Here is a 142,140-nt window from a genome sequence, read left to right as displayed (position 1 = left end):
CTTGCGGGGAAAACAACTTGATTCATTAGTGCCAAGAGGGATGTGATATGAGAAAGGTACATTTGTGTTGTATTTACATACAATAAGGCACATATGAAGGATGTGGAGCTGCCTAGCTATTGTAATGTTTGAATGTATTAATTAAATAGCAAACTTGTCAAAAAACATATAGTGCCAAGAAAGATGGAAACAGATCCCAATATAAATTTCCCGCAGGGGGGAAAAGGGGAAAAAAAAAAAAAAAAAGGAGAAATAGAAATAGAAATGTAGCAGCCATTCACTTTATTATCCTAGCTCCTTTTCTCCTGGCCCTGTTACACAGGTTTCTTCAGAAGTGATAATCCCAGTGAGAAGGATGATTGTCAGAGTAAAGTATCAAAGAAGCTTAAAAAAGGCAAATACCCTCAAAGGGGGTACATTATAAGAAACTGTTAGGGCAGCAGATGTCACAAAGACAAAGGAAGCCAGTTACTTTCTGGTAAACACACAGGTATAACACAGTGAGAGTAAACAAAAGGAAAAAAAACCCCAGAAAATAAACAATTGCATGGCCTATTAATAAGCCCCAATGAAGGTATTCCGGGGCAGGGGAGGGAGGGGCGGAGGGGGGCCTGATGTCCCCCCAGGTGGGATCTGCTCTGCCTTTCCACTTTTAGCCAATACTGCTCTGGATACTATAGCATCTAAATTGCTGTCCAGATTTGCCTCTCTCCAAAGCTCTTCATACCTATAAAATCACCGTGGAACAGATGGCACTTCTAAAAGAAGAGAGAAGAACCTTTCAACCATGGCTAGGGAAACTATTTCTCTAAAAAGCTCCTCTTGTTAAAGGAAATTATTTCGGTATTTTTTATTTTTATTTCTACATTTGCTATTCAAGTACTCCAAAATAGCTGAGAAACAATGAATAACAGCTCATAAGGGATCTTATGAAATAGCTAAATACATTTCTTTTATCTTCTGGAAAACAAAACACCAAAGTAGTAAAGCATAATTTGCTTGTGTCCATGGAAATGCCATGAATTGAATAGCTGTCTGATGCTGGACTCCCACCTTCTGCTTTAATCTCAAGAAGTTCACATTCACCAATGTGTGACCATAATTTGCCTAACTTTGAGTAACCCTGAATTTAAAAACACTGGGTGGACAGAAGCTTTCACTTACCAGTAAAGAATGTCCTGGAAGGTGGCTGCTTCCACAGGACTCCAGTTCTAACACATGGGTTCTCGTGTATAGAGAAGTTACAGCTAGTCAGCAAACTGCAAATAAAACAAACAAGAAGTAGTTGCTTAGGTATAAATGTTTAATAATGCAAATGTAAGCAGTTCAATATAGTGATAATCTTATATTCAGAAGCTGAATAACGTAGAAGGAAAAGTCTCTTCAAGGAATCATAAAATTCCCAGTAAGCCTGTGTTCTTCTGGCCTACTTCACTAAAAAACCAAAACCCCTGACAATCCAACTGCTCCTGCAGATATTTATTGAATGTTGCATCTACTTTATATTTTATTTTTCTTAGCAAATACTGACAATGTTCCTCTTGAGCTTAATTCTATTGTAACAGGGATACTCATTCTGACTACTGTATGTGCTGATCTTAGCAACAGCCCTTTTCAGGCAACTAGTTATGTCATCATTATGTATCATATCTTGGCCTGTTTGGAGCTCTAAAATGTTTGTGACTGTGAATACAACTGGAGTCTTTTTTTAAAAAGCAAGCTAATATCATCTAATTTAATCTTGGTTTATGCACTGCCCTGGCCTACATGTTTAGTAATCTATTTGTTACTTTTTTCCTTAAATAAATAAATAAATAAATATTTTTATTTTTAAAATAAATTTGTTAGACCAACTGGTATAGCTGGAAAAGTAGAAAGGCTACCAGGCACAGAAGCTCTTTTTCAGAATTTGTCTTACCACTCTGCATGCTGGTGAACTGCAATGTCAGTGGTTCTGCCACTCCAAAACCACATAGAATAGGCTTATAACTGGCCAACACAGGGAACAGGTTCAATCGGGATTTTTCATATGTTTAATATACAATACTTCATTTCAATGAATTTGGAAAGGATCCATCCAATTGTACAAGAACTATTCCTGTTCAAAGTCTGCAAATAAGCACGTTCAGACGAGTACTTGAAAAGAGCATGGTACCACCACATCCTGGTGTTTGATAGGATCACAGGCCCAAGCCAGGGCAGGAGAGGGGCAGTGTTCTTACACCAACAGCCTCACTCTCTTGGGATGAACTGGGTCTGGCAGGTCTTTGTGCAACCCACTCAGTCCTGGGATGCAAATGCCACAGCTGGGATGTCTTCATTTGGCCCTCTGACCTTTCATAAGATGCTCTCGATCAGATATACACTGAGAACAGAATTACTTCATTAGCTTACAAGCTGCTGCATCATTTAGGGTGATTCAATTCCAGGAAGTGATTATTAAGAATTTTAATAATTAATTTCAGGTGTCTACTGAGTTACATATAGACATTATCTCTTTATTTAGAAAAGGAGTCTACAAACAGCAGATTTCTTGTCTAGAAATCACATAATGCTACTAGCAGACACTTGCTAATAATGTTTTAATGTTAGCCAAGGACAACTAGCTATATCCCCATAATATAGTGTCAGTAATATTTCACTCTGCTCTTCAGATTCATGGTCTCTATTAAAACCACTGTGTATTAACCCAAATGTGACAGGACAGCCCCCCTCAAAACACAGACTACTGTAAGCAGGTGCTAAACATGCCACGCTGCTGCATCACTTCCCGGGATATTATTTCCTTAGCAAGACAGAAAAAGCATCCCACACTGCTGCAGAACCTGTATGTTTTACATAGCAACATGATGTAATTTTATAATGAACAAAGAGGTCAGCTGATCCACTTAGGTCATACACCAGACCTACACTAATCTGCAGTATTACGAGGCCTGCTTTACAACATACTAAAGCACCTAGGATCAAAGGAGTACTTGCCCGTCAGTAAGCTGGGAGCCTGTGGGCTACTTCTAAGGGATTCAAAAAACGAAGAACTAATCCAGTTAGCATTAGACTTAAATTTACCAGAAAACCTTTAGAATCCTAAAAAGTCACGGGGGGGGAAAAAAATTAAAAATTAGCTACAGCCTAAAGCACTAGTATTCTCAAGACATATATTAATCTTGATATATAATAACATAAAAAAAAAAAAAAGCATTGCCAGAACAAAAATAGCTCCGTTGGCTTCACAGGAGTATCCAGGAGCTGTTCACGTTGCCGAGGCAGGGCAGGGCACACCAGGACTTGGTACTTCAGCAGATAGTTCATCACAGAGGAAGGACACAATAATTAATTGCAGACCCTAAGCTCTTACCAAAATTGTTTTCGGTGTCCAACACGGGAAAACCAGTCCCCTTATTCTGAAATCTGTCTAAAAACAGGTAAAGATGCCAAGACTAAATAGCGTATTGTCAGCCTCACCTTCCCTGCTCCTGACGGCCTGACCTTGATGGGTACAAGTGCGTAGGAGAGCGTTGGCCTCCTGCCTCTGCCACCCGACTGGAGGTTGTTGGAGCGGGAACTGCCAGGATCCCATGTTAACTTCAGCCCCTTGGTGACTTCCTCGCGGGACGTGGGACAACACTCTCACCGAGTGGGCACCAAGGCCAGGCAGTAACGGCGTGCTCTGCGCACAGGTTTTTTATTCCAGGCTTTGAGAGAGAAGGCGGAATAAGGGGATTGTGTGTTCTAAGAACACTGAATTGTGTCCTAGAAACAGTATTCTTAAAGCTGCTTCGTTGCTATGAAAAGCATCAGCTTCAGGAGAACACCTCCTGTAAGGGCCTGCCAGGTTCCCCGCGAGGTGCTTCTCCTCACAGCCCGTCCTCCTCGGGCACTATATAACCTTAGGGGCAGCAGCTGCCCCCAACTACCAATTCCTACTGCACGCTCTGGCACTGACAACTACAGACGATGAAACCGAGTTAAAATCATAGAAGGCCACGCGCTTTCTTTTCTTAAAAAACGTAAAACTTTCGTCCTTCTTTCCAGCTTGGAGAACGAGGACAAGACTCCTTTACACATGCCCGGGGACAGGGCCGAGGCATCAGAAATAACCGCATTTTCACCCCGGCAGGGAAACGACACAGAAAAGGCAGCCAGAGAGGAGGGGGCGGCTGCGGCCCCCGGCCCGGGAGAGGCCGGGCCGCCACCCGACTCCTCCTCACGCCCCCCGCCCCCGGGGTGCCGGCTGTCAGACAGCGGCTGCCGCTTCGCCCCAACTCGGCCGGGGCCAGGACCGCCCCAGCCCCAGCCCCCTCACCGCCGGGCAGCGCAGTGCATTGCTATGCCGTGCCGTGCCGCCTGCCGTGCCCATACCTGCTCCGCCACAGCGCGGCCACGCTACCCCGCGCTACTGCCGCCGCCATCTTCCCGCGTCGCCGCCGCGTCCTCTGCTGCGTCCCGCGCGTGAGTCGGGCGGGGGGCGGGGCCAGGCGGCGACGGCGGCGGGGGGCGGGGCCGGCGCGGCCGAGGGGACAGAGCGCGGCCGCGGCGGGGCGGTGGTGTGAGGGAGTGGGGGCAGGTGTGTGGTGGGGTTCGTTACCTGAGGGGAATCCGGTGTGTAGGGATGGGGCCATTCCTCAGGGCAGGTGGGGAATGGGGCACGGGTACGAGGCTGTTCCCCAAAGGGAGATGCGGTATGTGGTGAGGGCTGTTCTCTGGGGGGAGGGGGATGGGACACGACAGGACAGGGCTGTCCGTGAGGCGATGTGGTGAGGGCACAGGGCCGTCCCTGAGGAGACATGGTGTGGGGACACGGCCGTTTCCCTGGAGATAGAGTGTGGGGGCAGGGTTGTCCCTGAGGGCATGCAGTATGGGGACAAGGCTGCTCCACAAAGGGGAATGGGTATCAGGACAGAGCTGTTCCTTAAAGGGAGGTATGGTTTGAGGAGAGGACTGTTTCTTGTGGAGTTGAGGATGAGGTGGTTGGGGTTTGGCTGCTTCTCAGCGTTGCTCTTGAGGGGCAGGTAAGTCCTTTGCCACAGGTATGGGAGCACCAGGGCCGTTAGGGCAGGGATTTTACTGGGGGGGCACACACCACAGGACAGACACAATGCTGTTCCTCCAAGCGAGATGTCGGGCAGGGTAGTGTAGTAACATCTGTTCCTACTTGTGTCCCTTGCCTGGGTCCTGGCAGCACAGAGGGGATTTAATAGAGATTATTTGGTTTCCACCCTCTTAGATGCACCCCTAGATGGATGCAGAGGTGCCACATTATGATTACCATTTTCTGATGGTAGTTTGGGGGTAGTTTCATAGGGTGAATCAGTAGGAAAAGAACTCCAGAGTCCTGCTGCTGTGTTTCCGCATCCTTAGTGCTTTAGGACATGGTCCTCTCGCCTGACCTGATTACTTTGCATTTGTGATTAATGTTTGTTTTCCTCGCCAGGCCTAAATGAAGTCTACAGCATCTTCAGGTCACTCTGCTTTTTTCACATCACCACAGACAGCAGCATAGTATCTGTATAAGTATTTTAGACATATACAGGAAAGCCTTTTATTTTTCCATGTGTAAAATTTGGGCAGAGATCCAGATGCAGACCTCATGTAATAGGAATAATATTAGCTGACTGAGTTGTTGGGATGTACATATATTCTGAGCTAACATAATGGTAGGATTGGCAGGAAGTAAAACCTGAAAGAAGGTGGAATTTGATTCTGTTAGGTGCTTTGCCACAAGCATTGCAAGAGCCATTAGCTTTGATGTCTAACTGCACCCTGCTGGTGGGCCTGATGGACAAGTTTCCCCAGAAGTGATTCAGGAGTGAGTCAGAGGTTAAGGTGTAGTTAAATGAAACACACTTGTTTATAGTGTATATTACCTTACATTGACTGAACTCATTAATGATCTATCCTGATCTAATCTTTCTCCCTGGAATGAAAAGTGAATATGTGAACCTTTAACTATGTTAAAATTACTTCTATCAAGTGTTTTGTTCTTACATTTTTTTTAAACATCTGATAATATATCGTATCAAAAGATTATATAGAAGACTAAAACATACTTCCCAAAGGGTACTGAGCTGTGCTAGGCCTGTGCAGGTGAGCCAAGACAAAGGGTGGGATAATACCACAGTTGTTCTCTTAGCAAATGAGAGAACAGAGATCTTAGGACTTGAGAACTTTTGTTCAGGGAGTGCAGGAAGGAGTGAGAAATGTAACTCTTGTGATTGGATTAGTGGGAGACCTAACACCTCAGCAAATGTTGCAGATCTAGTGAGGGAACTTAGGAAATGCAGAGATAAGCAATGGAATCTGTGTACATGAATGTAAAAGAAGCAAGTGGGGAATAAGGACTGTGAATCACTAGGGAAGAGTACATAAGGCAACAAAAGAAATCTGGGAAAAGTATTGGCAAAAATACATGAAGCAGAGGAAGTACTAAGAAAATCCATACGATGAAGAAGGAAAACAAAACTAGAAAAAAATACTTACTTTCTCCAGGACTTTTGGAATAGTCAATTCTTTCCTGAACAGGAGAGATGAAACCATATGAGCAATATTTTATGCAGCATCAGATCAGTTCAGTATGCACAATTCTGCTTTTTATATATATATATATATATATATATATATATATATGTATGTATTTTTCTCCCTGCTGTAGAATTAATGATGTTAATCATGGCTGCTGTAGCGTAATTAAGAGGTAATACTCCAGGCTAAGTGTTAGAAAACAGGGATATAAGTCAGTGTGGATGAGACTGCTGTGATAGAATGGAATGAAGAGAGTCAAGAAAGTCAACGGTGTCACAGTTCTGTTCTGAATTTTTAGGAAGGCGTAGGATTACTTTTTGTTTAAAATTACTCAATAGATAAACCATTATCAGGTGAAAAAATAAGGTGAGAAGGACCCTTCAATATTCTGTAGAGAGTTATGTTCAGTAGTTTGGACAATTCACTTAACTTTAGATACCTTTTTTGTAAGATAGGTGTAAGTCTTATCTATCTTCTGAAGGCATATTGGTGCCTTTTGAAACAGGAGAGCACAATTTCAAAAGCAGAGGCTTACATTTCTTCCTATGGCTGTTCATAACAGAGCAGAAAATGCACAGGTATTTTCCATCTGTTGATAGGAATAGGACATTGTCCCTTTCTCCTTTGCATACAAGGACATACCATCCTCTGACAGTTTGGGGTTTTTCTTATGTCTTGGTTTATCCTTGTTGATGCCTAAAATCCCTTTGTTATCTTCCAAAAGCTTTGGTCATCACTGTGGAATTCCTGGTATGAGAAGGCAGAGCTCAGGGTAGAGAGAGGATTCTTGCTGAACTGCTGTAATCATGAAGACAGTGATTTTAATTGTCCTAATCACCTTCACTTTGCTGTCTTCAGGTAAGGCTGATGCAGAGAGGGAAAGAGAAGGGTGACCTCTGGGTGGGTTACCAGGATACAATCTTTAATATATGCTTTGGTGGTGTTTTCTTCTGTGCAAAGAAGTTGCAGCTAGAACTGTGCCGCTGATTTCCATTTGCCTGTATTTTTCCTGTTTGATCGTTGGCAGATGGTGACCGTTAGATTTGAAGCAGCTTGATATGCTAGCTTCTTAGCAATTCAGTGAAGGTTTGTTTCCTTTGAATAGTTGAGATCTGCGTACTCATTAACGCTGTCAAAATGAATCAGTGTATTTCAAGCTGCTCCCCTCTAAAACCACAACAGGTTCTTTTTGTAATTGCACTGAATTAACGTCAAAACAAGTGGAGTACTCATGTCTGATGCTATGCTCAAAGAAATAAACACTTCAATGTTTTAATTGTAATTATTATTTTTTAATATTAGTAGATCACCAGAGAGCCAAATGCTTAAACATCTGGAAGTGACAATGTTACAGATGTTGTGGTGTTTTCTATGCATTCAGTCCTGGTTTTCATTACATGGTATAAGATTTGCTCAAGTTACATAACTACATGCTATTTTTATATAAAATAATCACTTATTTCCTCCTTAAATGCATAGTATCTTCTTGAGATGTATATAACGATATATTTCAAAGTAGAAGACATTTAATAAGAATTATGATTAAATAAGTCATAGCACATCCAATATGGAATAACTGGAGCCTAAAGCAAAAGAGGAAATTTTGTTGACGTGTCTGGACTACATAGGGTGTAGCCTCATAGCCAGTTTAAACCAACTAAACCCCCAACTTCCCCTGGAAAAGGAGGTTTCACCTTCTCCTCCACTTTTAATTGCATCTTCCATCTTTCTGCTGGCACTGTTTTGTTCTGTTTTTATTGGTTACTTAGTTTTCAGCTGGAAAAAGATCTGACAACTGAATAGTTCAGTTCTGTTACAAATTTATAGAGTCTTCCTGTGCAGATTATTTTGTTTGGCATCCAGAAATGAAGATAATTCTTACTAACTTCCTGCTTGGAAGTGGTAGAACCATAAGGATTTTGTTGTTAATGCTGATTCAATACTCTGTTCAACACAGCACATGATACTTCATTGTCAGTAACCAAATTGTCCCTAGTTTCTGACTTTCATGGTGGGTGTTGTCATGGAAGATAAACCTCTCTGTCTTGAGGGAAGTGCAGCAAGTTACTTGTCATTGCTGAGGCAACACTTAGATAGTACATTGTTTAAAAACAGAAGAAGGTCCAAGTCACAGAATTGCCATCGTAATTTCAAATAGTTCCAGATCCTCACTTCCTGGATTGAGGGATTTGGTTTAACTCTATTATAAAGTAGCATTTAATTGTGAACTTCTTCCAACTTAAAATTTTCGTACTTGTCCTCTGATCTAAGGTTTTCTGACCCTGGAGCTCTGATGTGCGTCGTCTTCTTTAAAATCAGGTAGTCCTTGTCTAGAAAGAAAACATGGAGGAAATACTATTCTAACAAAGCATGGTGCTCAGATGGAAATGTGCTCTAACAAAGCATGTAGCTCAGTGCTGTGAGACAACTGGGACTTGGAATGCCAGGTATCCGTTAAAAAAACAAAAATCCCCTCTCTAAAGAGTAAATTCCATAAAGCTAAAGCAACTTGGTCCCTTACCAACATCCTCCCTCCATACTTCTTGTTCTTTTGCAGGCTTAGTTCTGACTCTCTAGAACTTTGTAACAGAAATATTGATTGATACGGACAAATTATTCATGGGAATATGTGTGTATGAAAGCACCAGAGGACACAGCAGAGCAAAGGTTAAAAGAATGGTCTACGTTGATAACCAGGGACACAACTGACAGCAATAAAACTGATAAATCCTAGGGAATGTGTTGTTTACATCAAGTAGAAGGTCTGTGCTCTGATAAGGTCTCATCACAGTTGGCTTGTTAAGAGCAAAACTGCAATCTGATAACAGGAAGATGGTAACAAGGTTACCCTACATTGTAAGTGCCATTCCTCCTCTTGCTATCCCAACAGGAAAGCAGACCATAGCCATAAAGATGTCCTTGCCTTTGTTTCCTCATTTTGGGTGGCAACCTTGCCTAAGATTCATGGAGGGTGAAGCAAGGAGGGTTCTGAGGCAAAAGATCATGCCATAATAATTGTTGATTCTTGAAAAATCTACCTAAAAATTAGTTTGTTGCTGCCAGTCAAGAGGAAGCAAAGAGATAAAGACTTAACAACAAACATTCATTGTCCTCCATGTTGGGCAAAAGTGGTCTTGGTCAGACTACTTGGGCTCATCTCTGGGGTGCCTATTAAGTATGTGGGTAAGTGAGTGTGAGTGAGCAGAATCAACTTACTTGTGAAGTTAAATAAAAGAAAATAGCTTCCCTCTTCCATAAGGCCTTAAATTGAGGTGTTTTTTTCACTAAATCCTATAAATCTTGACTTCTTTTTTGATCCTACAGGGAAGAAATTCCGATGGTGCACCCTTTCTGACCTAGAACAGAGGAAGTGTGCTGAACTCTCTAAAGCTCTTATGGCTGTGCTGCCCCTTGCTACTGCCAATTCGTTTGCTAGGATTTCTTGCATCAGAGCCCACAGTACATATGACTGCATTGATAAAATCAGGGTGAGTTCAGAGAGATTTTTAAAACTGGTTTTGAATCCAAATCCTCTTTTGAAGAAGTAATGGGTACACAGAGTCCATGGGAGAATAAAAATGATACTGAGATGATGGTATTGTGTATATGACGGAGTACATGGTAGCTTGAGAGGCAAGAATTAAAATCCATGAGCATCCTACTAGATGTACTGTTTTACCCCAGCTAATACCCTTGCAGTCTCCAAGAAACAGGTAGAAACTTGCTTGGAAATAAGCAGACAAAACCAAACTACTAAATTAAAACTCGCTCAGAGCATTCCCCTTGCTGGTGGGTTTTGGTCCTACTCTGACTATAATGAATATTTTCTCTTCCCTTTCTTCCCTGCTACTTCTAGCCCCTAGTCAGTCTTTTCTGAAGGAAAGAACAAAGCCTTTTTCATATAAAAATCTTTAATTTGAATAAAATTAGATATCAGAATCATTTTAAAGTGTAAGCTCTTGTAATTGACCAGTTCTGAAATTAAATTTTCATAATGCTATATGCTTTGGAAAAAAAACACTAATGAAAATGGACAAGAAGCATTTGCTGTAGAATGGTTTCATTAACATACCTAAAACTTGATTGGGATAGAGAATTTCAGTTTCCATTCTCATTCAGTGCCCGTTGCCTTCAATGGAGTCCAAATGTGGCCTGGAAAACAAACCAAAGAAAACCTTTCCTGTTGGTTCAGGAAATAATTTCTTTTGTGTTTTAATTCAGTCCTGCAACCCTTGTTAATAGACTTCAGTTCCACTTTCTGGGTTATGGAAAGATTAAGGCCAGGAGAACTCTGAGAAGGATCTGGGGACTTGGGGGAGCAGTAGGAGGAAATGAGGGTTGCCTTTTTCTTCAGTTGGCATCAGAACTGTGTTTCTGGAATGGAAGGTCCAAAGAAGAGGTGAGAAAGAACAGGTGTGTTTTGAAGGTAACTCAGCCTTCATTGCTAATATTTCACCATGCTTAGTAGCAGGGCTTCAATTAAAAACAAAGCAAATGCTTGTAAAAATCACTGGTTACTACTTCTCATGCAGAAACTCTGCTCTTGAAGCTGCTCTGTGTGTTCCCCTGTAAGCACACTTGTTTTGAGGGTTTTGCTGTTTTTTTTAAGGCAAATAAAGCAGATGCTGCCTCCTTGGATGCTGGAGATGTTTACTCTGCTGTAAAGCTATATGGTTTGACAGTGGTGGCAAAGGAGATCTATGATCAAGGTAGGTTCATAAAGCAAAAGAATAAGCTGTACTTCTGATTTGGCTAATGAATTGCTGTGCAGTGAAAGGCAAAGCTCAAGAATTCTTGAAAAAAAGTCTGTATGTTTTCATTAACTTTATAGGAATATGGAGGTGACTGACAACTGTTTCTAAAATACTTAGTGATGATGACTAAAATACCAGTGGTGCTTTGTATCTAGTAGCCTTTCTGCCAGTGGCACTGTCACTATGATAAATTGTCTGTATCTACCCCTGCCCGCAGTGCTAGTGTACTGGAGTTCTACATCCTGTAGGGAATAAGAAGGGTTTTATTCCATCTATGTCAATTCTTACACCATGCACTTTACTAGTGTAATTGAGCATCTACTAGCATTTTTTTAAGAGATTAGCTTCTCTCATTAATTAATTCACTCCTCACCCTAAAGAGACAAGAATATAAGGTGGATAATCTTGTTATGGTAAGATTCTTCTTCATTCCTGGCAGACCTGAACAGTCTGTGCAATGAATGATTTGTGAGGCAAGAATAAGTGAGCCAAAATCAAGCATACAGTAGAAAATACTTGTGGGACATGAATCTGTGAAGGAAGCCAAATTAGCAGATGCACGTAGGAAGAGACTAATAAGGGGACAGTATGAGAACAGAAGTGAATTCTGTTTTGGCTCAAGAACCATGAAATCAGAGTGGAATTGATATGTTTCAGGTGGTAAGTATGTTCTGAGGGTAAGCCATAGGAGTTATTTCCATTACAATACCTAAACAGTGTGATACAAATGTTCAAAATTCTTGAGAAGCAATTGTATTGGTTGAGGGAGCTGGATGATCTTGTAAGCCTTTTCCATCAGATTTTTACATTCTTGCTTTGCACATCACTTGCATTGCCTGTTTGACAAGGTGCCACATAGCCAGTTTATTGTCAAATTCCTGGCACAAGTACCTATGTTTCATATGCCTAAGATTTTATTATTTTTTTTTTTTAGCCATGTTCACAGAATTAGTTGAATTTCTGGACACAGATGGCAGCTGCAGAATGGGGATTTAGTTATTCCTGTTACATATTTTGTTCTATGTCAGGAAATTGTGTGTTTGCTGTGGCCATTGCCAAACGAGGAACTCTGGATATCCAGAGGCTGCAAGGTACACGCAGCTGCCACAACGGAGCCAGATGGACATCAGGCTGGAATATTCCCCTTGGATTTCTCCTTGCAAGAAATGATCTTACCTGGGATGAGGCGCAACCTCTGAGCCAAGGTGGGTGGTAGGAGCCATAGAGCTATGTCTCTGCCCTCAGCAGAAGTGAGTGAAATGCAAGCTGATGTAGAATGAACTGAGCTATGTGGAAACTGAAGGGCTTTGTGGATGAAATATCCTCTCAGAGCGTTTTTGATACTGGCTCTTAGCTCTCTTCAGAACTTTTTCAGTGATCTCAAAGCAGCAGAATTGTTACCAAAACAGGAAATCTTTGTGTTCTGTATGCAACAGGGAAGAAATCTTTGCAATATCTATCCAGCACAAGGATCGTTTCAACCAAGCAAAATTTGATCACTCTGTTTCCAGCAAATGTTTCAAATTTGAAGTTTAGACAATGAAGCTGCATTTTCTGATTTTTATTTTTTTTTAAAACCACCATAGTCCTAATGCATATTATAAGTTTGACCCCTTTTCTTTCTTCCATTTTTACCCATTTGACTTTTTTTCTTTCTTTCCCCTCCCTGCGCCCCCCCCCCCAGTAATCAGTGAGTATTTCAATGCAAGTTGCATCCCTGGGGTTGGTGTTGCTGCTCCTCGACTGTGTGCTCTCTGCCAAGGACAAAAATCCTATGTCAGAGACAAGAACCACTTCTGTGAGACAAGTGGTAACGAACCCTTCTATGACTCTGAGGGAGCCTTCAGGTGAGCTCTGTGACACTTGCACCAAATTTACCTTTGGGGAAAAGGAACTTGTGAGGGGGGAAAAGCCATGTGAGATGTTAATAGGATGGCATTCATCTTCATGCAGGTGCTTGAAGAATGGAGTGGCAGATGTTGCCTTTTTAGATCATCTAACAATTATTAGTGCCACAGGTAATCCTAAAAACTCAGATTCCTTTTAACCTCTGGCTGTGCTCTTTCTTGCATGGGAGTTTGGGGGATATGCCTATATTTTTGTTGTTTCCAGGGAAAATTAAATTCCTGCAAGCAGTTCAGTGGTATTTCTTGGCTCTCCACACAAGTTAGAACGAAACAGAAAAGGAAAGAATAAGTGAGCAATAATTGCTCACAGGAGGTTCTTAGAATGGGAGCAGACAGATGTTTTTATCTAGGTGATTTCTTTAGCCGAAAGTCTCTGATGCAGCTGTTTGTATTTGCATTGCCTGAGTTTAAAATATTCCTTTTAAAGTCCAGTGTATTGAGCTGCTAGAATGTGCAGTTCCTGTATACCTGTTTTGTATTTTTAAATTCAGTCGAGCTCTGTATCAACATTTTTTAAGGTGGTTAGCAATAGTATTTGCAGGTAAGTATTTTTAAACAAACATATTTACAGGGGTACAGTTTAAAGAGTATTTTGGAGTACCTCTGTCTGAGTTCCCTCTCTTTGTTAACAGAAGGCCATATCAAAGACAACTTTCCCAAGTGTGCTTGGTACACTGTGCTGTTTGCAGAATTTTTGAGCAACCCCCTCTGAAAAATGTTTTACCTTCCATCTGTGTGCCTGCTGCCAAGTTGTGTCTCACTTCATAGATTCATGAGTGTCCTGTTGTTTCAGAGTCAGAACAACAGGAGTATGAACTCTTATGTTCTGACGGGACTACAGCTGAGATGACTGAATACAGCACCTGTAACTTGGGCAAGGGGCCTGGCCGTGGCATCATCACCCGCCACAACTTCCAGAAGGTCACTAACAAATTTCTTACCATGGTCCAGGTGAGTGGATATTATAAGCTGTATATCTCCAGACACGGGCTTTTATTCCATCTTTGAGTGGAGATTACCACCCAGTTTGCCTTCTTTGTTGGGAAATTTATAGTTAGTGTGAAAAAGGACTAAAATCTGGTTATTCTGGGGAAGGATCCTGCATTGGCTTCTGGAACAATGTTTTACTTCTCTCTAAAGTGTTCTTCTGTAGAAGGCTGGGAATAAATAAGTAAAGAAGGGGAAGGTGGCGTAACACCCAAACTGGACAATGGCTAACGGTGTTCATCCTGCCCTGGAACTTACGTGTATTCTTATGTAGCTGAGGGAGACGCATAGGTTCAGGCAAGGCTCACCTTTGTCGCTCTTTTTCTCAACTTACGAATAGTATCTGCTGCCTTGACATCCAGGAATCTATTTGAAGCTGATCCTGAAATGCGTATTTAAATGCAAATTTAAAGAATTTATGACACCATCCGGCCCTTAAAATAGTCCAGCAGACTGTGAATAATTCAACCTAGTGGGCTGGGTTGTGCTGTCATGCAGACTCTGGCAGATAGCTGTTGTATAATATCTGTTCTTTATTGAGAGATCTTCATATGCCTTTGTCAGTGCACTTATTAACACGTATCTTAGCTGTGTCCCCCACACATAGCAATGGCTATGCAGCAGTGTTCCTAGTACACTTCCCAGTGCTTTCTTCTCTTCCAATACCATCAGGCTGAACAGAGCTACTCCCCCATCACGGTACTCCCCCATCATAAAGCAGAAGATATCTTGCACCCCTTCACTCCATTGATCTTTCATCACAAATGTTTCTCACTCATCTATACTCCTTCAGTTGCCTTTCCAGGTAGGAGACATTGAGCACAGCCCAATAAATTGGAATAACTAAGATGGGGAAAAAAATTCTTCAGAAAAGTGAATCATATAATGCCTTTAGGACTGGAACCATCCACTCCCTGCAGTACCTGTGGACTTTGTCCCACTGTGATGGAACCCTGAGTGCTATGTTACAAACCACGGATATGAAGGGAGGGGAGGATGAGGCTGCCTGTTACTGGAAGGATGAGCAGATCTGTTGCAATTTAAAGTGTTGTTCTTCTCTTAGCGCCTCTTTGGGCGAAAAGGAAAGGAAAAGGCCAGGTTTGAACTCTTCACTTCAGCACCCTTCGGGGGAAAGAACCTGCTGTTCCGGGATGCCACTCAGCACCTGCAGCTTCTTGAGGAGCAGCTAGAGATTGCCTATGTCCTTGGTCTGGATTATGTAGCTCTCCTTAAGGGACTTGGCCATGAAGGTGAGAAGCCTTCCAGAGGACATTAGCTAAGGAAAGGGAAGAAAAAGTTCTCTTTCCATGTTATTCCTCCCTTCCAGGCACAAGTGCATAGACCTAAACGTCGCTGTAGCAAAGAACAGGTTGGTGCATAGGTGACATGATCTCACTGTGCTCCTTCCTTCTAATGCAGGGAGCTCTTTGGACAACAGTGTTGTGCGCTGGTGCTGCATCAGTGATGCTGAGCTTCGCAAATGTGAGGAGTGGGCACTGAGTATCAAATCCGACCCATTAGTCTGTGTCCAAGCAACTTCCATGGCCAAATGCATCGAAATGATCAAGGTAGGAGACTGCCTCTGATCAGAGTACATGATAAGACTGCACAGGGTGTGTATGTCCTTGTCTGAGCTGACCAAGAGGAAAAACAGCTTGTACGCTCAAGGAACCAGTGGGAATGAGAGGGAATTTATGCAAGGGAATTTCCAGCCAGTGGGGAACTACAGCTGCTTGGTTATACAATTCATGCAAATCCTGTTTTTGTTGTTCTCTGTAATGCTGTTGGCAGAGTAGTGAGGCTGATGCAGTCACCCTGGACGCCACACATGTCTACATTGCAGGAAGGTGTGGACTGGTTCCTGTAGCTGCAGAATGTTATGGTAGGTTGTCATGTGACCTTAGCATAAGGGAGGGAATCAAAAAAGTACCATTAAAAATACAGTTAAATTTCGATAGTTCATGATGTTTTGTGATGGAAGCAGGAATCAATATATATGTCCAAATATATATTGGAAGAGCTCTTCTCAGCTCTTCAACTAACTGGCTTTAGCATTTGGCCTGGCTGTTTATTGTATCCCTTCTGTAAAAGGGACAGAGATGCTGACTTGGCTCCAGAGGATGGCAAGGTTTTTGATGGGGTGCTGCCATGTAATAGGAATGACAGCAGTCACAATGGTTGTTTCTCCTCTCCAGGGGGAGATTGTGCCCTGGCTGGTAAGAGCACAGAGGAAACAGGGAAACTACTTCATCTTAAGCACAAAGGTAACAGGACAACTTTGAGAAGGCAAAAGGTTTAGGTTTTCTTGAGGCTGCCTCTATGATTTGTGTACGAGTGTATTTACATGTTGGTTTGGGAAAGAAATTGCTGTGCATGTTCAGTAGGAGCTTTACAGATAATGCCGGGCAGCTAGGACACGAGCTTTGTGGCTAAGCAAAGAATGCAGATCCTCTACTGTAACTGAAGATATTGTGACAGGATGAGGGAGGGAAAAGGGGGGCTGTACCTGTCTGAAATACTTCATTGCCTTGGTATAACTGGTTGTTGTCATTGTTTTACAGCACTGCCACCAGTTTATGCTATTGCCCTAGCTAAGAAAAATGCCAAACAGATTAACATGCGTAACCTTAGAGGAAGACGATCCTGCCACAGTCACCTGTACAGTCCTGGAGGATGGTTACTTCCTTCCAGATACACATTGGGAGCTCTGGAGAATGATACTGAGCACTGTGACATTGGCTCTGGTAAGGGCTGCTCTGGGTTATCTGTTGACTGGACCATGGAAATCTGCAGCCCCAAATTTGGGAGTAAAATGGAGATGAGGTCATGAGGATTTGATCAGCAGGTGATGATTGCAATCTCAGAGGGTATTGAGCAGCTCTTCCTCCTATCTGACTATGTGTAATTCTTCACACTATTTAGCCATCTTCTTGCTAGCTATTAGGATGGAATTCCATTCCTGTCTTTTCCCATGTGTGAAGATTCTTTGGAATACCTTGCCTTAATCTCACCTCAGTTTTCTCTGCTCAGTTTATCAGAATTACTTTTGGAAGGGCTGCATGCCAGGAGCAGATGGAAACCTGTGCAAGGTGTGCATTGGAGACAGTGAGGTGGAAGGGGCTCGAGTATCTAGCAGATGTGCTGCAAGTCACAATGAACGTTACTATGGCAATATGGGAGCACTCAGGTAAGCCCTTTGTCAGGGTCAGAAGTGCAGAGCAGTAGCCAGAATTGGCTTATTTTAATTATTGTACTGATGGTTTTCTTGGGAGTTGTGGGTTTTGGGTTTTGTTTTTTTTTTTTTGTTAAGCAACTGGCTGTATAAACTTTTGCTAGCATGTATTTTGTTTTGGTTGCAGTTGCTATGGGTTGTTCAGCTGATTGTTGATTTAAAACAGCCATGAAACCATTTCCAGAGCAAGACAGTGCTTCCAAACATGTAAGGCTTAGAGCACTGGTACTGAGTCATCAAAGAGAAGGGATGAAAGATAGTTAGGTCAGAGAGAAGAGGTCATGTGGTGAGAAGCAGTGTAGGGTACAGGAGGTAATGAAATAGTCTGGAGATATTAAAAAAACATAGTTGAGGCAGAGAAGAGTATTGAAGGTGAAAACACTCTTATAGAATATGTATAAATGCATTTAGTTGAATTACATTCTCTTTCCTGGTTAGGCACAGGTGAGACTGCATGGACACTGCCACAACTTTGACTTGGGAGCTGCTTTAAGGGATGAAAGGGATTGTCTTGTCAAATATGTGAACACTGTCCACCAACACTAACTTGTTCCGTATAACCACCAAGTAATTACAGATGAGGGGGATACTTCCAGCTACTCCTGTTTTAGCTTCAGATGACTGTCCAAACATCAGTCATTGTGCAGTGGCTGTCTCTGATAACTTCTTGGGTTTTTTTTCCTGCACTAGGTGCCTAGTTGGCAATCCCAGTGGAAGAAGCTTTGGAGATGTAGCTTTCCTGGAACACTCTAACCTACTGCAGAACATAGAGTGTGAGATGCAGATATTCTCTTTTTCTTTGAGAACGTTCATAAGTGTCAGTTATTCCCACACAGCGACCATCACTCATGAGGATCAGCTTTTACAGGCTTAGTCTAGGTCCATGAAGTTGTGTTTGTGACTGGAAAATTGCAAGAATCTTCCTGCATGTAGATGTTCCAGTAAAGCTCAAAATTCAGACACTGTTCAGTTTTAGAGAGGAAAGAGGAAGAATCACTGAATGATCACTGAGATCAAGGTGTGTGTTGGGGGCGTAATCGTCCTTAGAGACTGCACTAACCTTTGGAAGGCTCGAAGCATTAAAAAGCAAGTGACTTTTCCCACCGAACTTTCTCCCATAGGCAGCTGTTGTTTTTAATCCTTTTCAAGAATGAAAATAATATAGATAAGGGCAATGCTGTGGGCTGTTTGTGCTGGGAGATGTTCTATGGCTTCATTGTGACATGACAACTTCCTCATGTTGTTTCACAGGCACTTATGGAATAAACAGTCAAAATAGTTAAAAATAAGGTAAAAATACTGCAAATGATTTTGCCTTTCACAGTTTCTGAAACAACATTGTTACTACACTGTGAAATGTTTAAATTTCTCTGGGAAATACCAATCTTTGCAACAGTCTAGCAATTGGACTTTGTTGATGAAAATGGTTTTGGTTACGGTAGCTTAAATTCCCTCAATTTCTTAAATGATGCCTACTGCTCTAACAGCCTTTTCATAGAGGTGAAAAGAAAGGCACCCCCATTTTGTTCAGCCTGATAAAGCACATTGAAATTCTAATTTAGGCAATTTCAGTAACAGAAGAGACTTTTCTAAGAGAGGAATGTCTCTAAAATCAAGTGGAAGTATAAGGGCCTGGAAGCCCACAGGAATTCATGCAGCAATGAGCAGTTTGTTTGAGGAAGCAAAGGACATGCAGGCTGAATTCCTTTGTTTTCAGAAACTGATCTGATGACAGATGAAGATGAGGCATGGGTTTTAGTTGATAGGTGCAGCTTAAGTTCACTGACCTGTTTCCTCAGTGAAAACACTATCCTGTTCCTAACAAATGACCATGTAGCATGCTGTATTTGTTTTGAACACATTGCCTAAACTTCTTCCTCTCAATTTTTAACATTTTGCATGAGATTCACCCTGTCGTCTGCTTTAATTTTTTAAAAGGATTTGCTTTCACTTCATATTCTTTTCAGATCTGGACAGCTCTGGTTGGGCAAAAGGTTATACCCCTGTTGACTTTGAACTCTTGTGTCCGGATGGAACACGTGCTGCAGTCACAGAATGGGCAGGCTGTAACCTTGGCCCCATTCCCCCCAGCACAGTCATGACTCGACCAGTCACTGTCACTAAAATCTATGATTTTCTAATGAAATCCCAGGTAAGGCAAATAAGAGGGAAAAAGTTAGCGTGTTATCACTTGTTATGTACAACTGCTGCAAATGCTTTCAAGATCAAAAGCTGCATATACTAAATATGTGCCTTCAGGTCCAATATGTGAGAATTAAGAATGTGCATAGGAATTGAGAAAATAATTATTTGGATTCTCTAAAGCGGCATTTTGGCATCAGTTGCCATTCCACAGTGGTCATACTTTTGCTGAGAAATAAGCCACTGCAAAACTGCATATTTTTGTATGAATAAGGACAGTGCTAGGTGAAAGTGTAACCTTTTCTCTGCTAGATCTTGCTATAAAACTGAGGGTCACCAGCTTAACCTTGCTATTTATGATCCAAGCTGTGGAACTTACTCCTTTTCTGTTTAGGCATCTCTGGGAAGCAAACTGGATTCTGAATTCCAGCTCTTTCAGTCGTGGAAGTATGGTGAAAGCGATCTGCTTTTCAAAGATGCTACTCAGTACCTTGTTCATGCAAGTCACATGAGCTATCAGGAAATTCTTGGAGTGTCTTTCTTTCAACTGGCAGAATCGGTGTTTAACTGTACACCTGCAGGTAAAGTTCATAATTTTGAGTTAGAGAAAAATGCAAAGCAGGAAGCCTTCTCTGCAAACCTATTGCCCATTTGTTTAGACTGAATGGAGAACTATGTTCTACATAATCCTGTTAGTAACAATTTTCCAAGGAATACTGTGTTTGGAGCTCCTTTAGAGCCTCTTACAGCTATCCAGAAGCACTGAAAGCGGAGCTCTGCAGGAACCGAATAACCAAAACCTTTCAGAGCAACTATGAGGTTTTTGAAATAGGACTGTTTTTACTCCCCCTCTGACATGTTTCCCTTCAATTCTAAAGATCGGTTCTGGGAAAAGGGAATATAATTTTCCTTTGGATATGCCAAACTTGGGAAAAAGATAAGAAATTTTATATTTAATTCTTGAATTAACCTCAAAATAAGATAAATAATTTCCTTTTTGAAAAAAGTGCTCTAGAGAGCTCAAGATCAAAACTCTTTATAAATTTAAGGGATGGCTTTTTCATTATTTTCCACTGAAAGCTGTATGAAGTATGCATTTAGCTATCACTAAAACTGAAACTGTCTATGAGCCGGCGTCAAGCTGTTTTGGGGTTTGAAAATCTGTATTGAAGTAAATGAAGATTACACAGTAAGTTAGACTCGTGTGAGTCTAAGTTGTTCAAGAACTGAAATTCAGAAGGGGAATTTTACTTCTATTCTGCTGTTTTAGTGACTAGTATATGAAAAATTTGTTATTTTTAAAGCTGATGATAGCATCTTTATGTGTATACTTTCTTACTGGTTTGTAGGCATCTTAGACTTCTGCAAACAGGATATCTGTGCATCCTCATCGAACTGACAGCTAATACAGAGGCTTTGCAAGGCACATACATCATCATCAATATTGAAAACAAGGAAATATGCAAGTCTAACCTATCCAAAGCAATCAGCAAGGAAACAGTCGTCTCCAGAAATGTATGCTGAATAGTCTCTTGTCCATTTTGGTTTTGTTTTTTTAAAGCAGGTAGTGTAATACTACTCATGTTACCCCTTTCTTGTTTGGAGCATGGCATCGTGTGGAACAGCACAGGCCAGTGTGCATAACCTACAGCACAGAACTAGGATCAGCAATTCTCTACAACTACTATGGAAAAATCAGCATTTTTGTGGAAATAGCAGGGTCAATACCATGGACTAAAATACAGACTGTCAGGAGTGGCACAGGTTAGTTGGTAGCAGTTTTCCTGGCTTATCTTATAAACTGTTTTCATGGGAGAAAAAAAAAGTCAACTGACATTTTGGTAATTGCAGCATTGTCCTCCTATATCTGTGATTTTGGTTGCAGCTAGATAGTCCTTGATGAATACACGTATATGCTACAGGTTGTATATGCAATTACTATCAGAATCAGTAGTCTTTTCTGCCTTTAACTGGAAAGAACATATTTGCATTTTTAACCAAGGATTTATACTAGCAAATCAATACATTAATTAGTGAGAGAAAAATGTTTTAAGGCATCTAACAGCCAGCAGAACTGGATGCTTGCAGCCTTAAGGTGAAGGAAAGCAATGGATATTCATCCTTGTCAAAAACTCCAACCATTATGTTATAGTACTTTACTTTGGCACTTTGAATCTGTGAGTCTATGAAATGTCAAAATATGATTTATCAATTAAACAGCATTAGTTTTACAAGCAGAAACTGCCTGAACATGATATGAAGCCTTTTGAACAGCATGTATAATGTATTTCTTTTGCCTGTTAGTAGATAAAGTTTTAGAGTGGATGGCTCTTCCTGGGCAGGACTCATTTCAGTTTGCAGGAGTGCTATCACCTTCTGCTCCCATGTACCCTGGCCCAGGCAAGGTTAAGATTTTTTACTTAAAAAAAAAAAAAAAAAATTAAAAATCCTTTACCCAAAACTTTCCAGTCCTTGATACATCTACTGCTGTGGTATTAACCTCAGCTAGCAATAAATGAGATGCAAATAGTGAAGACAGGCCAGCTGCAATAAAGTCAATGTATCTGCCATACAAAGGAAAAAACATTAAAAACCCTCTCCACCCAAAACAACAAAGAGAGGCACCAGTAAAGTATTCAGTGGTAAAACACACTGCTAACAATACCTCGTTTTAAACAGTTTGTTCCATGCCTAGCTTGTCTTTCCTGTTGTTTGACTAAGTCAACCCTCTCCTCCCTTTTCACTTCCTGAGAAAGAAAAAATTGCACTCTGACCAGCAGCAAGGGGTTTAGATTCAGTGCATCTTAGCTGAGACCGTTTATCCCATTGTTTGACATTGACTAACTAAACAACAGAAAGGATGCAAGTCTAAACTCATCTATCTCTCAGATAAAGAGGGGAGAGGTAAATGGTGGATGAAGCAAGTCCCAGTATGGTAGCAGAGCAAAATCCTCATGCACCCTGTTGCAGCCAGCAAGCTGTAGCCCTGGAGAAGTAGGTGAAGAGCAAGATGCTTGTTTAGGCCTCTGAGGTGCTCCCTTCCTTTCTTGACTGGAGCTTCCATGCCATCTGCGGGACCCATGTAACACTGCACTTCAGAGAAGGGAGTTACGAGAACAGAGTGAGGAAATGCGTCTGTCAGCTTAGTTTTGTCAAGAGCAGCAGAAATTGAGAATTGGGGTTATACATTGGAAGGGCAGGGGAGTTGTTTTCTGGCATAGACATTGCAGATGCTTAACAGGCCTTTTTGATGTTCCTGTGCTTCAGCTTTAGTTTAAAAGCACCAGTCTCATGCCTTGCATACACTGTAGCACATGAACCATGGGCCTGCTTCAGCTTTTAATCTCTCAGTTCTGAACGTAGCAGGAGCTGTCTGTGCTGTCTGGCTCCTGCTACACTACTACATTAAGGGATGGATGCTGTCTCAATGCTATTAACAGTAGCTAGGATCTTGCTTAAAAGCCCCCAGGCCTGTTCCTGTTAAAGTATGGCTACGGATGACTGAACACTGGAATTCCTGCTCCACACCTCAGCAACAACCCACCCAGTTACTTAACAGTGTCAAGCTCTGGAGATTTGACCTCTTCCCCCCATGTATGCAAGGCAAATACATCATCCATATTTACTGATACAAGCCTAAAGAAGGCCTTAAAAAACCTGAAAGGTTCTCAGAAAAATTTATTTCCATAAATTAAAAACACACACAAAAGAAACAGTAAAATTTTAGATTCATACAATATTGAACAGAAACAAAATGCCAAGAGCATGATGGAGGCTAATGGCACAAGTGTACAAATTCTCATTGAGCTATTTGTTAACTTGATAGCATCATATAGACTTTTAATCCACAGTTACCATCCATATTCTAGAAGAGCACCTGGAACATAATATACCAAAGGCCCACCTCAAATCAAATACAATAAATGAGACCTGCTTGCAGAAAATCATATCCAGCAAGCATCAGAACCCAAATGTATGCAGCCACAAGGCCAGCCAGGCAAATGCTGGGACATACCGCGGTAGCCTTAGCTTCCAGTTGTAGCATGATGAAAATAAGAAGGAAAAAAAAAAATTTTTTTTTGAAAGCAATCTTTCTACCTTCCATAATCAGTAAATTTAGCAAAGAGCTGCCTGGCTCTGCAAAACTTGCTACTAAGAGACAGATCATGGCAAAAGCCTTGCAATTCTTCTCAAACTGCTTTAGTCATCATTCTGCAAGCAATATGTACAATGTCTTTCCATGCTTATACAAAATAATCCTAATTGGAATGGGTTCACTTTATGAAAAGCCAAGTGTACATACCCTTTGGCTAGGGAAGTATGCAAGACCCCAAAAGATGCATCCTCTATGTTTTTTCTTTCAATTATTTGGGACAGAAGCAGCTCAGAGTGGCAAGTACCTAGCTTTTGCACAGTCATCACCCCCAGTGTACAAACAGCAGCCACAAGGAACAAGGATGTTCTATGAGTGCTATAAACAGGAACAGAGGTGGGAAAAGAAAAAAAGTGCATAAGCACAACTGACATTTGTATGTTGGAGGGGAAAAAGAGATACTTTGTCTCAATTAGCTTACATCTCTATCATCCTACAAAATACTAAACCAAAACAGAATAATGCCGTATATTGGGGTTTCCACAAACTAAAGTCTGGGACAAGCTAGGCAACTGCAACATCATTTTGTAACTCCTCCAGTTATTTTAAACAAAAGATAATGGAGTGTTTTCTTTGCTCTGCTCTTTCTGCTGTAGCTGTTAAAAAGAAAGCTAAGAAATGTTATTTCAAAGCAATCAGAAACAGGACAGAGCAGGGAAGCAAACAAACCCCCCTCAAAACCACCACAACTCTCCCCACCCCAAAGGAATAACTCAATGCATTCCATGTTTTGAAGCACACTAGAGGTCTGAACTTGGCCTGGACCCGAATTTCCTCCCTCCTCACCCATATCCTTGTTTCCTTAAAAACCCCGGTAAGGTTACAGCTCAGTTGTGTCACCGCACTAGAAGCCTCACATATTAATAGAATGAATGAATGCTGTGTAACAATCCCATTCTATAGCATAAACCCATAAAAATATATATCTCACTCTTGCTACAGCTTCCAACCAGTCAATAATTGGGGTAATAAACCAGTATAGGGAAAGTTTAAAAAATTTTTTTAAAAGGCAGTCAGCCTTTATTTTTTAGGGATTTCTTTTTATAAAAATAAAGAGGATCAATTAAAATGTTCTCTAGCAGCCCAAATAGGTTAACCAGACCTTTTTGCTGAAATAGTATGTCAATATGTTCAAAGTTTGCCTGCCTTGTTATTTTACCCTCAAAACTCAACCACCGCTCCTTTAAGTGTGTACTCCTCTCTTTTCTTCAGTCTTCCCAATTAAAGATAATTAGCCTCCAAAGCTAGAATATAAACTTCTAGGAATCCCAGCACATAAGCTGGGAGCAAAACAAGCCCAGATTACATTTCTTTCAAGACTCAGGCACACACAGGGTAATAATCCTCCTCCATTTCTCTACTTTCAGAGCTCTGGAATTCAAGAAATTGCTTCTTAATTTTTAGTTTTCTGTTTGGTCAGTAACAGAAGTGGCAGAGTAACAGAAGATAATGGTAGTATTTTCAGTCCTGCATTTACTGGGGCTTTAATAAAAATACCCACCCACTAGATACTTGCTCGTTTTGACGGTAAATAGAAACTCTATTATATGGGTAGGTAAATAAGAAAGTGCAAGTTTCAAATGATGAAAGAAAGAACAGCCTAATTAAATTTGAGCATCCCAGCAATGACAGCTTTGCCTGAATAACTTCTATAGGCACTAAAGGACAGAAATTACCTGAACAGCAGCTAGCATTCATTTTGAATTATGCTTCAAGTAAGTTTAACAGAAGTTATCCCAGAAGGGAGCTCTCTTCCCTCAAAACGTATAGCTGAGAAATTGCCCAGTGCTGCATCAGATAATTGCAAATGGCCTTACATAATGAAAATAAAAAATAAAAAAATTTCCACGTGCTAGAAGGCTCTTTGTACAACACTAGCTATTATGTACAACAGTGCTGTACAGAGAATATCTAATTATGAGCTACATGAATTGTAAATCTAAAATAGTAAAAACCCTCAAGATGGAAAAAAAATTATTTTCTTGTTGGCATTAAAATTGATATTTTTACTGGAATTAAAATAACTTAAACATAAGTCTCAAAGATTTTGCTGGTGTTCCCTGCATACAGCAGCTCAGCTCAGTTAACTAAAAGCCTCTACTTACATATCATGCAGCTTAGCATCCTCATGGGCTAAATTAGCTTCTCTCTGGAGAAGAAGCTGGCACCAGCCAAGTAGTTAAAAACCTCTACTATTGGGGAAAAATTAGTACTGGGTGCAATTTTTTCTTAAAATATTACCTTTTTTTGAGCTCAGTCATGTTAAAAGGTGTCCTCATGCAGCAAATAAAGAAACATCTACAAAGTGCAAGTTATTTAAAGTCTAGTTATGTGGGGCTTTCAGCTGCCTGAAGCCAGGAAGGGCACAGAAACTCAGAAGGAACCTTCCAAGTAAACAGAAGGAAAAAATAATTGAAAGCAAACCCAGACAGCTACTTTTAATTATTAAAAAGTTAGTGGTATATCAAGAATGTGTTTGCTAGAATTCATCTTTCTCAAACACCATCTCTCTTCTGTCAGATTGTTCAAAATAGCCATTACAGTAACAACAGCAGACTCAAATGTGCAAATGATTTGGAGTGCAGAGTTCTAGCATCACTGAAGGTGCACTACCACCTCCTTTACACACCTACTCTACCCCCAAAAGGTGTTTAAACATAATTAAACATTAGCAGGAACTTCCAGAGGTTGGGGAAAGAATGGTAAATTGTATGTGGCTGTGTTACACTCAAACAGGGACCTAGAAGAATCCCTCCAATAGCATTTAAAAATACAATAAAATAGCACCTTAATGAGGGCCACAGCCAAAAACTGATCATCACGTATTAGAACAGAGTGGTAGAGTAATGTATGAAGAAGACAGTAGATTTCTCCCAACAGGACTAAAATACTAAAGGAGCTAACTAGAGCATTTTCAGCTGAATGGCTCCCTCAGATGCTAGAGGCCTGCTCCTGCTCAGCCTCTGTTGCAAAAAAGGCTTCAAGGTCCATTAGCTTCTGGCTCAGGAGAGCGTCTAACTCTGCACTCTGTAGTGCAGCTTTTTTTGCTCGGGTAAAACTACCCACTGCTTTGATTTTGCCTCGTGTCTTCCTTTTCCGTGGAAGAGTAAAGTCCTGAAACTCTAGAATCCGCTTTCTCTTCTGCTGGCTGACAGAGATCAAGCGTCCATTTTTCTCCTTGGGCTCTTCAAAGATTGTTTCCAAGCTCCTGGTAAAAGCAAAGGATAGAACTCATGAATACTCACGAAGCAGTTAAGGACAGGGAGACTGGTGCATTTCATAACCCAGCTTCTAACTTTTACATTTTTTCAGTCCCTCCACACCTCTTGCAATGTATACTTATCTACACCTTACACCTCCTACAACTGCACATTACTGCTAGCTAAATAATTTGTTATTGCTGCATAGACATTTGGGTTGAATCTCTTTCTATCTGTATTTCTGTTGAAAAGCACTATTACAGAGTCTTGATTTTATAGAATAAATAGATTTGAACATTAAAAAACATAGCAATGTAACCTTGCTATACTTGATGATAGACAGTTATTCTTAGTATTTTAAAGAATATTTAGTTGCCTTTGAATTTTGAAAAAGTAAGTACTGTAGTTGGATGGAGGCTGGAATGAATGAGTAGATGAAAAATAAAATATTCAAATCCATACTTAAACAGCTGCAAATTCTTAGTTCATATTCTATTTCATTGCTTGCCATCCAAATAGTACAAGATAAATTTTTTTAAATTGCTCTAGTTTAAAGTGGTAGAGAAAGTTAATTCAAAAAGAGTATCTCCCTCTTAGCTTTCAGACACCTTTAATCTTCTCTCTCTCTCTAAGTAATTTACATTTATCTTAGTTTTCTTTCTTCTCAGGAAGCAGAACCAACCTGGCTGGAGGAGGGGACTTATAGTTCTTGTTTGTGTAAATTTCTTCTAAACTAAATTCTTTCTTCTTAAGCCTGAAAAAGGAATGAACAAATCAGTCAAGAAAGAAGAATTTCAAAACTACGTCTCTTCACAACAAGCACATTCACTAGAAACCACTATGGTTTGTGTTCTATGCTTAACTCTTAACTCTTAACTAATGATGCTTTAACTTAAAACATAGATATTCTAATTGGGGATAGGGAGGAATGAAAAATGAGGTCATTAAGTACTGAATTTCATACAGTGTTTTTATAAGGTCTGGGTCTGCAGAGGTAAATGTTCCTTCTAGCATTCTACGATGTTTCAAAATAATGATGCTCAAAAGAAGAAAAGGAAATCCCTTCACAAGTCACTTTTTTGTGGAAGCTAAGAAAAGACTTACAGTTTAGCAGATTAACCATTTCATCTCTTGAGACTGATTTTAAAAGTTAGTTATTGACACTTAATTAGCAAGCTGATCTCTGAAGAAATGTATTCCCTTGTCAAAGCTGGCACTTCTGTTCAAGACAAACTGATGTTTCCCTAAGATCATACACCACAAAGAAGGGACTGTGACGAACTTTAGCATAACTTGCATCAACAGAACTTCCCAAAGGATCACTTCCTCTCACTGTGCATTGTAGAATGACTTATTTTCAATGTATGTTTATCAATATGAACTTCTTTCTTCTTTAGAAAATCATTCCATTGCAGCTTAGCTTTTCACATTTTGCCTAAAACCCAGTCAGTAGTTCATATCCAATAGTCCTTTATTGATCCTTTCTCACTTGAAAAAAAGTTATGTTCAAAGACCAGTTTCTTTCTTCAGTCTTTTTATACAGTTGATACAGCTGTGTTAGTCTTTTCTTATGAAGGAAGCAAACATCAGGTATCACTTAACTGGCAGTGTACAGAACAGTGGTGGTAAGAGAAGCATTTATTGAAATGATTACATTATTATGCAGGAAATCTAAGGAACAGAAGCTAGTATGAGTCCATTCAAAAGATACTGCTCACCTTTTTGGTTTGGGTAGTCCCATTGGAGTAAGGTTAGGGTCTGGCTTCGGAACAGTTTTCCTGATTCGGATCTGTGAGACTTTCTTTGGCCTCTTTTCTGGCTCAGTCTTAAGAAAGAAAAAGAAAAAAAAAAAAAGGGAAAATGAAGGACGTAATGACCACGCTAGTCAACAGAATTTCCTTTTATGTTGAGTATACATTATCTATAGAATAAACACTCCTCTCTGTTTTGCCACCTTCTTTCTGCTTGAACAAAAGAAAGAAGCAGCACAGACTAGGACTAAGCGCCTATTTTTTCTCCTCATCTTTAACAGCTACTAGATATTATTCAGCAGCAGCTTCAAGTTCTGGGGAATCAAGAGTCTGAAGTATCTAAAATGAACTCACTTTTTTCAGTTCTGTGTCATCTTGGGATCTAAGACAGGCTGGAACAGAAGCATCAGCTTTATCAAGGGCATGGACCTGGAGCTCTGATGCTGAAAGCCGGGGGGGAGATGGCAATGACTCTCGAAGTAAGCAAGACTTTGGTAACAGAAGAGGGAATGAAGTTTCCAGACTGTAACAGAGGAAGAAAGGAACATATGTAGATTAACACCCAATTTATGCTGCAACAGCATTCCAAGCTCTCAGGTGATCTTCCTAAATTGCACTATGGGCACAAAAAGCAATGCAGTTCACAGAAATTGCCCAAATACAGCCAAAAACTGCTGCAGCCTGCATTGATACTGAAACAAACTGAACTGCCAATGTATTTGAACACGTAATTTTAATCCCACTCTCTTCCTTTGCGTACAGTTAAACAGCTTACAGGTCTATTTAGTAACTACTGGTAGAAAGTGATTAATCCTCCTTTTCTGCCAGAAAATTTCTTTGACACAACTATTAATTTATTACTTTTTGTTTACAGATAAATTGAGATAGCTTTTATATCTGTGATCCCAACACTGAAAAAGAATAGAAGTTTCAGCACCTAACATCCAGTGGCTCAGACAGAAAGAACATATATCCAAGTAAGGAAACAAACTTCTATAGTTTCACATATTAATTTCATAGTAAGTGGCACAACATGGTTGAAAGTAACAGAATTGTTCTGTGCGATGATCTCTGTGGTGTTTGCATTAATGCCCCTCCTCACTTCTCCATTACACGATCAGTCAGTTTACCTCACTAACATTTTAATCAGAAAGCTATTCTTGAACTGAACTGCCAAAAGCTGAAAGCCAAAATGACATAAGCAGTTTTTCTGAGAAAGCTTATGGTCCCACTACTCAGAATAAATATCGAAGTCCAAGAGACTCACCGTATCTCATGACCTCCAGTCTGCAGTGCTTCCATACTCTGTACAGGTAAGTGCGGTAACATGGCATAGCTGGTTCAAGAGAAAAATGAAAATAAACAAAAAAAGACAGACAGAAATTAGGTTTATACCATAAAAAACATTCGGGAAAATTTATTTGTATAAACTGGACTGTAAGACAAAAAAAATGCTAATATCAGGAATGAGAATAAAAGACTAAAATGATACAAAAGCAAGCCACATCTCCCATTTGGTCCACTAACAGCTTGTTAGGGAAATAGTCCTACTTTCACTTAAAAATGGTAGTGATGAGAAAAGGAAATAAAAGTACAGAAAGAGAGGGAGACAGTATTAGTCTGAAAGTTGTAATTATTTCTATGCAAGTTTGTATTCCTCATTCAAAAACCCCAGATTTTAAAATTAACCAAAAACCTTGAAGGATTTGGCTACTAAATAAAAAAAGTGCACAGGGGTGATGGTAACAAGTGAAAGGAAGGACTTGCATAAGATTAACTCCCTGTTGTCTCTAACTCCTACAGTCTTCCTTGAATATTCCTAATCAATTGGAATCACCAAAGGCCTTTCCATAAGGGTTGGCATTTACCATAATTCTATGGCATAAAAGTCAGCACAGCAGCTCTAAGTCCTTTAATATTAAGCTTTAGGTTGGTGCCCACACTATTAATAGCAGGAAAAAAATAATCAGTTGGGACAGCTTTTATTACATTAAACAGCAAATCTTGTACTTGCTGTTCTCCCAAACTAACAGCTAAGTGTACTTCACTGTTCTAAAGCAAAGAAGTTACAGCCAGACTGGAATGCTACAAAATAAATTAAAACCAATCATGCTGGCAGCATAGGGAACTCCAAATAGAAGGAGGTCAGAAAGACCCAATTCTTGTGTTTGTCATTTAAAATCAGAAATACAACATTTTGTTTCTCTCCATGTTCCACTCACTATCCCAACACTACAGGAATCCGCATCAATAGTGCGCCAGAGTCTTCTATGCTAGAGGCAGACCTTACCGTTTTATGTAAGAATAATTAAAAATTACAGGGAGAGAAAAAAACCACTTTAGAAATTTTGAATACAAATGAGCATCAATTAGAAAAAAGATTTCACTTAAAGAATGCTTTATTACTGGCAGTGGATGTGACAGAAGATTTTTAGACAGAAGAACTACTCTAGTTCCTTGTGTTCCTGGTTATTAAAAACATGAACAATGAATGGAAAAAAAAATCTGTTCCAGAAGAAAATGGCCTGCAGAGAACTTGGAGCCACTTGGAAATTTTTCTAATTTTTAACTATCTTAGTCAAAACAGGCAAAGATTTTTGTCATACTGGGAGCTGAAAATGCTTTTATACTGCACCAAACATACTTATTGTATTCTTATATTTATATATCAAACATTTATTTCACAGGAGATTATTTTTTTGAGTACAAATTTAAGAGAGATTTACTGAATTATCTTTTTATTACTGTTCCTGTTAATATCTTTAACAATTATTAGTTGATGAGAACAGGCTATCAATCTTCAGCAAAATGGAATCTAAAATGGTGTTAAATTTTTTAAATGTTAGGTTTTGTTCTTTACATTGTTTCATAGCCAAGCCTTTAATATTAATTTTTGCTTAACTCTTTTAGGAATGTAATTTATTTGCTGCACTTCTTTAAACTTCTGCAAACATTTTTTTCAACTCACTGCATGCTACCATAAGTTCACTTTAAAGAAAACTTAGGTGGGGCACAAGAATTAAGGCTACCTCATACACATATTTGTAAGGTGTTTTAGAGAAAAAAAACAAACCGAGTTTTAGCCTATTTTAACTTTGGGTTATTTTTCACTTGAAGCGATAAGGTTTGATTTGGCTTCTCTGCCTTTGGGATAAAGATCATTCAGAGCAGAACATTTGGTTTTCAAATTACCCTTTACGTCAAGGAATTAAATCCTCTTATACTTTAGCTAACTGGATATGCTGTAACAAGCTGCCTAGGAGTCTGTCGACTTAAGTATGAGAGAAAACACAAGAGCGTAAGTCAGCTCTGATCTCCCAGTCCAAGGGTAACATGCCTCAACAAAATAATAAATTCACCTCATACACAGAAGTAAGTTTTAAAAAGGTGTTTGTTTTGATTTTAAAGCATAGCAACGTCTTAATATTAAGTTTAGTGCTCAAACTGGTTTACTGGTATCATTTCTTCCAGAGTACTAATTTGTACACTAGAAAATGCAGCTTGATATATTGACTCATATGGCATGAAAAAGAATGCAGCTCCAACAGAGTGTGCTGCGAAGCTGTCTCTATGCTGTTATTCAACTTCATTCTTTTAGCGCAGACAACTCCCAGAATGGAGTAGTACTTTCGTAAGTTCACTCACACCTTTGGTAGACATTAGAATTTATACTAACAAGTGATATAATTAAACTTTTAGGCATGTTATCCATTTATACAAAGCAAAACGCAGCATTAGTTATCTGGCAAGATTTTTGGTTATACGTACGTCAAGTTATGACATAAGCCAAATTCAACAGCTCTCTAGAGACTGCCATATTAAACACAAGAATTGATCAAATTGACTCTTCTACAGTGTTCACGAGCCTATACTCTGTCTAGGAATCTCAAGACTATAAAATCAGGGATTGAACTGCCCCGTTTCACTGAGGGCAAAATCTTTGCTCAAGAGCATGGAAAAACACTGTAACAGAGCTAGGAACCTCTTCTCTCATTCTGATTCTTAGTAAAAAGATCTCAAATGGCGATAGCAAAGTTAAGTTAAATACACAGAGTATATTTCGGTCCTCTTCCCATTCATAACGAGAATGACACATACACAAAAATTCATTACCAACCTGAACTGGAGATACCTGCTTGTGCCAACAATACATCGGGCACATACTATCAAAAGGCACAGCATACATAAAGAGGTTTCAATTAGCATAGAACAGTCATGGAATACAATTAAAAATTTAAGTGAATGCCACCCCCCACCCCTTAGGATTCTTCCTAATCTGATATTGTCAAAGTGGCACTCGTGGCTCAGACCTCTGAAAAAAACTCTCCTACCTCAGAAATCCAGTTGTTCTGCAGTCACTCTGAATAGACCTAATGAAGTAGCTCACCTTTCTGCATTATATATTCTGATGCATGGTGTGTATATTTTGCAAGGGAGAAGAAAATAGAGTTAGCCATTCTGCCAAAACAGAATAGTTTAAAGAAGTGAAGGCAAATATATTTAAATTCAGATAACAGACTGTTCCATAGGGAAGAATCTTCCATGTTGAGCCATTTTTTGAGCAGAATGTGTAGATTTGGAACAGGGGAAACTGACCCTCCAATGCAAGCTGCAATTACCCTCTCCCTCCCAAAAAGGAGCAAGTATATACCCTATACATATTTAATCTCAAAAATAAGTTGATGGGTTTTACCTGTTCTCGATGCCCACACTTGGCTGCCACTTGCAGTGACTGGAATGGAGAGGAGTGATTTCGCAGGGACGGGCAGAAGGACCATGCTGACTCCATATGGATAGTACCCTGCCCAATGAGTATGGCAATGAAGAGACGAGGTCATCTGATACAGAAGTTGGATACCTTGCCTCTTTCAAACCCTGTGCGAATTGTGATATAAAAAGTCTCTGGATGGTAGGAATATGACTGGTTAAGTTTCTTCTTCTCGTCCAAATCCTGTAACATCCAGGGGAAGAAAGTGCTAACACTGTGTGAAGGCCAAGCATGGAGCAACCTCCTCTTCTTTCAGCTACTGCATTTCTTCCACGGTCAGGATGAAGGGCAACAGCCCTTGGGGTTGTTACAGAGAGAGAGGAATGCAGCTCGTTAGCTAGACTGGAATCTTCCTTGAAAGCTGTTGTATCTGAACAGCTCTGAGACAGGAGAAAAGAGAAAGTCCACTTTGAAGGCGGTGCTGGCATTTCTCCCCAAACTGGTCCGTGATGTACAGAGCGCTGGGACGTAATCCCTGTGACGCCTGTCACGGGATTGGAGTCCAATTTTACGTGAAAAGAAATTGGGAAAACTGGGGTGTCCACAAAAGAGGTTGGAGGCTTGTGGCTGAAGTCTGAAAAAAGTATTTTGGTAGATTCTACAGGATAAAGTGCCAAAGACTGAAAGCTGAACATCTTGGTGCACCAACTGTCAGCCCAGCGTGAGTATAAGATCCTGTTAATGCAAGAAAAGGCTTCCAGTAGATTTTTAGATCTGCGTTGGCTGTACCTCTCAGACACGGGAAGAATTTCAGAAGAATATGGCAGAGGTTCTAAATTATGGATGCTTTTGGCAGGTGCCAGGACTTTGCTAGCCATTGCAGACAGCTTGCTCAACAATGCTGGTTCTTTGGTACATTTTCTAAATTTCAAGCTGTTCAACAAACTGCACCTCTTGGCCCTCTGCCTCGGCATATGCACAAATCTCATGGCTGTTTCCGTTTCCATTGTTGGTGGTTTACACGGAAAGTACAAGGATTTAAGAAGTGTGTTTTCCTGCTTAGGGAGTATTTCCAGGGGAATCTCAAAAACAGGCGAACTTTTAATTTTTTTGCTTTTCCTTACGGTTTTTAGCTGATACAATGTGGGAACTTTTTTGCATGTCCTTCCAGGCTGTCTTTTTAATGGAAGAGGTCCTCTTACTTTATTTGTAGTTTCAAAGGCACCAGGGATTCCTTCATACCCTAAATTAAGGTTCAGGTTTTTCATTTCTGAATCCTGAGTCTTCAAAAACTGTGAACTAATAATATCTGTGGTAATCTTTGGCCTTTTGACTTCTTGTAAAGTGCTACATAATTTATTTTCACTGCTTCCGACAGCAAAAATCTCACCTGAAGGACCTTCAAACTTCGTATTTCTTGATGTCACCAACTCATTCAAAGAGCTGTGTAAGAATTCAGAACGGTGCAACATACTTGGTTGCAGTGTGATTTTTGCTTTCTCTTGACATTCTGACTTCTGTTCTTGTTCTGCCTTGTCTGACAGATGTACTTCCATCTTCTCATACTTCTTTCGTTTCAACACCTGACATTTCTCTATTTGATCAAGTCTCTCTGAACCTAATGCTTCATTTTCCTTACAAACTGAATGAGTTGGTATAGTGTCCTGGACTTGTGTAATCTCCTTTACGCTTTCTTTGCTCTGTGCATTTAATTTGTAAGGCACACATACTTCACTGCAAACCACAGAGTTTGGGGATGATTCTTTGCAACTGTTTGATAGTATACTCATACATGGATAAAACATGGGTGTTGTATTATACTGCAATTTTGGTGAAGTTTCTGCATCAGATACATCTTCAGCTTGAGAATCACACACGGTTTCTGAAAGCAGACTGGTACTTGCTAAGTTTGTGAGCTTTGCAGCATTTTTTCTTTCTTTTGAAAGATTGTTTAGCTTAGATCTTGGGATTTCTCCCAAAACCTTTTCATAATTCTCAGTATTGAGAGGGACTATTTTGCTACCAGACTCTTCTGAATCTTCTGACAAGGGCCACAGACAATCTTCTCCATCAAGAAAAGAATCTATGGGCAACTTTTTTCTAGAGGCTATTTCTCCTCCCATCTTCTCTTCTACACATGTATTTGTAAACTTCTCTCCACAGTGAGTACGTTTCGGTGAGGTCACATCTATGTCTTTTACAGTTAGCATGCTATGCCCCTCATCTCTTAGACTTTCTTTGCTGTGTGCACAAAATCTTGAGCTTTTTGTACCTTTCAGAAAGCTAGCTGCCGTTTCATTCTCTGAAGATGGAATCTCAGTATTGCTGGCTTTTCTTTTAACAGACATTGTTACAGAAAGAGGTTTTGTCACTGAAGAATCTTTGCTAAAAACTTTGGCCGAAGATGAATCACGATTATTTATTTGTGTATTCTCAGGTGACATACATAGCTTTTCTTTCTCAGGCAGAGGGATTCCCAGGTTCAGAGCTGATGATGTTTCTGAATCAGCCTGAGTCTCATTAAAATATTCTTGGATGTCAAACTTTCCAAAATGGTATGGACCTGTACCCTTCTGAGCATCAGTTTCTTTATAAGATTCAAATGTTAACTGCAGGCAGGAGTTATTTAAGATAGATTTTATTCTCAGACTTTTTTTGTTCTCTGTCTCTGAAAGCACATTCATATTTTCTGGCTTGTATGACAGACTCCCATGAGTTGATGAGAAGGACAAAAATTGGGCACTAACTGTATTTTCCTGGTCCTCCACCAACCACTTCATCTTTGGCAAAGATTGATGCATTTTATTTCCTGCAAACACTAGCTCTGCTTTCTCTTCTGCACATTTGATAAAGCAAGCATGCTGTGAGCAATACAATTTGCTATCAGAAAAGCTTTCTTCAAGAGTTTCTTCATCTTCTCTTTCACCTCCATTCTTGGGTTCTTTCAGTTTGATTGTCTTCTCCTCAGTTAGATCACTGATGAAGCCCATGTATCCTGAACAGTCTTCATTTCTCACACCATTTAAAGAGTCCAAATCCACTACATTCTCTTTTAAAGCTCCTTGAAAACTGTCTTCTCTTGCATATTTGTGAACTAAGAGAGGCAGGTTGTCACCTGTTTTTATTAGTATCTCTTCACTTTGACTAGAGCCAATTGGTATTTTGGTTTCTTCCACAGAAGTAGCTGTAGTTTGTAAGCCAGTGTTTGTTTGGTTGTTTAAACTTTCTAAATGTTGCTTGCTCCCTGTAACTGGGCCATCAAACTCACTCTGACATGCAAGACACTGATTTTCCACTGGACAAAGGGTCTTTTCTGTTTGGCTAACATGTCGTGTTTGAATATTCATGTTGCTGAGTAACGGACATGTATTGCAGATTGAAGCGCTATACTCAGAGGAATTAGCTGTGAGTGATGACACTTCTTTCGTCTCGTATGTGCCTAGTTCTCTCTTCTTGGGGCCTAATGGAGAGTTGCAAAATCCAAAATTATGAACAGAGATTTTTTTGTTCAAATTTCTGACTAATAGCTGTTCACTAGTCTTATTTCTCCAATTGCCTTCAGGAGCCTTTCGAGAATCTACAGTTCTTATTTTATCAAATTCATCTGTCTGGAGAGCACACATGCCGATTTGTTCTTTTGCTTCATCGCCATCACCAAGAATTTCACTGCCACCTGTTACTTTAGAAAGATCAAATTGTTCTGCAATCTCCATATTCTTATTTGAAATCTCATCTTTTACCAAGATAGCAGCAGACTTCTCTGCAGTATAAGCTGAGCAAAACATGGTTTTTGCTGTGGAAATGTCATTTTTCTCAAGCAGATCTACACTTCTGTTGCCCCAGTCATCTTCACAAGGAAGAGATCCACATGCCAAAGGGAAGTGTGCTTCTGGAAAGATGATTGCCGTTTTACTATTATATCCAGCTGAAGCTTCTCCTTCCAAATTAACATTTTCTTCAATCTTCTTATCAACCTCAACATTAAAAGAATGACTGTTTGGGAGAACATCATCTACATGTGTACTCCATGATAAAATACAGAGAGTACTGCCAGCTGTACACTGGTCTTTTATACTCCGATTATTACAATTCCATGTGTCATTATGTTCATTTTCTAAACCAGTGACCACACTCTCTGTATTTCCCACTGAAGACTTCATGTTCTTTTGGGAAATTCTGTTTGTCATATTAGGGTTATCAAAAGTCCTGGAACTTACTGAAGACTTGAATTTGTCTTTATGAAGCACAATTTCAGCAACTTGTTCCTCTGTTGTTCCAGAAGCACCAACTGATTCTTTTCCAGATAGATCATCCTGAGCCTTGTCCCTGGTTGAAACTTCACTAGCAGCACAAGGAGGACACTCATTACGATGAGGTTCTCTTGAATTTTGCACAACAGGAGGTAGGGGTACATTTAGTGTATAAATCAAATTAGTTTCTTTGCCAGTGGACAAACTGTCATTACTGTTAGCTTCTGGAGCTCCAACTAAACTGCCAGCCAACTCTACTGATGCTGTATTACTCTCAGATTCCTTTTCAAGCAGTTGTGTCTCAGGGGAATCTTTTTCTAGCTTAGTACTAAGATCCAGACAGCTGTGGCTACTGGGAGGAAAAATTTTACTGGAGGTATTATAAAAACATACGTCTGTCTGTCCAATTTCATGAGAAGCAACGTTGTTCATTTCCATCAGCAGACTATTTTCTTTTATGTCATCCTTGCATAGATCACTGACAGAGAATTGCCACTGGTCCTTTTTCAACTTATCACCTTCTGATGGGACCATTTTTAATTTTTCTTTTGAGAACTCCTCAGGAGATGAAGCAACAGAACTAAAAACTGAAGAATGACAATGCTCAGAATTAGCACCCTCTTGAGCTTCAGGCCAGCTACCAACTTCAACGTTATCTCCCACAGCAATTTTTCTCCGGACTTCAGCAGCCTCTTCAAATTCAGAGCTGTATGATTTACCTATACTAGCATTTACTTCTCTATGATCAATTTTAGCACTAGATAATCCTTCACTCCTTACCACTGAGACCTGCTCTACTGGTACAAATGTGGAGGTTCGATTTTCTACAAACCCAGTCCCATGGTCATAATGAGTCTGACTTCTAATGTTTTTTGGAAGATACTTTTTGGGGGCTTCATTGAGAATTCCATGGACTGCAGTACTATTGTTTTCTAGTGGCATGTTTCTAAAGTCCAGGTAACAGATGCTTTTCAGAACCGAAGATAAAACTTCAGAACTTTTTGTGGAGAGTGTTCTACAACTTTCTACTGATGACAATGTATGAGGTTCATTATGTTTACGTGCAGGACCATTACAGAAGTCATAAGCATTGTTTTCTTCATCCTGCTGATAAGTCTGGCAATTAGCAAGTGATGTACTGAATTCATTAACAGGATTTCGTGTGCGTAACTTTTCTTCTCTAGTCTCCAAAACAGATACAACATTACCCCCTGTTCTCAACTGTATGGCAGTATGGGCTTTCAACCCATTATATGCATCTGTTTCCGGTGGATGCTCTGTGGCTGATTCAACATCCATGACTTTCAAAGGTTCTAAAAACTCTAATGGGCTGGTTTCTGAAATACCAGCTCTGGCCATGACTGTGTCTATGTCTGGGCAGTCATTGCTCTCAGGCGGAAGACCTTTACTCACTCTGTCATTCCCGTATCCTGCTTTACTAAACATCCTAGTCCCATCAGCCTTCATACCTTGTTCAGTGAGATTTGGCAGAGTTTCAGTTGTCACCTGAACATTTGCTTGGCTTTCTTCTGCATAAGAAAAAATAAAGCAAATCAGAGCCATATACTAAATTTAGAAGGCATTCAGCTTATGGAGTTCCTGTTAGTACTGTACACAATATTGCATACAGTGTCAGTTACCAAAATGTTTTTAAAGTGAGAACTGATGCTAGCAATTGCACAAACCTAACGTAACAAATGCAATCCTTTTCAATACAGACATTCCCCATGAGCAGCGGGCATCCAAAGACCTGTATTTTTCAGATTCCTCCAATACCGAGCTAAGTGCAATGCAGGTCCTATAACTCAGTACATATGAAGTCACGGCCAACTTCATAACGTGTATTTGTAGCATCAAAAGTTCAACATTGCTGGGTATTTTATCTACTCTATCCTAGAAATACGGCTGTGCACTGATTGGCCATTTACATATCTTCTTTCTTGAAGGCATTTTTGTAAGTCATCCATAGGAAGACAATGCATATCTCATTCTGTGCAAGCAATTAATGATTATTAATAAACTTTTTTGTAAAATCATGAAGCAGCTGCTAATTAAAAAAATTACTTTTACTGCAGAATATCTTAATATCCAAAACTTTACAGGGAACGAATTCACTCAGACTTCTGCAGATCTTTTTCATATTTTCTACTAAGGACCAAGACTAGATGGCATTCTTCAACTAAGTACAGGTTTTGGTTATGAGAGCATGAAGGGCAAAAGAAAATAATTACTAGATGCAGGCAAAACAACCAAAGTATTTGGAGCTAGAAGATTATGGATCATAATGAAATTAAGAGTTAGTTTTTGTTGTCCTCTTCCTTTGGATTCTGCACTTCTATTTTTATTTTTTAAAATATTAGAAAATGAAGAAGTCATATGTTTTCATATCTTTGCTATTCCTGCTCTCATATAACCCAGCTTTGAAACAAAAGGAAATGCAAGCCATCTGCTATTAACAACACCTTCTGCTTTGGGGTAAATAAGTACTTGAATTAAATAACTAAAACACGTCTTGTACATAAAAGGTCTTTGGAACTTCACGAAAAAGCAGAGGATTAACCCTTTCATACTGTTTTAGCAATGCAGGGTAATAGTTTCTACTGTAAAGCAAAATAAATGAGCTATCCCACAATCACTCATCAATGTTAAATCAACAAAAAGTAACCTGGAAGAGAGGCAGGGGGTAGATTAGATAGGGATGTACAACTAAAATATGCACCTATGTTCTTCAGAGATCCCACTATCTCAGTGCAACAGGTTCTTGAAGACTTCACCTCATGCTGGTTTAAGTGAGGGTCCTCCTGAAACAAGACAGAAATATCAGTGGAGATGGATCAATTTTCTGAAATGTTTAGCATGTTTCAGGGACTGTACCTGCTCGGCTAGGTTAGTTCTGAATAGGAAAACCACTGAGAAACCTCAAAACATATCAGCCCTTGCACAGAGGATGCCTTGCATTGCAAGTGTTTCACACAAGCACTTGTTTTTCCTTTCTGATCCTACCAATCATTGTCATCTCACCATTAAACAAAGATGCACCCAGAAAAGATTTGTATTTAGCAGTAAGGAAGTCTTGCAATGCAAGCAGCTAGAATGTAAGTGGCTTAAAATGCAAATTGTTGCAAATTTGAATCAGAAGAGTAATCCAGTCTCCAAGTATATCTCACCTCCCCAAACCATTACTGTATACCTCTGGTAGGATGCACACATTTTCTGATCTTTCTTAGAACTTGGCTTCTACCACTCCTTCCCCTGGCTCAAACACACATACCCAGGAACAGACGACCTTGGTCTAGTTGCAACCCCCTCGCCCAAGCCAAACCAAAACAAGACCCACAACCAAACTACCTGCATTTTGAAGTAAGTGAAAATTCATCTTGGAAAACTGAATATGTAAAATTTAACTAACTTTATTTTCACAAACTTTCAAATAAAACAAATGGATATAAAAATCCAGAGTTAAAACCACAAAATATTTTAGTGTTATGCAACATCCAGTAATTAGCATAAAATACACACCTATACACCTTATCCTGATATTTCCTGGCTGGTATGTGTTCAGTCACAATACATTTTCTCTCCCCTATGTTCTTATGGCGTGTGTGAAAACTATTTACAAATGAAAGAAAACTGATCAAGAAAGTCACTAAAAATCTAAATTTTAAAATAGAGAGTTTTGTGACTCTTCAGTTTGTAATAGATTATTCTTTGGCACTTTTTTCAGCAGCCATTACCTAGAAATAACATTTTTATCATCGGTGTTTGCTAGAGACAAGAGGAAAAAAAAAAAACCAGCCATGACCATGTCTCTTGTTTTGAAAGAGGAAACTAACAGTGATTTCCTCTCTAATTACAAACAGTAATTCTAAAAATGAAGAATAATCTTAATTTTTTATTAAAAACTGAAATACTAAACTGGAGCTCCCTGTAGCATTATAATACTATTACCAGACTGAAATAACTATTATTGAGTGGTTAGTACCTTGACTGGGGATGACAGCACTGGTAGAATATGCTGTACCCACAAAACATGGATATTGGGCAAAGGGCTTTTCCTCTCCGTTTTAGTCACCGGTCAGTTTTGTTCTTTGTTCTGTTATGTACCTGCCTCACACCATCGCAACAGTATTTAAGAAAGTGAAAAGGTTGATATTTTAAAATACTGCTGGTCTACTGAAGTATTGTCAGTTTTTCACTGGACCCACAACAATCCAAATGACACACATGCCAGAAGATAGATATAAGGAACAGGAAACCACATGGACAAAGTCCTCTGCCTAGTCACTCTAACCTTAAACTCAAATTATCACACAGGGATGCATTTTTGCATTTGCTTACTTGTTTTGACCAACTTTCCCCAGGAGTTGAAGCAGAGCATTCAGCATGATATTCCTCAGCATCTTGTGCCTCTTTGTCTTCTTTCTGGTATCCATCATTAGAACAGTCTAGTTTCCTAAAGTTTCTTTTTTTATTTTTTTCATCCTCTTCAAGGTCTCCAGCCTTTATTAATTCTTCAGTAAGAGATTCCGCTGGCCCATGAGAAATCACCTTGAGCATACCACCCAAATCCTCTGTCTTCTGGCAAACATTTTCTACTCCTGAAGTCCTCCGATGTGCAGCTGACAGACTGGCACCATGTGCTAGCACAGGCGTCGATACATCAGATTTTGCACCTAATCCAACATGAGGCTCCGATACAGCCATAAGGTCAGTGGAGATGCTCTCTGGCAGTCCACAGTGCAATTCCTCTATTACAGCAGACACAGAAAAATCAAGGAGAGATTCCACCCCAGATGATAGCATCAGGGCAGTTGAAGATCGGTTGACCTGAGCTTTTCACAGTTTACCCTAAAAAGAAAAGCAATATTAAATCAACGTACACAGGAGTAATCTCTAGCTTAAAGAGAAAAGCTTCATTCTTCAAGATTCAAGCATATATGTTCAAGAAAGATATTTCCAAAAATTTTTTTAAGAAAGGAGCCAAGAAACATTTGAGTATCTAAGCAAATGCTTCGTTAACAAAAGAAGAGAGTACAGACAAATAGATATTCCCAAGCCCCATTTTCACATTCAAACGTCTCCCTACAGATATAACCTCATCTTCTGGAAAACCTGGAAAGAGACTGTAAAGCAAATCGCTGGGGCTTGTATTTAGGCATCCTACTCCTCAGCTAAAACTAAAGCATCCTTTGTTTTCCTGTGATTTTCTTAAGTTGCTCATCTTTGGGAAAAAAACCAACTTTTCTTCATACGTTTTCTGCCTCAAAGGAACACTTTGCAAGACATTGTCCATCATACATCGTGCCTCGTAGCTTCTCTCGTATAAGCACCTGACACGCTGTAGGCAGGATGCCTTCTGCCTGCACTGCTTTTCTATGCAGCCCTGGTGCTGGGATCCTCTTCAGCCCAGCATTAAACGCAAGGGTCCCCACGGCCCACTTCGTCAGGCAGCACACGCAGCGGCCTGCGCATCACAGTGGAGAGGGGTTCCGACTGCTCAGCCACGAGCGCTGTTGGCATAATGAACACCCCCATGTGCAAAGGGGTTCCAACTGCTCAGCCACGAGCGCTGTTGGAGTAATGAAGACCCCGATGTGCAAACCCTACAGCCTCCCGGCTCCTGGAGACAGGTGCATGAACAGGGATGGGCAAAGCCAGGTTTTGACAGAAGGATCAGTTACTCCGTTTACACAAACACGGGACTCTTAGTCCGGCGTTGCTCTCCCGGCTCCTTAAGCAACACCAGCCTATAAAGAAATGGGCTCCATCTGCGCCAGCTGTGCGGGAACACGGGCGGACAACCGGCTTTAGCAAACGATCACCTTCTAGGGACAGCGACCGATTCCCGCGGCGCGGCGGGCGCGCGGCTGCGGGCAGGGCCGGGAGCGCGCCTTTGTTCGAGACGCCGCCGCAGCGCCGACAGCCTCAGCCTCGAGCCCTCCTCCTCCCTTCAAGGCAGCAGCCCCACTTCGACCCCGGACAGCGGCGGCCCAGCCGGAGCGAGATCCGCTACGTCCGTCCCCGGTGGCCCGCACCCGCCCCGAGGCTGCGCACCGGAGGAGGCCGCCGCTCTCGGTAAATATGCAACGCCGGTGCCTCCGTCGGCGCCGGCAGGGAGGGGGCTCGGCCCCGCAGAGCCCCCTCCGCGCTGGGGCGGGACGGGACAGGGCAGGGCAGGGCAGGGCAGGGCCACTTGGCAGCGACTCGCCTCCCCGCCCCGCCTCGCCGGGGGCGCCGCTGCCCACTCCCAACCGGCGGCGGCCGCAGCGGCGGCAGGCGGAAGAGGCGAGGCCGCCCCGCAGACCCCCCCTCCCCCCCCGCGGCCCGACGGCGACAGAGGCCCGTGCCTCCGCAAAGCCCCGCACTCCGTTCTCATTACCTCAGCGGCAGCGGCCGCCGGCCCCGCTCCTGCCCGCGCCACCCGCCCCCTCCCCGGTCACATCACTTCCTCATCCGGGCCCGCCGCCCGCCCGCTCGGGCCGCACGCCTGGCCCAGGCGACCGTTGTTGTGGCCCCGCCCCGGCCCTCAGCAGCGGCCCCGCCCGCCGTGTGGGTGGCATGGCCCGGCCCGCTCCTTCCCACCCCTCTCGGTGGTGGGCGTCACGTGACGCGCGCTGGGCCGGCCGGACCCCGGATGCGGAAGTGGCCAGCGCTGCCCGAGTGGCGTCGTCGGAACAGTGCCGCCGCGGCCGCCCGCCGGTGGGGGACACGGGACCGGGAGGTTAGGGCCCTGCGCTCATCCCTCGCCTCGCGGCTGCCGGAAGCGGTGGGGCTGCGCTCAAGCCTGCGGCAGCAAGGCTGGCCTTGGCGGCGCTGCTGTGGGGCCGGTGAGCGGCCCGGAGCGTTGAGGCGCCCGGGTCTGCGCGCTGCTCCCCGCTCCCCTTCCCCTGGGGCTCTGCTGCGGGCCGCCGCGTTACTCGCTTTGCGCTACCGTCCGCCCGCCGGGCCCCTCTGCTGCCAGACCGCCCCGAGCAGCTTCTCGGGGTCGGGACTCGGGCGTCTTGCTCGGCTTTTCTAAATCTTCTTACAAATGCGCAGCTGAAGCGACGCAGGCCTTCCCGCTCTGGGTTAACGACCGCGAGCGGGAGAGTGGCGTCTGGGCAGGATCGGGGGTATTCCCCCGCCCCGCCGGCACTGCTTGCCTGTGACGTCCTCTGTGCGAATCCTGCCGTCGCACGCTGCAGCCCGGTGTCTTGTTTTTTCCAGACCCACAACAATTCCAAGTTCGAAGGTTTTACAGGATTTATTTTGGCAAACTGGATGTACGGGTTTTTTCTCGCCCATACCTTTGTAGCTCGGTAGTTGAATCGACTTTGTGAAAAGCACATCTGCAAGCTCAATAAGTCAGTCTGTTTGAAAGGCATACTTTTAATTCCTCTGCGTTTTGATTTGGTGTAAGAGTATAGTTATAAGTAGAAGAGCTTATAGTTTGATTTTATAACGTGGCTATAGTTTTATGAAGAAAGCTTTATGCCTACTGATGATTTCCAGTTTAAATGCACTCCTAAAAAGAGTAACTTGTAAGAGTAAAGGTCCTCCTTTGAAATATGCTTTATTTTAAATTAAAGCGGCAGGAAGAAAAAATGTGGTGGTTGATGCAGTTAAAACAAAGCAATGCAAACCGGTGCCTCAAACGTAAATGTTTGCTTGGCCCTGTAGGTCTGTAGTGCTACCCTGTGCTGTGTACAGCTCTGCTGTGATGGTGTGAAATCACCCAGACATGTGAAAGAGATGGAATGACAAAACCAGAAGATATAATTGGCAGTAGGCGTAAGTCTGGGTATTCATTTTAATGCGTTTAGCACAGGGTTCTGAATTTATCCTTGAAATATAAAAGATACGATTTCAGAGAGCGGTACTAGCTCTCTGACAGGAGTGCTGGTGGAAGAGGTTGTTAAGAAATTTTTAGTCTAGTGTTTGTTAAACTTGGTAATGTGCCTGCCTTTCAGGTGTGGCATTCTTGGCTATGTGGTGGTACAGCATCCTTTGTTCACGCACAGAGTATAAAGAATGCTTTTGTAATGACAAGAGATCTGTGTCTGCTTTCATTTCCATATTAGATATGCGAGATGTCTTGAACTGTTTTTACTCAAAGCAGCTGAGAAGAAGTGGAATTCAAGATGAGAACCAACAAGGTGTACAAGCTCGTCATACATAAGAAGGGTTTTGGAGGCAGTGGTCAGTATTTCCTGGTTCAGTGAGACCAGCACTGTCTTACTTAATTGAAAACAATTAACTGATTTATTGATCTCTTTAACAAAACAGTGAAGGTGGAGCTTTGATGTAACAAGCAGTATTACCAGCCAGAGTTTTGAAGGCTCTCTTTTATTAGCAAGATACAGGAGAATAAAATTGCATTTGTCGGAACAGGATGAGATTGCACCTATACAATAAAATTGCTTTATTCTACCTCTTCCCTGTTTGTTGTGTTGCTTTTGTTTTAACCTTGTATTTCAGTCACTCCTATTAAGTGACAGACACATCAGTGACTTGTGACTACATGAACTAAGAAAAATGTAATTTATTTGATTTTTCCCTGCTTCTGGACTTAAAATCGTAGCATGCTAGTAAATCTTGTTAAGATTCTATAGCTATCTACTTCTGTACTAATGCTTGTTATATGAAAAATACAAAAGAAGCTTCTGCTTGCCTAATTAGGGCACACTCTTGCTGAACAAATCTTTTGTGACAGTTCTGTGACTTGAAAGAAAAGGGTTTGCCCACAAGAGCGGTCAGACTGAAGTGGCTGGATAGGGGCACTGTCACGTAGTGAATATAGTTCATTGCTGACATGTTAATCCTCGGCTGCTGTATTGATGTAAACTGTTGCATACAAACATGCAATCATCTCTGTTTGGTATGTATCTGTTCACTGCAGTTTTCATCATTCATGTATGTCTTGTAGATGATGAACTGGTGGTGAATCCTAAAGTATTTCTTCAGATCAAGCTGGGAGATGTTGTGGAAATTGCACATCCCAATGATGAATACAGGTGAATTCACTTTTTGTTGGTATCAGTCAGGTGTGGTTAGAGCACTGAAAGAGCATGTTCATGTGTAGCGGTTTCTAGAATGAGAAGCTCTTCGTGTGGATAAAACTTTGCTTCAGGATGCTGCTGTGTTCTTTTTCTACCTGAAGAACAGTAAAGGGAGTAGCTATAGCAGGAGCTCTTCCTTAAAGTTTGTGGAATTCTTTGGTGTTTGCTGACCTTTCATAGGGCAAGTAGTACCTGAATATGAAGAGGTCTACCATATCTTTATCCTCTTCATAGAGCTGTTGTGACCTAATGATTATTCTTCTATCCTGTACTGTATCCTACACAAAATTAAAACTTCCTGGTCAGCTATACAAACATAAACCTTTTTGCATGAAGCTGGTCATCCTGCAGCCCATATCTGAAAAGTAGGAGTATACTTGCATGAGGTTCTGAGAAGTTCCTGTGTGACTTATTTTCCCATTTAGAGTATCATCTTTACCTAAAGAGTACCTTATAATTGTAAATTACAGACATATAGTTATAGATATAAATGTATATATCTATATATAAGGTATATTATAATTATAGGTGTAAAGAACAAGACAGGGTGACAGGCAGAGAGGATGATGTATGAAGCTTTCTAGAAAATATTAATGTTTCTCTTTAGCTTGTTGCATGCTCTGTGTTACTAAATAGTTTTGAGAGAGTGATTTGCCAGAGTAGACTGCTGGTATCTCAACTTGTCTACCTTTTTTTTTTTTCTTTTGTATGCTAGTCCCCTGCTTCTACAAGTGAAGTCACTTAAGGAGGATTTGCAGAAAGGTAAAACTAGACTCGTAGCATGCATAGTAAAATCTCAGACAAAGATTATGTGATTGGACTGTGCCTGTGATTGACTAATGCAGATACATTAACTTTGTAAGAAAATCAATGCTTTGTGTATTTAAGAATGGAAGAATTATAATTTTACCAGAAAATGGATAGCCAATTTTAAATCTGCTTTTGGTTGAATAATGATGTGGGATACGGTTTAAACAAAATTGGCTTTTTAGCATTAAATTTTTGTTTCTGCATTCTCTGACTACCTTTATAGCTCTTCTTCTTGCAGGAATTAATTCAGCCTAAACTTTGAGTTTATGTCACCTGCTTTGATTTTAATGACTCTTAAATTGGGCCTTAGTGGAAAGAAGCTGTTGTCTTTTGCTGAGGCCCTAAGTGTTTCATGACAATCTCACTGTACTACTTTTGTACTTGTAAACCACTTGAAACCTCTTGGGGATGTTCACTTCTTGTTGTCCTTTCTCATTTTTGTGGCAGAAACTATAAGTGTGGATCAGACAGTTGCACAAGTGTTCCGGCTGCGGCCGTACCAGGATGTCCATGTGAATGTTGTTGACCCAAAGGTGTGTGGCTTTGCAACTTGTTTCCATCTGCCTCTTCACTTGGCTCAAATCAGGGCCCTGTGAGTTTTCATCTACAGTAGTATTGGAAAAAAAGGCATTTATTTTTTATTGCAAGGTATTTAGCCTTCTTTCCTAAGAAAATGAGGCTTGGGCAATTGAACAATTTGTGTGTTTGTTATGTTTCTCTTTCCTTTCTCCCTGCCATCCCTGCTCTCTTTTTGAACTCTATGGACCAGCTTCAACACAGCTTGATAGAAATTTAGAAATTTCAAATATTTTTAAATTCCAGATATTCAGGATAACCAGGCAGAGTAAAAGAAACAGTAAGTGGCCTAGTCAACAGAAGAGCCGTGGTATGGAATTTGCATTATTTGACACCAGAGAGCCTTGTAAGAGAGGCATCTGTTGTAAATGTCCCGACTATCAAAAGAGCTTCAGTCAGAGCTTACCTTCAGCACAAGACAAAAATCTGCAGGAAACGAGGCTTCTTTAATGTCTTGAACAATGGAAGTAATTTGTTTTACTTGTGCTTCCAATTTGCACTGAGACTTGTAGCACAGACTGAGTCCTTGGGCTTTTTCTGGTCACGTTGTACAGTGTCTTGCAGCTCACAATAGTTCCAATACATGCACAACTTTGGCAGTTATTCTGATGGGACTTACCTCTTCTCCTGCATCTGTTAGGAGTATTGACTGGTTGTAGAATGGCCCTCCCTGTAACATTTGGTTCTTACCAGAACACATTGAAGGGCACTACTTAGAAACAACCAGTAAAATCTAAGTGCTGTTTTTCTTCTGTTTCCCAGGAGGTGACCTTGGACTTGGTGGAGCTGACCTTTAAAGATCAGTATATTGGGCGCGGGGATATGTGGCGACTGAAGAAAAGTTTGGTAAGGCCTCTACTGTCCTTATGTGTGGGGTGGAGGAGGTTACATACCTTTTTCTTTGCTTGCTGCAAAAGAAAATAAGCATTTTACAAAATAGAGCAAACCGAGGCTGAGACCGGTATCAGCAGCTCCTGGGAACTTATGCTGTAAGTGGTACATCAGAGTTGGAGAAATGGATGTAAATGTGTCACAGAAAAGATTAATCCCATCATTTCCTACTCCATTGCAGTAATGTTAATTACTGCCTTGGGCACTGAAAATGCTGTTGACAGTTTTTTTTCTTATGTTCTGAATTTTAGTGATTTACTACATTCGGAAGAGTTATTTTTCAAGTAGAAGTATGCTAAAGTATCCCCTCTCTGATAGTACCACTTAATAAGCAACTGTTAGAATGTTTTGTTTCCACATCTCTGAAGTGCAGTCTTTGGCTCTTCTAAGCACAGTGCATTAGACAAATGAACCCAATTAAAGTTCATATGTGTTAAAAACTATTTTCTGTTGTCTGTTGCAGAGGTTCTGTAGGCTGAGATACTAGTAGTAAATATGCTCAGTGGTTCTTGTGATTTTTATGGCAGAAGTCAGGTGTTTGAGCGTGAATGGGTATTTTTGTAAATTGGCCTGCTCACTCTGAGCCTACTGTTCTTTTAACACCAGTAACTATTCTTTCTTAGGTCAGCACATGTGCATATGTCACCCAAAAAGTTGAATTTGCGGGTATCAGGTCAGTGCCTCCCCTGAGGGTTTACTGTTACTTATGACTTTAGATTAATGAGTCCAGAGTATCCAGTTGGAGAACCTTCTCTGAAAAATCCTTCACGTTTTATTGTTCTGTTTTCTACAGATTTCTGTCTGTACCATGGGGTGGGGGAAGACTTCTATCTGTTTTGGGATGGAAAAATCTAATAATAGGACAGACAACTGGCCACACTCGGTGCCTTTGATGAATGACAAATAGTTTTCCTTTTACCTCTTATAATATTTCCCCCCTTTTGCAACATGTATTAGTAGTACAGATGAAGGTTAACTTCAGTTGCTGTTGAGATGACAAAGGGAACAAGGAAATGTGCAGATGCAGAGGGAAACAGCTGTTTTGGCATCTTTTGGGTTAAAGATCAGGTTTTAACCAAATGAACTTCTTCTCTGTATTTAAGTCATACTTGAATGCAGATTTTTGGTACATCCCTTATTTGCTCAAATATTGATTCTCTAATCTTCCTATTCACTCTGGTTAGCAAATACTCTGCACTTTTTTTCTTGCAGGGCACAGGCAGGTGAACTGTGGGTTAAGAGTGAGAAAGTCACTTGTGGATACATCAGTGAAGACACCCGGGTAAGGTTTCAGGGAGCAGGGGAAAGGAAGTTTTTTCCCTTCCTCTCCTTGCCAGGTTTCTTGTAATTCTATCTTGTGCCCAGATTTGTACGGATCATTTGAATTGGCTGTGTTGTAAGGTGGAGAATGGTAACAGATTCAGGAGAATGAATGATTAGTAAACTTCAGCTCTTCTGCGCTGACAGCACTAGGAATTACTCAGGCTCTTGAAATTCCAGCTCGTTAGAGGGGAAATTCCCTATGAGGCAGTGGGCACAGTCATTTAAGTTGCTCTATAGTTAACTTCTTCATTTGGCCCTTTTAGTGAATGTATCTTGTTTTAAATAAAGTCTTTCATTCCTTTGCAGGTGGTTTTCCGCTCCACTTCTGCCATGGTTTATATTTTTATCCAGATGAGCTGTGAAATGTGGGATTTTGATATTTATGGTATGTAGGTAACTGACCTGCCTGATTGTGACTGTGGATGGCAGCAGCTATCCTTTCTGCCCCTACTAGAAAGCTGCCACTACCATTCCTTTCTGCTACTACTAGAAAACTAAAACAATCCTGCTTTTGGCCTAGACAGTGCTCTGAGGTGTGCTGTGGCACCCTCTTAGGTCTTTACTTACAGTGCCATGCTTTTCTCTCCTGGGTATTCCATAATTTTCATGTCCTTGCTGTAGGGCCTGGGTACCATTATCTCAGTGACAACATCAAGGGGGCCAACTAACTGAACCTTGGAGAGGTGCTCTGTGGGTATGAATGCGCTTGGTGATGAGGGCAGGTGCAAGCCTGTGTGAATCCTGAAACCAGAAACGTATGGAAGTCCTGTGAAAAGAGGACTTTGATGTTTTAGTTTTCTCTTGACTTTGGCTTAGTGAGGAAACAAAAACCCTGCTCTAGCCCAGGTAGCGTCAGCTAGAAGTATTAAAACTTTAGGCATTAAGAATGAGTCACTTACCTGTGTCATTGTCCTATTTTTTTCCTGGCTTAATTCTTTAGCAAAGCTCTTACCACTTCCTTTCACCATGTGTTTAGGCATATGTCACTGGGCAACTATTCAAAACTGAGCAGGTGATCGGCTGTGCATACTATGCCTAAAAGGTAGTACAGATGCTTTCCCAGCATGCTGCAAATGTGTTGGAAAAATGAATGTAAAGGTCAGATCCTTTTGACAGTGTCTTGTTTACATACTCTAAAACATAGTCATGCTTTTTAATCTTTTTATCACCTTTGCTTTAGTGATACTAGCATTCATTATGCACACAGCTGCTCTGATTCTAATAAAAATAATTGTCCTAGAATCTCAGGGTTAAATATATCCCATAGTTGAAGTAACTACTGTTATTTGATGCTTTGAGATGTTTACTTTGCAGGGGACCTATATTTTGAGAAAGCTGTGAACGGTTTCCTTGCTGACCTCTTCACAAAATGGAAGGTAAATAGCTGATTGAGTTCATCCTGTTCTGAAAGAACAAGTCAATGCCATCTTAATGAGCCCATCGATGTGCCAGTTTGAGGAAGATCCAGGTAGTGTCAGGCAGTGCTAAGTGCTCAGGACTATGAGAGGTGGCTCCTGGGCATCAAAAGAGTGGTTATTGCAGATCTGCATTAAATGATGTATGTGCGACTGACCCCAGTACTGATCTGTTTTATCTCCTGTGTTTGTATCATACAATTTGTTTGTGTGAAGACTCTGACTGGACTAAAGTCACTAAATGTGTGATACGGTTGGTTGTGCTTGTGCAGTAATGCACAAGTCTGTCTTACGCTGCTTTATTTGTTCCAAGACTCCGTTCTGAATATTTCACGGGTACAGTCTGCACTCTGTTTAGTGCTGCTATCTTTTAGCATGAAGGGGTTCCAGGTTGTAGTATGTGGGCTGCTGCTGATGTGCAAGGCTCTTGAAAGTGGATTGCTTCAAAACCAAACAAAGCCTCACTACCTCTTATGGCTGAACAACCCAGAGCTGTCTCCTGTCTCAGTGCATGATCTGGCTCAGAGCGAGGTACAACTGCTGTTAGCAGTCCTGCAGCAGCCTTCCACTGGCTTGAGAGAACCATATCAATACTTAAAAACAGGCATATATAAAATCTGCAACCTAAATTAAAAGAATAGCTAGATAAGGCAAAAGAGTCCGAAATCCTAAATGTAGCACAGCTCATGATGGTTCCGAATGTTAAGGAGAGCAGGAGCATGCCAGCAGATTTGTCTCATTTTCATTGTGCTTTTTTCCATTGGAGAGTTACTGGGAGCTCTGCATGCTATGTCTGTGAAGTGCCTGTTTTGCTTTCAGTACTACTATTCCACGTTGGATACGGGGCTGAGCGATGCTGAGGCTCACGGAGCTTTTCATCTTTTCCTTTTCAGGGGGTACCCATTGCATGCATTCGCACTGTAACTGTTTGTTGAAGTTTTAATTTTTTTATTTCTCTGGAATTGTTAGCGGCATCTCTCTGAAGTAACAAATAAGAATATCAAATTGCTGTATGTATCAACAAATTGTCAACTGTCTTTATATTTTTTTAAACAAAAAATCTTGTATCTTGGCGACTACAGAGAGGAATTTCTTTAGAGACTAGTGGAGAGTGCTCCTGCTAAATGCGATATAGCCTAGAAGCACAGAATCCAGAGGACAGACCATTATGTTATTTCACAGAGGCATATGCAGCACTCACGCAGATATAGTAATACAGCACTCTGTCTTTTTCTAGTTACCTTTGGTCCTAGATGCAGGGGAAAGAGGGTGTTACTATATGTGTATATACACAATTTTCTACTGAATGTGACCCTTAAGGTTTTCTTTTTTCATCTGTTCCTCCTGGGCAGGAGAAGAATTGCAGCCATGAAGTGACAGTGGTTCTATTTTCTAGAACATTTTATGAAGCAAAATCTATAGGTATGTAAATACTGTATTTTCATGTTTCTATTTTTAAACTGTCTCCTTCTGTCTTGAAAGTTGGTCACAGGCTGCCAGTGACCTTTTCCCCTATTTTTTTATGTCCATGTCCAAAGTATTCCCTACCAAGCACAGTGGATATACAAACATTTTTATGAAAGTACTGCAGTGAAAGCCTGACGTAGAAGAATATATGGCAAATTTCCATCATGCTCAAGCTGTCACAGTGTTTTAAAAGCAATTTTAATACTGTGTATGAGATCTGATTTTTCCTCAAAGTTTTTTTGTTTTTTTTTTAATGGAAATAGCAGCTCCTTACTAGAAAAGATGAGTCATTTCTATACAAGAGCATAGGATAATATGTGATTTTGCTTCTGTTTCAGATGAGTTTCCTGAAACACATCGTGCATCAATCCGTCAGGATCATGAGGGAAGATTTTATGAAGATTTTTACAAGTATGTTTTCCAGTTCTTTCACCTCTTGTCCTACACTGTATGTGCAACACATGTGGAGAATATCGTGTTATTAACTGTAGGACCTTGCAAGGAATTCAGGTAGATTAAACACGTATATCTGAAACTGGCAGCAAATTGATGAGTAGTCCCCATTCCATCTGTGAGTGCACACCCATATTTGCTAAGTCAGTCTTCCATGTGTATGTGAATGTTGTGTTGTCTGTGCCCTATTGGAATTGCCAATAAACTTAAAAGTTCTGTAGTGTTGGGAATGGTCTTTGCATAAGGCTTGGCTGTTTTTCAGATCTTTACATTCTTGAGTAGTTGAAGAACAGATGGTGCCATTGCTGAAACCACAAGTGTTTCCAGTTAGGTACTGGAGCTCTTTGGCTGATGGTCACAGCAGATGCAGCTGTCAAAGCTGTCATTTGGTTCTGAACTTGGACTTGCTAATGATCTTACTGCTTTGCAGAACAGTGAGGCTATTTGACATGCAATGTTGATCACCCATTTAGAAGTGAGAGGTTATTCTGGTTGGGGATGTGCCCAGCTTTGTGTGTGCATCCTCACCTTAGTGATTGCTGCAGGTATGCAGCAGTTTTATCATGTTGCCTAGCAGAAGAAGAAACACCTTTTTACGCATTCTTTTTTCTATAGTTTGCTCATCCCTTCTCACTTCCTCTTCATAGCTTCCATTCTTGATCCTTACTAAGTTGTGCTCTTTCTAGAGTTGTAGTTCAGAATGAGAGACGAGAAGAGTGGACCTCATTGCTTGTGACCATTAAAAAGCTTTTCATCCAATATCCTGTGTTGGTACGACTAGAGCAAGCAGGTACAAGAATCCTCCTTTCCCATGCTTTTACCCCTTTCTCTCCCTCCCCCCCCGCCAAAAAACACCAAAAACAAACACGAAAAGTTCTCTACTGAAACTAGAGGGTTTACAGAGTCTAGTATTGTACTGCTTAGTGCTCTCCTGGCTAAGCTATTTTGCTTGGGTCTTTCTGTGAGATATACTGATACCAATTTTGCCTGTAATTTGTTGGAGTGGTAGGATTTACTACAAATGCAGTTCTGTTTTGCATGGTGGGTTGTTTTGGTGGTGTGTGGGGTTTTTTTTTGTTTTCTCTTTTTTTTGTTAAGCTAGTCTTTACAGAGATTTTTTTTTTCTTTTCCTTCTGAACACTTGTCCAGAGGGCTTTCCTCCAGGTTACAATTCTACCTCGGCACAAGGGAACTACCTGGAGGCCATAAATCTTTCATTCAATGGTAAGTTATGAACAATGGGTAAAAATACACAGGGAAAGAACCATTAAAGCAGCTGCCAATAAACGGATGTGGAATTCTGTTGCTTGTTGCTTAACGCTGTGAAGAGGAGGGGAGTATTAAGTGGTTAATGTACCATTTTCAGCCTCAGAAGAAGTTGTCTTGTGTGTCTCTGGAAAACTGGTGGCTCTCAAGTAACTGAGTATTGGGTATTTCAGGCTTCAGGAACCATTTACAGGGCCTTATTGGGATGAAACGTTTTCTTCTAGCTGTGTACCTGTGTGAGAACCTCTTCGAATAAGTGTTGAAATTTAAATTATGGAAGCATTTCAAAATCAGGTTAGCTCAAATGTGATTTAGGTGATGCTAATCCATCTTCTCTAGCAGGGAGATGGATTTGATGGGCTAGAAGGGCTCTCCAAAGACGTACTTTTTGTGATTCTATACATAGATGTCGTTCTGTCACTTTAATGGCTGTCTTGTTACTCCCATGGGAGGGAGCACATGATTTTATTTAAAATTATTAGCAATGGACTGTACCTTGGATCTTTTGGGGGTCTGTTTGTTGGTTTTATTTGGTGGGGTTTTTTTGAGATGTTACAAGGGAAACAGTAAGCATATGAGAAAAATACTCCTTTTTAGGTATCTGGTTCCCATCCTTTTTTCTCTTCTGCCCTAACTCCTCTCTATCCCTGTAGCTTTATTAACATTTATTGGTTGGATAAGGCTACATAGAAGCCCTTTCATGCTTGCATGTGCTTTGTGGACACTAGTTTAATACCATTGTTAATAGAGAGTCACCTCCCTTGCTCTGAAATAAAACTAAAACATCTGGCTTTTTTTTTCTTTTAAAGTATTCCCTAATTCTTTCTCTTAGTGTTTGACAAGCATTACATAAACCGGAACTTTGATCGGACTGGCCAGATGTCTGTGGTTATCACACCTGGTGTGGGTGTGTTTGAAGTTGATCGACTCCTTATGATTCTAACCAAACAACGGATGATAGACAATGGTAAATAACTAGCGATACTGTGCAATCTTTATGAAGGCAAACAGATATATTTGGAAGAACTCTAGCCTTTTCTTGCTATGAAAATCTATCTACTCTGGGAAGAGGGGTTACAGCTGCAAGACTTGTGTCCGTACTTCATATTGAAATGGTTTTCAGAGAACTTACAGGCATTTAATTTATTTTGTTTGTAATAGAGAGCTTCATCTGTTCATGCAGACCTTTCCCTTAAAGGATAATCTTGCATGACTTGCATTAGCTTAGAAGAAATGTTTCTTATATCCCCACTGTCACTGTTGGTTTGTAACCATACCATGGGACTGTTAACTACCATTTTCAGTATAATTACATCTTACAATCTGATATGAATAAAAATTGGGCCTTCAGCTCACATTGGTGATCTGTTTTGGCTTAGCATGTCAGTCCTGCTTTTGGTAGAGAGCTGAACTCTGCTGTTCTTTGTTTACAGGGATAGGTGTGGACTTGGTATGCATGGGAGAACAACCATTGCATGCTGTACCACTCTTTAAGGTAATGCATGTTTCTTTTTCCTTCTCTGTTCCTACTAGAAATGTTACTCATTTTGTGACAAGCTAGACACAACTAGTTGCTATGCTTCTGAATCACTCTTACAGCTCCATAATCGCTGTGGACCTGGTGACTCCAGACTGGGTGACGACTACAATATTCCACACTGGATAAACCATAGGTAGCTGAACTATATCAGCCTTTACTAAACACTTCTGCTTTGCTTTCCTCTTCATAACCTGTTGAATTCTTTTTCTTCTTTATTTCCTCTTCTCTCCTTATGAAGCAAAGACATATATTACAATAGTTTTGCAGAACTAGGAATGTTCTTGCAGAACTCTGGGCATTAATGCAGCATGTCAGAGATGATGGGCAATTTGTGGAGGAAAAGGTCTTGGTCTTAAGCTCTCTTTCCATCTAACTTAATCCTAGCCTTTAGCTATGCTCGAAGGAAGTCAAACAAAAAATACAACCCCTTCAATTAGATTGGTTATTAGTGAAAATAAATACATCCCAAAAGAACAGTTATGAGTAGAGAAAATGTGGATAACATGGATAAATGTTGGAACAGTTGCAGGAAGCACTGAGGCTCAGTGTTACACTGCTACACTCCCAAGACATGGTAGGTTTCCTTTCCGCTTTCTGTTAAACATTCTATGCCATAATACTCTCTTCTTTCCCTACACATAGACATCAGGGCTGAGGGTGAAAACAACCTCCTCAGTCCTTGTTCTGCAAAAGGTTTATTTTTTTCTCTCTTTTAATACCTTATTATATCTGCATGCATTAATTGACTTCTCCTGACCAATTACCATTCTTGGGTTGCTTATACCCAATATTTTCGAGTGGCTGGAAGGCATCGGGTCTTTGCCATAAATGCAAAAGGTGTTTGAAGGCTTGTAGTAAAGCAGGATTTAAAAGATGCAGATTACAAGAAACAAGATCTTAATGAATAAATTATTTCAAATGGGAGGAGGTCTGTAGTTTTCAAACAGCTGATGTGAATCATCGAGTCATATAAACTGCACAGTACTGTATAGATGGTGGAAGTGGGTACATTTCTGTAGAAAGAAGTAGTGAACTGGGGAATTCAGATGTAAGTGTATTAAGAAGAGGTCTAGACTGAGGCTGTATGGGAAGCAAAGGCGGGTCTTTAAGTAAAGAGTAGCTTCTCTCAAGTTAACCATCCATCAGCGTTTTCTGTATGTTGTTGCCTTAGTGCAGAGAAAGGTATCCCCTTTTCTCCATCTAATAGCTAGCTCAAATTCATGGGCTGTTTGCTATGTAGCTAACCAGCTATGTTCAGTTGTTAGAAGGCAGCTGAGCAACTCTGTTTTTCCTTTCAGTTTCTACACGTCCAAAAGCCAGCTGCTGTGTAACAGCTTCACTCCACGGATCAAGCTGGCAGGAAGGAAAGTAGGTATCTTTCTGATTTATCTTTTCTTCTTAGTAGCTTATCAGATACCTTTTTCTCAGCCAAGCATCAGAATCTAGAAAGTATTCCAACAGCTGTAACTAAATTTCTGTGTTAAAAGACATTCAAAGCAAAGCTGTAATGATTGTTATAGGGATTGTGAATGAGGGACTAGTTTGTAGGTCTTTCCTTCCTAGGATGAAACTAGGTAAGAAATGTTTTAAACACCATAAAGATTAGAGTTTCATTCTATAATGAAGAACTCTGTGGAGAGGAAGAAAGGTGTTGACAGAGATGTGTTTTTTACACAGGTTTGTGACCAAGTATCAGTATTTAATACTTCTGAAGTGGTCTGGCTGCCTCACTGAGTCAGCAGGATAAACTTTAAGTCTAATGTTTGATGATACTGGGGGATATTTCCTTAGAACATGCTGACTGTCTCCCTTCTCTTGGTCTTTTTCTTTTGTGCTCTCTCTTTTTTTTTCCCTTTTTTTTTTTCTTTTTTTGCCATCACTTCACACTTCCTTTGTTGGACCCTCCAGCCACTGACTGAGAAAGCAAAAAATAACCGAGATGCCTGTGAGTAATTCTGTTCTGGAATGATCTATCCCACTGACTCCTAAACTAACGAACAGCTATAGTAAAACAATGACGCTTCAGCAAAAACACAACTGATGAGATGCGGGAAGGGACAATTGTTGCAGAAAACCATCAAAACCACGTAATTGTTATCTGGAATGTTAATTTGCGTATGTTAGTTATTTGTCAAGAAGGCAACCAACATGGAGGGGTGAGTTTCTGTCCCGGCTGCTTGTCTCCTGTCTAGAAGAATAGATGGTATCAGGCTGGTGTGCTAGCTGTACTGTTCATGGGAGTGGGTCAGGAGGGCATTCTCTGGCTTGGGATGTTGTCAGTGCTATAACCTCAGAATTGCAGTGGGAGAAACCTGCATTCTTCTAATACCACCTTGTTTCACAAAGGTGTACATTCTTTCAAAGATGCTTTAAAATGTGCAGTTCCCTCATGAGGGAACTCGAGGCATCTGTTCATACAAGGATTGATGGGGAGACCTTATCGCTCTCTACAACTATGTGAAAGGGGGTTGTGGCAAGGTGGGTGTTGGTCTTTTCTCCCAGCTAACTAGTGATAGGACGAGAGGAAATGGCCTCAAGTTGTGCCAGGGGAGGTTTAGATTGGATATTAGGAAAAATTTCTTCACCGAGAGGGTAATCAAGCATTGGAACAGGCTGCCCAGGCAGGTGGTGGAGTCACCATCTCTGGAAGTATTCAAAAAATGTGTGGATGTGGCGCTTCAGGACATGGTTTAGGGGACACGGTGGTGCTGGATTAATGGTTGGACTTGATGATCTTGAAGGTCCTTTCCAACCTTAGTGATTCTGTGATTCTATGATTCTGTGATTATTAATTTAATATCTTGGATATATGAGGGGAAGATACTAGGGCCTCAGCAACCCTGATTCAAAGGCACCAACTGTGATGCTAGCTGTTTTGCTCATGAAACTTCTGTATGTGACTTCTTTTGGAATAGATACTTTTCTTAGTGGTGAGGTTTGGGCACTTCTAACTTGCAGATCTTGAACATTCTTGAAAGAGGTTTACAGTGCTCTATGCTTTTTATTTCAGCATTAGGGTCTCCAAAAGATGCTGAGAATGCTCTGCCTATCCAGGTGGATTATGATGGCTATGATGCCCAGGTGTTCAGGCTGCCAGGCCCATCCAGAGCCCAGCGCTGTACCACTTTCAGGTAAGAGTCTTGTGGGTGTACTAGTTCTAGAGTAGCCCTGTAATGATGTATTTCTTGATGCATAAAATGCTTTGAGAAATATTAGGAGAATTAAGCTCCACATGCTTACAATTGAATAAAAAGCTTTATCTGTAGCTCGTATTTATGGCTGGTTGTCTGATATTTTACCTCTAAGATAGTGTGTGGGATCTAGCGAAAGGCATATGTATACTTTTTCCTTGCATCTTTAATTTTGTCTGAAGTAGAATGAAGCTAGTCTCTCTTGCTAAGTTCCTAGCAGATTTTGCAAGGTGGGTAAGAAAGTACTCGTGCAATAGACTTGCACAGAGTTGTAGAAATAGCATTAGTTTGATGCACAGCTTAGTAACTGGTGCTGAAGAGTAGGGGGGAATCTTCCCTGAAAACGTTGCCTTTCTGAATGAGAGAAGAAACTGAGAAGCTGAGTGCAGGTTCTCAAATATTCCATGGCCTTTCCTCTGAGAAGAAAGGCTAATTATCCTCAGGTCCTGGCCAAATTCATTGAAGAACCTACATGTTTTAGTGCTTTTTTAGGAACATGGGATTGAAGTATTTTTGTGCTTTTCTTCTCTGAGTAGTATTGCCTAAATCTGAGGAAGCCGTGCATGTGGACTCACTTGTTAATATGAGCAGCTTGTAGAAATTCGTGCTGGAAGATGCCAGTACAATTTAATGTAATTAATAATTCCAAGTAGTTTCCCTATAGCTGTGTGTTCCTAGCACTATAGGCTCAGGTCTGGTATCTTCTAGACCACACCTATATTAGCAGCCTGGTGTGGTGTCTGTAGAATTGCATAAAGAGTTGAGCATGCTCTTTTCACAGCTGTTGTGCTGGAAGCGTTTTGGTGCTCTGTTCTTGTACTGTGTGATACACAAAAGTATATAGTACCCCCATAGTCAGAAAAATAGTGATAGCTTCTTTGTAGTCCGCTTCTTGAGTTCACCTATTGACTGTTGAGTCTCTTACATGTCTTGGGCTTCTTCAAACCCTTTGATAACCCAGGAATTAATCTCTTTTTCATATCACTGGACATATCTGTTTATTTTCAGCAGGTCTGTGAGGGAGAGAGAAAGTCGTACCAGAAAGAGCTCTAGTTCCTATGACGTTTCATGCAGCCCTTCTCTGCAGAGCCGCACGCTGCCCCCAGAGGAGGTGAGGAGCCAGGCTTCTGATGACAGCTCACTGGGGAAGATCTCCAACATCCTGATGATCCCACGGCCTCATCTGCACCAGTATGAAGTCAGCAGCTCTTTGGGCTATACCAGCACCAGAGGTCAGCCTACGGCAGATGGAAAAGTACCTTAGGTGGTGAGAGGGGACAGAGAAGATGGAAGTTTGTGTTGGTCACTGCCAGGCCAGCGCAGGGGAGATGGTGCTTATATTAGCAGTTATGGTACACCTTTTCTGCAGCTCCAGCTATGGCTGGGTGTGTGCGTTCTCCCTTTGTTATCCTTGTCCAATTCCATTGCTTTTTTTAATTGGCTTGTCCTAAATAGAAGTGTCCTGACCCTGATTTGCTGTTTTCCCTTGCCTATTGCCGCCTTTAATATTTGACTATTCTCCTGTGCCCATCTGCAAATGTGGACATATACAAGTAACTTCATATTTTCCAGGTCACCTATAATCTGTCAAATGAAAATTGGCCTTAGTAGTGAGCCCTGGGGGACCCTGCATATAATTTCTCTCTATGGGTATTTGTTGTCATTAAGAGTCACTTTCTGGATCTTTCCTTTTGACAACGTACTGCTGAGCTGTCTTGGTGTGTTAGCAGTGATGATGGTCTCCTATTTTTTTTCTTTCAATTTAATTTTGTCCTCAGACAGTATGTGGTATCTTCCACAATCCAAACTCATTTCTAGGTAAATTGTGTTCCTCCTGCAATTGCTTGATGTTCTGTAAATTCTGTCCCTGAAGGGTCTTTATGCTTTTTTTTCATGTCATGCTGTGTGACACCTAATACTTATTTTGTGTGACACCTAATACCATATTTATCCTGTTACAGGAATTACATTTACTGGTGTGGAACTGCTGTCACACAGTGTACTTCACTTTACATTTATTTTTCGCATATTTCTCTGCTGTCAGTTAATATACACTTTTTTCTTTTGGTAACTCCTTCAGTTTGAAGGATAGTCTTCTGACAGAGCTGAAGGTGCACAACTGAATGGGCATGTGTGTGGAATAGGACTGGCGGGGAAGGAAGTGAGAGTAACTGGGATTTTTTACCTGTTCTGCTTGGCGGTATAGAGTGGTCAATGAGACCCTTTGCTTTAGGATTTCCATTTGTTGAACAGAGTAAATGCTGCTTAGTCATCTCGTTTATTTTTTTCTCCTGTTTCTAAGTAAGTGCACTTCTACGTTGAACAGTAACGACTAACTGATAGCTTGCTGAGATCTTGTGTCCCCTGTCTTCTGGAAATAATCCCTTATTTCAGTGGTCAGATCTGGACGTTAGAAAAAATGAATGTTGGTCAGTTGTACTTTCTGCTGTGTCTTTGGTACTCATCCTGAAGTTTCTGGTGTGTCAGTCTTGATTTCTCAGGAATTGTCAAAGCTCTGAGTAATTCTTCATAATTGACTTAGCAAGTGGTTTTTTTATGGCTTCATTAGAGTAAAGTGACAGAGTATACAGCAATGGTGTAATGGCAGATGAAATCACATTCTTTCTTATCTGGATTCTTGTTTACATTGTAATTTGCGGACCGGATTCCAATTGCTTCAGCTTCTCTCCCTGCCTACTCCTCACCTCTCCTTATTCCCACTTACCCTGGGGAATCTTTGTATCCCGAAGTGATTCATTCTCTTTTGCTTGGCTTCTGTGTGATCTCACACTGACTTTAAGTTGTGTTTTCTAGATGTCCTTGAGAACATGCTGGAGTCTCAGCAGCGTGACTCCAGTGCCCCTGGGAGGTTCCATGTTGGCAGCGCAGAATCCCTGCTGCACGTTCGGCCTGGGGGATATACACCCCAGCGAGCACTGATAAACCCCTTTGCCCCATCCCGCATGCCCATGAAACTTACGTCTAACAGGAGGCGCTGGATGCACACTTTTCCTGTGGGTAAGTCTGTTTTGTGGCACATTAGGTTGCTGTTACTTTTTCCTTGTACAAGCATTAACACAACAAGAGAACCAATGTGAACTCTGGTGTCTTGAAGTACTCTGTACTATAACAGAGGTTGAACTAAGTGTATAGGTTTGATAAATCAGAGATTCTCTTTTGAAAATATTACCATCTGTTGGCAAACTTGCAGCATCAGGTACCATGGAATAATCTTATAGTAGACAGAGGCTGTTGAAGTGAATCATAACTATCATTGGGGTTGACTTTCAGATCCTGAATTGTTCTCATATTTGTTTAGCGTCTTGTAAGTAGGCTCTCCAAAATGTTTAAAAGAATATGCTGCTTCGCTGGCTTCAGAGAGGATGCCAGAGGCTCAAGTCTTTGAAGAGTTCATAAACATGCCTTCTTAATTTCCATTAGCTAGCATTGCCTGTGCTGTTGACAAAAGGAGGGTACAAGCAACTGAAGAATCGATGCAGATGTGGTGATTAATGATCAAACTCTAACTGTATAGGTCCATCAGGAGAAGCTATCCAGATCCATCATCAAACCCGTCAGAATATGGTGGAAATGCAGGGCAATGGGCAGCAGGATTTGACACATTCCTCTGCTGAGCTGCTGGAGCTGGCTTACCATGAGGCAACTGGCAGGTGAGGTCTTTAGGATGAATCTGTGTAGACTTTGCATGAACATCCCTTTTCCTTAAAATTTTCTATATGTTACAGTAAGGCAGATGATACAGTATAGGTTTTGATCTGTAAATTTAATAATACATTGTTCCGGTGCCATATAAGCAGTATATACTTTAATATATATTATATATATACTTAAAGCTCTTTGTCAAAGCTGGAGATGGTTTACCTTCCCTAATTTGGGGAAGGTGGTAGTTATCACAGAGAGTTTGCAGTGCATGAGCAATACAATGCATCATTCATGGAATTCTTCAAAATTGCCTTATAAAAGCCTGTGTCTTTAATTCTTGACTTATTATCCTAGTAGCTGTGACCTTCATCCCAGAATAGAATGTTTTTTAGCACAGGGCATAGCTTTGCCTCACGGTAACTGTTGAGCAATTTCAGTGCTATCCATTCAGTCCTGTCTTCCCCATGCTGGTAAGAAATACAGCTATCATAAACATCAGGGATGGATTGCAAATTAAAATACCTGTGTTGGTAAACTAGTTTGCTTTCAAAAAACAAGCGTTGGTCAGTGTTGGGAGCTTATATTGGTTGTTGGCTCTGAGAAGCAAAAAAGACCCCAGTGTTCTGGCATGTGGCATGATTGTGGGGAGGCTGTTTTTACCGTGAGAGAAGTTAGATTGTTCACTTCACCTAAGCCATTTTTCAAGCTGCACAGCTGTTCTCCAATCTCTAGATATTCTTACCTGTTTTTTATCTGGTTATTCTTGTATTGACAACACTTCGTCCATGTTTTTCACTCATTATTAAATGTTGTTTACCAAAAATATTTTGTTAGCTTAGGCAACTTTAGAATTGCCAGTAAGTTTCTTTCTTTCATCATTAACTTTGGTATCTTTCCTGCTATGTGTTCCTTTCCTCTTGCATGCTTATAGAAATTAGTGTTACATATTGTTTCTGGATGTCCAGGGTGAGTGAGGACACTGTTGGTATCCTCTGCCTTTTTCATTTCAGGGCTTATTTTTCCTGCTATCTTCAAGCAGTCCTTCATGAAATTGTACTGTCTAATTATTCTTTTATGCCTTTTTTTTTCCCCCTTTCATAGGGAAACTGTTGTCCTATGTTTTACTTTGTATTGTCCTTTTGGATACTCTGATCTCTGTGTTGCGTAATTTTAGTAATACATCATCCTCACCAATTTTGTTCCCTAGTTCTAATTTTAAAAAATTATTGCCTTTTTATTACTTCATAAGTACATCCTAGTGTGCTGAAGTATCTTGTCATTAATGCAGGTCTCTTGTGTCATATTCTTGATAATTCTTTTTCTGGATCTCTTTATGGTCTCTGTGGATGACATACTCATCCAAAGACATTTCCTTAGTCTGGAATATTGGTTCTATAGACCATGAAATCAGATCTGTAAATAACTAGCTAAGTTTTATTTCTCTCCTGGGGGGTATATGAGTTGCTGGTTCTCCACTGTCCTGCGAATATAGTGCATTGGTTATTGCTAGAGACAAAGAACAAGCAGTATGGAATGTTTTTACAGCCTTCTCTGTGCTGCTTTTGTGCCTGTTACTATCTCTGCAAACATCATTAAGAGCATGGTTTTGCCACTGGCTCAGCTGAGACAGCAGGCTGGTTATTTGTTATTTGTTATATCAGCTCTTGCTAAAAGCAAGCAATGGCATGACTGAGGAAAGCTCGTATAATACAGGCTATTTTGTTTTCCTCCAGACATACCAGCTCGCGGCATCCAGGTGACAGTACCTCTTTCCTGAGCTTCAGCGGAACAGAAGAGTACTCTAATGGTCTGGCTGGCAGCAACAGTGCAGGTAACAAAGCAACGATAGAGCATGGAGTTAGGAGGGAAGGCCCTTCCTTATTAGCAGTGACAAATTAATAGAACCAGAAGTCATGGAAGGTGGGGTGGACCAGGCATTACAAACTAGAAAGAATCAATAATGGAAAAACAATTTTCAACTTTGAGTGATCTGTTAGTGCTCTTACATGGACTTTTTGGTGTGTGGTAGTTTTTGTAGATAATTTGTTGTTTTGAATTGTTTGTTTGTTTAATGTGTCTCTGCTTCTCTAGGTATATCTTTTAAACTTTAGATTCTAAAGATGCTCATTGTTTACACATGATAAGCTCTGAGGCAGTTGCTTAGTTTCATAACAAAGCACTGACATCCAGACACAAAAAATAACTAAATATGCCCTGGTATTGTTCAGAACTTTTTTCCTGGGTGGAGTTGCCTTAAGGTGTCACCCTTTGGATTAAGAAACTTGTTTGAATATATATATTTAACACATATGAGATGGTGGAAAGAATGAAGTTTGGTCATATCTAGGTTTTGAGGGAAGCTGTAAAAAAGCAGTTTTATTTTGCATGGTAGCTTCTGGGATTCACTGTTTTGTAGAATTTCTTGTCCTTATCTACAAATGCACTTTCTCCAGATTTTAAGCACTTTGAACATGGTGCTTTTTATACCAAATGTTATTCACACAGCCTAAAATATTTCATCACGTTTTGAGAGAAGACATGTCTGTATTTTCATTTGAAGATGATCAGTCTGTCTTAACTTACCAAGAAACCTGAATTAGTGGAAAATCTCAACATTTCTTTTGAATCCGAAGTGGAACAACATGCCACACTAAGCATTCTATTCTGTTGTCTGGTTTTTTGTAACCTACCTTCCCATTTTATGGATGTGCTTTCTAGACAGGCAAATGGAAAAAAAATGTGATCTTTGGGCCTATAGCATTCAAGACTTCTGTTCCTTTTTGAAAACGAATTTAATTTTTTTTTTTAAATAAATTCATCCTTCTGAATTACATTTGGATGAAAACAATTGTTTTCCTCTAGGCTCATACCTTGAAGAGCCATAAAGAAGTTAGCAGACTTAATTTTCTTGTGTTTCTCTTGTCTTGTGTTCATGTAGTCGCATTAAAAGTGATATTGTTCTGTCATTTCCTTCTGTGGATTTCATCTGAATACATTTCATTTTCCTGCTGTACTCTTCCCCACCCTCAGCCTTCAGATAGACTTTGTTTGTTCTTGCAATTGCTAAACTGCATTTCAGCTGCTGGATACTATTTGCGCAACATAGATGCAGAGCATATCCTGGCAATAAACATGCTTGCGTTTTATAGAAGTTTTTTGTGTCTGTAAATTGGATATAAATCATGTATGTGGTGGAAGCTAATCTGTGTCTGTCTTTGAAAGTCGTTATGAGCACCTTCCCTGACTAAACGCCCTCAGCCATCTGTAGCTGCCAAACTGTGAGTCAGAGATTTGACTTATGTTTCTCCCTTATGGTTTGAGTCACCTGTGAAATGAAACAGTCCTTTTCTTTTTTTTCCAATTTATTTCCAAAAATATAATTTCTCAGTGAGTCTGGTTCTCCTCTGCTGCCCACAGCATGTTTTGCTGCAACATGGGCTTCACAGTGAAAAATTACCCCATCTATTTACATTGATGGTCAGTATGTTGTCTCTATTCTCCAGCAGATGGTAGATGATAGTTCAGAGCAAATAAATCTTGTTGCAATTCCCTAACTAGGTGGCAGATGGCATCAGTGGAGTTGGTGAAAGATGAATGCCAATTTGAGCCAGCTCCTGTAGTGTTTTACTGGCATCATCGTGGAAGCAGATAACCATCCTTTCTGTTAGTAAATGCTACTTAGAATCTAACAGCTATGATGTTCATACCAGTTTCCTGGATAAATCTACATAAGCTAGTTTTATAAAAATGGCTCCTTTTAAATGTTTGGGGGCCTCCTGAAGTTTGTATTTTGATAAATGCCTTTTAAGCCAGCGATTTTTCTTTTCCCTTAGCTGCTCATTTCTTCTCATGTGCCACAACAGCTGTTTATACAGCTACATGGTGAACCAGCTCAGGGAACTGATCCAAATGCAGAGTAACTGGGGTTTTTCTTTGCTGTATGGATTATTTCACTGTAACTCCACAAATATTGATGGAAATACAGCAGACAAATGTGAAATGGGGACTAGGAAGAACTGATCAAGGGGTACCATAGCATCACGTTGGCTTAGTGTTCACTGAGCTGTAGTTTTAATATCTCTTTTCTGGGTTAATAGGCTGCTTAGAATGGATCATTTGGCAGTGAGAAAAATCATAGTGTCTTAAGTCCTAATCAAAACCTAAATGTAAATGTTCATTAGTCTTAAGTCCCTTATTAGTTTTTATTTAAGTTAGTACAAACTGAATAAACTGAATTTTGCTCAAAAACCGAGCATCTCTTCAATAGCTATCGTTTTCTCTCCTTTCACAATGAATAAAGACTTCTTTACTATTCTTTGTTAGAGAAGTATGGACCAAGGTATATCTCACAGGTTGAAACATAATGGAAGTTGATGCCTTTTCAGAACTTGGTAGTTTTAAACAGTCTATAATTAATATATTGGACCTATTTAGGGGCACTGAAGGCTTAATTAATACTTTTCAAATTTTTAGCATGGCAAGGGATAACGAGGTAATTTGTAGTTGCTGAATCAAGAAGATCAACTGTTTATTTTGTCTTCTCCCTGCCCCCTGGCAGAGCAGTGCGATGTATACTGGTAGTTTATGGATAAAAATGTGGGAATTGGAGTAAATCTGTATTGTAATTTTCATAAATAACTTAGACTCTTTAGAGTCTTAGATAATTAGAATCTTATATATGGGTTCCCTTCTCCAGTCAGGTGAAAGTCTTATGATTTCCTTTCTTGCTGCTCCTGTGTATTATGAAATTGTTCCTCTTAACTTATCCCTTGTTCATAAAATGAGAAAACCAATACGAAAGATGCTGGGTTTGGGTACTGAATGTATTTAAAAGTACTTAGCTGCGGAGACCTTGAGATTAGCAAGTTAATTAATTACAGCTGACTCTTCTTTTTTTTTCTTAGTTGCTTTTTTATGGCATCTGCTTTTCAAGATGTGTTTCACCATTTTGGGGAGGTTGTTTTTGCTTGTTTTTTAGCTACTGAACAATTCTAATGAGATGTTCGAATTTCATCCAAGATGTCTCTCTCTTTTTTCCTCATTAGTTGGCTTTGCGTATTTTTCTGCTGTGCAGAACCCTGAGTTCTTTCCAAGGAGAGAAATGCCATATTCTTTAAAAATTTGCATGCTTTTGATTTATTATTATTTGAAATGAGAGTGAAGTGCGTAACTGCTTAAAATAAAATACTTATTTCTTTCTTGTAGGGATGAACCTCAAAACTCAGAACAAGGATTCATTGGAAGATGCTGTCTCTAACTCCCCAGATCCAAGTAAGCAGGAGAAAGGTTTGGAAAAGAGTTTGCGTAGATGGGAAGATAGGGAGGGAAAGGGCATATACATACATAGAGGTATCGGGAGGTGGTAGGCAAGAAACTGAGAAGCCTGCTTGGCTTTTGGCAGTAGTTTATTTTGTCCTGTGGTAGTTTGCAGGATCTCCCTGTACTGTGTGTCACTGTGACTGCAGTTCTGTATCTCTTAAGAATATATGAAACTGGTTGTCATATTACATCTGAAATTCTTTCCTTACCAGACACTACTATGCAAAAAGCTAAAGCTGCTGAACTCTTACCTAACTCAATATGAAAAGTTTGCTTGGCATCAGCTAATTGAAGCAGAAGTAGTGCAGTCAGTTTCTGAAATGACAAATTTCTGAAGTTGGTGCTGTTTACTGAGAAATATTTGTCTTCCATCTAATACAGAAACAATTGTGTGACTGCTTAAGAAAATGTTTTTGTTATAGCAATCTCTCCTGTATTACTTTCTTGTGCAGTGTTCTTGCCATTAATGTTAACATCTTTATAGTAACATAGCTTTTTGTCTGTAAGACCTCTATGACAAGAAATGAAGAATTAGTAGTTGGCAAAGTGCCTTGATAGTGATTGTTTGAGGCAGGTTAGCATGTAGTGCAGTAGTGAACTGATGATTTGATATAATTTATAATCTTGAAACTGCAACATAACTCTAGGAAAGGGTGTGGGGAAGGATTGCTTTCCAAGTTACTATTTTTCTGGTCTTCCCACCCCTCTGGATCTGTCTTCTGTTTTTATAACTGTAGAAATACTCCGCCTTCTGCTGTTGTACTATTCCAGAAAGAAGCTGGTCTGTCGTTCTTTCTCTGCTCATCCTCAGCTCTTTCTGCAGTTGTCTAGGGTGCAAAGCTGGTCTGATTTTCTCGTTCAGACTTGGAATGTTGATCTGTTTTATTAATAATGAGTAACTGCACTTGACTTGCTGTAATTTTGGAGGAGCGATGGCTCTGTCAGCTCTAGCTTTCAATCAGCAGAAAGTTAGATGTGTTAATTTGAATGCCATTTGCATGATGGGATTGAATTAGCATGTGCGCTGCATTGTTTAACAAACTCTGTCTCTTTCTCTCTCTCCCTTCTTCCCGTCCTACTTTCCTTTTCCCTTCCCATTCCATCCCCTTTTTGTCTCTGTTGACTTTATGCCAACTCTGTTCTTGTCCCTCATTCTTTTTAACTTTCCTCTTCATACACTTCTTTCATCTCCCTCTGCACCCTGTGTTTTCATGGGTGACCATATATGCCCCCATTGTCTGCCCCCCAATGATACAACGAGGCAGTTCTGACGCTGTCTGCTCCCCCCGTAGTGCCAGGCTTCTGTTGTACAGTTGGAGTGGACTGGAAATCTCTCACTACTCCGGCATGTCTCCCTCTTACCACGGACTACTTCCCTGACCGTCAGAGCCTGCAGAATGATTACACTGAGGGTTGCTACGATCTCCTCCCAGAAGCTGACATTGACAGGTTTGGCCAGCACCTTCTCTGTAAAGTAACTTGAATTGAATCAAAGCGCTTAAGGCGCGGGTGATGGAAGAGGAACACTTCGGAGACTGTATAAGAGAAAGATTAATTGCTAACATAGTTAGCAGCAGAATACTTAGATTTTTCTCTTCTCAGTGGTAACTTTGCAACTTTTCTGATGCTACCATCTGACAGTATTGTGTTCTGTAGATTTTATGCTAGAAGTTATTTGCGTATAAAATTTTACATCTCTTCCTATTGTGTTTCAATCAAAAAAATCAACCTCAAGCTATCATCTTTGTTAACCTGTTTTCTAGGAAGTATTTTGGAAACACTAAATGAGCAAATGCATGTGTTTGCGCAGTATTTAAGATGCATGTCCTCACTTTCAAGGGTATTTAGTTTAAAGAATCTTGGTGGAAAATAGTGTTAGTGAGATAAGCAGAGCTTCTTGGCTTGTCTTGGAGGTCTCTAGTAACTATTCTTTAATAGGGTTGGTTTGGGTTTTTTTCTGAAGCTGTCTCATCATCTTAAACATTTTTCAAACTTTCCACAACTTGTAACACATCAGAAGGACCTGTTCCTGTTGCAGCTTTATGGGAACAAAACAAAAGTATTAGTCAGGGCAATGGGAATACATAGGAAATAGCAGAATTAATGAAGAAGCACCTAAAAGAAATGTCAAATATCCCTTTATAGCAGGAGGGCAAAGTTCAGGGCAGAGGTAATTTTAAAGATGCCATAGTGATGCATCTTTTAATCTCTCTCTGCTTTAGACTTCCCGCTGTGGGAGAGGGTGGAGCATTGCCTGTGCACTTGCAGTTCTGAGCTCTGCTGGACATTTACAAACTGCACTGAGATTCTCTGCAAAATGCTGTAAAAGTGATCATTGGTAAATTTATTGGAAGTTTAACAACTGTTGTAAGCACATTTGTTACTAGTTGCAAAACTGCTTTCAAAGGCATTAATAAGTGTTGCCAGACAGCTAATCATCATCTGTTTAAAACAGAGAGGTGCCCATTTTTCTCTCCTGTTCCTGCAGGTTGGTTTTCACAGGCAGAGGGCTCCACTTGCACAAAGCCCAGTGCAGGCAGAGATCCTCAATTAGGAAATGCAGAGCTAAGAATAGGTGTGTGGTCAGCTTCCTTATTCTAGTCTCCTTAACCTTTGTGTTCAGGAGAGATGAGGAAGGAGTGCAGATGACAGCCCAACAGGTGTTTGAGGAGTTTATTTGTCAGCGTCTCATGCAAGGCTATCAAATTATTGTGCAATCCAAACCACAGAAGCCAGCCACAACTGTGCCACCCCCACTCAGCAGCAGTCCCCTTTACAGTCGAGGTGAGTGACTTTGTATTGACAATTCAGTCTGTTGTCTTTTTCTCTCCTTCTGCTAATCCCAGTAACCTCTATGAATCAGGCATAGATGCTCATTGAAGCCCTCTGTTCTTTTTTTCTTTCTTTCTTTTTTTTTTTTCCCCTTGTTGTATGAAAATCTTTGCTGGGAGAGAGTCTGTCTGGGGCAGCACAAACAACTCGGCTGCATCATGAAGGGACAGCTGCAGGATTTTTGAACTGTAATAAGAAACTGGCCTCATATTCATGATGATGAGCCCAAATGAATTATGGCTTGAGTGCTGTTTCGGTGAATACATCTTAAACACAATTCATGTGCTGATTGCAGGGCAGGGACAACTCTAGAAGACAGACCCAAAGCTCCCGAATGTATGTATCTAGAAGCAGTTTCCTAACTCTAAAATAGCTGTGAAGGTCCCATGTGTACAGGTGAAGTTTCATTGTCCTGAAACCATGAGTCAGCTAAACCTAGTTAAACCTCAGAGGACTGGAGTGGGTTGAGAGGGTTTCCTGTTCCCTTGAGAGAATCTGACTTACTGTTTGTCTTCTGACTTTTGTGGATATTCTCTAGACAAGTCAGCGTGATACAGTGCAGGTGATACACATGAATAGCATATAGTTGTTATTCACTGGTTTGGGAATGAGCAACAAGGCTCCTTGGTAAAGTCTCCAGCTTAAGTGGTTTGTTCCAGGAATGAAGCACAGAGAGGAAGCGAAAGTGGAGCCCAGCTTTCCTACTATCATACCCACCAGTTTCTCAACACTTCGTATTGTCTTTTTTCTAGTGCTGACTAGAGAAGGTCTATATTGGTGGTATATGAATTGTGAATGCCCTTCTTCTTCAGTTGTGATACTAGCAAATCTTAGCTGTAAGAACAGAAGGCTAATTGTGCATATGTCCCTTAAAAAAGTGGCCTGAAAGATGTCTTGTAGTTTGTCTTGAGTTTAGAAGCCCAATTCTGGGGTCTCTTTCTATAGGTACAGTTTGTTGACAAAGTTCTGACTATTGCAGTAAGCTGAAAGGGGGTGTGTTTTGCTTTTTACAATTAGGTCTTGTATCAAGAAATCGACCTGAGGAAGAAGATCAGTACTGGCTGAGTATGGGCCGAACTTTCCACAAAGTAACATTAAAAGACAAAATAATTACTGTGACTCGATACCTGCCAAAGTGAGTATCTCTCTGGTTGAGCAGTTTGCTATTGATGTTCAGATGAACATGCTTTTCCAGCTGTCTGTACTTGCTTGTAGAACCTTCTTTCTTTTTAGGAGAAAAGTATTGCTATTGATGATGCTGAGATTAAAGTATGTGTTTTCTCTTTCAGGTATCCATATGAATCTGCTCAGATAAACTACACTTACAGCTTGTGCCCCTCACACTCTGACTCTGAATTTTTCTCGTGCTGGGTAGAATTTTCCCATGAGAGACTGGAAGAGTACAAGTGGAATTACTTGGATCAGTATATCTGCTCTGCTGGCTCTGAGGATTTCAGGTGAGATGTCCTTTTCCATCCAGGCTGTTCTGTGTCCTAATTGCCTCTTTTCCTTTTTGAGCTAAAATTTCTTCAACAAGTTCAACCCACAAATGCTCAGTACTCCAGGGAGAGTAACTGGCCTGCTTTCGCTTGGTGCTAGCAGCTGTTGCCTTGTAGGAATCTTACTCTGCGTTGCTGTTGCATTATCTGTTCTTTGATACAAAGTCTTGATCACAAAATTCAGTATGAACTATTTTTTTTCCTCTGCTACAAATGCAGAGAAATATGATGGCATTTTGTACCACACAGATGCTTTTCTTGGCTTCTTACTCATTTCTGGATCTGACTCAAAATTTCCATTTAGTTTTGAATCCATTGGAGGCTTGCTTGAGTCCTAGGCTTAGCTTGACTGTAGTCCTACTCCTAAGCTATGTAGAGCAGGGCTTTTTACTAGCAATGTGGAATACCTCCAGTAGTATCAATAGCCTTTTTGAGATCTTCTCTTAACAAAGCCAATCTTTCTGTCTCTTTGTTTCTTTTCGGGTCTCAATCAAAACGCTTCCCACTCTAAATGGGTACCTTTAAAATTCCTTTTTCTTTGCTTATTTTTAGAGAAAAAGCCCTTGTAGCCTATCTTTTCTGTTTATAGAAAAGAAAATATCTCTCTATGATATAATTATTCTGAAGATAGCCTTGTTTTCTTTTCTGCATATCAATGTTTTAATACTTCCCAGTGATACTCATCTTACTGACCATTCCTTTGCTTAATCTGCTCTTTCTCACTCAGGGATAGCAGAATGAGATTGTCACTATACTCACTGAAATTTACAGCAGATAGATACCTATTTTACTTACTGTAAAATCCTTCATAGGAAACTGTGCTGAACTCTGTCCTGTCTTCCATGTTGCTTCAGCCTTATTGAGTCATTGAAATTTTGGAGGACCCGCTTTCTGCTTCTGCCTGCCTGCATCAGTGCCACGAAGCGCATTACGGAAGGAGAAGTGCACTGCGATGTGTATGGTGACAAGCCCCGTTCTGATGAGGAGGAGTGGCAGCTCCTAGATGGATTCATTCGCTTTGTGGAGGGCTTGAATCGCATTCGTCGACGCCATCGGTCTGATCGAATGATACGAGTGAGTCAACTTTAGTTGGGTGAGAAGCTGAGTTTGAGTTTTATCTGAACCTTCTAATGAAGTATTAGCAAAGAGACCCTGAGACGATCCCAAGCAAGTTGGAGTATGTGTGGGTATTCATACATAAAGCACAGTGCTGACCAACATACTATATCAGATTTCAAATAGTATGGCCTTGTTAACACCTTGCTATTCTTGAACTAAGTAAATTAATTAAATTTAGCTGGAATGGGTATCCCATGCTGCTGTGGCTGGAACCAGAATCAGAACAGTTACCTCAGTGAGAAGCCAAGCCAAGCTCTTCTGCATAGCGTAGCCATGCCTTAGCCTGTTGGTGCTCTTATTTTTTCCTCACCTGGTCTTCTCTTACCACAAGCCTGATGGTACCTCTTTGCAAATGTGCATTGCTTTGTGATGTGGATATGATTAGCCTGGACCCATTATTGCACCTTGTGATGCAGATAATTCATAAAAAGGGATCTGTGAGGTAGTTAAGCTGGTAAGTTCTAGCTGGGCTGTCTGTGTGCTGCAGACTTGGGAAAAGGATTGTGAAAAGAGAACCATATGGGTGAATTCCTGGTGAACAATATTTTCAAGAGTGATGAGAAACTGGTTAGTGTGTATCAAATTCTATTCCAATTCACACTCTGAATGGGGTAATTTATTTTGGAGCAAATCCACCCTTTCCAAAATAACATCCATTTTATTTTGAGAATAGCATCCATACAAGACACTAGGCTGTTCCATTCACTCTGTAACTATGGTTTAAATCCCCTTTTAAAGCATACCTAATACATCTCTGCTGACGTGAGGCGGTGTGTTGTTCTTGCTTACTAGTCAAGCTGAGTTTGACTAAGTCTGTGCTTTCATTTTTCCTTTGTTAGAAAGGGTCTGCCATGAAAGGCTTGCAGATTGCTGGTCCAATTCCCACCCACTCTCTGGAGCAGTCTGGGCCTCCCATTGGGAAGAAAGGAACCTCAGCACTCTCAGCTCTGCTGGAGATGGAAGCCAGTCAGAAGTGAGTCTCTACAGCTAGGCTGTGTGAAGAGCATTAGAGCAGCCTTCCTACGGATCTTCCACCTGGGCTGGCTAAAGCAGATTTGGGGAACTTTTCCTTGAAGGAAGGGATGTGGGATCCTACTTCTTTAGTACCTTTGTGGCAGGGCTGGGGAGATACTGGGCTTTTCCAGTGACTTCCTTGAATTGTGTTTCCATTAATAGAAAAAATACCAAAGACTGGAAAGGAACATGGAGACTAGAGAAGTGTATGTCCAGTAATTTAGAAGGGGCATCTTTTTAAGTAGTATCTCAGTCTGTTACACATCAGATTTCCATCTATTTGTGACTTGCCGGTACAGTTGTATCCACATAAGAAGAGCTAAATTGGGATATAAGTGTACACAAGTACACCATACCAGTTGAGTGGTCTCAGTATAAACATTGGGTAACAAACATAGCCTAAAGGAAATAGCTTGTTTGCACTGATAACATCTATTAAAATACCTGTGAAACTTCTGAGGTTCTTTGTCAGTATTGATCTAGAATGGTTCAGAGAACTAATACCAGATATTCTGTAAACACAATTGAAAACATTGCTGTTAAATATTAAAAATCATTTATGTATTTATTTTAATGATAAAGTAGCATTACACATGCATGATAGAACTTCAAGGGTCCATGTTGTTTATGTGAGGTAAAAAGCACTTGCAGAACATTGGATTGACTCTGTGCTTCTGTGTGGGAAAGCAAATGTCTGAAAATACAGTTGTAACTCTCTGCAATGGTTGCCTTCAAGTGGAAGCTGACACAGAGTATGTTTGAAGAAACTCTGGATTCCTTCCTTTTGTTTTAGGACACTAGGGGAACAGCAAGCAGCAATGCTTTCTGGGAAGAGCTCTGGGCAGCCTTTGGAGAGTGGGAGCATTGCTATCACACCCACCTTTATGGACAGCCCTCGTAAGGTAAAGACTTGCCGGTCTTTCTTTAGCTACTATTTTTACATAAGAATTTCTCAAATAATAGAAGATTATTTCTCTAAGCACATGGCTACATCATACCACAATTTACTCTCTAATCCAGCAAGGACCGGTCCTGTACTGGGGGTACCCTTAAGCCTTTGTGTGCAAGGGCATAAGAAGAGGTAGGGGCACAAACATCCTTCCATTCTTTAACACTGTGATGATGAGATGGAATCCCTGGGATGCTGTCTCGGTGTGTTTTGCTAATTTAAGTGGTATTTGTTAACTAGTTCATTTCCTTTTCCAATAACACATTTTGTTTCAGTTGGGGTTTGATTTTTAGATTTAGTATTACAGTGCTGTCTGCATCTATATGAAGGCTGTCTTTAAGAGTGAAATCAAGCTCTAGACTGTGACTGTGTGAAGCTTCAGTGGAATTTTAACAGCAGGAATTCCAGTCACTTGTATCTGCATAGAGGAAAGGATGTGTTCCTGAGTAGTGATTTAGATGTCATTCCTTCACTGGCAGGACTCCAGGCTGGAGAAAACTGTCTTCCTGGAGCTCTCTTAAGACACTTAAAGGCTGTGCTATTCCTCAGCCTTCCTGTGAACTGTCCTGTGAGTGCCAGGAGAGCAGAAACTCCACCTCCAAGTCCAACCAGAAATATTTGATTATTTTTTCTGTATTCTGGCATGAAGATCTTTCAGCAGAAGTAACAAGGAACTGAATGAAGATACAGCACTTGTGTGACCTGTCTTTGGGTTCAGCAGTTGAAGTATTGCAAAGGATAAGTTCACAGATTCCCCACTATCAACTTAACCATCTCTTTCAATATTTTACTCTTAGCATCTAGTGTTTTGACCTCCACCCTTTTGTGCCACACCAGGGACAAGCATTGTGTTATTCTGGAGTCCTGGATGTTGCTAGTTGAAGTGATAGTGTAACTGTAGTCATCTTAGTAATAGACACCTATTTCCAGAATGAGAGTGTTTCCAAAACACAGATCGGACTCGGAGCAGGCCGTGCTAGGCTTGGAAAAAGTAGGTGCACAAACTGACTTGAGGCATGTTTGCAAACTTCCAGATCATAATTCAGGCTTTGCATTCTCCTCTTCTACTATTTTGGAAAATCAACTTCCTCAGACTTCCCTCTTTAAATACAGGAATTGTAGATACCTCGTTCTACCAGTAAAACTGGTGAAAATTCCACGTAGGACACAGGACAGAAGAATGTTGTGTCTGATTGTTCTGCATGGCAGAGGGAAAAAGGGCAAAATTGGCTTCCTTAGCAATGAAACACTAGTGTGTTGGAAACAAAGTAGTAGACCTTGTGCTTACCAGCAAATGCTAATAAACAAATGCGATCTTGTGTAAATTTAAAAGTGACTATATTCAAAAGCCTCTCTGGAGGGCTAACTGGAGAATCTGGGAGAGTGCATTATCAACTGAAAGTCTTCCACGCTACAGTAGTAAACACTCCAACAAATATTTCCACATAGGGACTGAGAGAGAAGCAGTTGGGATCTCCAAATTGATGGCTCACATTTATTGGCAAGGTGCTGGTGGACAGGTAGCCTTATCGAGCAACTTTGTGCTCACTTGGAAACATCAGCAAGTGTGTGCCTCAGTTTCCAGGACAACACAACCCCATTAGGGCTCAGCAGCATGGGTATGTCTATTGGCTGTGCGGAGACTCACAGATGAAGTACTGACAAATTGTCACAGCTGTGTGCTCTGTCAGCAGCCAGGGGAGCAAGTGCTTTTCTAGGATGCTATTCAGTGCTGGAGTTATTCCAAAACAAAACTGAGCCACTGTCTCCACCTTTACTCTGATTCAGTGTAGAACTGACAAGTCACTTTGGCCAGTTACTGGGCGATACGGTGTGATTTTAACACAGTGAATTAGCTCGATGCATAATCTGTTTGGGAAGTCTTTGACCTTATGGATACACGGTGCCTGACTCTGCTTCTGCACTGCATAAATTGCCAGCCATGTAACCTTGGCATTGATTCTTTCCAGAAGATGTTTTATACCTACATACCAGGGTAAGCATCTTCTTAACTGCAGGCTAGACAAAATATTTTGCCTAGGAAACAGAATAAAAAATTGCAAATAGAGAATGAAAATCTAGTTGAGTTCCACTGCATTGTCTTATGTGATAAGAGAATCTTGACACATCTTTGAATAGCAGCCAGGGATAAATTCATCCAGGGTTTGCAAGTAGGCGGGGAACATAGCACAGGCAGTGTCTGTTTAATTTTGCATGAAGTGTTAAACACAGTGTTGGAAAGATCTTTGTGATGAATTTTTCTTCCCTTCCCTTTGCGCCATACCAGACCTGTATTTGAGAGGAAGAGTGTGCTTCCTGAAAAGAGCTGCTTTGCCTCTCCCTCTTTATCATATGAATGACTGACAGACTAGGAAAAAAAGCTGTCCTCCTTTGTATATTTGTCATTACACATGCAGTTCTACAGGTTTCTATATCACTATTCAACTTTGCATTTGGGATGGAAACCCGTGTACTTTGAAGCTCCAGTCTTTCTCTTATGAAGTGTGGAGGGAAGGCTGTAGATTCAATTGGCTTCTGATCAGCGTAGTTTTCAAAACTTTGGAAAAGCACCTGTGCTAAGGAAGAGCAATGTCTTGTTACAGAGAGGAAAAAGTAAGGATATGTGCATGAGTAACTCCTGATGCTGTGCATTCTTCTGCACCTAACATTCTGGGTCTGTTTGGGATTTGCATTCTCCTCATACTTTCTCTCTGTGGTCATTTCATACTTGCACAACCTTGTATTTGCTTTTCTTCAACTCCTTGTTCCTGTTGCTGTTGCCGTTAATGGGCCTGCTTCCTCTTGATGCCTTCAGGATGGGGCCTTCTTTATGGATTTTGTTCGCAGCCCACGCACAGCTTCAACCTTCTACTCACAGGTTAGTTTTGAATGGGGACTTGTCATCCCTGGCTTTTGGACTGAGGCAATGGAGAGCATTTGTCCTGAGCTTGCCACGTCGGGAACCTGTGTTAGTTTCCAGATCTGCTTGTTGAGAGGGAGATGAGCGGCATTAGTAGGACAAAGTGGCTGCTGGTGGTGGATGTGACTATTTCCTTCCACCATCCAATTTTTGTGATGTGCTTTGGATGTTCATGTGCCGTGCCTTACTGTCCTTTGCAGTACTGTCTTGTCAACTACTGAAGCTTCTCTTTTTGTCTTTCAGTAAGTACTTGCTTTCCATCTTCCTGTGCTAAACAAAATGGCAACAGCTTACTCATTCTTGGCTAAACTTCTGTGATGTTTGATGGATTTGTGTCCTTGGATTCTTAAACAACTGGGGGCTGAAAATATTGGTGTCATCTTGGTTTCAGAGAGTCATCCTGACAGAAGTTGTTTATACACATAACACCAGTTAGGAGTTAGTGATAACACAGTGTGTCCATAGAAAATGCTGCTGGATGAAGTAAGCTCTGAGGAGGGAGCATGGATTTTACTGGCTGTAGAGACTGTAGATTCCGCATTGGAGCATCTGCTGGTTTTGGCTGCCCAAAAAGGGGCATCTGCCATTGCAGAGTGAGACATCTTTGGGATGTGAGAAATGGTATAAATAAAGGACTCTGGTCTGGCTATCAGACCTAAGTCAAACTACCAGCTTTGTGATTTTTAGCTGTGCGTGTGCTGTGGATTCATCATGGTAGATCAGCCCTCATATTTACATCAGCTTGAGTTACTGAGTTACTCTGCTGTTCGTGTTCCTCTCCCCCACCTCTCCAGTTTTTATATAATATGCCTTTCCTAAACCATACGTGTTAATGACAGATGGCAGTTACAGCCTGTACTTTGCTGAATCTTTCAGCATTCATGTTCTTTCTGAAATTATTTTATGTTAATTTTTGTGAACTATCCAATCTACTGTTGGAATAGTGCAAGAGTTCCTGCAGGAGGAAAGTGTTGTTCTTGTCTTGGTGACATAGGTGTGGGTGGGTGCCAACCAGCCTCCTGATAACTACCCTAAGAAAGGAAGGATGATGAGCTGATTTCGTGTATTATGAAACTTGAATTCTGTGTGACACATTTGCACATTTTTGTCTGAGAGTTAGAGCTGAAACTAAATTTTCTAACTGCTTACTACTTTCCAGTAGTAATTACGTTTCCTATTCTGTCCATTGCATGTTGATAATCAGTTATTCACTCAAGTTGAAAATGTCAGGTTGAGACTGGTGTTTGCTGGTTTGCCAGTAGTTCTCTCAACACAGTTGTTGCTGGGTTGGTGATCTTTATCTTTACTGAAGTCCGAATTTTGTGTTTGTCAGTAGCTTTGTAGTGATACCAAAAGTAACACTGTATTTATCCTTCCTGCGTATGCTTGTGCTTGCCTTATAGTATTGCTTGTTGTTAACTAATTTGAGCTGAGGTACAGATGATGTGGGGAGGAGAGAAAATGGCAAATGGATTACATCATAAATTTCATAAAGATGTTGCTGTGTTTACTCCTTGCAGGTCTCTATAGATCAATCAGTTTCTTCAACCTCAGATGGCAACACATTGATAAACACAGGGCAGTTACCTGATAGGGGCAACACGCAGCTCTTGGGAACTTCCCAGAATGTTGCAGACCAAGGATATGCCACAGCTGGTGCTGCAGAGGCAGGGTAAGAAAAGCACAGCAGTGCTATACGGCAGTTCTGTTCATTTACATTCCCCTTTCTGGTGTCAAGGAATGGGCACTTAAACAGGAACCTGAGAACAAGATGTGCTGTGTCTGTCAGCACTAGAAGGCACTTGTCACAAGACCTTACTGCAGCATTTCCGCATGCAGAAAGAGTGGTAGTAAAATAAGCCCTGCAACCCATTTTCCAGAATTAAATGAACATGAAGCCTGATTTCTCCACCCACAAAAAGAGCTTCATTATTCAAGAAATGAAGAACGAAGAAATTGCATTTTTGAAACCTGTTAGCATAAAACCAGGCTTTGAATAGACATCTGTCTTCTGTCTGTTTTAACAAAAGGGGGCCCTGCAGGTTTAATTAGATCAAGTAGGTTGATGAAATCCAAGATGTTCTAACCTGGAGGTGAGACACCAGGGGAAAGCAACTTTAAAAATAAACTATATTAGCACCCGTTTTCTGTGGTTGTATATTACAGTAAAAAAAAAAAAAAGAGCCAATGTCTAAATGTTTGCTCTCAATTGCTCCTGAGTACGGCTGTATGTATTATAGTGTGCATTGGGTCAATATAGCAACGACCTCGTTACCTCAGAGGGAAAATACTGGTCTGATGCTTTTAGTTGTCCTCCTTGAGATGAAAAAGAAGATAATTGTGGCAAAGTCATTGTTAGGAAGAGAAGAGAGAGCATTTTTCTTAAATGTACATACTTGAACAAATCTGGCAGCTTCCTTGATTTTTTTGAACATGCTTCTATTTACTTCCCAGCTCTCAGCAGTGTTCAGCAAGTACTCTGACTTCCTCCTCCACCTTGATAGAGATTCTTGAAGCCATGAAACACCCCACGTAAGTTTTTAATATAAATATGCTTAACATCTGTCTAGTTTTCTAAGAGGACATGAGGCATGGAGTCACTCAAAGGAGAGCTGCATGTCAGCTGTGGAAGACTTAAGCTTCCTTTTGTTACTCAATTCCAATCTCTCCAAGACGGAATTTTATAGAAATTGAGGTACAAGTACTGCTGCAGAGACTTAGAATTGCAGAATCTTGTCAAAGCAAGAATTCTCAGTAAGACACTAAAGTGCTGTCAATGTCAGCTCTTCATACTGTTATCAGAAGCTAGTGATATGTCACTCTGGGGGCATTATGATACACATTCTTGTTGTGTTTCTTTATCCCCCTTTTTTTTTCCCGGCAGTAGTTTTTGTCTTTGTGACTTAGAAGAGCTATCACTCAGTCCATGTTAACATGTGTGACTTGCTGTGATTCAGCACAGGGATCCAGCTGCTCTCTGAACAGAAGGGCCTCTCTCCATCCTGTTTCATCAGTGCAGAAGTTGTACACTGGCTGGTGAATAATGTGGAAGGCGTGCAAACCCAAGCTATGGCGATTGACATAATGCAGGTAAGAGAACTGTCAAGGGGTATATGGAGGGCCAGATACCTTGTTCTGTGAAGAAAGTAGAATTGTAGAGGATAATTTCTGTTTCTTATTAAAATCCTCTTATTGGTATTGAAAACAGTGTTCAATAGAATATGAGGTAATGATGACATTTCTTTGATTCCCTATCACAAAACAGCAAGATATTCTTCAGGACTAATATATATTATTTTTTCCACTGGTATATGATGACAGTTCTGTGTATAAGCTCCAATTAGCAAGTAGTTACCAAGAACTTTCTCCGTTGTGTTAGAATTATGAGGCACTACAGTGTGATTTGGTTTGGGGTCTAGCTTTGCCTTTTCTTCTGATAATTACTTCATGAAGTTCTATTAAAAACAGCATATGACCTCTCTTTTATGGATGCTGAAGTATACATACTTTATGCAAGATACACTGCTTGTGTTCATGAATTTTTTCCTTCCCTGTTGAACTGTGTCAGGGGCAGAAGGTTGGAAACGTTTTGGAGTTCATTCGTCTGCTGAGATCCCATATCAATTAACAGAGAACCTAGAATGTTTCTAAACTCTTACCTTCCTATAAAACCAGAGCAGAGTGAGGGAGGAAGGCAGACATCTGCAGAAAGTTCAAATGCAATTTCTCAGGGAGATAAGGACTTGCTACATTTACTGAATATCAAGAGGTACCACTGCTGATATTCTCGTTATGCACATACCTGGACAAAAAGATGTCAAGAAAAAGAAAATTATTTCCTAATGTTCTCTAGCAACCTTTTTATGTAACTGGAAGAGTGACTTGTCCTCTTTTATCGTGTTTGCTCTGTTCTCTTTTTTTGTTCAGAAAATGCTAGAAGAGCAGCTTATTGTCCATGCATCTGGAGAAGCTTTACGAACCTTTATTTATGGCTTTTATTTCTACAAGATTGTTGTGGACAAAGAACCAGACCGAGGTCAGCATTGTGTTATTACAAGACTTTCCTCATTATCCCTTTGCATAATCACTAGTTGTACTTGATTCTTATGGGTGCTGCAGCAGAAATGCAGTCTGGGAGCAAACAAAACCACTGCTCTAGAGAGTCAAAGTAACTCAGCCTTTCCGTTTTTAAGAAAAAAAAAAAAAGATTGCAGATAACATAACCTATTTTTTTTCTTCCCCTTTTTCAGAAAGAACTGTGTCTCTTTCTTGGTCTTGGAATACTTCTTTCTAACTGCCATCTGTCCTTCCCCTTGCTTTTTGTTCAGTGGGCATGCAGCAGCCTGCTATGTGGCACACAGCTGCTATGGATGACTTCTCCGCCTTCCAGAGGAAATGGTTTGAGGTGGCATTTGTGGCAGAAGAGCTCCTGCACTCGGAAATCCCAGCGTTTTTCCTGCCCTGGCTGCCCAGCCGCCCAGCCTCCTATGCAAGTAGGCACAGTTCCTTTAGCCGCAGTTTCGGAGGACGGAGCCAGGCAGCTGCACTATTAGGTAGATGCACAGCACAGGTGACAGCTGGGGAAGTTCATGGGGGTAGTTTGAAAGGGGAAGAGCAGCCAGCCAAGGGTATGATCTCACGTGGACCAGCAATAAAGCTGCACATTTCATGCTGGCCTTACACGTGTCTTGCACATGGACTTGTTAGCATATGCTGGAGGTGTGTTTCACTGGCTGAGCGGGCAATTTTTGCTTCTGAGTAGCAGAATACAGTAAAAAGCATTTTTTAAATATTCCTTGTTCCTCAATGTCCGTCCCCCCCCCCCCATGTCATCCTCTAGAATTCAGAGAGGAAAATAATGACTTTGTCTCCTTGTGGATCAAGAGATGCTCTTTACAACCTGGGATGAGCATGGAGGGATAAGTTGTGAGAACAGCAGAGCAACCAAACTGTACCTAAAGTGACATGCTTAATTGTTTCTTAATGGCAAAAGCCACAGTGAGATCCAGATGTGTTAAGAGAAGTTTTCTGTGATGGGCTGGAGGCTTCTCAGCTAATCTGAATCACATATAGCCTTATATTAAAGTCTGGGAAGCCCAGCTACAAATGATCCCTGCAGTGTGGAAGCAGCAGGGTTTGCGTATGGAAGATCTTGCTGCTGTGCAAGACACCAATATAATATCTAAAGTTCTGTAATGTGTGAAGTATAACACTGACTACCACTAACAGCCTGTGAAACATACTGGCTGCATGATTGACTGTGTTGCTTTGTCAGCTTTTTGTTGCATTTCCAGGCCAGCCTGAGTCACTTGCTTTTGTTCCTCTTTCCCTGTTTAAAATTACAAGAAAAATCATTGCTATGGAACTGCAACTTCAGATTTATTTAGATGCATCTTTTAAAGGCCTATCAATTAAGGGTAAAAAGAAAATTCTGCTGTTCTCCTGTTTCGTATATTTGACATTCTGAAGAGAAGTGACTTACTGCTGGTGCAGAATCTCTTAAACCTGAAGTTCCAGTAATCTCTGTGTATTTCTGAAAGCCTTGTTTGAAGAGGAGCAACATCAGAAATGGGAAAGTGTTAAGGGTAGGAAATCTGAACTAATGGTTAATCCCCTGCAGCCAACATATGCAGGATATTTTTCCCTGTCACACAATAAATCTGTTGCCTTGGCTAGTATACAACCTTATTAGCTCAATGATTGGCCAGAGCTGAAGCCTGAACGTAGACTGGCGTGAAAGTATTGTGAAGGCTGGAGGTGCTTGGGCCATATCCTGTTCCTGCTTTGATCTCTTACTCACTATTTAGCCCGAGAAAACCACTTCACTTTTCTACATCTGTCCTCTTTTGTGAGGTGGGAAGAGTGAGACTCAGTAAGCTTGCACCTAGGGAAACAGGCAATGAAAAAAGGGTGCTTTAGTGCCCTTCTTGCCTCTTCTTTAACACCAAACAGGGGAGAGTGTATTCCCTCAGCATGTGATGTAGTTACACACCTGTGTAGCCCTCCTTTTTCATTTCAGTTGGAATTATGTCCGTTCTGCTGTTTAACTAATTTGCAATCCTTGGATGAATGAAAAATGCCTCCAGATTGCTCACATGCAGTCTGATTATTCCAGGAATAATAGTTTCTTGGAGAAAAACCCAGTGTAGAACTTTTTTCTTACAAAGGAACTAGTTTAATTGATGTTTCTGTGCTGTCCCTCTTCTAAACATTATTTAAAAAAAACAACTTTACCAGTTCATCTGAGGCAAGAAGCTTTACTAAACCCAGATGACCTCTGGTCCACGTGACTTCATTTGTTCCTCTCTTGGCTTTGATTTGGTTGTGGTTTTTATTTCTTCCTCTCCCCACCTTCCCTAAATGTCAGGCTGTGACATAAAATTGCATGCAAACATTGGGAGCTCTGGAACAAGCTCCACGTGTCTCTAAAATCTTTATCCCTCCCAATTGCACTATCACTTGCCCAGTGATTGTCCCCTTTCCCTTCCCAGTGGAAGCCTGACCTGTGATATACCTAATCTTGTCCCTTTTGATTTATAGCACTGCATGCACTACCAATTGTAGTCATGTATGTAGTATAGTCTGTGACTGGAGAATAACCTGCCTGCTCCTCCCCGATTTACTCAGTAAATCGTTAGTTAAATACTCAGTGGTACAAGACAATTGGGAAGCAGGTGAGTCCTCTTAAATCAGATCTATGGAAGCCAGACTTTATTCTATTAAAATTAAGTTGGTTTTAATCTGAAGCTTCTAAATTCAGACACATGGATATTTCTCATCAGTTTTTAAGATCCCTTTGATTAGCTCACCTGGTTGGACTGTGTTCCTGTTGCTTTGCCTGTGAATTACAGCTGCAGGCAATGTGGCAAGAGAAGCTTCAGCCCTAATGGAGAGTCTGCATTATTTGGAAAAAGGAACCGTCTGAGGGAGCAGGGAGCTCATTCTTCACCGTGTGCTAGTTTGGACACTCTGGACTGTGGTGTTATCACTGACCTCTTGGCTAATGACCAACACGTACCTGACTGGGCCGCTTCCGCTTTACAGCTTACGGGGTGTTGTTTTCCAACGTACTTTGTTACAAAACTGGCACCCGGGTTCATATGTTGTTACAAAACTGGCACCATAACCTTCTAACCACAAGCATTGCGTTCACAGTGATATTCCACTGAAAAGGAGCAAGAAAAAGAAAATCACGAGATATTGGTCTGACTGACAATACTGGACCAACTCAGAAATTGCAGATGATACGTTTCACAAAGGCAAAAATGGATTGTATTTACAAAACAAAATTGGGTGATGTTCTTCCATCTTTATTGGTTCTTTTGTTTTGTTTTGTTTTGTTCCTAAGCTGCAGTAATAGCAATATAAAGGATTTTCTTAGAACCTTGAAAACTGTCTCCAGCTGACTTGCAGTAGAAGTAAAGGTGGGAACTTTCCATCTACCTTGAGGAAGAACTTCAACCTCTTTTTTTTTAACACCATTAAGCCATTAAATTAGAAGGTCATTTAGAAGCTGGCCACATAAAAGGGTGCACACCTTCCTCTACTTAAGCAAGAAATAACAGTATCCATCCCTCATGCATCATGCAAAAAAAAAAAAAAAAGCAAAGGTTTATTAACAGTAGTATTGCAGCTCTTTGTTTTGTGTAAATTTTTAACATTATAGAAAAGTTAAATTATGTATTTGCCTAAAGAAAAGTTGAAAGTGACAACATGGTTCTTAGCAGGACTTTGGTCTCAAAGTCAGGAGATCTGGGCTTTACCCCTGGCCGTGCGGTCAGCTGTATGACACCAGCCGGGTCACTTCCACTTCTGTGCTTCTCTTCCTCTCTTGCCTGATACCTGAGATTTTCTTTCACTGGGATGCTGGGGTGTAAGGCACAAGGGGAGCTGGATCTTGGGCGCTATCCCAGCACTTATTGCAAAGCAGTAGAAGGTATTGCGGTGATCCTAACGCTGCTGCGTGAGTCTTGGCTGACTTTTCATGCCGTTACAAAAAAGTGTTGGATGCGCAGTTTTAGCAATGCGGTACTGTGGGATATTGATACGGGGTTAAAGAAACAAGAAGTTTAACTTCTAACCTTCTTTAGCTGTGGAAAGTCCTGGAATGCTCCTGTCCTGTGTAACAGCGCCCTGTGTAACAGCACCCTGCTGTGATTTCTGGTGGGGGCATATAGAAATATTAAAACCAATTTGGAATGTCTTTGGTATGAAGGAGCTGATGTTGTCTAGCCATATTTAATTATGGCACCAGTTGCTTATTGATTAGCTGCTTGACTCTTGGTTCTGTCAGAGACAGAACATTTCAGCAGCTGAAATGTTTTTTGACTGCTTGGGGAGGTAATTCTGTGGCACAGATCCCCGGTTCGAGTAATACTTCAGGTTTTTTGTCTTCTGTGATCTGGATGAGCAGCATTCTGGGACTATTCTGCTAGCCCAAAAATACCTGGGGAGGAGTGGGAAGAACAAATTCATTTCAGAATGAATTGTCTTGTTTCTTCTGTTCTCTTCATCTTGTCTCCCGCCCTCTCTTTAACGCATCTTTTAAATATACCCCTATTCCTTGCCTGCGTAGCTGCCACAGTGCCTGAGCAACGGACAGTGACGCTTGATGTGGATGTGAATAACCGCACTGACCGTTTGGAATGGTGCAGTTGTTATTACCATGGCAATTTCTCCCTGAATGCTGCCTTTGAAATTAAGTTACACTGGATGGCAGTGACTGCAGCTGTTCTTTTTGAGATGGTAAGAGTCCTGGTGTTCTGGGTGGCCACAGCGATGCCTGTCTGGCCTCTGTATCCCTTATGCTACTGGGGACGCTGTCGTGTGAAGTTGATGGGAAGTACTAGGGGAGAGACAGTGGGTTGGATCTGCCCTTATTTCCATAAGTAATTTTTGCTGATGGTCATTAGCATTGCTGCATGTGGTCATCATTTATCATGCTATCTATAGTCATTCTGTCTGTGGGATAGTGTTCTGCTTTTAGTGGGTTTCATGCACAGTATGCAGAGATCAGTACAGGTCAAGGTGATATTTAAGTCCCCCTTAGGCAAATCTTAAGCCCTGAGCTGGGTCTTTGGAAAGGAATCTATTTCACGTTGCATTTCTTCTCTCCCTGAACCTAAAAACTGTAAATCTCAGTGGAATTGCTTTCATGACAGGGTTTTTCCAGGCAATGTGTTCTTCCTGTTTAGCAACGCTTTTTAGCTTTAAAAAAAAAACAAAAAACCACCACAACAACAAAAAAACCCCACCCCAAAAAACCCCAACCAAACAACAAAAAAAAAAAAAACCCAAACCCCTCATGCAAGCAGTTTGTGCCATTTTTTGCTTAATTTTTAGATTTATTTTGTTTCATTTTCCCTTTTGTAACTTCTGTAAAACTCAAATTATTCAGCACCAGGTTTTACCCCACCCAGCCAAAAAGCACTTGGTGATTGTTTTTGCTTTTACTTAAAATCTATTGCACTGTTCCAGTAAAGCAGCAGTGCTTAGCCACTGATGATAAGTAGGCTGAATCAGTTCCTGAAAAATGTCCTATTTTAAAGTGCTTTCTGATTGATGTGGCACTTAAAAAGAAAAGCCTGATGTCTTGTGCTTGTACTGCGTTGCTTACAAGGACGCCTGTGTGCTTGCCATGCAAAGCAAGCTGAGCCTGTGAGGAATTGAGCATGTCTCATCTATTCTCAGGGAATGAATTGCTCATATACACATATGTGCCCTTCTTCAGTTTGATATATGTTGTATGATTCGTTGTTTGAATCTTTTCTCAGGTTCAGGGTTGGCATCGGAAAGCCACGTCCTGTGGTTTCTTGCTAGTTCCGGTCTTGGAAGGACCCTTTGCGTTGCCCAGTTACTTATACGGAGACCCACTTCGAGCTCAGTTGTTCATCCCACTCAATGTTAGCTGCTTGTTGAAGGAGGGTAGTGAGCATTTGTTTGATGGTAAGAAATGTCCTTTGTTTTACCCCTAGTATACTTTTCTGCAAGCAGGGCCCATCTAGCACATAGCTGACGTGAAGAGCCTCGTTTACCAGACATGCATTAGCTGGATGAAGGGCCTATTTTCACATCTCGGGAGGGTGGTGCTCAGAGGGAGCCGTGCTGGCAGGCTAATCAGCATGCAACAGTGTATGAAGTTGGCAGCAAGGAGTGCCAAGGCACAGGAAAGGTTGTCTCCCAAGTGATCTTTTTTGCCATAATGTTGCATGCCATTCTAGAGCCTATATCAAGCAGTTACTGTGTTTGACATGATGTTATACTGTAAGAGTCTGTTTTGCTGGTAGCCCCTGCCCACAGCTGCTCTGCATTTGTATCCTGCATTTGTTTGTTCTTCCCCTCAGTGCGATAGGCCTTCTGGACTGCCATCCTCTTTTTTTGCTGCCATGGTTACATTCATGGTAAGAGTGTTTGTACATGAGATTAAGAGCTAGAAACTGCAGTCTCTTTTTCTGCAGTGTGACCGCGCCCTTTTGAGTGACGTTGTTGTGGTAAGTCTGAGGTGGAAGCTCAAAGATCAGAGAACTCTGTCCCCGTGCAGAGAGGGGCAAAATTGCATTGTGAGAAGGGACAATTAGCAAAAGGCTCTGTTCTAAAATAGTAAAGATGATAGTTTTCTTTATTTTCATTAACCCTTGATCCAATGTCCAGGTGTAAATGTAAAACAGTTAGTGACGGATCCATATGCTGAGGTTACTGTAGCCCCACTGACTTTCAGAGCAGTCTGTGGTGATACACAGCAGCCCACTCTCCTTCCTTGCCCCCTCCCACACACCCCATTATGTTCCCCTCCTCCATCTTGCGAGACACAAAAGTGAAGTTCAAGGATGAATCTGCTACTGGAGTGTACAAGACACATCTCTAATAATGTCTAGGGAAAACAGAGTGCACACAGGTCTTCTGAGGAAAACTGAAGTCTTGAAAAAGAAGGAAATAAAGCAGCTTTACTAAGCAATTGTTACCTCTTTCTTTGGTTCAGGCTTCGAACCAGAAACATACTGGGACCGTATGCATCTCCTCCAGGAAGCAATAGCGTACAGGTATGTATGGAGCAGAATGTCTGAAAGGTTCCTATCTCCCCGGATAACGTAGGATGAAGACCTATGCTGAACAGCCACTCCTGAGTTATGTGGGTTCTGTGCCGTCTGCCTCTCTGAAGTCTGCTTGCAAATTATTAGAGTAAAATATCACTAGAATGCTTGGAGGTGGTTCTGTGGGTGCAAGGGGCAGGTAGGTAGTGTTTCAACCTTTCGCTCATTAGCAAAGCATTCTCTCCTCCTAGGGACATCATTGGCTTTGGACGGTGCCCTGTTAATCTAAGTTAGAAGCAAATAGACTGTAAATAGATTTCTTTCTGAGAAGGGGTGGTTGTTTCCTTCATGTGTACTTAACACCGTCTTGAACTGGATGACAACCGATGATTGACAATAGGCAGGAGACTGGGATGTGAGCTGTACGTAGGAGGTTGGGCCCAGTTAAGAAGGAATTTTTGGAAACTTGAATACTACCTAGCCTTACCCCTTTGCTTGAGCTGCCAGTTTGCTTCGCGGTGTTGCTGCCAAGGTCTTTTTCACAATAGAGAGACTACCTTTTTTAATTTCCAAGCTAAAGAGCTTGGAAATAAGCTTTCATTAGCTTAGAAAGCAGAAGAGGAACAAGTATTCTCCAAACAGCAAAGAACTGTCAGGTGAGCCGCTTGAACTTCTGCGTGGCATATTGTCCAGCATGAAAAAAATGATGTTACATCTTGAAACATACCCAGGGAATGTCTGTCTTGACTATTGCTCTTCCCTCATTTGTGTGGAGCTGCCCCATTTTGTCAGAGACTGCTCAGTGCCCTCCCAAACTGAGCTACTGGTGCTCTTGTTTTCGGCACGAGTTAGGACAGAGATCAGTATGGAGTTAAAAGGTTTCACACTGTGCCTAGCAGGGGCAGAGAATATTTGGCCAAAGAAAAGGGAGCTTTTGTGATAGTGGAAGGTTTTCCCTGGTGTCCCTGCCTTGGGCTGGAGGAATCCTAGCTGGAGTGGCTCTTTTTATCTTTTTCTTTTTCCTTTTTTTTTTTTTTTCCCCCCCTCCCTGGTGTTTGTTTCTCCAGATTTGGTTTTGTGCAAGATAAATACTCGGCCTCTGCATTCAACTTCCCAGCTGAGAACAAGCCCCAGTATATCCATGTCACAGGTGAGCAATATTTGGCAGGCATTGGGGCAAGGAGGAGGCTATTATAAACAGAAGAACCATTTCACATGCAGTTTGTGTTTTGTGTCAGCAATGTTGGTCCTCATTATGTACCTAGTCAGATGACAAATAGCTGAATCAGCCAACACAAACCAGAAAACTGGAGAGGCAGTAGGAAAAGCACAAAGTGTTGCTGCTAATCAGTGGCATTGGTTTGAAATCTTGCTTTATAGTGTCTCTGAAACTTTTCTTTCCAGGAGATGGAGAAATAAAAAAAAAATAAGGCAGAGCTTATTCCAAGTGCAGTGTAAATGTGTATCTAGAAGCTAGAAGGAGGGAAAAGTGTTGGGACAAGTCAGTGCTCTGTTCTCATGCTTAAGGTCAGTTGTAGATGCATCTCTACCGTATGTGGTCCACCCTGTGTGGGAGATAGCTAAAGCATTTAGGATACACTTGCTTTCGTTACTGTTCTTCATAAATGTTGGTCATCTGTCAGCATGTCTGTCTAAGCTCCATGCATGGCATACTAGAGTAAAATAACTTGGTATCTTCAGAGGGATTGCTGAGACATGAAGACAATGACAGGAAGAGAGTTTTTGGAAAATTGCAGAAGAGAATGGAAATTGATGTAATTAGAAAGATGGATCAGAGCCTACAGCTTTGCTTCATCCCCTTCTACAAAGAGAAAGGCAAGACTAAGTGTTCTCTCTCCCAGTGTTGTTATTTGCAGGAATTAGCATGTAAAAGTGAAGGAGGAAAAGTGTATCCCATTTTATCTTGCTAAAAGGCAATTAAATAAAACTCAGTCCAGGTTCCTTTTCAGAATTTAACATGTTCAGCTACCTGTTGTAGGGACTTAGGTCTGCCCAAGACTGAAGTTGTGTCTGTTTTCTCCAGGGACGGTGTTTTTGCAGCTACCATATTCCAAGCGGAAATTTTCTTGTGGTCAGCAGCGACGCCGACGCAACTCCACTAGCTCCACTAACCAGAACATGTTTTGTGAAGAGCGCATTGGCTACAATTGGGCCTACAACACCATGCTGACAAAAACGTGGCGGTCCAGTGCCACTGGGGATGAGAAGTTTGCTGATCGGTTGCTGAAAGACTTTACAGACTTTTGCTGGAACAAAGATAGCCGGCTTGTTTTGTTCTGGACTGATTGTCTAGATAAGATGCATGCTAGTGCTCCATGAAATAGGCTTGTATCTCTTAGGGAGACGGCTAAGAAGCTTACCTTGTGGCAAGGAAGTGGAGGCAAATGATGACTGGAGAAGAGCCTCTCTGTTAGATTCATCTTGAGGCCCTAAGAGGACCTGATCAGTATTGCTGTTGATATTCAACAGAATTTGATTAAGCTCTTGGAAAAAGAACCTGAGCTCTTGGCTTGCCAATATCTGTCACCTGACCTCAGCTTGGTTTCAAGTAGCTGCAGTCCTTGATTGCCAAAACTTCAGTTAGAGCAGAGGTAAAGGAGGGAGAGTGCAAATGGCTTTCAAGGGCAGTTAGATTTGGCACAGTGTGAAGGTAGCAGCTTACCATTGTTGGAAATGATTGGTGCCGTTTGCATCTGGTGTTGCCAGACAGCAGCCTGCCTCTTTCCCTTTTGAGGTGTACCTGACTGTGTGAATATGTAAGATAAAATGTGAGAGACACTTGTTAAATCTCATACATGTAAATAAGTAAAAATGCAGAAAATCAAGTGACCTGATGTTTTGTTGTAACTCCAGACAGCAATACAGAATCGGGGAGTAAAGGAGAATAATTGCCAAAAGGAAATACTGCTGCTTATGTCCAGCATGATAATGAAATGCTCAGAGTTCAGTGGTGGGGCTTTGTCCTTTAAGCATCCAGGACTTTCTGTCTCCGAGTCTGGATCTAGAACAGTGTCACGCAGCAGGAGCAAGAAGCCAGTTACTGTCCTGCAAGGCCAGCATCCAAGCCTAAGGGGCAACAGAACACAAGGTGCTGCTGCTTGAAGGAACAAGGAGAATTATGAGCAGACTTTTAGGGTATGTCTGCATGCAGCAAAACAAAGAGGCCTGTGCTCAGGTATGTAGTTTTCATCTTTGCAGAGAAAGCTCGTGTGTGCCACGTGGATGTTGCATGAGCTGGGTTTAAGTGCAGATTTAGGGCGGGTTTGTGACCAGCACCCGGTGGTGCTCTGTGTGTGGGGGCTGTTGACTCCTGCTGTGAGCTCGTTACTGTTGCTGTCAGTCCTCCTAAACTGAACTTGGCAGAGGGCTGACACGTTCGCAGCGGTGCTGAGACCCGGTTCAAGGAAAACCACATCTGCCTCGGTTTTATTCCCTAAGCTGAGTCTGGATGACTCATCTGGTATTAGGCAGAACCCACCTCAAAAAGGTGGATTTGACCGGTGTGCCTCTTCATTCAGTTCATCCAAGTGTGTCAAGTGCCCAGAGCGTGTCTGATCCCCGTTAACATCTTAAAAAATACTCTCTACTCTGAAGGCGACCTGCTGCCGTCTGTTCTGCACAGCTGTACCAGGACGGTAGCTGTGCACGCAGCAGCTGCTTTGGCCGAGCAATTTAAGGGGGGCGGGGGTGGAGAGCAGGGGCAGCGCTGCAGCCCCCGGCGTCGCTTGCAGGGCTGCGGACAGGGCTGAGGTTTCGGCTGGTGCAGGATCCCGCGGAGCGTGCGGGGTCCCGCGGAGCGCGCAGCCTGGCGCGGCCTTTGGCTGCGCTGCGGCGGGAGGGAGGCCCGGGCCCGGCGGACGGGGAGCGGGCCCTGGCGGGGCCGGCGCTGCGCCGCCGAGGAAGGCGCCGGGAGCCGCAGTCCGGGCCTGCCGGGGGGTCCCCGCTCCTCAACCGCGCAGGTATTTAGCGGCTTTTTCCCTACTTTTGTCCTGGCCGGGGGGCGGGGTGTCCCCAGGGGACCTGCCGGGCACGGGGGCATCGCGCCGGCCTCTTTTTCCCCGGGAAAATGGGCGAAAACTAGCCCCGACGATCATTTGAGTTACACTTTGCTGTAACTGCCGTCTGCCTCTGGCCTGTCCCATGCCGTTTTGGAGGAAAAAAAAAAATTAATTTCGCCTGAACGTCTCTGGGCTTAATGCTCTGGTAGTTTTAACCTGTAAGCAGTGGATGTAAAGCTTCATATCGTGGTTTGGCTACGAGGGTACCTGATCTGAGTGAGAGTGGGGGACCTGGGGGCACATGGGTGTGCGTGGGGCTCTGCAGAGCTGCTGGCACCCCAACAGGGCCTCCAGCCGCACACACAGACCGAAGGGGGTAAGTTGGGGACGAGCCCAGTGTGCGGTTCCCCACAGCAGCCCTGCTGCTTTGGCCTCCTCCTTCAGCCTCCGAGTCTTGGGGCAAGTTTAATGCATTTTTCTGAGCTCTGTTTTTTCAGCTACAAACCTGGTATGGCTTTAGTCTTTCAGGACTGCTTTAGGCATAGTTTTACTTTAAGTCTTTTGAGGTCCTCAGGCTGCTTTTAACAGCACATGAATTTCTTTTAAAAAAAAAAAGCATACCATAGAAGCTAAAAATAGGAGATAATAGTTTTTATCTAACCACAACTTTGTGCATTGCATAGAAAAATCTTCCAACAGGACATAAGGATGAAGCGGTTCATGGCCATGTTAAACAGGAATAAAAACAAGGATCCCCCACCCACCAAGCTGTTGGATCTAGCAGGACAGCTTTGCCAGGACCTTCAGAGCTCATCTCCTAATCTGGAGAAGCTGGTTGGGACCATGATGGGATGCAAACACAAGATGTATTTTCTCACTAACATCCACGTTGTCCGAGCTTGCGTGTTCGTTCATATCCGTAATGGGCAGCATGACACAGCCTGCAGACTTCTGGAGGTAGGGATGTGTTCTTTGTTTCTTCATGGAGACAAAAAGCAGTATTTAAAAAATAGTAGCTAAAGCTGTTAGTGCAGAGGTACCCAAACTGCAGAACGTGGAGCGTTTCCAGCTGGCATACGGCAGTGGAAGGTGAGATGTGCGCATTAATTGACCAGGACAAAGCCTTTGCTACAGGCAGTTTGCTATTGATCAGTCAAAAGGAGGAAGGTAATTGGGTGATTATGGGGTTAGTAGTCGTTTGTGAAAACAGGATTTTTGATCTCTAGTTCGGTGGTTCTTGGAGTTTTTCACAGACTTAGGGCTTAGGACATAAAAGTCTTGGGGAAGCCAAGTTTAGAGGGCTTGCCATGATGGGAAGATATGAGGAAGGCTGGATGGCAGCACTCAAGGTGAGGGCTTTTGGCCTCTAGATTTGGTAATGTAGCCCTCTTCACCAGAGTAAGAGAATTCCTTCCTTCCTTCCTTTTAGGCAGGCAAGTCCCTGTGTACATTAGAGAGGGTACATAGCTATATACTTGGATAATGCTACTAGCTTTGTCAAACCAGTAGGAATCTCTGAGTAAGTTTCTCGTTGTTGAGGGTTTTCTCCTTTATGGGAAGCCTGACTGACTACCTGGAAAGGCTTTGCTCACATACTATTCTGTTTTAGTATTGCAAGGCAGAAGAGAAGGAGGAGCTGGTGCAACTTTGGCACGAGATTCACTACCGGAGATTTATGGAGAAACACCACATGGATTTTCTGACACCACTGCAGAAATTCCGTTGCAGGAAGAGGTACCATAGCGTGGGAGAACCAAATTTTTTTTTCCTCTGCTGTAGTTAGCAGTTGCAGGAGGGTAGAGATGCAGAGGCTGTTTTTGCATCTCGAGATGGCTGCTGCTTGGAGCTAGGTTTTTCTTGGCATTTTGACCACTTGTGGCAATGTGAGAAAATTCCCATAAACGTGAATTAATCTCTCTGGGTCCTTTTTAATCCTGTTTTCTCCTGTGTACAGGAATCCTCCACCTATTTCGCTTTGTCCTGAAGGTTTGAAAAATCGAAACTATTCAGATGAAGTACGCCAGCAGCTGCTCAGGTTTGCTGCAGAGGTGACAACAAATCCAACCAAGAAACAGCGGGTAGGGATATGCTACTTCCAATCATGTCTCCTTGTCCCAAAAAAGCAGAACTCTGCGATGAGGGTCTCTTAACTGCTTTCATTCTAAATCCTTGTTTTCAGAAGCCCCAGTGTGGCTGGGATTCCCGATATTGGATCTTTCCCTAAAGGGTTCCTTAAAAAAATCATTACGTTCGTGCTAAGAAATTTCATTTGCTTTGGACAAAAAGATCAGGGGAGATAAGTTTTTCTCACTGGGCTTTTAGCAGTTCTAATTTTGTAGTGATTAAGCATCGGCAGCAAAACAACCATCACTCAGAAGAGCTATATTACAGTGATAAATACTTCTGACTTGACTGAGTTATAGCCTGTGTAAAACTGCACTTTGCTTACCAGAATATATTTTGTACTGACTTAATCACACTAAATTCACAGAATTGGAAAACATGATAGCCTGTGTTGATGTATGTATGTATCTACCTTATTTGGACAGGGACAAATTTGTAATGAAAGTGTCATGTGAATTAATTCAGTAATCCTTGCTGATTACTACCTTGCAAGGTGAAGGCTTCAGACTTTAACGTCTGCCTGTGGTGCTCAATTTTTCCAACACCATTGTCATGTGAGGCAGGATGGCATGGTGAGTAGTTCTGCAATGTGAAGATGGTGTATTTCTTACCCTTTTCACAAAGCAGCAACAACTTCCAAATTTTCATTTTAAAAAAACAGTCTGAATTGGGAGCATAACAATGTTGCATATTTAAGTCCTAGAAGGTCAGGATACGATGATCACTTATGCATTTATTTCCGAATATGTTCTTCACTTATGTGATCTCATTACTTAACAGTTTAATACAGCAGAAATTTTTCTGTGAATGTGATGCAGGTGTTTATACCGCTCAGTTTGTGAAAACTATTTAATGTGGTAAATGCATTGGTGTTTAACCTATTAGTGTCATGTTAGTGATGTGAAGCTGTCATTCTGTGGGAAGAGCATGCTTTGATGAGGTTTTACATTTAAATATAGCAATACAAAATAGCAGTATATGGTTTCCTTTAGCAAGCAAATTGGCTAGAGGAGCAGGGTGGAATGTGTGTTTTCCAGCAATTCTTGAGTTTATAAATTGGTCTCTTCAGTGGGATCCACACAGGCTTATCAGAGACCTAGTGAACAAATGTGTCTGGGTTTTGAAAGCTCTTTTGCTAGGCTGCTTTTGGAACTGAAGGGAAAAGCCTGATTATTTGGATGTGGTTTATTCTTTTTCCCTTGATCTCTCCCTACACCTGGGTTTGCAGGAGAGATTGGCTCGGGACATGAACCTGCAGCCAACTCAGGTCTATAACTGGTTTGCAAATTATCGACGACGCCAAAAATCCTGCCTCCCTCATATGGAAGAGCTCAACAACTTGTGTCCTGAGAGGGCTTTGACTTACCACACAAAGGAGCAGCAGGATAAAGGATCGTACACTCCACAAACTGCAGGTTTGTCTCTTCCTAATGGGCTTAGGATGTGGCCCAGAAAGCTGAAAAACAATTTTAAATTCCCTCAGTACGGGAAGGATATCCCTTCTCCAGAACAGCATCTATCTGTTGATGGATCAGGTGGGCATTGGAGGACTCTATGTCAGTGGAGTGCCTCCTTGTTTGGCTAGAGGCTGTCACTCAATAGAAGGAGCAAATACTGGTAAGGCCTGTGCAAGGACAGATGAAAAGAGATGCCCATCTCCGAAGGGGCACCAAATGAAAGCAAATACATGGGAGGCAGCAGGGTTTAGCTCTCAGATTCTGGGATCAGGGCAGTACTCCAGTAAAACCCAGTATTTCCATGATCCTTCACAGAATCTTAACCAAACTTCAGTCATGGGGAATAAGAGGGTCTTGCTGCATTTGGCAAATTAGACTTGTTTTATTGCTTTTTGGAGTAACTATTAGTGTTCCTTCACCTGCCCGGCCTGCACCTTTCAGATGGATCTTGTGTAGGCATCGGCTCTGAGCAAATGGAGATAACCCTCGTGCCCTGTGACCCAGGGTGGGAGCAGTCAGCTGCAGACATGGATAAACTTCCTGAAGGAACATATTTAAAGATGCTGGAATCCAGGTGATGTATGAAAAAGTCTTCACAGTGACAGTTCAGAGATGAAGCAACCTTTAAACTTGTTCGTGGAACTGACTTTCATGTCAGTTCCCAGGGGACATCACGTAGGAATCTTGACACCATAGATGGGAATGGTCCATGCCCAGCATCAGGCAGTCAGAGCATCTAGCCGTTAATCTCCCAGCTGTCAAGGGCAGGATTCAAAGGTTTAGGGGGGGTGCCTCCTCTGCAAAGCAATGTGTCTGGCTGATTTGTTTTCTCCATCATGACAGCTTTATGCAGAGCAGTGAGCTGTATGAAGCGAGGACAAGCAAGGCTTTGTTGACCCCTCACAACACTGAACAACCTGTAGCTTTTTGCACTGAGGCTGTGCTGGAACCAGGAACCTGCTTTAACTCTGCTGTCCTGCAGCCCAGAGAAGTAGCAAGCAGTACTGATGCCAGCCCACAGCTGGATAACTGTGTCCTGTGCTCTTGCGGGTCCCTTACCTTCCCGGACGAACGGCTGGCCATGTGGCAGGCCCCTTGCAGCACCAGAGGAGTCTCTGGCTCCATGTGGACCCCAAGTATAGAAGGTTAGTAAAACTGCACCCGGATCATTGACCCTAAGAGTTTTCAAGCTTCTCCTCCCTTCGTCATAAACACTCTTGCTCACTTACATGGCTTTCTGATGTCATGACAAATGGGAGCAGGGCTTCTCTTGAGCTCTGGTTCTGCTCCTATAGTTGCTCAATGAGAAAACCTGTTGATGTAAGGTGTTGAAACAGACATTCTTACCTACTCTTTTGCTTAAACTGTAACTGCTTCCGTAAGATAGTACTTTTCCAGCAAGGTGGATTCCTTTTAGTATTTCCATTGGAAGAGTCCCTTCAGGTGTTGTCTGCTCACCCTGTCAGTTTGCAAGCTTCTGAGTTTTTAAATGCCTGTCATTCTTAAGAGGTTGCCTGAGCAGAGGCTGGGAACTTCCTAACTGTGACAAGGTGCTTGTCTTCAGCAACACAGTTTCACTTTCCTTTCTCCTTCCTGCTATTCTTTCTCTCTCCTTCTGTGTTTCCTTCCTGTCCAGTCTTGTTTAGCATTCCCACCATCCCTTTTCTCTCCCTGTTCTTCAGAATAGCTTTGATAGGATATGTAATTGATGTCCGCCTGCTTTTGCTGTAGGTCTACAGAACAGAAAGTGCTGTAACTGCCATTCACCCAGCCTGTGTGAATGTGGAGCAAGGAAGGGAGGAATAACTGGGTCAGAGATTGGGGTCATGTTATCTGTAATTGTCTTTAATTTGAGCATTTATTTCAGCAGGTATCAGAGCTCCCTTGAGCAGAGTCCCTCAAGGTGGCTGTATTGAGGCCAGTTCAGGAAGAATCATTCAGCAGTCAGATTTAGAGGTTGAAAGCTTCATCCTTAGCGAAGGACAGCTAGGGACCCTGGAATCTATTCTTCCCCACAGGTAAAGGGAGCAGAAAGCACAGGGCTTCTTAAAGGCAGGAGTAATGATGATGCTGTGGGTCTAGCCTTATCCTGATCCCCCTGTTGAAGAGGGTTGCAAAAAGAGTGTAGTGATGCATCTCATTCCAGGGCCCTGACTCTCCTTATGTCTGTCATATTTTGCAGATATTTATATCTGTGCACTGGAAATGGGAAATGCTGTCTAAGTGTATATGTGTTTTATGATGGTGGCACAAAGGAGATTCAGGACCAGGCTCATCAGAAAATATGTGAGCAGCTCTCTTCAAAGCAGCTTTACCTTCTAGGCTATTTGCCTGTTTTTCTTTTTGGCAGAAAATCATAACCTATACTGATCTCAGTGAGAGCTGATTCTGTGGGCTGGGTTGGTAGGGCCCATATTTAATCCTAAAATAGTTTTTGTAGCTTCATAACCTCATGACAAGATTATTCCATAGTGCAAGCTTTCCAAATTGGAAGACAGAAAGACAGGCACTGTTCTGTCTTTCTGTTTTCTACCTCTTTCAAATGTTTCAGACTGCAGCTTCTCTGGGACTTGAGATAAATTCACAGAATGCAAAACAACAAAAATCTGTGCCATCTTCCATATGTTATACAACTTCCATAATGTTTCATAAAAATAAATGCTGCCAAACAGACATTACGAGGTTACTTTAATTTACAGATCTGTATGACAGAACAGGAGCAGTAGCCCCATTTCACAATCCTTCTGCTTGACACTGTCCAGCATTTGTGCTAGCATGACACTGTCAATAATATGTCAAAGTAGGTAGAAGCAGTTTTATTCCCACTTTATAGATGAGGAAGCAGAGGCACGGAGAGGCTTTGTGGCTTGTCAAGCAACAAGGGAAGGCAGTGATTCACTGGAGATAAAGATCAGTGTTTTTTTGCCTCTCAGTTCCCTGCTAAAATAATTTCTGCCTTTTACCCCTGTTTCCCAGTTGGTTTGGGTGCCTACAGCTGTTCACATTCATGTCAGACTCCCTGCTCTGAAATGGTGGGGAGAACCCAGGTCTGGGCATTGTAAACCCACCTCAGTCTGTGTTTTAGGATTCACAGTTTTAAACAGTGGCTAAAGATTGTGAAGGATCAGTGAGTCTTGCTGGCAACATTTTGGCTGGATTTAAAATTGCATGTTCTGACTCTAGAGTGAGCTCATATTTATTTTTAAAATATGTTCCGCCAGTAGAAGAAATCTATGGTGAATGTCTCCTTGTTGGGTATGTCAGTTGTGCCAGGAATCCACACACCCTTTATCGTATTCCTGGCAGGGACAGGACTTGCTGCTTTGTTGACACCTTCTGGAGAGGATACAATTCTTTTGAATTCTATTCATAAATACTGTTTAGTGGCCTGGTCCAGCTCCCCAAAAAACCTTGAACTTTCCAAAATACCATGAATGCTATGGAACAGCAATCTCTCTAGAAACGAGCGATGCTTAGGCTGCAATTTCATTTAGGCCCTTTTGCTTGCAGTTTCTCTCTAGAGACCCAGGAGACCTCACGTGGGTAGTCTTGGGTAAGATCATTGCTCAGTGAATGGCAATGAATGAGGATCACCTTTGTTATCAGGCAGAGCCCTCTGACAAGAGTTCCTGGATTAGGGAGAAGTATTGTGTCACCAGAGTCATCTTTGGCAATAATGTTGCAAAGAGCATCACTCATCTGGGGACTCATGAAGGAGTCAACAGCTTAAACCGTAAGGCAAATGAGTGTTGCTATCCTGGAAAGACAGGGCAGTGAAGTTATCCCCGCTTTACAGATAAGAATAAAGCACAAAGGAGGAAATTATTTGTCCAAGGTCACTCACCTGGTGTGGACTTAGTGTTATGCTCTTCCTGCCTTGCCAACACCTGTGGCTCCCTGCTTCATAAGTGTAGGGGTAGAGCTACAAGTCAGCCAGAGGACCCTTAACCTGCTTGTCTCATTTTTAAAGGTGGTCACCTGGAAAGGACTTGGCCTGAAAGCTTATTAGAATGATTCCAGCTGATTTCTTTCATGGGCTTTTTACAGTCGGTCCTACAAACTTGGGCTGTATCCAAATCTCTTATGATCTACAGGGCTGTGAGGTGGGAGTGTGAGGGGGAGCCAGGCTGGAAGCTGACTGTCTCCATCTGCTCCTGCTCTCTGGCAGGAGAGTTTGATCCAGCTAGCGAACTGGAAGTCCCTGTGGGACACCACACAGATGCTCGCCTTTACAGATAGTGGTGGTGTATCCTCTTCACTCCTCAAGTTGGAGTGAAGGTGGAATGTAGCCCAGCTGCAGTTCATGCAGAGTATAACTCTCTTGTGCCTCACATTTCAAACAGAAAAGCACACTGAACTCTGTGGAGCAGGACAGACTGCATTTATGAGCCAGCATATTGATTTAGAAAACATCAGTGCTGTGATGCTTGTTGCAGCTTACCCTTCTGCCTGCTTTTTTGGGATTCCAGCTCAGAGCGTTAGGAATCCTCCTGCTGTTAGGCTCTCCCCTCTGGATAACCCAGCACCCAGACCCTGGCAGGCAGCAAGTTCAAAACACACAAAAGGAGGTTACTTTTTGGCATGTTGCATAATTAAATCACTGAATTTGTTGCTAAGGGCATTGTGCATGTCAGTGTAAGTGGGCTATGAAAAAGGGTGAGACAAATTCTTGGAGGGGCAAGGGTTTGAGTCCATTTGTCATTAGCATGTCATTGCCTGAATGCAGCCTCTGGCAGAGGAGTCCCAAGACTGATTGGTGGAACCTGGGGGGCATTCCAAGGAAGGGCAACTTGACACTTGCCTTGTTTTTCCTACTTTTTTCCTATGCCCTTGTAGTTGGCACCTGTGGTCTGGCCTGTATGGCCATTCATACCTTGGGCTATTCCTGAGAGCGGTATGGGCAGTGTTGTTGGGGTAGAGATACTTTTTGATTTGGTGATGAAGGGAGAGAACATCCCATCGTCAACCCGGTGTCTCCTACTTGACCCAGTGTCCACAGACTGTGACCTCTTTTGGGAGGTTGGCAGAGCCCCCAAGGGAGGTGTGGCTAGTGAAGCCATGTGCCCAGACTCTCAACTGGCAGCCTTGAAAAGCTATAGTAGAATTGTAGCCAATGTTGTGGCTATGTCTAAAGCCACATGTTTATGTGTTTTGACTCTCAAGGTCTGTGTTTTTAAAATATGTTCCAGGAAAGAGACATTTTGGTAAACATCTCCTTGTTTATAGAGAGTGTTCTGGGGGCATAAGGAAAGTCACAAATCGTGATGCCCTTCCTGTATACTGCTGACTCCTGGGAGGTCAGGCAAGTCCTCCCAGTGCAGAATCTGTGTTTTCAGGCCTTAACGATTTGGAGAAATGGGGCATGTTTGTAGGCAACTTAACAGAACTCGGTTGAATGAATAGTCTTGCCAGCAGCCCCTCTTGGCCTGCTGCAAAACACTACATAAGTGCTGAGTAGAGCATAAATACAAATGCATTGGTATATCATCATATTTTCTTCCAGTTCCTGTCAGACTGTGTTTGGCAAGCCTCAGTGCCCACCTGTCTCTGCACCCTGCGTGGAAGAAAGCCAAGCCTTGGGACAAAGCCAGGTAAGAGAACACACCTAATGTTCAGAAGAAGGAGCTTAGCCCTATACACACTCTCCAGCTGTAACTTTCATGCAGGAGATGTGAAATCTCACATCGTATTTATTATGAAATATGTCTGATCTAAGCATACCTTTCAGAATCCAGTTCAGAGCAAGCTGGGCATTGCCTGGTAGCATCCAGCAGATGCTAGAAGGAGAGGTGTTTTTGTTGTTTTTTCCACTTGGATTGCTTGTCAGACACTGATTTTATTAAATGTGTCATTGAAATGATGGCCAAAGCAACCTGTGCAGATCCAAAGTGACGTTTAAATTTTGAGCAATGGAGGGCTTACTTAGCACTGTGGAAAGAAGACAACAGGAAGATGGCTGCTTGCAGGTCCTCCCCTTGGGCGGGGGTTCTGCAGAATTTAACTCTGCTTGCACAGACCTCTTAAAATCTTTCATGTAATTTTCATTTCAAAGTCTGTGTTATTGCTGAGGAAAGGGGATTTTGCACTTGTTAGAGATGGCTGACAGCAGTGTACAGAGCAGTATTACTATAGGAAATGATAAAAGAAGTTACTTCCCTTCCATCATCTGGATGCAGTCTGCATGCCTTCTTATGGTGATTTTAAGGTGGTAGAGAATAGGAATTAGAAATCTGGTGCTTTCAAGGGAATGGGAGCACATCTCTAAATTAAGTATTTGTTACTTAAAAATAGGACCCAAGAAATCCCTGTCTAAACTATACCTTGAGCTATCTTCTTGGCTTCATGTGTGTTGATCTACCAGTCAGCATCCGTTTCTGTTTCTCTTGCAATGTAAGCTGCTGGAGAAAACCTTTTTAAAAGAGATTTTGAAAAGCAGGAGACCATATCTGCTGGCCTCATTATAGGAAGCAGCAGCAGCTCTGAGGGCAGTAACAGAACCTCTTTTGAGCCTTTGAAAGCATCAATATAAAGATCTCTATCTTAGAAAGTGGCTTTTTTACCAGCCATAATGTGAGCCAGATGAGTAGGAAAGCTTTGGGCATTAATAATGAATGAGCCTTTTCTAAGATTTCCAGAGCATGCAGTCTCTGCAGCTAGAGTTTTCATCTTGCTATTTTGCATTCTTGCACTGATTTTTTGCAGTTGCATAGAAACATGACATCAGTGCAGTGTGGGCTGGGGAGCAAGATACCGTGTGGTCCCTGCAGATGTCAAAAGGGGACATCTTCAAATCTTTGCAACAATTACTCACTTCAGGAATTCTATTTTAATGTGTGCTGTAGGAAAAGGAAGAGCTTGTATGGGTAAATGATTTTATAGCATTGTACAGACTTCCTGGGCTCTTTGTGTCTTGCTGAATCAACTTGCCTTGGGCTTCGTGCAGGAATATGCAGATGTTAGGTTCCTATGTCTGGACCACAGGGATGGAGATGTACACTTCCTTTTGTCCACGCATCACTTACAATTTGCTTTTCATAGGTCATGCATCCCATCAGAGCCAAAATGAGAGTAAAAAGAAACAAACAAACAAAAGTTAATTCATTTTAGAGACATTTTTCTTTCCCTCCCTGAACAGAATTCCCTTGTTCAGGTGATCGCTCCCTTCATTATTTCATCCTGGTTCTAACCTCTGCCATTTACTTGCTTTTACAGGAGCCAGTGCCTTGGGCAAAGGGAACAGAATCACTAAGAGTTGAATTGTGCACTGCTTGTGTTTGTCAGTTTTACACCTATGTCCTGTACATATGGATTACTCTACCTGAGCTTAGAGGGGAACGAGGACTTTGCCACTTCATGCACACAGCCCTCACCACCGACATTCCCTCCCACCGCACAGTCTTGTGCTACTGTACATCTGCCCAAAGGAGCTATTCCACCGTGAGCTGGTGAAGCTTTGATTCCTTCGTGTGTCTTTCAGGTCCTGGAGGATCCAGTTGGTGACCCCTTAACCAACGACACGTTCTGGGCAGCATGGCTGCTCTTTGAATTCTCAGCTGGAGGACGAATGTGACCTGCCTGCAGAGATGCTCAATGTGGTCTGCGCTTCCCCAGGAAACACCCCATCCTTTCCTGTTCTTTTCCTTTTTTTTTTTTTTAAATGAATGAGAGGTTTGACATAGAGTTGAATAGAGAGAGTGAGGTAGAAAGATTAAGGCTTTTTCGAATAGTTACAACATTTGTTTTAGTTACAGTTTTATTAAGAATTTTGCAAAGTCTATAGGAAACCAAAGGTGCATTGTGGATTGTAGGTTTTTGGTGGAGCAGTCTGAAGCTTCACTGTATGTGCTAAAAATATCAAGTCACTAGTTCTCTCACAGTTTTTCTACCCATAGCTCGGATCTGAGTCCTTCATGACATCATGAAGGTAAATGAACCTCCGGTACTCAAAGAGAGTAAAATTTAGTTACATTGCCTAGCAGTGGATATTGGATAACTTTTTTCTCAGGCCTGGAAAATAAGGTCTCAGCTAAGTGCCAGTAAAATACTGCTATTTCTCATCGCTCTATTTCTGTTGTATTGCTGGGTGTAACTTCCGGAGTGTTCCATACTCCATAGTGCCACAGATGGCACAAACTGGAGCATGGCAGAATTTTCAGTGCTAAAGCCACCGTTCTTGCAGGATTGGGGGAGGGCATACCAGTGTGTCAGTATTTAATACTACCTGCAACTCAGATTGCCCAGGAAAGAAGGACGAATGGAGGAGGTGGGAGCTGCTGAACCCTCTTGATCCATTTTCAGTCCCCAGATCTGGGTGGACGGACGCTGCCCAGGCAGTTGTGTCACCCTTCAGGTGGTCTGCGGCGGCAGCAGGTGAGCACATCCTATTCGGACGAGTGCCTGCAAAGCAGTGTGGGTTGTGCAGACTCCATTTCCTACGCCTAGTAGTAAGTGTGGGGCTAATACTCTGTTTGGCTGAAGGCTGCTTACTCCGCGGGGCTAAGCTGTTTCACTGCAGCTTTCCTGGGGAGCGTGCGCAACCCCGTTCCTTTTGCCCAGGACTTTTCCTTGCTTAACCCAGCCTCGATGCTGCCTGTTACACTTTCATCTCATGCTGCTCATGACCAGGAGCCTGGCTTCCTTTCTCCTGGAGACTGAAAAGCAGTATTCTGCATGAGTGTTAGGGCATAAGCAGCAAAGCAGACCCTTGATGCAGGTTTAAAACTAATGCTGCAAGTCATTGGGCAGTCTTCTGGGTATTTTCCCTAAGTATTACTGCTGGTTTTTAAATCCCTATTGCAAAAGGTGTAATCCTTGCCAAAACTCCAGCCCTGAGGTACACAAAGTCGATGTCTCCAGTACCTTTTGTAATAAAGTTAGCAAATAAAGGTTATGAATTACTCTTTCTTCAGGGTTCATTTTTCAAGGTAAGGGTGTGGTTACTCACACACGGTATTTAATTATGTGTTAAAATCCTAGCACCAGCCACCCTGGGTACCCTTGTGTGTGGTGAGAGGTTATTTTGGTGGATTATTTGGTAGATTATCCACCGCTTATTTTGGTGTGTCTCACTGGGAACGCCATTTCCTTCTTCTTGCAGGCTTTGCGTTCAAAACAGCCGTGTTTGGACGGGTTATGCACACGTTTATATTTATTTCCTTCAACAGCGGGCCCCTGGGTGACACCGAGCTAGTGCGTAGGGAGGAAAGGTGCCTCCCAGCAACCCGCGGCCGGCCCGCGCGCCGCCGCCGCACGCACGGCCACGCGCTGCTCCCGCCGCCCAGCCACTACGGCGGCCCCGCGCCGCCCTCCTCTTTCCTCCGCATTGGTCCGCCGCGGCGGTAGCAACAGCGACAAATATATCCTGACGCCCCTGATTGGCTGCCGCCTCCCGCCGAGCCATAGCAACAGCGGAGCGGGCGCGCGGCGCCTGAGGAGGCGCGCGGCGACCGTTGGCGGCCCGCGCGGAGTGGGGAGGGGCAGCGACCGCGGCCGCGTCGGCTGAGGGAGGCTGGGGGCTCAGCGGGAGAGGGGAGAAAAGTAACCCTTCAGAGGCAGGAGGCAGCTGTACCCGGCGTTGCTGCTGCTGACGGCAGGCGAAAGATACCGCGATCCCAGCCAGGCTGCGTAAAATCCATTTGCTAGGCATTTGCACTGTGGTGGGCGAGAGCTGCATCTTTTCTGCGGCCTGTGGTGGAGAGAAAACAAGGCACTCTCGTGCGCCAACTCGTGAAAAGGCTTTCATGCAGAAGCAGCAGCCCAATAGCAAAATTGCCACTGGATCTTGGTAGATTTTTTGTGTGAGATCCCAAATAAGGTACTTGATTTCTCACCCCTAATGTTATGACATGTCACTATGATTACTATGATTTAGCTAGTCAATGGTATGTTATACATGTGGATGAAAGCCAGGGTGGTTACATTTCCCTGCTGTTGAAGATTGATGTATTGGAGTAAAGAGGAATGATGCCTCTCTTATAATGATATATATTTCAGTTCCTTTCAAATATTTAGTGTTCTTCCCTGCCAGGGAAGATGATAAAGATTAGATTAACACGACCTGTATAGAAATCTTAGGTATCTGTCATTCAAAATTAAGTAGATTATTTTCTAAGAAAACAACCTGTGCTGATATTTTGGTTTTGGAGATAACTGACCTTTGTTCTACCATCTTAACAATACCAGTATCCTAAGGCCTTGTAAGTTTTTAAAATAGTTCAAGAACACCGTTGTTTTGACTTTTTAATTAAAAAGAAGAGGCTCAATTCACCACAATTCCAAAGGAGTGCTAGAACAAGCAGTCTCTTTTCCAAACTTAAATCTGAAAAAGGCTTTGCAGCTAAAGCGGAATTAAAGCTTTTTCTCTTACACTTCACTTAATGAATTTCCTTTCCAAATTTGGCACAGTTGTTCTCTGGAGGACAATTGAATTTTCTAGGTCATTCCCCAGATGAAATAACTTACTACTTTTCTGGAAATTTATGTTAGATGACTCAAAGCTTGATACGTGAAATCCAGAATATTAAAAGTATTTCTCTTTAAGAGATGTTGAGTCAAGTGGTTGAAGTAAAGTATGTTCTGGCCCACTAGCATCTTTGCCCCGTGCCACCTGGATATTGAATCTGCACAAAACACTTTTGAGGAGCTAATTTTATTTGGACAAGAATTTGCAAGCTGTGCCTACAGATGATCTCACAAAACCTGATGACACTGAGTTACAGGTAGCTGAGCAGAGTTCAGAGGTAGGCTGCTGCTTCCCCACCCATGAGCTAGGACAGATGGGATGCATAGCTGTGCGGTAGAAGAAGAGACCAAGTGAATCTGGTGAATGCATTTGGCCTTCTCTGCCTGTGCTGCTGGGTGGAGTTAGTCTCCGAAGGACAGTGTAGCGGAGTTCCTTATATTGTGTTCACATGGGGCTAGCATTTGAACTGTTCAGTTTGTGTCTTACCTTGTTCTGTTTCCTAGGTGTGATTTGCATCCCCGTCGTGTTCTGGTTTCCCCTATCCTACCATATGTAGGCAGCTCCGGATGTGTTTATGTTTTCTTGGAGCTGTATTTAGAAGCACCCTGAGCATGTGGCTGACCTGCCCTGAGCTGAATGTGCTGTACCTGCTGTTGTCATTCCTCCTCCTCAACAACGCATGGCCTGTCAAAGGAAGGAGCTTGCCCTAGATAGAAAAAACAAAGCCATTTTTTATCTTAAAATGCATATAAGGGCCTAAAGAGTGGTACTTACATGTTTTAATTGATCACAGAAGGGGGATGGAAATCTAGGAGCACTTTAAGAAATTCTGTTACTTGGCTGTCCCTGAGGCGAGAAGGACACTTTCCCAGTAGGCAGGTATCCATATTTTCCAGCACGGCTGCTTAGAGGCAGCTTTCCTCTTGGCAGTTTGACAGACAGGGCTAAGACTGGCAAGGTCAGAGACTGAGCTGTTGCCTGTCAGTAGTTCCAAGTTAGAAGTCTGGTATAGAAATGGCTGTATGGGGGACCTGCGTGGCAGCTGCTGGTGAAAAACTTCTCTGAACTAATCCACTACAGTGCTGGAGAGGATTAATGACCCGAGAAGCGGCTCTCCCTGCTTTCAGTCCCATTGACAGTTCTGCTAGCTATCACAGTTACTGACTGGGCACATCTGAGGCCCAGTTGGGACAAATGCTAGGACATACAACTTCAAGGCCACTATTTGCAGGCAGTCTCTTGTTTTGGATGCCTGGCTTAACTTGATTGGGGCCTCATTTCTAGGGGAAATGAACACTTACGCAGTGACTCAAGTAGGGCACCCAGAGTAAGAGGCCACTTCTGAAAACATTGGCAAAGGCATTTTGTTTTATCTCTCCATTTCATTAGTCTTATCCCCAAAGTCTTTCATGTTATGTTCTACAGTGAAAGGTCATTGTTTCAGATCAATCATTTTCAGTGGGATTTAATCCAGTTCTAAGTCAAACTAATCCACTTTGGTAAAGTTTGAAGAGCAGTAAAAATTCATTTAAGACAGATCTGGGCTTATTTTTTAAATGTGGCTGCTGATGCTGAGTCCTTACTTGTGTATGCCCAGCATGAGGTGTCTTTGGGGTGGTTCCAGAAATGCTAGACAGCTAAATTCTGATCTTATCTGTAACCTGCAAATGCTCAGCACATCTGAAAACCCCCTGGGATTTAGTAGGATTGTGGGAGTTTTTTTGTTTGGTTGGTTTTTTACTTTCAGTAGTTACTTAACATAGGTTAGGGTTTTTTCCTCTTACATGTAGAGGAAAAAAAACATTACATTTTTCAATATGGTGCTCTGTGGTGAAAGCTTCTAATAAGTAGGCTTTTGATGTTTTCCTGTTTATGCTTGTGAATTCTGCTTGCTTTCCTTTGATTACATGAAGAATAAAACCACATTCTTACATCTGGACAGGACTAGCAAACATTGTGGTCTGAAGCAGCTCACAAAGAGTTAAAGCTGCTTTCAATTAGCTACTGTGTTCTTGCCACTTAAAGAAACCCCCACAACTGAGCATGCTTCACAGCCTCCTGTGCATATGCCTGAATCATTCTGGCAAGCAAAACCACTGCCATAATCTTTTATTCAGGCATAGCGCTTATTCTGCACTGGACTCTGAAATGAGCAAGCACTTGAAATTAGCACATTTTGCCAGAGAGTTCTGAGGATTTATCAACTTGTGTCTGCACAGGATTTTGAACATGCAACTGTGTGTGAATGCTGAGTGGTATTAAATATACTGCAGTGATCCCAAATAGGTTTCATTATACAGACCTAACCTTTCCCATGAGGGAGCAAGAGCTTTACAGGTTTTGTACAAATTGCTGCCCTTTTGTTTTAAAGTTCTTCCCATGTTGGTGACTAGATATACAATGTACTTTACCATAATTAATGGCATGAACTCTACCTGCTTCTGAGCGGCACACAGGCAGTGTAATCCTTCTCCCTTCATTCTAGGTTTTACCTTTGAGTTATGAGGGAGGTTCTTTGAGAACGATTCAAGATTAATATGAAATTGAAATATCACAAATAGTGGAATATTTTCACACACAGTGTGACAGCCTGGAGGGTTCTGTTGCTCATTAAACTGTGGTGTATGGTTTGCCTAGAAATATATCATTGAAATTATAGTCCCTTGTGGTTTGGGAAAGAATCATCACACTTCAGCTACGCCTACTCCTATCTCGTGCTCTGATCTTGTCATTGGTTACACCACCTTTCCTCCCTGATGCGCACTTGTCTCACTTTACTGGGGGGATGTGCTGCCAGGATTCTGACAACAAAAGTTATAGAGTCCTAAGCCTGTGAAAGAATCTCTCCTTACAGCACTCTCTGAGCATCATGCCCCGTGTTAAATGTTAGTCACAGTATTTCCAAGACCAGATGCCCACAAACTCTCCATCTCTCCCTACCATACTCATTGCTACTTCCTTTGCTGTGATGTGGAAGCTGGTTAACTGCCCCCATCAATTGGTAGTTGCTTCAGTTCTCCCCCTGTTTTCCAGTGTCTTGTCCCCAAGACTTTTATCATTTAGCAGTTCCCTAAATGAAACATTTCCTTGCTGCAGAAAAGAGAGGGGAGATCTTTTGCTCCAGGGATGAAGAGGATATTAGTGGCAGGGACTTTGCAGTACCATCACTTTAGTTCATGAGCTGCAGGAAGAGCGCTGCAAAAGGCACATGCTCCCTCCCTGCTACCAGAACAACCAGAGGGGGAGGCTTTCTGCCGTGGGGGAAGGCTGGGAATGGCATGGTGTGGTTTCCTTGCTGTGGTTCCTCTTCACCAGTGTACCTGCTAGCTCTGTCCCCTCAGCTAAACGTAAGCAGCGGGGAGATGCCCTCTGAGACTGCTTTGGTGTCCCCAGTGCCCCAAGCAGTGAACCAGAACGGCATTTCAGCAGGGAGCTATTTGTGGAACATCGGTGCTGTCCGATAATCAGATATGCCTGTGGAGCAGAGCCACTGCCTTAGGTCATGGTGCAATTTTCAGGACCATAAGTTTCTCCATCTACACATTCTTGCTGGGTGTGGTCACTTTGCCAACAACTCTTAGTCCTGCCTCATGAGAGCAGTATTTCTGAGCTCCTGTCTGAGCGTTGCTGGGAATCGTGGAGCTTTGTAACGTCATGTATGATGCCTGGCAGGGAAACCACAGAGTCAGGCAGTGTTTTGCACCCCATTCAGCACTCTAGTAACTGGTTTGCTGATGTCTCCGTTTCCTTTCCTTTTTTATTTTTAAGATGTTGTAACTCAGTTTATAAATATTGTAGCAGATTAAAATTCACTGCGTGAGTTCTAATTTGTTTTTGTTTGTACCTCTATAGATCCGTGGAGCCACTATTATGGCTGAAGATCCAGAGCACTAGGCACTGTACGCCCAGGAGAATATAGGTACTCTCCCACAGACCTTATGTGTGTGAAATGCAATCTCTTCACTTCCTTTAGGTTACAGTCAGACTGTAGAAATGCTGCATAGCGGGTTGCCTCATTTTAGCACTTTTCCTTGCAACTGTTGGATTTAGACATGTATTCGATTTTAGAGCAATGAATGAGGTTACATATTGCCTTGTGGATTCAAGGTTAAGAATTTCTGAGATGCTTTAGGCTGAGAAATAGCCATTATACAGAAGCTTAAATTAAAAAACCCCAAGGCATTTAATGAGAATGTTTTTGTAGATATGTGGATATATCTACATATTTGTGTATGTAGATATATCCACATATATTTGGCAGATTAATGCAGATTGTCTGGTTCAGTGGGTGAATAACTGGTTTTGAAAATACTTGGTAATCTGTTTCGCTCGGGAGTCTGAAACTGCTGTACGAGATTAGAAAGCTTTTGGTAGACCCTACAGGTTTTCAGAACTGTTGGAACACTTTGCAGACTGACTAATCTCTACTAAGAAGTTGTTATAATAGCAAAGTTTCCAAACCGGAGAAGTGTATTGGCATTCAGAATGGGCCCATCTCTCACTATTCTTGCGGAAGTGTTAGACACGTTACGTTTTTACATTGAGACATACCTTTTCAAGAATGTGTTCCTGCTGTCCACAGATAAAACTCTACTCGATAGGTAAAATCAATACAAGTTTTGCATTAATGATGATAATGAATTAGACTGATACTTGGGTCCATTCCAGTAAGGTTTTATATGTCACTGCCTTCTCTTAGAAACAGTGAAAATAAAATCCCGTTAGGAAAAAGGCACCATGCAGCTTGCTGATACGTACATACAACTATGTGCTTCACAGTTCTGCAGAGAGTGATTTCCTGAACGTTCTGGCAATCGGTTTATAACTTGCTAGATGTAATTTTTATCTTTCATGCTTTGTTACTTGTAACTATCATTTATTCTTATTTGCCATAATATTTATGTCCTGTAAAAAAATTAGCAATATTTATCTAGTCCCTTTTAAAACTAACTGCAGCGTTTATCTTAAATTACATTAGGGCTTACGGCACAGAAGGCAGCAATGTTAAGAGTTAAGTCTAAAAACTTTTGGTGAACGCAATGGATGGGATTTACTTGTTGCAGTGGTGCAAGAGTATGGGGACAGTGGGGGAACAGTATGGTGAGACCAGCCGTGGTCCTGGCCTGCGATGTCTCCTAACGTGCATTCCCTCCTCTTCTTTGGGGGTGAGAACAGATGCGAGCTTAAACTGGTACAGGTGCTGTGGTCAGCAGTTCCGATGGTGAGCAAAGCTTTCACTCCATGTACAGCAGCTCCTGGTACGTACAGTGGTGCAATGATGTCTAAATGCTGGCTGCGGGCCCAACAGACAAAGTTCATCTATGATTTAGCGTGAGAGATGAGTAATGTGGATGCTAGCATTTCTGCAGACACCAGCAGCGGCTGTGTCATTTGTGCAGTGCCTTTCCTTTGAGATGATTTTTATCTGTCAATTTATGAAAGAAGAGCTCGGTTATTGCAAATTAAAACACCTGGACAAATTGAATTTAGTCGGCTCTCGGGCAGGGAAGTGGAGTTGGCCCGTGCCTACCACCCCCGCGGCTGGGAATGTTGGAAGCAGCTGGGATACGAGGTGCGTTTACTTCACCGTGCGCCGCTGTGCAACTACCGCGGGGCAAAGCCCGCGCGGAAGGGCCGCGGCAGCACAAAGCGGCCATGGCGCAGAGGCAGCGTCGGGCACGTGAAAGCGGGGCGGTGTTCCTCACCGGGCACCGCGCGAGCGGCAGCTGTGCGCCGCTGCCTTCTCTGGGCAAGGCGTGTCCGGGCGGCCGCGGTGGCAGCTCTACGCCATGTTACCGAGTGCTGGCGGTGGACGGTCGCGGGGCCCGTCCTGAGGCATTTCACGTCCGGCGCTGTCGGTACCGCGGAGCGGGCGAGCAGCCCCGGCCCGGCTCCGCAATGCCCGCGCCCACCTCCACCTTTGCAGCAGTAAAATGCAGCACTCGCAGCGCGCATGCGCCTCCCCCCAGCCGGCGCCCCGGGATAGCTATTTATAGCAAGTGACGTCACCTAGAAATAGAACGCGGGGGAGCAGCGCCCCCTCCCCTCCCCTGCAGTCTCCTCAACTCCGCCCCCTCGTTGCCTTCCTAGCGCGCAGGCGCAGGCGGCGGCAGCAGCAGCGCGAGGCTCCGAGCCGGGCGGAGAGGCGCGAGCTGCACACGCCGCGGAGGGGACGCAGCGAACGCGCGGCTGCCCGTCTTGCCGCGGTCCGTGAGCGCGAGGCGCCAACCGTCGCCTGGCAGGCGCGGCCGGCGGGTGAGCGGCGGCTGAGGGGAGCCCGGCGGTCGCTGCGTGAGTGATAGGCAGGCGGGCGAGCGTGAGGTGGCGGCTCCGTTTAGGCTCTCCGCTCGCACCACCCGGTTCGAGGCGCAGATCCCTGCCCCCCCTTTCCTCTCTCTCTGAGGGGCGCAGAGTGCCCAGCCCAGCAGCCACCACGGAAGCGGCTATGGGGGACCGAGAGCAGCTGCTGCAGCGAGCCCGCCTGGCCGAGCAGGCGGAGAGATACGACGACATGGCCTCGGCCATGAAGTCGGTGAGTGGGGCTGGTAGCGTGGCGGCTGTGGGTCATGCCGGGGAGGAGTGTGTAGGGTGGGTAGTGGCGGGGGAGGGAGAGGGAAAGGAAGTCGGGGCTGGCCCGAGGCGGAGTTGGGTCCCGGGGAGGATGCGAGCCGAGCCGCCAGGTCCCACCCGTCGCGGTGAAGAAAGGAGGGCGGGAGCAAGAGCCCGACCATCCCGCCGGGACACCTAGCCGCCGGAGGGGCGGTGCCTCTCACTACTAGCCACGGAGAGAGAGAAGAATAGTCAGTAGCCGGTTCAAACGGCACCCAGGCCCCCTTTTCATTTAAAACGTGTTTTCTGCCTGCCTCGTTTCCTTCGTTCCGTCGTAACGACTCCCTCGCAGCCCTCCCGCTCCCTCGGTTGTCCCTGCCCTGGGGGTGTGGCTGTCCCCACGCCCTCCTCTCGCCTCTCTTCCCCCAGCCCCGCCAATCCGGCGCGTGGTGCAGCAGTTCGAACGCTGCCCGCCTCTCTCCTCGTCGCGGCGGAGCCGTAGTGAATCCTGTCCCTGACCCCTGCTCAAGATGGGGTCCGTCCTCGCCCACCTCCGCCCCCGCGGTGGGGATGACGGGTTTAACCTCGGGGTGCGTCTCCCCTTCTGGGGGAGTCTGGGACACGCAAGCGGTTGGAGGTGCTTCTCGGGTGGGATGGCGGCTGCGGCGGGAGGTGTCCGGGGAAGCCGCGCACGGCAAGAGGAGCCCCTTCCTTTTCTAGACGTTTCTTTTGCCTCGCGATAAAAGGCACAAAGAGAGGCCTCACCCACAAACGTGAGTGCTCTGGCTCAAAGATAGTAGTTGCATCCGGGTATAAAAGCTGCCCAGTGCACAGAGAGCGTTTCCCAAGCTTTAACGTTGCCTTCTTGCCTCTTCTTTGTAGGGTAACACATTCTCAGTGCATTCCGTACCCAGTTGAACACTGACATGTATTTAAACAATAAGTTACAGTTGCAACTCCGCTCCTTTCAGAACCAAGAATGAAAATTACTTGTACTGATCTCTGTACTGATACATAATAAACTTGCAGAATGATTAAACTTGATATGTCTAGTCCTTTTTTTTTTTTTAAGACAAGATATTCGTATAATCTGAATTTTAAGTAATGTTAATGCCAGTAAATGCTTAGCAGTGTCTTTGCTGTATCTGATTACAGTTGGTTTGTTCTTGCTGATCTGTCCTTTGTGAACACCAAAGGTCCCAAGAGGAATCGTTTCCTTTGAGAGAACTGCTGTTTAAAGACACGAGCTGGTTTTAGTTTGAAAGAGCAGCTTCAAATGGAGTTCACATTTTTGTTGTAAGAATCAATCTGTTTAGTCTCGTTCAGGGGCTGTGATGTACATCGCATCCCTTAAATGAGGGCAGTAAAAAAGACATGTATTTTGCTGCTCTTGTTCACTTCTGCTGTTGTGTCAATAAATACTACGACCAGTCCAGCTGTAAAGCACCAGTACTTATGGGTATCTCAATATCAGAGGCAGTAGACATTAAAATAAGCTGTATTTTAATTATATCACTAGAATTCTTGATACATAAAATGTAGTAGTAACAGCTCTTTATTTCTAAAATTTTTCAGTTGCTAATTCTAAAAGATGAAATTGAGAAACCCCTAAAATCCACTGCTGCTCTAGAAGACTGTATTTCTAGTTGTAGTTAGACAGCTTTTTATTTTTCCAAATATCACTGAACTATATGTATGGTGCTCTGAACATACATGAAACAAACAATATAGTTGCTATCCTTCAGGAAATATGTAAATTACATATAACTAGTGTGTATGTCCAGTTGTCTTTTTAAACTGTCCTAATTACTATGTAATTTTAGTTCATCTTGAGTCACAGTATTCTTATCTGTAATGCTACTTTTGCTCTCAAGTAAGTTGTATAATGATGAGCCTCTGTAACTGGGAGCTTGAGAACACTTTGTAAGTGAGCTGAGTCCTGAGCCTTTATGAAACATTACATTATAGATACTTTAAAAATACAAAAAGTAAAGCTGAATTTAAAAGGCAACAGTTTCCTTATTTTAAGCTGTTTATATACTGTTGCATGCCTATAATGTAGCATCAATTGGTTACTTGGTTTTCACAGGTATTCACTCTAACATGGTCATCTCCAGAATGCTCTTCAGTGTTTGAAGTTGATTTTGTAGGTCTGAGTGTAAGCTGCTAATGACATGTTATGTGGGCGGGCTGTCTGTTCTCACACTGCTAATATTTCCTTCCATTTCAGTGATTGTAATTACAGCTATTAAGAGAACTTTTTTATCCATGTAGAATAATACTCAAATAATGTTCCTGCACTCCAGAGATGTTGGACTTCCTTCAACAGGAAATCAGTGTTCTAACTTGGTTATCTATTCTCAATGCAGGATATCTTGATTTGAAAAGCTTCTTGTGAAACAATTTTTAAAATCTCTGAATATGGTTTTTAAATCTGATCATTTTAAAAAGTACTATATGAAAGTAGTGTGCTTTCAGTATAAATAGAAATTTGAATGATTAATTTCAGTTCTAGATATTTATCACCACACTTACAATACACAAAATAGCCCACAGCCTGATCATTACTCCTAAAACATAAAGTAACAAAGACTATTTTAGTGGAAGCATATTTGCATGATTTTTGAGACTGCCACTGAAGGAAGAAAAAGTATGACAACAGTGCCATTTTAGCTGTCAGAATAAAGCTGGAGAAACACTTATTTTCAGTTCTGTCAGTTCCTTCCTTTAAAGAAAAGCCAGATGAGGTAGCAGTTGTAGCTTAAATAAGGAAACTACTGCTCAATATTTTTGTTGCTGTTAAACTTCTTTTTCTTGGAAGAATTCTAGTATTTTGGCTTATAATGTGTAGACAGTAGAGGGAAATGAAACTTTCACTTGGTTTGCTGTTATAAATTAATGAGTTTAGTTTACTTTTTTCCAGCCAAAATTATTTTAATAGAAAATACAATCATATGTACATATGCCTCTACTAAATGGCATTCTTCCAAGGGATGTGGCATTCTCATTGCATTAAATGCTGCTCCAGGATTCCAACTGTTTGAAATAACCCTACACGGTAGGTAAGAAAAGAATGACTTCTCAACACACTGGGGAAAGATAAGCTTTTAGTGTGTTAAAGGTTCTCACTTGATGGAACAAATATTCTGGCATCTTGAGAACACAGCATTGAGTACCTGTGGTTTTAGATCATTCCAGAAATAGTTAAACATTTTAGCTGTATAAACCGGTAGTATTTTAGACAGTATTAATGCTAATATGTAGTGCTCAGGACCTCTTAATTTATGTTCTTTTCTAGTACAGCTGCATAGTGACTAGAGAGTCATTTACGCTTTAAAATTCGTAAGATGAATCTGTGTTATGGGAGATATAGAATTTAAAAATTAGTCATATGTGAAATACTACACAGCATGAGATAAATTTAAGTCTTGGAATGATCTAAAGTTTTTAAAGCAAAATAGCTTGAGGTTCTAGTTTAATTTGTAGGTTTTATCTGTGTACATAAATGGACTTAAAAAGTTTGGGATGCTCCATATTTTTAGTATTGTGTCACTGAGTTGTTCTCACTAGTGTCTGATTTTGGGTTAATGAAGTATATGTGGAGGAGGGGGAATGAGATGCCTTTAATGTAAACAATATCCTGCCCTGCTGTGAGATTACTTTCTTACTGTGCTTTTATACAGTAAATCTAGCTATAGAACTTCCAGTGCTTGATATAAAACACTGAAGCCACATGATGCAAGAAAATGATCTGGTTTAAATTCATTAGTCTGGTTTCTATTTGTTCAAAAATTATGAGCTGCATAACTTGTATCAAGAGAGTTTTAATAATTAAACCTGACTTTATAATGGCTCAAGTACAGTCATTTTTGCAGTAGCTTGCTAAGAACTGGATCTAGCTGTGACTTACATGCTCTGGATAATGAAACAAAAGTATAATCACCTACATTCAATTGACCTGGGTCAAATTCTACTAGGTAATCCAACAGTGCATCATAGATCTGCTGTCAGTTGTAAAACCTTCACTTCGTTTTATTTTCTATGTGAAAATAGCTCAGCCTGGTATGGCCTATGTGGGATCACACAGGTGGAAGTAATTTCTGACCTGATACAGTATTTCCATGCTCATCAGCATGTGTAGTTAGGAATTCCAGGGTTATAGTCAGGATTCCTTTTATATACTCCCATTTTTTTCCCAGTAAGCTGTGAAGGAACCTTGTGGGCATAAAGCAGAGGAGGAGATACCTGTAAGTATTATAGAAATAAATGAGTTAGACTGTATTGTTACAAAAGGCAGACAGTCCGTCTGAATGAAAACTACTAGCAGATCATAGCCTGTGTGTTCAGTTGTACCATCTGGCTCAGGACTGAAAATAACCTCAAACTTACGTGTGAGAGAGAGGTGTGTTTGCATAAAGAAAATGCAGAGTAACACCCGAGTAAGTAAATGCTACTTTGAAATCATGCTACAAAAGGCTTTTCATATTTTAAGCACTCAATTTTCCCAACAGCCATTATAAGAAAGTGTGTCAATGTCTGTAAAAATAAGTTATTGCATCCAAGATCTTTTCTACTAAGGAAAGGCTATAGGTAGAATGGAAGACAGGAAGAAATAAATTTCCTTCAGCAGTTCAAGTTTTCTTTTTCTCTATGTCATCTCCACATGTGAAGAGAAACATGTCTTTTTTATCTACTTTGCTAATGTATTGGAAAGAGAAAAAACAGTAGATAGCTCCGTAACGGTCACATGCTTTCCTTTCTATTTCCTTGTAATATAGCTGTTATACCAGGGAGGTAGATGTGATTTTTAGATATATCTACATAGAGTATCAGCATTTTTTAGCTTGAGTTGACAGTAGTTGCTGATTCTCCAAGGTGTATCAGTAACTTCTGATACATCTTATAGCTGGTAAATATCTCTTAAGCATATTGAATTAGCTTCTCTGTTAATTTTTCCTTTTTACTTTAAGGAACCATCTCAAGGTGAGTTTAATTCGGTCTTGGGAATTAAATTATACAACAGTCTAGTGATGGATCTGGAATAGTCTCTTAATTAAGTCTCTTAATCTTATCTCTTAGATATTTTCATGTTTTTGATTAAAAAGTTAATATTCTTTTTCCACGTATGAACAAACTATTCTGCAGTTAGTCCTGAGACATGGCTTTTTTTCTGGGTTTTTTTTGTTGTGCTTTACATGAATGTATGTTGAGTATCGCCTGCTATTTCTCAATCTTGCTATGTCAAGATAAGTTCTGTTAGTCTGGTGCTTATTGAGAGTTTTAGCAAACTTACTCAGCCCAAGCTGATGCAACAGCCAAGCCTGGCTAGTCCATATTTGTAGTATGAAGACGCTTCCAAAAGTTACACTGCATTTTAAAGATTGTACTGTAGACCTACTTTTAATACTCAATGTTGAGTAAAGATCAGCTGAGATTACCAGAGTTCGTGCTAGACTTTACAAGATCCTCCCTGTCTTAATATGATCTTAAAAAATTTCTGCAAATATGCTGTTTATCAACACTTGCATTAAATTTTGGTTGTGATTAGGGAAGGTTGGAAGGCTTTTCAGGTGTAGGTTATCTGCAATTGCAGTGGCTCCTGTGCAAGTAGGCTTTATCAATCAGCTTTTTCAGGATGGGTGTTATGATGCATTTTCTGCAATTAAAAATTAATAACACCAGAAGAGAGATGATAGACTAGAAAAAAAGCCTGGAATACTCTTTCAAAGCTACTGGTATTCCTGTAAGATTGTATTTTGTATCTTGTGACAAACTGGATGAAATTTGGAAAATGATTCATTTATCTCCCCTTAAGTAAATGCACCAGCTATATAGCATAGTAAAAATTTAGGATTTAGTCCTCAAAATTTTTTGACGGTTCCCAGGACATTTGTTATGCACTGTAAAATGCTGTTTTCGTGTTTTGAATACACAGAAAACATCTGTCTTTAAAAGTTCATACTGGAAAGTTTAAGAAACCACCTTAAGGAGGTAGAAGAAGTAGTTATAACAAGGTTTAGGTTGACTGTGTGTCTGTTTTTAGTTACTAAATACTTAAATACCAGCATTTAGCAGGATATTTAGTCTGAAGCAGAGGGAAAGGGATGAACATGAAGGTAGCAGTTAGCTGAGGTTAAAGAACAGAAGGTGGTGAGTGGAGGATGAGGTGAAAAAATGGAGGTGAAGAATTAGGATAGCTGTGTTTGCAGTCATCTTGTAGGTTTAATTTCTTTTGTATGGAGTCTGGACTGCAGAGCCAAGAGGTGGTATTTCTGTTACTATTGTCCTGTTTCATCCTCAGGGTTTTTTTGTATCTTCTATACTTTTCCATAGTAATTTTTTTATTTATGTGAGCAATACAGCTCCGTAGTATATTAACATGATTTTTTTTTTTTCCCCCCAATTTTGAGTATTGTAAAGGTAACGAAGACAAGTGGGGGGAAAAAGATTTTTTTGTGCGGTTAAGTGATGTTTAAGTTTTAGCAAAACATTACGGACTCCTTTAGATCAACCACTGTGATTGAGGACTTGCAATGAACTTTCAAACAAAGTCCTCCAGCAGTGGAGGAATGACCAAGTGATTATTAATAGCCTTTGGTGGATTTCTTTGTTTTATTTTTGTAAAAGCAAGTGCTTTCCTAATAGACTGTAGGGAATAGAAAGCTCTTAGCTGAGCCTTTACATCTTCAGGGAGTTAGTATCTTTAATAGAGAAGATGATATAGGTGGGTTGCAGTAGAGATTGTTGGGAGAGTGTTGACTGGAAGGTGTGAAGATTATGAAGATGTCATTAGAGTTGATTCCTGTGCATTTCACCCTCTGTAGATTGTCTCTAATTGTATTAGGCCAGGCAGAGCAGTGTCTTTTGGGAGTTCAGGTTCCTGAGCTGTGGGGAAAAGGCATTTTGTAGATAAAACTAATTGACTTAGAATATTGCAAGAAAAAAACCTAAATTTGAAAGTAAGCGCTCTCTTACTGTAACAGTTATAATTAATACAAGTTATTTTTTAGACTTGAAAATATGCACATTTATTGGATGGTTCACTGGCTATACCAGCAGTCTCAGAATAGTGTAAATATTTGTGACATGATTATTTGTAGTATGTAAGTATTTGGTTGCGAACATTCTGATGCCTGTCAAGCAGTGTAAATATGCACATTTTAAAAGAAATAGTTGATGATTTTAGCAGTGTCTGAGCAAGGACACATTTACTTTCACACCAAAATACATATTGTTAGAATTCTAGTGACTTCTTTTAATGCAGTTAGTGCAGTATGCTTAAAGTAATGGAGTTACATTTTTTCATCCTAATTCCTGTGAGTTAAATTTCATGTTTGTAAATTTGCAAAAGTAGAACAATCTTAAGTGACTATAAATCTGATAGGTTTTATTCCCTAAATTAACACAGCAAATTAAATAGGCCTAAATACAGTATTAGAAGTATTATCTTTCTTCTACCTTAGCTTCTTGTAGTAGGAATTTGGAGTTGATCTTGGCTTTTTTTTTCTTGATTGCGTGTTCTACTTCTATCCATGTTTTTTTTGTGTCCTATCCCAGAAATTTGCCTGCAGTTACCAGTTAGCAGAAATCAGGATTACTTTTATATTGCATTGTATAACTGCTCACCGGAAGATACTATGAAACACTAATTCCATTTGTACTATGCAGAGCTTAATCATAAGGACTGCAGCGCTTCCATCTCTGCTGTCCCATGAAAGAAAGCAGCAGGGGAAAGAAATGCAAGAACTACATCAGTTTCCAGTGTCTGTGCTGTGTTCCAGATTCATAAAACTGATATCCTAGGTACTTTTAAATTCATCACTACATGCGTAGTCTGCATAATTATAGCAGACTTCCTAAAAAATCTGAGCCTTCCTTCTGTGGATTCTTCTCCATTACATAAGCCTGACTCACTTTTATTCAGTGAATGTGCTTTGCAATGGCTTCTAAATAGCTGTTCTATTACAACAGAACTGTGAGGTTTTCACTCTTAAACTTTCAGTATTACAAATTGACTTCTGTCTGAAAGGAATTTTGGGATCCAGAAGGAATTTTGAATCTTGCACTTCATGATGGAAGTATTGAAGGGAGGTTTGCACACTTTTTCTCTAAGACAAACCCTTTAAATTTGATCTTTGTCTGTATTTTCAGGTAACTGAGCTGAATGAGCCTCTCTCAAATGAGGATAGAAACCTGCTGTCTGTAGCCTACAAGAATGTAGTTGGAGCTAGACGATCTTCCTGGCGTGTCATCAGCAGCATAGAGCAGAAGACTATGGCAGATGGGAATGAGAAGAAGCTGGAGAAGGTTAAAGCCTATAGGGAGAAGATAGAAAAGGAGCTTGAGACAGTCTGCAATGATGTTTTGGCTCTCCTAGATAAATACTTGATCAAGAACTGCAATGACTTCCAATATGAGAGCAAGGTCTTTTATCTGAAAATGAAAGGGGATTACTACCGCTATTTGGCAGAAGTTGCTGCTGGAGAGAAGAAAAACACTGTTGTGGAAGCCTCAGAAGCTGCCTATAAAGAGGCATTTGAAATCAGCAAAGAGCACATGCAGCCCACTCACCCAATTAGGCTTGGGCTGGCACTCAATTTCTCAGTGTTCTACTATGAAATCCAGAATGCTCCTGAGCAGGCCTGTCTTTTAGCCAAACAAGCCTTTGATGATGCCATAGCAGAGCTGGACACACTAAATGAGGATTCCTACAAGGACTCCACTCTCATCATGCAGTTGCTTCGAGATAACCTCACTCTGTGGACGAGTGATCAGCAAGATGAAGAGGCAGGAGAGGGCAATAATTAAAAAGCTTTCCTCTGATCCCTCTTTCATCCACTTCACCATCCCCATCATCACCAATATTTCCTTGCCACAGTCACACTAAATATCTAGTGCTAAGCATATCTGTATTGTACAGCTGTTCAGATCTGCTGTCCACTTTATGAAGAAGCAGTTTCAGATGAGTCTTCATGGGCGTTGTTGGATTGATTGGTTTATTTGCCCTATTTATCTTAGTTGCACTTGAGCAGTGCAGAAACATGCATAGTAAAATGAGGCACTTTTAGTTTGCCTGTTGATTGGAAAATATGGGAAAGAATAACGGAAAGTGAATGAAGATCATTAGATTCCAGTCAATTTTTTTTCCATTTGAAATGAGCTGACAGTTCTGTTAAGCAGTACATTTTGTGCATGCAAAGTAAATTAGCCACCCCAAATTTTTTTCAGTCAATGGAAACAGTTAAGCTGATATGAAATGACAACCCTGTTCATCAGTTTACAATAAAATGTTTGAAATGTGAGGTTTCAGTAGCAATTGGAGGTTTTTTGCCTCTAACTTTATGTGCACAGTTTCTTTTAATGCAGTACATCTACCTAAGAGTTTTGATACTTGTAACCTTTTGCAGTTGTTTTGAAGAATCATGAATTTATTTTTTGTAAACTCTTTGGCTGTTTAGTTGTCTGTGTATTCTGACAACACTATGTCAATATTAGCCCATGTTAAGATGGATGACTGAGATGCCAGACTTCTAAATTAAATGTTTTGGAATTAAATGAATAAAATAAAATGCTGCTTCGGGGATGTTATCTCTACATAAGCTGTCCTGTCTTTTGTTCAGAGAAGAGACTGAGTTACCTAATACATCACTGATGGGTTAAAACATATTTAAACAAAAGTTTAATGAGAAGTTGTGTCACATGCTAAACAAACAAAAAACCCCAGTATGCTGAAAAGAAGGGAAAAAAACCCAACACACAAAAAAACCCCCATGAAACCAAAAAACACCCACAGCTCCTTAGAATCTGGTACTGCTCGCCTGCGTTAAAGTGGAATTTCCAAAGGTGGTATATTTAGTTATTTACTTGGTAGAGCAGTTGTAAATGCAATTCTGCTCAGGAGCTGAAAAGTTGTAAAGAACATTATTTGCCCTGCCAATGTAGAGACTTGTATTTACTTCTGTCCACTGTAACTTCTAAACTTTTTTCTGAAGTCCTAACCACCAAATCACCATTACACATGAAAATCCCAGTGACTTTATTTCATATTTACCTGCTTCAAACAGAAGCAATATTTGTTCTTAAAGAATGCCTCTCTATTTTAGTGAACTTAAGTCTAGTCCCCAAGCTTATGTTGTTTTTGTGTTTTGTTTTTTTCTCCCAACAGTTAGTGTACATGTATACTTACTGGTTCCATACATACTTCTTAGTAGTATGTTAAAGAAGCATGAAAAGTTAGCTGTTATGTGTTGCTGTATCCATACTGTTACTGGTGCCTGAGCTAGCTCAAAGGTCATGTAAGTTCTCATTTATCTAAATCTATTTTTCTTTCATTTGCTATATTACTGGTCTGAATACCCACAACAGCTACTTGTACTTTTTAAAAGCAGCACACTGGTTATTTTTAAGTATCTGGAGGATTAGAATTTTTAATGGCAGATTTGTGTGTATTTATATATTCTATCATCTTCTAGATAATTCTAGCTTTATTACATCAGTGAAGTTGGTGACAATTGAAAGACATCTGAAAAAGATGAAAATACAGATCCGTGACATTGTGCTATTGTATAATCTCGAGGTGCTTGACCTCCTAGAGTAGTTTGAAGTGTGTACTTAATATTACTATTGTCTGCCAGGGCCTATTCTAGAAGTCACTTTCTTATTTGCTCCTGTTTCATCAAACACTATACAAGTCCCTGTTTTTCAGTTCCCCTTTTTGCAAGTAAACCTTGTAGGAGTCTTCTGGCCAGTAATACCCATTTGGGATTTACTGATCTCCTAGATTCCTACAGCTTCCTTTCCTTCCCCTCAGATGTGCTAACCTGCCCCTGTGGATGCAAGGTAAAACTTGGCAATAAACTGCCTTTTTATATTGAAACACTCTGTCTGGTTAATAGTTTTATTGACAGTTGCTAGGTTTATTTACTTCCTGTTCATAGAAGTACTGCTATCTTTTTGTTAATTCAAAAGCTAAGGAGTCCTTTTTCATTTTAGTTACTGTCTTGTGCAGATCCTTCATCGCAAATTTATGCGCATTATGTAGTCTGCAAGTGAGTCAGCAGGTCTCTGACATCTCTGGTCTAGGCAGTTGAAGATTAGCTATTGACCTGGTGCTTAAGAACCAAAATGGAGACCAAGGGGATTCCATGGAATGGTGCAGTTCCTAGTTGCTTTAGTAATTTCTGGTAGGAAATATAAAGTATACCAGTCAGGTGGTTGTGATTATCTATATTGCTGTTAATCTGGGTAAATCTTTGCTGGATATCATAAAGTATGAAATTATATATTGAAATAGCTTACTGACTCGACTCTGCTGGGAGGGTGGATTGCCTTCTCCCAAGCAGTATACATTTCAATGGATAAATGTTAGCTGTAAGTATCAACAGATAAGAAGACAGTTACATATTAGCTTTGTAGCAGTGAATGCTTCCCTGAGGACAAGGTGAACTGTTTAGCTAAATCTTCAAATAATCTGTACTTTTTTTTCAGGAAGTTCATTAAATATGTCTATTGCTCTGGGTGCTCTGTGGCATAAAAAACAATTCTGTCCTTGCTAGGGGTTCATAAACCAAGTATTGACAGATACAGTTGCTCTGCATAAGTTGATGACTGCTTGTCTAATGAGTCTCAGGAGGTCTAAGTCAAAGTTTTTCACCTGCTTCTGCCACTACAGTATAGCAGTGTATTAGATTTTCAGTAGGAGAGCAGATACTTCTCCCATGTTCTCCAGTTGTCAGTGTATGATCCGATGGCACAAAGAGCTTGTTTTTCTGATTGTTTTTTTGTTAGCAGTTGGTAGAGAGTGTTCTGTAGAACAAGAAAAAGAAATGCTCCAGTGCAATCCATATTCTTGCTTCCACTTTTGAAGCTTTTTCCTTTTCTGGGCCCTGGGATTGCTATATGCTTTTTTGTCATCCTTATTGTAGCAATGATCTGGAGGAAACCAAAGCAGATGAATAGCACAAGTTGTTTATTGCAATATTCTTCAGTGGACCATAGGATTCAGATGGTTTGGAATTGGTATTTCTCTTAGGTGATCCCCAAGTCATGTCTTCTGTCTCTTGGTCTCTAAAATAAATAAAATCCTAGGCTACATCAAATTAATTGTTTGAAGACACCAGATGTATTCACCAAAAGTTCTTAGCTGAAGTTTAAAACATTCTTTGAAGCAGGAGTAATTCCAATGGAAAGACTTAAAATTGAGTGACTCTCCCCGCCTCCAGGGAGCTTTCTTTACATTGCCTTATTTCAGGCATAATAGGATGCTTGCTAATCTAATCAGGTTAGATTCGTTACATAAGGGTCCATATGAGCATTACTGTCATCCACAACCAATCTTTCTGTGCCCTTTCACAGGCAAACTTTATTCAAAGGTTAGGTCACTCTGCGGGTGTTTATACAATATTAGCAAGGTATGTGAGTATCCTTGAATTTTTAGCAATCTGATAGCTACTAATAGTAAAGAAGCATTTTATGTGATACTATATGAGCTTGAAAGCTAAGGGATAGTCAGGCCGTAAATTAATAGTGTGGTCTTTATAGGGACAGAGATACTTTCAGTCTATGTCCTAATCTGCTCAAATATGTTCAAATTGTATATAAACAAGTGCGTTCATCTCTTAGAGTACACACACACCCTTGCACCCCCTTTTGAACCCCACACTAGAACAAAATGTGCCAGCACTATGAGAAAATGAACTTCTTAGTCTGTATGTAATAAGGGGCTCATTACACGATGTAAGCGATAGCACTGAAGAATGCTGACTTTTTAGGCAGGCAGAAACCTTAAGAAGAGTAATGAGATTGAGATCTTTGTGGATAACACACATCAAAGAACCATTTTATCTGGTGACTACTTTGGTATAACTATAGTTTTGAGAATAGTTTCTCCGTGCTGCCTTTCCTTTGTAATAACTTCTGTTTATGGTTTTCCATCCTTAATACTCGCACTTGTGACTTAAATCTGTAACTTGGATGGACTGACTTTTAGAGCCAAATGGATTTCCAAAGGAGTACAAGGGTACTCCCTTGGCTTCTTTCAGCAGCTGCTATATAGTAATCTAGAAAAAAAAAATTATGGTAGTACACGTCAGGTTGAGGGAAAGGAGAAGGCTGATTGTATTTTAAGTCATACATGAGAATGACTTAAGAATAATAATGAAAGTCAGAAGGGTGAAAACCAATGTCAATACACATTATCAGTTATTCTCTGTCAGCGTGGGACGAACCCGAAATCCTTCAACAAACCAGTTTGAGTTTAAGGACGGAGAGAAAACAGGAACAATATTTTAGTACTTTGGATTCTTGTCTTTTAATTCTATCCACACCATATGTTTGAACTAATTTAACATAGCTACTCAAGAAAAAGTAACTAAAAACCAGTGCAACAACATGAAAAAACTTGTTGGATATGTTTTAGGCTCATTGACAGAGCTCATTGAAATCAGTGGCACTTTTTGAAGAGTGTGAAGTTAACTATACACGTAGTTGATAGAGGATTTTTAGATCTTGTTTTGAACAAACCCAAAGTATTTAAAGTTCCACATAGATGCAGACAGTTTAGTTTCTGAGATTTAGTGATTTCTGAGATAAATGAAGCTGTGTTCCAAACACTGAGGTCAAGCCAGGTAGATTTTTAATTACTGTCAGAATTTGAGCCATCTGTTAGAAATAAATTAAGCCGGGCTTCCAACTACCTTGACCTGCATGCCCCCAAGCAAGCAAATGCTTTGTTGATACAATTCCTTCCCAAACTAGTCCCAGGTAACTGTTCTTCCATATCATTAACAGTCATTGTCAAGTCTGTAAGAAAATAATCTATAGGTACTATTATTCAGGCTCCTCATTTGATTTTTATGATTCTGTCTATGTAGTATGAAGATGATAGACAATATAATTGTAAAATATTTCCGGAAATATTGCAGGAGGCAAGAGAAGACCTTAGAAGTTAAGGAATTTTGACTTTTGTGTGTGAAAGAACTAGATTAATCGCTGGAATATTGTAGAAAAACTTCAGAAAAGAGCTATTTCAGATAAGAATGTTTCAGAAGCAGGTAAGACAAAAAAGCTTAAGGAGAGTGTGATAAATTCAAAAAAAGGTTTACATGAAAGCATACAGTACCATGGAAAACTTTTTAAAGTCCTTTTGTAATCTAATTCTGTATATTGTTCTATTGAGTAATAAAATGACAAACATGAATAACAAGGAATGTATCCTGTTTGAAGACTATAAACTGCTTTAGAATATGTAAGCTTTTGGATTATTATTACTGTAATAGTCATCGTCTTCTAGTTAAGCATATATGAAAAAAATATTAGATTTCACTATTGTTCTTGATGAAGAAAGAAAAACACAACACCATTTGAGAAAAAAATGAGAAAAATTGTTGAGTCAACAATTACGTAGCAACAGGAGCAACAAAAATGTAGAATGAGCTGTTTTTTCTTTTTTTCTCATCCTTGATAATCTTTTAATTATTTTACTTTCTACAGTTGGAGTTGGGTCAGCATGATTAGTAGACTCTGGCCTTAAATCTGTAATGTTATTTATGAGAGAACTGATCTCTTCTGGACTATATAACCATTCCTATAGTCTCCTAAAAAAAAAAATTAGAACATTTTAGTTTTCTAATATTTTGAAATAAGGTTCTGCTAATCTGCATAAATTTTGTCACTGTGGAGATCATTAAGAAATGTAACAAAGCTTGTCCTATCAGATTCCCTTTCTCAGTACATAGAAACGTCTTTTTCAGTCGATTGTTGATATATTAAAAAAGTCAAATAGAGACTACTGAGCCCCTAAAACCCCAAAGCTTATGCAATGCTAATGTTACAGTCTAATACTCTTTGTGAATTTGCATTGGAAACCACTGGTCTATTTGAAACAAATTTTATAGCCAAATAAAAGACTCAAAGGGATTAAGTTCCATCAAATTTCATGTACAAAGTGGCTGAGTAGAGCGAAGAGGTCCTATTAGTGTTCAGTTATGGGAAAAGCTGAAGTGTGCGCTTACTTCTGCTGAACCATATGAAATCCACACAGGAGCTTCATTCACAACATACAGATTCTCTGTACTCCGGGTTTAAGTTAAATACCATTTGACAAATCGGTACCATTCAGTAAGTAGTACATTCTACATTTTGCTTATATCTATACCTACTTTTTAATCTCTCTTTCATCTGTTTAAGCTGTGTACTTTTCAGTGCAAAGACTGCCTTATCTCCTACTTATATACCTGTGTGCTGGTCTCTTTGGATACCTAATGACTTTGGTGTTATTTTTGTGCCATTTTGATGGAAAATTGGTGACAGTTTAGGTAGAAGTACCACCGAGTCATAAATATACTCAAAAAATGATGTATATAAACTCAGCGTGTTTCCTTTTCATTACACAGCATCCTTATCTGTTGTTTTTCTTGCACTTCCTTCTGCTGTTATGTTAAGCTCATACGTTTCTAACACACAAAAATAAAATTTGACTCTTTAGCTACACATGTGAACCAGGATAAAAATCACAATACAAATATGTACTTGCTGTGTATTCCGAACTTTCACTAAACCATTCGTGGTTTTGTTTTGTTTTTTTTTAACTGAGTCAGTGAATTCTATCCATGTTAATGACCTGCTTTGTCTTTGTTTAAAACTGGCAATAGGTAGTTCATCTGCCATATGACTTGTGTGAAATATCTGTGAGTTTTAAGTCCCGTGCATAAGGCCTGATACTCAATGAACCAATAATAATAAAGTCTGATCAGCTAATTGTACTTGCTGCATACTTACAATATGAAAATAAAATACTGTTTGGCTACTGTGAAAAACTACAAAGAATATTTTGTACACAGGGTTATTTATTGAATGTTTCATACAAATAGATTTGGTACAAATTGATTTCAAGGTAGCACAGTATAAATTAATTCCATCAGGCAATTATGCAGAATAAATTTTCAGTTTTAAATTCTCATGAATATTTAAGATTTATTTTAGAGTAATTTAATTAGGTGCTTAAATATTTCCTAGAAATGTGAAAGCTGCATACTGAAAGCAATACAATTAACGTATAGCACAGTTGTTATAACACATTTTTCAAGTTGGAGGGAACAATCTAGTACAGTATGTCTCTCTGCCATGATAAGTGCAATCAAGTGAGAAAACATTTAATATCAATGCTTTGCTGGGATTAAGCTCCAGTTAGGGTGGGCACATTTTTAAACTATAGATATACTCTAAAGCACTCTGCCCCGAAGAGTTTATAACCTAGGGAAATGTTCAGTTTTGGCTGAACAGTTTTTGTTTGTTCAGTTTTGGGCCCCTCACTACAAGAAGGACGTTGAGGTGCTGGAGCGTGTCCAGAGAAGGGCAATGAAGCTGGTGAGGGGTCTGGAGCACAAGTCTTATGAGGAGCGGCTGAGGGAACTGGGGGTGTTCAGTCTGGAGAAGAGGAGGCTGAGGGGAGCCCTCATAGCTCTCTACAACTACCTGGAAGGTGGTTGTGGTGAGGTGGGTGTTGGTCTCTTCTCCCAAGTAACCAGCGATGGGACGAGAGGAAATGGCCTCAAGTTGCACCAGGGGAGGATTAGATTGGATATTAGGAAAAATTTCTTTACGGAGAGGGCGGTCAAGCATTGGAACAGGCTGCCCAGGGAGGTGGTGGAGTCACCATCACTGGAAGTGTTCAAAAAACGTGTAGACGTGGCACTTCGGGACATGGTTTAGTGGGCATGGTGGTGTTGGGTTGATGGTTGGACTTAATGATCTTAAAGGTCTTTTCCAACCTTAATGATTCTGTGGTTCTGTGAAATGCTGATGGACTGTTTATATCTAAATATTCAAATTTATATATTGTATATGTAGTTTTTAATGACATGCATTTTGTTTTTTTCCCCAGTTACTCCCCACTTGGGTTATATGCTGTCAGATTTTTTCTTATATCACAGCTAACTTTGAGTGTTGAGAAGAATTTGTGGGACAGTATCTATGTGGACCAGCTGAGAAAAAGAGAGATGTGGAATGAAAAGAACTAAAGATTGTTTGAGAGAAATGGGTAGAATTTTTAGGAACAAAATTGCAGGAAAAAATATTGATTTTTCACTGTTCTTGTAGGATAAAGATGTTTGGGAATTGAGAATATGTGAATAATGAAGAAATACCACCCTCTAAAAATTTAGGGTAAGTGTGGATTCCTACCTCTTTCAAAATTTAGGGTAAGTGTGGATATCAGTACTTTTTGGCTATTGTCAGCAAGATGCATTTTTATCACTGGAATTTCATTTTCCACAATTGTAAGCTGCAGGCAGTGAAGACTGTGCATAGCTTCGTGAGTGAGCTGTGTAACTTTCCATGTATTGCAGTTACAAGTGCTTTTTCCATTTCTGTCATTAATCACAAGGTTAAATATGTTTATTATAACTCCTATATGCCAGTTGTGTAATCTTACGTAACTATATAGTTATATGATTATTAAATATTTTAATATCTATATAATTCAAGTATACATAATTCTTTTTTCTGAATCTTCAATGTTACATGCTGTCTTATATTTTAGTCTAAATGATTTTTAACTAATGATTACACATCAGTTTGGTCTGTCCTAACTCAAACATCATAGCCAGACAAATTCTTTTCATTTGGTTAGGTATTGGGTAAACCCCACCAGAGCATTAGGGCAAAGCACTGTGAGTATTCCAGCAGTGAATACAGCTTTAGGGAGCTAATCATTAAGAAATCACTTATGTACAATTATGTACTTAAATTAGTATGAGCTATTTTCACATAATTTGATAATGTGATCGATTCCACTTTAGGATTCAATCTATTAGTAGTTGAACTCTTCCATCTCTGAGGAATTATCTGGTTTAACAATACATTTAAGGTTCCCTTACATGACTTCCAGTGACATTGTGCCGGAAACCCAGTTATATTTGCAGTAATTGCATATAAAATCTGTGGCATTTGGAGAACTGCATCCTTGTTTGAACATCTGAGGCATGACCTTTATTCCGAGTTTCCTCAAGCAGAGGCTACTGAAAGAGGAGGGATCACAGCAAAGCGTTGATTTCTTTCCCAAGCACGTAACACGCACATTGGAAGGAAGCAGGAATTGTAGGGGGTTGGCAAGAAAAGCAGTTTGCTAACAGGCTTTCTGACTCTTGCTGTGTCCTCAGCATAACCAAAGAACATCTGACTCTTGCGGATGGTTAGATGTGTGTAGTAACATAGTAATTGAGTAACTGGTTTCCCTCCTCCATAAAACGGAGAACGTTCTCTTTCTGCAATGAGAGATTTCTGTTTGTCCCACGTTTACTTTGTTTTAAATCACGGAAAAAACCCAAATCCGAGGGGTGGTTGTTTGCATCGAAGTACAATCCTCATTACCTCAGTGAGTACCTGCCCAGGAGAGTTTGAGAATTAGGGGTGTTAGGACTTCAAAATATCACTAAGAAACAAAATGTATTTTCCTGCGTGTTGCGGAGGGCTGTGTGCCATGCCAGGACAGCCCGGCCCAGCTGGGGACCATCTGCAGTGGCTTCCTGTCTCCATGGAGCCACCATCTCTGTTCCTGCCTCTGCACTCCAAACCCAGCGAAGGGAGCAGAAGGCCTATGCTCACCTTTGGCAGGGAACGGCACTGCTCTCTCCAAGCGTTGGATGGCTGGCCACTACGCTGGGTCAGTGTGTTTCTGTTGAGATTCCGGCGTGTCCTTAAAGGGCAGGAACATCTCCCCGTGTTCACTTGTGCCACCTCAAGCTTTTTCAGGACTGCCGTCTGCCTCTCTGGGCTGTAAAATGGTATGGAAGGATTGGGAAATTGTGACATTTGCTGTCATCAGTATCATCAGAATCCAATGTTGTTAATAGATAAGAATGCTTTGGTACTACTGCTGATTCGTTCTCCTGGATTTCACAGCCGAGACTTCCTTGCTTTGAGGTTGGCCCTGCACTTCTCTTTTTCTGTGTTAATAACATTCATTTTCGTACACTGCAAAGTATGCAACAGTGCAATGAACATCATTAATTAGAGATGCCAAAGATTGTTTAATAAGAAAAAATAAATGGTACTCAACTTTGGAAATACCTCATGTTGCAAGTTGTTATGAGCCACTGGGATGGAAGGCAATGTATAAAAGCTCACATCTAAAATTTCTAGTAACTCACGATGAGGCTGATTTGGAAAATATCATGGGGGAAAACATTTCACTTTATCAGCAAGTCATAAGATTTCTTGAGAGAATTTTAATATTGCTACCTGCTACAGTATGACATGTATTTTGCCTTAATGTTTGATGTTGCTAAGAAAAAAAGGTGCAAGTTCCATAAACTGCTCATCTAAATTTCATCTCGAAGGTTCTGTTTGTTCTCCTTTGACAGCTGAACATCATTTAACTGAAGAGGAGAGTTAAAATCCCAAGGGTGGAATAGTTAATTCCATTAAATATTTTCTTATCCTTCAATCATCTGTTAGGTGGCTTTCTTGCCCTGCCTGGACCCTCATTAATTTCAGTGTTCAACTGTTTAAAAAATAACTGAAGATTCCACAAAACTAAATTAAGAACTCATTGTTTTAATCTTCTCTTAATTTGTAAAAGCTGCTTTTTTTTTTTTCCTGCCCAAACTAAATATTGCATTATTATGCTAAATCTGACAAGGTAAAGGACTTCAGAAGCAACCTATAAAAATAAGAGATACTAAATAGTAGACTTCTTCTCATCCAAAGGAAGATGCAAAGAAAAAAAAAAGATGGATTTGAAATTAATTTAATTTTTAATGAGATACATTTAAAATAGATAGTTACATCACAGAGGCTGAATTGCAGGGAAATTTCTTTTCTGTTGCTCTTTTCTTTGACTTTTAAAGTGACCTGAGTCTTTTCCTGGGTTAATTGTGTCACTGCTGTCCAGTTCACCAGCTCTGATGGTGAATGCAGTCAGCCCATACTGAGAGGATTTTTCTAGGCTTGGAAATGTATGATACATTTACCAGGGTATTTATTCTAGAATAATGTAACATAGTTGACCTTGTGATTGGAATGAACAGTTATTCTAAAGCAGCCATTTTGATAAAATTATCTTTGTAGCTAAACCCTAATGTACTATAAGTAAAGTTAGAATTTAGTCTTTAATAATCCATCAGGAAATGACTTGTCCTATAGGCTTTTATTGCATTGTATTGTCTTCAGAAGACATGTAGGAATTTTGGATTTTACAGGAAACTATCCATTGTCATTTTAATACGGAAGAAAAATCCAACAATTGAGGTACCTAACACAATATTATTGCCATGAAATGTCACTTTTGACTAGTCTAAGAGTGGACAGAATTAACTGTTATTTTTAGCTTGGTAAACCCCAGCTTTAGCTGAGCTTAGCAGCCCAGTGTTAGTTGTGCTTAAAACAATTGCTTAAATTTTGTAGTAAATGCATTATATGTGCATGTATGTTGTTAATTCTGCCATAAAAGTTACGCTGAATCCTGGGGTTAGGAACCAATTAAGAACGGCTGATGTGCCAGATATCTGGGCAAGGTATTCTGAATTATTCATCCTGTTATCCTGGTGCAATCACAATAATGTCTTGGTGCTAATTAGCAGGTGGATGGGCTGACACAATCAGGAATACCCAGGAGATATTTTGTTCAACAGTTATTCTAATTCCTGATGATAAATATCTTTTCTGCTCCTATAAATTTATTTCTTATTTAATAGAAACAATTCTTACTTTGGGGTCCTTTCTTGATGTTATTTCAGTATTTATTTCTTTAAAAGTAATTTATTTTTTTTTTAGGATTAAACTGAGCTGAAGCATTTGACAGCTTTTGGGAAAGTTGTCTGCAGGGTTTTATCATTATGTCTCGCTATATTATGTTGTCCATACTGGTGAGCTGCATTTTACCTTTTCTTCTATTACCTGTGAGCTTTATTGTCTTGTATTAATCAGAGCAGAATTTGTCTTATTTTTAATGAAGGCAAAACACCTGTATGTGCAGTTGTAAAGCATAGCACTTACTGTGGTAATGAAGTAATTAGATATTTGTACATATTATTCTTTAGGGCTTAAGAGAACACAGTTTAAGACAGCTAATAGACTTCTTTTTTTCCCTTTTGTTACTGGGCTGTTAGTCTCTATTTTTTTCCCCTTTCTCTCTGTTAAGTCAACTCTCGGCATTTCATTTTGTTTGACAATGTTGGTGTGTATCATTGTTCATTAAAGGGATTTATCAGAACTCAAACTGAAGGGCATTATCAATTCACCTTGTATTTTGCCACTGCTTCTTAAAAATTATTTTTTTTTTAAAAAATAAGACTGCAGCCTGAAACATAGCTTCATTAATGCAGATGTTTCAATCTCACAGCTCAGCCTGAAAAAAACCCCACAAACCAAAACAATCCTCCCGACCACCTATTTCCCACTTGTTTTCTTCTCTAGCAGTCCTTTCCCTTCATTTTGTGCTGACCTTGCTGAGATTTCCTTCCTCCCCCGCTCTCCCTGAAGAAATAAATTTTGGCGACTACACGAAGATATGATGGGTGGGTAGGACCTCTTGACTGTATGGGAATGCCCAGCTTAGCCTGGTTTTTGTGTGAGATGTGCAGTTAGCTGTTCTGCAAATATCTTTTGATTTAGGGAGGAAGAGCACGAGACCTGAAGAATAACCTCAAGAACTGATGCCAGCCTTGTCTTATGTCTCTCTCTCCGTTGTTTGCATTTCTGCACAGTGTGAGATACTTTTTCTCCCTTTCCTCTCCTCCTCCCCTTTTCCTCTTTCTCTCCCTCAGCCACCACATCCTTCCTAGTGCTGCTTATCACATAGATTTTTCTTCTCTCTCTCTCTCTCAGTTCTCACTCTGCTGCACATGATTAAGCACCTGGAACACTTCCAGCCTGATGACTGCAGAGTTTTGCAATGAAACTCCTTTGAGACTTACTGCAGTAAGGCTGCCTCTTGAAACGCACTGCTCTGAAGGAGTCGGGCTTTATGTACCCTAAAGCCTGTCTTTGCATAGATTTTGAAAGTGCTTGGTATGTTAAATGCATTGCTGTGATCTGAGCAACAGCGACAGTCTGCGTGAGGTCTCACAGTAGAAAAATGTTTCATCGCTACAAACTGGACAAAATCCTTCCTCTAGAAAACTACTATCTTCCTTTCTGCTGAAATGTACAGGCAGCTGAACTGATGGACACTCTCCTACCGTTGACTGTTGAGTGTCTGCTTTTTCTGGGTTAGCCTGAAACAAAAGTTGCATCTACTGCTATGCTCAAATTAGGTTTTGAAACTTCGTATTATTTGAAATTTGGATCTGAATAGGTCAGCTGAAGTTCATCTTAGTTTCAGCTGTAGAAAACAAGTCATTTCTGGTAGAAGATGTCACAGCTACAACATTGCATTGCTTAATTGCTATGTTACGGTCATGATTGCTACATCTGATTCTACATTAACTCCTTCTGAAATCAATGGTGGAGGGCAATTATTGTGCTAATTAAGGTTTTGCTTAAGAGAAAATGTGTGAAGATGCCTTGCTGGATAGAAAAATACTGTGTGATAGATTTGGAAGCTTCCTCAAGAACATTGTCCTGAGCTTTTAGACTGCAAGCTGTCTAAAAACAAAAAGCTCTGCTTTTTGTTGCTTTATCTTTCACTCAAGGCTGTGTACACTGATAAAACACCACATATCAATACTGCCAGGTTTCATTGCCAAGAAGCTTTCCCAGGGTTTTTATAGCCATTTAACATAAATCTAGTAGTAACATAGTCTGCTGGCTGAGCCTATCCAGAATTAAATGACAACTGAATTCAGAAAGGATATTTATCTTCAGCAAATTCAAACATTTGAAGGTATAATAGAATTGGAAGAAGAATCTAGAAGGTTAAAAAGAAGGAAAGAGGCACTCTTTACTTTCATCTTGGAGAGGGTTTGAAGGAGCTTTCAATCAATGGAAAACACATCTTCATTTGTCAGTTGTCCAGATTCTTGTTATCTTTTATTCAAGTACACAGAACAGAGTGAAGAGGGCAAAAGAATCTTCTCCTCAAGCCCTGTACAGGCATGACAGTAACATCTGGTTTTTGGCATTGCTGTGACAGAGCCCCTGAATCAGCAAATGGAAATATATTAGAAAATGTACTTTGTATGAGAAAAAGTACCTAGTGCATTCTATGTAGTGTGATTTCACCTGGTGTCTCTCTGGAGACTTCTGACAGTTTCTTAGCGGACTGTCAAAAGTCTCTCCACTAAATCAGCCATGCCTGAGCTTCATGTGATCATGCATGCTGTGATTCAGTGACTCTCACCTAAATAATGTATCATTAAAGTAGATGACAGAATTAAGATTTTTTTTTAACAAATAGTACTTTAAATTTCTCAAAATTTTGCTTTTATCCCGGTCTCCTACCTGTCCTTATACTCTGTCCATCTATTCCTTTCCCTTGTGTCTATCCTTCTCCTACGACTCATATTATTACCTCTGTTATCTTTTATCCTGTTCTTCCCTGAGTCCTCTTTTGTCCTCCCTGGCCTATCTTCCCACTTAAAATAATTTCTTCCTGGCCTCATGGAGCATTGCCATGGTGACCATATGATGTCATTGCACTGGGAATGGTTGCCTAGGAAACCATATGATGTCATTACACTGGAGACAGTTGCCATGGTTACTGAGTTGGCTGAAGTAACTGGGAAAAAAAGGATTTGTCATCTGACCAGTGCCAGGAAATGTTCCCATTAATGGGAATAAAGAAGAGACCTTTATTAATATTTTTATGTTCCGGGGAGGGCTGCCTGTGATTCAAACAGCCCATTTCTTTTTCTGATATAATGTGCTCCGTTTGGACTGCCTTCTGTTGGTCTGTGTGATCTTGCTCACCTCTTTCTACTGCTGAATGTTTTCATGAACATCAAACCACAATAAAGTGGGGAAAAGCCTTGCTGTCCTGTGGTTCTGTGTAAGATGAGTTCCCACCTTCTACTGCTCTTTGATTTTTCCTGTTTGGTTCCTTCTGTTTCTGTGATGAACAGCCCAGCCCAGGTATTATCCCAGGAGGTGTCAGAGACACAGTAACAGTGAATGTCACACGCCTGAGCTTGCTTCATCTGCACCAGGATCTGTGTGTGTCTGTAATTTGTTTTCCACTTCTTTCCTGCCTTGCCCAGTTTCTGTTTCATCCTTGCTGAAATGTACTGGTCTTGTTTTAATAATTCCAGGAGTTCCAGAAAATGTGCAATGTGGAAGGTGAAGCAGAAGTTAAATGAAAAATAGGAAGCAGCTATTAAAGACCAAGAAAGGTATGCAAGAACAAGTCTGTTAGCCTTTATTGAGTGCATAGAACAATGTGTGTTAGATTGCTCATGATTTCTGTAAGTATGTGGGAATGTAACTAGTGGTTAGAACTGTACATTGAATAAGCCCGTGTCTGCGATGTGCAGATCAGTAGCTCTGGCAGAGTGCTGTGTATTTATATAAATATACATATGTTTATGTAAGCTCTATGGACAAATAAGCTTTTATGAAAATGGCTTTTCTAGACTTTCTGCAATTTGAGTGAATTACATGTCTAAGGTATATTAGACAAATTATGCATGAGTGAGACCCCATATACCAAACAAAGACTCTTTACCCTCAGTACCCATGCAGATGCTCTGGAGTTCACTAGAAACTGTAGTTACAGACTTGCCATTAGTTAACCATGAAATGAGCTCTTCTCTGACCCCTCTGTGTGTGGTGATCCTCAAGTTGAAAATCATAATTTGGCTGAAAACCTTATGATCACTATGGAGTTGAAAACAAGAATGCTATCAAAGAAGCTCTGGAGAGTGCTGGTGGCAGGCCAGGTATCCGAGGACAGAGGGGTTTTGCAGGTCCTGAAATACTGATTGAAATCCAGGGCTCCTGAAATGTTGGGAGGAGGCTGGAATGGGGGTAACATCTAAGTTTTGGCAGAAATGGGTGAAGAGTCAGAAAAAAAGAATGTAACTTCATTGGGTGGGGAGCAGAATTTCCAGGCTTAGTTATGGGGGGGAAACAAAGGGGTAGGGGCCGGGTTTTTTGATGTTTGGAGTGAAGAAGCAGTAAAAACCTTTTATTGGAGTTTAATTTTGGATTCCCTGCCTCATACTTTAAAAGTACTATGTGTATAACTGTACTGCACAAAGTAATCTCAGCCTCTGTGCCGAAGTAACTAAAAGGAAGTTGTTTCACATCTTTAACCTAGTTAGGCAGGGCTGCAGGAAGCGACAGAACAGCTAATGGAGGTGTTGAGGGGTTTCTGTCAGGCAAGAGACGTGAATAATCACTGGCCCATGTTTCAGACCTCTGTAAATTCTTAAATTCTAACTTGATGACGGTGTCTAGTTAATCAACACACAATGGTGGTGTTTGCAAATCAGGCCGCTTTGTTCATTTTGAGCTAAGGGACTTGCAGCCCTGTGAAATATGGGTCAGTAACCTCGCAGCTTTCCTCGGCTCTAAGGGACTGGAACAACCTTACAGTTACTAGTATGGGTTAACGACCACCTGTGTTACTCTTCCTGTTAACTGAGCTTCAGAATGACCCCTGAACTTGTGTTTGCTTTATTTCAGCACTGTACCTGGCAACTTGAGGTTATTGTATTTAAGTACACTTTAAACATTTACATTTGGATCACATTGGTAAAATATGAGAAAGAAAGCAAGAAGCTGGATGGTGTTTAACTGCCAGGGAAGTATGGGAAAAGGTTGGTAGAGCTTATGTTTTTTTTGTAAATTTTGCCTGGAATCAGCAGTCAGGTTCACGATTCATATTCCAGCTACCTGCCTCTGATCTTTCACCCATGTCAGGTTTTTGTAAATACTTAAATAATGATTGTATGCTGTGATATAGGAATACTGGAGATCTCGTACTAACAAAGAATTATAGATTTGTTTTCCACCATTGTCAATCACTTGGCATATCTGCACGGTAAAATTCTGTGTGTAGTAGGGGAGGCAGCATGCAGTGCTGCAGGATAGGTGATCCTACCAGCTCCGTGAGCTCAGCTTTTGCTGACTAATGCTTCCATCTACTGGAGAACTTCATCCTCACAGTATTCACTCTGCGCTGTACTCTCCGATCCAAAGTCTTCTTAATTAAAACCCCAAAGATATATTAATTATGAATTATTATAATAAAGAGTTCCCCTGTGACATTAAGTAGCTAACACAAAATGCTTTTACGTTCTCTATAGCTTTACATTTGAAAGATGTGTAATTGTCTGCCTATCTTGAATCAATACTCTATGTTTTATTCTCAAATTTAGTATCTAAGGCAGTAGTAGTATAAATTAAAGTACAGAATATACAAACATCTTCCTAGTTGCTGATTTTGTGACCTGTGACACAAAATAGTGTTTCCAGTAAGAGACCTCAGAGGCTGTAGGACTGTCCCTTTACACTTTATGACCAAACAGGGCGGGGGCAGATATCCGTTGGGACATGACGTATTTTAGTATTGGGACTAGGAAAGTACACTCAGCAGTACTTACCCTGCTGCAGTACACGGGGCCTTTGCCTGTGCTCCCTAAGCATCGCTGGTGGCAGCAGCGAATGCTGCTGTAACTGGCACTGATTTGGCACTTAGTGGAATGAAAGACTCTTCCACTGGTGGCTGGGAAGAAACTGAACAAATAGCGGCTTCTGTTTTTCTTGTTAGCATCACACTGATCTCTGAGCACCTTTAAGTGTCTGATAAGACAATTTTGGAATAAACTTTTTTCTAGAGACACGTACCTGTAGCCCAGCCTGCCTTTCTCTCATTAATAAGTGATTCTTCTCATTCTTTCCTGTGAATCCATTGATTTGTTGAAAAGATAGCACAGAATTGTTGCTCTATCCTTTTGTTATTTATTCTTGTTAGGTTTTGTAGGAAAAGTGTACAAATAAAGAAACCCCACGCCAAACCAAAGAATTTACAGAGAATAAACAGGTTTTGTTCCGTGCTAGTGATTTATGGCAGTGTTGTTAAAAGTAATACTATCAGACCACATTTGCACTTGACACAGGGGCATTACAAATAAATATAACATGCCTATACTATATATAAATTGCAAATTTATATATAAAGTGAATTACAAAGTATATACAAACTTTATCAGCTTATATGTAGGACTATATGTACTAGCTAAAGGAATAATTTTAGAGGAATTTATACAAACTATAAAAATGTTTGTATACAGTAAGGATATTTACTTATATTTGCATAAATAAACAATACTTAGTACAATGCCATTGGTAAAAAGGTCATAATGTCAGGGCACCTTGCCCCTGCCTACCTGCAATCTATGCAATTCTGTGCCCTTTGGGATCGTTATTACACTGTGATAAGTATCTCCAGTTGTTCATGTGAAAGCTTGACACACTCCCCTTGTTGGCCTTCAATAACTAACTCTGTAGAATACATCAGCTTTTGAATTTTATGTTACCGTTAAGCTTCTTGAAATATCCATGCTTCATACAGCGCTATGTTGTTTAGATGCATAACTTAATTTTACAGTAACCACACCAAGTGCTCTTTGGTTTAAGGAAGGGAGTTGGAAGGATGTTCAAAAACCAAAGCACAGGAATGGATTTTAGGGGTTTAATGTTTACAAAATGATGAAAATAGTAGGAAGTATAGA

At 41.2% G+C, this 142,140-nt stretch overlaps 5 protein-coding genes across 5 annotated transcripts; 4 read left to right on the top strand and 1 right to left on the bottom strand.

Annotated features, from left to right (window-relative positions):
* Positions 1-7,325: 7,325 nt before the first annotated feature.
* On the top strand, positions 7,326-20,940 carry LOC309411228 (serotransferrin-2-like; the record flags this gene model as incomplete). The annotated part of the gene is made up of 18 exons (XM_082007784.1): positions 7,326-7,377; positions 8,383-8,421; positions 9,844-10,007; positions 11,129-11,228; positions 12,302-12,478; positions 12,958-13,120; positions 13,227-13,291; positions 13,974-14,131; positions 15,231-15,417; positions 15,587-15,735; positions 15,959-16,049; positions 16,363-16,431; positions 16,729-16,911; positions 17,198-17,354; positions 18,090-18,172; positions 19,367-19,551; positions 19,936-20,122; positions 20,891-20,940. The coding sequence occupies 18 exons, from the start codon at positions 7,326-7,328 to the stop codon at positions 20,938-20,940; spliced, it is 2,259 nt and encodes a 752-aa protein (XP_081863910.1).
* Positions 20,941-26,596: 5,656 nt separating this feature from the next.
* Positions 26,597-42,406, bottom strand: PRR14L (proline rich 14 like; the record flags this gene model as incomplete). The annotated part of the gene is made up of 8 exons (XM_082007602.1): positions 26,597-26,902; positions 27,577-27,648; positions 28,613-28,719; positions 29,000-29,168; positions 29,913-29,981; positions 33,339-39,132; positions 40,323-40,404; positions 41,942-42,406. The coding sequence occupies 8 exons, from the start codon at positions 42,404-42,406 to the stop codon at positions 26,626-26,628; spliced, it is 7,035 nt and encodes a 2,344-aa protein (XP_081863728.1). The 3' UTR covers positions 26,597-26,625.
* Positions 42,407-45,723: 3,317 nt separating this feature from the next.
* Positions 45,724-92,258, top strand: DEPDC5 (DEP domain containing 5, GATOR1 subcomplex subunit; the record flags this gene model as incomplete). Its single annotated transcript, XM_082007807.1, has 42 exons — positions 45,724-45,781; positions 46,509-46,596; positions 47,357-47,403; positions 47,899-47,984; positions 48,790-48,873; positions 49,542-49,591; positions 50,131-50,200; positions 50,548-50,626; positions 51,556-51,617; positions 53,009-53,078; positions 53,462-53,534; positions 54,263-54,366; positions 54,726-54,800; positions 55,675-55,809; positions 56,276-56,337; positions 56,442-56,515; positions 57,681-57,750; positions 58,291-58,327; positions 59,393-59,513; positions 60,582-60,805; positions 62,388-62,591; positions 63,109-63,244; positions 64,970-65,067; positions 68,442-68,507; positions 69,821-70,004; positions 71,179-71,339; positions 72,405-72,522; positions 72,677-72,844; positions 73,741-73,960; positions 74,845-74,978; positions 75,813-75,921; positions 78,784-78,846; positions 80,409-80,560; positions 81,343-81,420; positions 81,846-81,978; positions 82,816-82,924; positions 83,217-83,441; positions 87,464-87,633; positions 88,662-88,833; positions 89,867-89,927; positions 90,986-91,068; positions 91,963-92,258. 42 exons carry the CDS (start codon positions 45,724-45,726, stop codon positions 92,256-92,258), a joined length of 4,809 nt encoding a protein of 1,602 aa, XP_081863933.1.
* Positions 92,259-94,645: 2,387 nt separating this feature from the next.
* On the top strand, positions 94,646-105,026 carry ANHX (anomalous homeobox; the record flags this gene model as incomplete). The annotated part of the gene is made up of 8 exons (XM_082007783.1): positions 94,646-94,894; positions 95,547-95,671; positions 95,892-96,015; positions 97,290-97,476; positions 97,960-98,092; positions 98,362-98,663; positions 103,022-103,109; positions 104,996-105,026. The coding sequence occupies 8 exons, from the start codon at positions 94,646-94,648 to the stop codon at positions 105,024-105,026; spliced, it is 1,239 nt and encodes a 412-aa protein (XP_081863909.1).
* Positions 105,027-114,425: 9,399 nt separating this feature from the next.
* YWHAH (tyrosine 3-monooxygenase/tryptophan 5-monooxygenase activation protein eta) lies at positions 114,426-123,337 on the top strand (the record flags this gene model as incomplete). Its single annotated transcript, XM_082007507.1, has 2 exons — positions 114,426-114,512; positions 122,681-123,337. The coding sequence occupies 2 exons, from the start codon at positions 114,426-114,428 to the stop codon at positions 123,335-123,337; spliced, it is 744 nt and encodes a 247-aa protein (XP_081863633.1).
* Positions 123,338-142,140: the final 18,803 nt, after the last annotated feature.

The sequence above is a fragment of the Phaethon aethereus genome, assembly GCF_964289735.1.
Source record: "Phaethon aethereus genome assembly, chromosome: 17".
Taxonomy (NCBI): Eukaryota; Metazoa; Chordata; class Aves; order Phaethontiformes; family Phaethontidae; genus Phaethon; species Phaethon aethereus.
This window is presented reverse-complemented; position numbering and strand designations above follow the sequence as displayed.